Source organism: Corvus kubaryi, unplaced genomic scaffold, assembly GCF_017639235.1.
Source record: "Corvus kubaryi isolate FWS band 111438036 unplaced genomic scaffold, C.kubaryi_AGA036_p1.0 37284, whole genome shotgun sequence".
In the NCBI taxonomy this organism is placed as follows: Eukaryota; Metazoa; Chordata; class Aves; order Passeriformes; family Corvidae; genus Corvus; species Corvus kubaryi.
The window spans coordinates 6037533-6178647 of NW_024581088.1; the positions used below are offsets into that span (position 1 = coordinate 6037533).

The 141115-nt window shown below is 43.7% G+C and overlaps 6 protein-coding genes and 1 long non-coding RNA gene across 18 annotated transcripts in view; 2 read left to right on the top strand and 5 right to left on the bottom strand.

Annotated features, from left to right (window-relative positions):
• NCBP3 (nuclear cap binding subunit 3) overlaps window positions 1-14256 on the bottom strand; it is a 15522-nt gene extending 1266 nt beyond the window's left edge. Inside the window, exons 1-12 of the mRNA XM_042026103.1 lie at window positions 14073-14256; window positions 12428-12493; window positions 11600-11705; window positions 10609-10734; window positions 8510-8638; window positions 6201-6274; window positions 5180-5288; window positions 4350-4449; window positions 3946-4052; window positions 2638-2923; window positions 1700-1857; window positions 415-579 (exon numbers count right to left, since the gene is read on the bottom strand). Coding sequence (XP_041882037.1) covers window positions 415-579; window positions 1700-1857; window positions 2638-2923; window positions 3946-4052; window positions 4350-4449; window positions 5180-5288; window positions 6201-6274; window positions 8510-8638; window positions 10609-10734; window positions 11600-11705; window positions 12428-12493; window positions 14073-14225 — 1579 coding nt within the window. The 5' untranslated portion in view covers window positions 14226-14256. The remainder of the gene's footprint in view (window positions 1-414; window positions 580-1699; window positions 1858-2637; window positions 2924-3945; window positions 4053-4349; window positions 4450-5179; window positions 5289-6200; window positions 6275-8509; window positions 8639-10608; window positions 10735-11599; window positions 11706-12427; window positions 12494-14072) is intronic.
• A 2984-nt stretch (window positions 14257-17240) lies between these two features.
• LOC121663637 lies at window positions 17241-19275 on the bottom strand. Its single transcript, XR_006015705.1, has 3 exons — window positions 19112-19275; window positions 17474-17599; window positions 17241-17361 (listed from the first exon to the last, which is right to left on the bottom strand). It is a non-coding gene; the product is annotated as an uncharacterized LOC121663637 (long non-coding RNA).
• A 101-nt stretch (window positions 19276-19376) lies between these two features.
• Window positions 19377-36438, top strand: CRK (CRK proto-oncogene, adaptor protein). Of its 5 annotated transcripts, none has more exons than XR_006015706.1 (4): window positions 19377-19706; window positions 26964-27329; window positions 30235-30400; window positions 33129-36438. XR_006015706.1 is itself a non-coding variant. In XM_042026107.1 (4 exons), exons 1-4 carry the CDS (start codon window positions 19463-19465, stop codon window positions 33264-33266), a joined length of 1023 nt encoding a protein of 340 aa, XP_041882041.1. In that variant the 5' UTR covers window positions 19377-19462; the 3' UTR covers window positions 33267-36438. The 5 variants fall into 5 exon arrangements, 4 of the variants coding, with proteins under 4 accessions (XP_041882041.1, XP_041882040.1, XP_041882039.1 ...); XM_042026107.1 differs by having other exon boundaries at window positions 26964-27499; window positions 30238-30342; XM_042026106.1 differs by lacking the exon at window positions 30235-30400.
• Window positions 36439-39497: 3059 nt separating this feature from the next.
• On the top strand, window positions 39498-60493 carry YWHAE (tyrosine 3-monooxygenase/tryptophan 5-monooxygenase activation protein epsilon). Its single transcript, XM_042026119.1, has 6 exons — window positions 39498-39717; window positions 49916-50115; window positions 54833-54939; window positions 55305-55511; window positions 56106-56242; window positions 59578-60493. Exons 1-6 carry the CDS (start codon window positions 39654-39656, stop codon window positions 59628-59630), a joined length of 768 nt encoding a protein of 255 aa, XP_041882053.1. The 5' UTR covers window positions 39498-39653; the 3' UTR covers window positions 59631-60493.
• Window positions 60494-60876: 383 nt separating this feature from the next.
• Window positions 60877-111848, bottom strand: MYO1C (myosin IC). Of its 6 annotated transcripts, none has more exons than XM_042026110.1 (32): window positions 111709-111848; window positions 78792-78947; window positions 78100-78215; window positions 75037-75235; window positions 74216-74296; window positions 73361-73540; window positions 73065-73163; window positions 72730-72843; window positions 72181-72252; window positions 71840-71959; window positions 71548-71630; window positions 70814-70919; window positions 70399-70479; window positions 69947-70038; window positions 69293-69387; window positions 69113-69159; window positions 68796-68876; window positions 68534-68639; window positions 67919-68036; window positions 67622-67735; window positions 67375-67451; window positions 67199-67267; window positions 66877-66961; window positions 66522-66681; window positions 65887-65970; window positions 64738-64831; window positions 64573-64628; window positions 64008-64143; window positions 63444-63514; window positions 63092-63189; window positions 62826-62925; window positions 60877-62289 (listed from the first exon to the last, which is right to left on the bottom strand). In XM_042026110.1, exons 1-32 carry the CDS (start codon window positions 111781-111783, stop codon window positions 62263-62265), a joined length of 3192 nt encoding a protein of 1063 aa, XP_041882044.1. In that variant the 5' UTR covers window positions 111784-111848; the 3' UTR covers window positions 60877-62262. The 6 variants fall into 6 exon arrangements, with proteins under 6 accessions (XP_041882044.1, XP_041882048.1, XP_041882043.1 ...); XM_042026114.1 differs by lacking the exon at window positions 111709-111848 and adding an exon at window positions 110048-110142; XM_042026109.1 differs by lacking the exon at window positions 111709-111848 and adding an exon at window positions 109755-109851.
• A 2840-nt stretch (window positions 111849-114688) lies between these two features.
• INPP5K (inositol polyphosphate-5-phosphatase K) lies at window positions 114689-129924 on the bottom strand. Of its 3 annotated transcripts, none has more exons than XM_042026117.1 (13): window positions 129761-129924; window positions 127550-127657; window positions 126800-126908; window positions 124188-124304; window positions 123699-123871; window positions 122974-123085; window positions 122372-122481; window positions 121769-121795; window positions 119904-120096; window positions 119525-119662; window positions 118955-119038; window positions 118185-118289; window positions 114689-117180 (listed from the first exon to the last, which is right to left on the bottom strand). In XM_042026117.1, exons 1-13 carry the CDS (start codon window positions 129793-129795, stop codon window positions 117064-117066), a joined length of 1428 nt encoding a protein of 475 aa, XP_041882051.1. In that variant the 5' UTR covers window positions 129796-129924; the 3' UTR covers window positions 114689-117063. The 3 variants fall into 3 exon arrangements, with proteins under 3 accessions (XP_041882051.1, XP_041882049.1, XP_041882050.1); XM_042026115.1 differs by lacking the exon at window positions 129761-129924 and adding an exon at window positions 127834-128265; XM_042026116.1 differs by lacking the exons at window positions 121769-121795; window positions 129761-129924 and adding an exon at window positions 127834-128261.
• Window positions 129925-130056: 132 nt separating this feature from the next.
• Window positions 130057-141115, bottom strand: part of PITPNA (phosphatidylinositol transfer protein alpha) — a 25101-nt gene continuing 14042 nt past the window's right edge. Inside the window, exons 5-12 of the mRNA XM_042026118.1 lie at window positions 139726-139733; window positions 138726-138800; window positions 138294-138377; window positions 137291-137368; window positions 136258-136368; window positions 134638-134760; window positions 133841-133910; window positions 130057-132809 (exon numbers count right to left, since the gene is read on the bottom strand). Coding sequence (XP_041882052.1) covers window positions 133863-133910; window positions 134638-134760; window positions 136258-136368; window positions 137291-137368; window positions 138294-138377; window positions 138726-138800; window positions 139726-139733 — 527 coding nt within the window. The 3' untranslated portion in view covers window positions 130057-132809; window positions 133841-133862. The remainder of the gene's footprint in view (window positions 132810-133840; window positions 133911-134637; window positions 134761-136257; window positions 136369-137290; window positions 137369-138293; window positions 138378-138725; window positions 138801-139725; window positions 139734-141115) is intronic.

Sequence of the window (141115 nt, forward strand, 5' to 3'; positions counted from 1 at the left end):
GCATCTCTTCAAACCCTTCATATTCCTCCCACCTTAATATTTGGCATGGAACTGATGATGCTTTGAAGAGCAGTTGAAATTAAGCTACAGGAGGCTCAGGGAAATCTGGTTCACTGTTCCCCCTTTCCAGAGGATGCTTAATTCACACCTGAAGTGCCCCAGCATTCCTGACAGTTGTTTTGGTGCCCACAGTTTTGAAGCAGTCCTTGATTTTCAACACACCTCCATAAAAATACTGCTCACAAAACCCCCCAGCTTCTCCCTACATGTATTTAGATTTCAAAGCTCTGAACAAACATTTGCTAATTTATCCTGAATTTCATTCAGCTTCACTCCCCTCATGGCTTTCTGCTGGAATTTCTCTTAGGCTCCAAAGCCAAAGGAATTGCAGAACATTTTCTGCACAGAACTAACCTGATTTCTTCTCTCTGGTGTCAGAGTAGAGGCCTTTTACATCTTGCTTGGGGATTCCCAGCCTGCTGTGCACATCTGAGATTGGTTCGCGACGAGGAGCACAGGTACTGCTTGGAGGTTTGATTTCTGGAGAGTGTGGCCTTTTTCCCAGTCTTTGCCTCACATCTGAGGATATTTTCAATAATTAAAATGACAAAAAAAAATAATGTTGCATTTACTCTACCTCTGCCAGCTCAGTTTATGCTCATTCACTATTAAAATTAGAGAGATTCTCTCTTTTTATCTTTTTAGTCTTTTCATTTAAGTCTTTCATACTCAGATTTCCTGGCAATTTCTGCAATACAATTTATCCAGATTTCATTTCATTTTTGGCAATAAATCTGACACTTAACTTTTTCAAGTTGTGTTCTTTCCAAAAGATAAAAACCTAAGTTATCCCATGGCTTGCTGCATTTCTGGTGTAGCAGCTCAGTGCGTAAATATCCAGCAGGAGGTAAAATTCCATGAAAATTGGTCTGCCTTAAACAATGCCTTTCAGGTAACAGATACCTTGATTTAGAATTCTAACACTGCTTGGTATTTGGCAGAATAAAATAGAAAGAATCTTAAACATATTGATACTTAACCCTTGATGTGAATTTTGTATTCTGAAGTTTGCCTGGCTTAGCTGGATGTTCCCAATCTTACAGGGGGGGTCCAGAAAAAATGTGAAGGCAAAGGGAATTTTAGGACCATGTGTCAACTTGTCAGAGGTCCAAAATGTAAAATATACAAACATAATTGATATTTCATTGATACAAAAAGGTATTTTTCACTTATCAGTCAGGTAATATTACCTATGTCAGAAGCAGCTGAAATTATACACATTTAAGTCAAAGAAAAAAGTAATTTCAGCTCAGAAATAAACCCTGCCAATTGCAAAAACATCTATATTCATTTAATACATTCTTTTATGGAAGCGTAGTCAGTGTTTCACATTTGATTTTGTGCATGACCTTCCCTGTGTGCTGTTTTGGAGTTGTAGAGAATCTCTGCCTCAAGGAGGGAGCAAATCAAAAAGGACAAAGGGGGGGAAATAGGCACAGGCAAAGAAAATGGATAGAAATAAACATCACTAAAAAAGCTTTTGCTAAAATGTGCTTGATTTTTTCCCCAAAGCAATTCCCAACTCAATCTCTTCCTGTGGAAAAGCTGTGTGAATGCAGAGTTTATCTGCAGTGGAGCACAGATGTGAAAGAAATGTATTTTAGTGACAATTCTGCCCAACAATGAGTGATGAAATTACCTGATTTGACAGTGCTGTTTGGCTTCCGTGGCCCAGTGCTATTCTGACGTTTCTCTTCCAACAAAAGCCTCACATCTGCAACTTTCTCCAAGGATCCTTTGCTGCCAATCCTGTTTTTGATGTTGCTGGTGGCTATGCTATCTGCCCGCATGGAATTCCTAAAAGAAATCATAGATTTGATGTCTCCTAAATAAAATTAAATCTAGTATAGCTCTTAAGCCTTCTTGTCTAGAAAATTACATGCCAGAAAATAATAATAGCAGGATTTCTCTCCTGAGAAACAGAGGTAAAAATATTGCTTAGAAGCTGTTCAAGCCAGAATCTTAAATTTAATGATAATCCCATTAATACTTCAGTATCCATTTCAAGGCAAGTTTGCCTCCCTTAAGGCTGTGCCCTCTGGGTCAAAACTCAAAGCAGGTAAGTAGCCTCAAAACTGGTGACATTATGAGTATAACCACCCTACTGAAGGCACACATGGTAAAGTTATTGTATTAATCTCCAATATATATAATTTTGGTTAGTAAGCCCATAATGAACATAAATTCCTTTTTGTCATCAACACTTAAGGGTTATTTTTCTTTCTGAGAAAAAGAGCAAAGGGCAAAGAGGAAACAGAAGGAGAAGCTATTTCTCCCTGACCTAGCTATGAAATGCAAGAAGTTAATTGTGGTTGTTTGCATAAATTTCTATTGATTCTACTTCAAGTTTCATTATTATTAATAAGCAAGGATAGAGAGATCTGCATAAAGGCTGTATTTAAAAAATGTTAATTCTATTAAAAGCCTGGTTTCTGTATTTATTTTTAGACTATCTACTACAAAATTATATTAAGAAGTGAAAAACAGTTTCAAGTTTGTCTTCAAGCTTTGACAGCTCTGTCACTAAAACCAGGAATGCCTTTTCACCGCTACTTTTAAAGACTAAGAAACTTTTACCTAATATTTTTCAGCTGTGACTCCACCTCATCTGCATACATGGTCATCTTCATGCTTTTTTTGGGCGAGGGGGTGGATATCATTTTCAGTTCCAGGTCGTAGTCCATCTCATCAGAGTCAGAGGTGCTGGCACTGGATCTCCTTGCGGCGCTGCGCTCCCGGGACTGCTTGAAAGCCTGCAGCTCATCCCGGTACTCCACCACCACTCGGTCATCTTCATCCATATCCTGATCTTCCTCCTCCTCCTCTTCCTCCTCAATGGGCTCTTCAGGAACATTTACCAAGCCTGCAGCAAAACAAACTCATTCTGATCAACTGAATTCTAGCTTGAAAACCAAGACAAATACCCCCCCACCTCGCTGTAATTAATGATCTCAGTCTGTAGTTCTTTAAGTAGTTCACTCTTCTTAGAGAGAATATTTTGCCAAATATTTTAAGTGGAATCAATAAGTGTAATAAAACTGGCACAGGACAAAGCATCCCTGGTGTTCACTACCTCAGAGGCCTGGCCAAGCACAAAGCTGGACAGTCACTGAAGTACAACTGCCTCTTGTAGAAGGTGCAGTTCTTCCTTCCTGAGCTCAGCACAATTCCTAGGATGGATCTTACAGGGCTTAATGTGCTAGCTGCTGGCTCTGCAAAAATCCTTTCAAGTGCTGCAAGCAGCAATGCCAAAAAGGACACAGGTGTCATTATTATGAATTCATCACAGACACTGATTTAAATAGAAACAACTTCAATTTAGTCATCACCAGCACTCAGACATCTCTGCAGACAGCACTACATGACCAACATGGACAATTTTCCATGAGATTTGAAACATCCAGGCTGTATTTTTAACAGGCCAATCACACATGTCAGATTTTTACAGCCATTATTTTTCTGCTTTAGGCAGTAGATGAAGATATTCGAGCCTAATTAATAGAATTTTCTAATCTCTGTTGTTCTACATCTAGGGATTGCTTTCCATAGACTGCAAGAATTGACTTAGCAAGTATGACAAATTGCCAAGAAGTCTGAAGAAGTCATTCAGCCCTTCTTTTGGCCTTTGATGCTACAGTCCCCATGCCCTAAATTTGTACAAGAAAAATGTCACATAAAATGCAGCAGCTATTTTGGGAAGCAAGGAGCAGCATGGAGTTTCTGCCTCAGGAACTTCCTGTAAACTTTCAAAATGGATTCAGATTTATTGATTTTTTTAAGAAAACTTCCACACATCCCAGGGGATTGGTGAAGCACTGCTGAAACTCCTGCCCAGCCCTCCATGTCCCAGTGTCCCCACAGGGCTGTCCCAGTGCCACCAGTTACCTGAATGCCGATGTTTATAGGGAGGAGTCAGGCCAACATCGTCCCCAATCAGTGTCCTCTTCTTGATCACATCCCGATGGATTCGACGGGAATGGTACCTTCTTTTCCTGGAAGACCAGAGAGGGGATGACATTCCTGTCATGGGAATTCTGGTTCATTTATTAAGCCCTAAATCCTGGATTAAGGAAATGCAATTATCACCTACTTTAACAGCAGACAAACATTTATGTCAGAGATCTGGTCTGAATGTTTTGAAACTTTATTTTACACTCACACTGCAAAAACATTATTTACACTGAAGCATCTACACAAACCAAATAGAAAGAAAATCCACAAATTAGAACAGTTTCAGATTAGCTTGTCCAATTACCTGCAGTGTTCCAATTCCTCTGTCCAACACTCACCAAGAATTGCTAAGAATTCCTTTCATGCCTCCATAATTTGGATTGCCATATTTCATGTAATACTGGCTTCTCCTTGCAGCTCCCAGCTCCTTTTTGTCATCTGCAAAAAACAGAAATTATAGGAATTTTTCCCTCTCAGAATATAACTTGCATCACAGCATAAAAATAAATAACCAAAGACACAGAGAGTGAGACTGAGTATGCCTTAAAATAAGCATTAATTCACCCTCCTCCACAAAGGATTCAATTTTGCTGACACCTCTGGAATTTCTCCTACCACCACAGTTTTATTTGTGTCTAGAAACTGAATTCCAGGAGACTGGGTTTCTACAGATAAGCTTAACAGAGCACTACATCCCCCTGTCACTGCTGGAGGCTCCACTCACCTTCCTCATCACCTTTCTTCTCTTTATGAATGTGCCATTTCCTGCATGGTCCACAAATTATATGGATTTTCATTTTACTCATAAATAAAACGAGTATTTAGCAACAATTTCCACTAATCCCTCGTCGGCATCTCAAGTTACATCCATATTTATAAAATGTGGAATTTACTTCTGGAAAAAGGCATCATAAAACCTATTCCATGGAATTGGGAGGAATGCCCTGAGCCCAAAATACAATTCTCAGGTACAGTAACTGTCATACAACTCCAAGTGGATTTAACTGACATACAAAATGTGGATTTATGGCAAAATCTTAACACCTAACAATTAGCAAAAAAAATAACTCTTTTAAATAAGAAGTAGGTACTTTGAGTCATTAATTAATCAACAGATAAAACTACAACAAGCAATTAATTCAGTGTGCTTGTTAAGGTGGTCATTTACCTTTGGTAGCAAACCTCATGAATAGCTTGTTTCCTTTAGCCAGTTTATTGGCAGGGCGAAGGTCATTACGCAGGAGAGAATCCTCTTCTACTTGGGAGAGGGCATCCAACTTTGGGGGCAAAAAAGGTATTTTGGACTCAAAAATAAAATGACTGTTGAACAAAAATGGATTGCTTACAGAGAAGCAATCAAGTGGTTATTAAGAAAGTCACTTTTCAAATGATGTTCAAATGAGCTCTGGTTTTTTTTCTTGACAAGCCACAGTTAATTTTTAATGTAAATTGTCCTGAAAATTTAAACTATTTCCTTCTCTTGCTCTATAACATTAACTCAGATTATTAAATCCAGTAGTTGTCAAATGACTCTACATTACTGACTGAAATGCAGAAAATAAATAGCACAACTTGGACACAGAAAAAAATTATTTTTTTTCCATTTCATATCTAAATGATTTTATTAACAGGTTCTCATACCCTCACTCTAAATGATTTTATTAACAGGTTCTCATGCCCTCACACAATGATTAAAAACCTTTCTTTTTCATTTATAGCTGCTTTATAGAAACTACAATTCAGACTCTCATGATGTAGGAGTGTTCACTGAGCCATTCCTAAAGGAAATCCTAATCACACCTATTATACACTCAGCCAGTGAAGATTAAATTGCTCCCAGGACATCAATGTGTGTGCTGATTCCCACAGATCCATGGGCAGCCTAAATCCCATTGGTCTCTAAGCACTTTCCCTGCTGAAAGGTCGTTGCTTTCCGTTTTTGTTCTTTCACTGCCTCCTCTCAGCAGAAAAAGAGAAGCCAGGCTCACTCTTAAAACTCCCCAAAATCTATTTTCACAAAGCACTTTACATTGGGATTATCACCACCAGCACACCCTCTCACTCCCCACCTAATTTATTTTGATAATTAAATCGTGAATTGCAAGTATCAACCTAAAATGCTGTGAAAACTTCACACCAGCCAGAGCAAAACTTCCATAGCAGAGTTTCCATTTTCCCTCTGTACTGACCTCCACATCACTGGGATTGTCATCCTCAACCTCGCCTTCTTCTGTCTCATCATCAGAGCTTTCCTCCTGTTTTTCTAAGGAAAATAATTGGGGAACAAAAAAAACCAAAAACAAGCTCCATTTTAGTGTGTCAGTCTCATTTGATTTATGATTACCTACATTGTCTGAGATCAGCCTGAAGGTGTTTTCCTTTCTCCTGTGCAGCCTAGGAATTAATCAAAGCAGTGAATGCCTATGGAAAAGTGGAGCACACAGAGCACAGTGAAATTCAGAGCCCTGTGCCTGCAGCAGCACGTGTGCATCATTAACTGAATTCTTTGAAAGCAAATGCAACTGCACTGCCTGTCAGAGATCAGCAAGGCCAAGACACTGAAGGCACATAAAAGCCTTCCCTTTTAAAGTGCCTACAAATATCCAATACTAACAGTGTAAAACAGGTTATTAATCAAAAGCTTAGAGAGAGCAGTAGAAAGGAAAAGAAACAACCTTAGTGACTTAATTTTACTGTGAAATAACTAATAAAGAAGTGAATGCTTCCAGAACTGCTAAAAGTGTGAGCTGCTTTGATTTTTCAGCTTCTGATTTAATTTTTCAGAGTTCTTTTTAGCTCAGTGTAAGAAAATTCATGCTGATTTTTTTTCTGAAGTCCCCAGGAAATAAAATATTGTAAAAAAGTAATGACTGTGGACAGCTATAAAGTGTGATACGCCAATTTCATTTGCAAAGATCTCAAAGTATTTCATAGGCCTGAGATTAAAAAACCCTCTTTTATATTTCAGAGTTCCTTATCTTAGATCTCATCCAACAATAAATTTAAAAACTTAAAATAAAGAGTGACAGCTGTTCTAAAGATCCTGAAAATATTCCTAAGTGAAAACAATACAGCACAATTAACCAAACTGAAACCAAAGAGAGAATTTAAGTAAACAAATTACGCAGGTTCAAACCTGAATAATTAAGTTCTATCAGGGAGAGTATTCATGCATTTTTCTCCCTCACAAATTGGAAGCTTCTCATAGCAAAGACCAATCTTTTGCATCCCTAAATGTCTAAATAGCCCTGAAATTCCTGTCTAAAAAAAGGAATGTAACCAAGCCAGATGACTCCAGGGTATCTGTATGCATCTCACACCTTAAGATGTAATTGAACAGTCTGTACTTTCTCTACTATCCCACTTTTCCAGACGAACAGGAGTAATTCAGATGACAGTTCTTATTTTCAGATGTGGTGTAATGATAATATAAGATGCAATTCATAGCAAGCAGGATTAAATACATATATTTATGCTCCATTTAAGCAATGTCCCTAATCTACAAAAACTTCATAACAAGTCTTACTTGAAGCTTTATCAACATTTGGCAAAACTAAAGTCATGTGGATGGTTGAGGAGTCACTGCTTTGTGGAGAAAAGCAACTTGAAAAGGGGGTGAATTAGAAGACTCCGTAAGTTTAACAAAGCCTTAAACACCAAATTTCCCATAAAGGCTTTTGGAAGCACTGCAGATATCTAACAGAGAGATTAACAAGAATGCTACTTGCATTTAGGTCATAAATAGCATTTTTAGGGAAAATCTATGGAAAAGCTAATAAATGTAACATCTTTTTGTGTATCATGTGATAGAGCACCTGCAACCACAGCACTCACAGCAGCCTAAGAGCAAAACAGTCCTCAGGTAGCAAACTGCAGTTTTAAACTTCCACACAAAAAAGGAAAATAAATTTACAATCAAGGCAGTCAGGTACCAGACTTATCACGACACTGAGATGTACTTTTGCTGCTCTGCTCTTTTATACCCAACTTTTTAATAACTTCTTTCTTAAAAGGATAACAGCCAAATTTAGAGCTGATACACACCCTGGTAAAGTGATGCACTGTCACGCTGGTGTGAGGGATGTACTTGAAGGATGGTGGTGCATCAGAAAGGGAATTAGCTGTGGCATTTCAAAAATAGGCCGTTTTCTCACACCTGCTTTTTGCCCACTTTGCCTGCCTTTGTAGGCACATCACACAGAGCTATTTCTGTGCACCGTGTCCCACTATAAATACCAGCTCTCAGTATCACCCTCATCTAACACGTTTAGTATCGACTGAATTACTGCTTTTGGTCTAGCTCCAACCCACCTTTTAAGAAGCAGCTTCTTCAAAAGGTTTCCAAGATGAAAGCCTTTTTTAAAGTGGCAGAATACATTTACCTGAAACTATATGATAGAAGCTCCTTCAGTAATTTAGGTTATGCAATACCCCAGCACAAGTTTAAAGTTTCATTGATTTAATGAGATGATGTCTGTATTTGTGTATCTCAATCTACCTTTCTTGGTTTTTTCAGCTGTCTTCTCTTCATTGTTTTCTCTGCTCTTTGCTTTCTCCTGATCAGGCAGGGAGCTCATATTTATTAGAGCCCGTGTTGCTGTCACTTCATCAAGCCAGACCACATTACCTGTGACAGACAGAAACACACACAAAACCCAAATGTAGTTTGTGTCATTGAGCAGTCACATCTCCCCTGCCTTGCTGGAGGGAAATGAGTGGCAAAAATTCAGGAATGACAGAAAAGCCATTAGATCTCTTGCAGGGAAAGTTATATTCTTCAACACACCTGATAAGCTGGAGGACACGCCATTTTCAGCTTGTTAAAAAACACAAGAGCTGATCAAAACCCCAAAAATCACTAAAATGCACAACCGTAGATTTTAGAGGCTTCCTAAGCACAGCAAAGCAGGGCACTGGATCGGGGTCAGTGTATCCATGTGTTCCCACACAAATGTGATTATGGGAGCAGCAGGGGGCAGGAATGAAGCCTGGATTTTTTTTTCCCCTTTGGCAACTTAACAGAACCTTGGACTTCACTGCAGAGTTCTGTCCATCTTTTCCAAAAAGTGGGAAAATACGGGGAAATAGGAGACTGCTCAAGCCCTTTGCACAGATTATAGAGTACACAGGTTAGCAATATCATTCAGGATGTGCCTCAAGTATCAGCAGATGGTACTAAAATATAACTTATTAGGCCAATGAAAAGCGTTTCATAGATGTTGAAAGAGCTAAAACTGCTTAGAAACAAGATTTGAACAAAAGCTTTCTGCACTTAGTGCAAATACAGCAGCAAATGTGTCTGTTCTGCTGGTAAGCAGAGTGGATTCAGATATCAAGAAAACTGTACAGTGACCCAAAGTAAGAGATTCTCTCTTAAATTACTCAGACAAGAATGACAAGGTGAAGAACACCCAGATATTAACTTCAATGACTGGTTAATAAATTTACTTCATTTTCCAGTCTACCATCTCAAAATTTTCAAAACTTTTATCATTTCACGTTCATCAGTTTGAAGCACAGAACACTAAATTCACCTTTGCACTAAGTCACCTTAAGATGTCATTCAGTTGGGATCACTGAAGTTTTTGCCATGGTGCAAAGCTGTGCTGAAAAGAAAAAGCTTTTTCTTGCTATTTTCACCAAGTGTAGCTGACATGGTAACTCAGACACAGCATGAAAATTCACCATTAAAAAATATGTGTAATAACTATAACTGGGTATTATTACAACCCTGAAGCCTTAATTTTCACATTAATTTACTCGTGTAGCATATAAGAAAAAACAAACAGACAATCTTAGAAATGAAGCCTCAGATACAGAGTTAAGCTGTGCATTTCCAAGCTCATGCATCAGCACAGGTCCATCCAGCAGCTCTGTATTGCAATTACCCACCCAGGGCTCATTGGGTTTCAAATTTTCTATCAGCTTGTGCCAGTACTTCAAGCTGTCACACACAGTGACTTCAAGGTTACCAGTATTTTGTAGAACACCATCTATCTTGTCTTGCATAATTTCTTCAGGGTCACTCCAGAGAATGAAGCTACTGATTCTCAGCTTTTAGCCATGCTTGTCACTAAGTTTCCAGCAATTTGGAAAACCTGCACTGGCTCCTATTTCTTTTTCTATTATTTCAGGCACAAGGTTTGTAACCACGTGACAATCTCAGAGTATTCCAGTTCCATGATCCATCACCCAGCTGGAGCAAAAAGCTCTTCTACGTCCTTCAGTATCAGTGAGGAAACTCTCAATCACCTTTGATCTTGCTGGCAATCTCACTCCCCAAAACAGCCCTTGCCATGTGCACCTACATTCCTTTTCCAATCTCTGGAAATCACATCCCGCTGCCACCTCCTTCCGCCCACCCATTTCTCCTGGAGCATGCACTACACAAATATGGCAACAGGTCTCCTCCTCCTCCACCACATAAAACCATCCCAACCTGCCCAACTGCAGGGCTCAATCACCTTCTCTCAGATAAACTATGTCAAGGTGGAAGCAGCACATAATTTTAGACTTTTTTCTTTTTCCACTTAGAGGTACAGCTATGACCAGTATTTTAAAAATAGAGTAAGAATTACAAACACTCTGTTTACTTACATGAGGTGTCATCCAGCCACTCAATATGAGCAGGAGGATACTCTTTGAAATAGGCAAAGATGTCCTGGGTACTCATCTCATCCACTCCACAAATGTAAATGGTGTCGAGTCTTACTTTAGGAATTGCTATAAAGAGGAGAAGACACAAAACTGGTACTTATTCCAAGCTTTCAGATTAGTAACATATGGGTTTATAACCTTTAAATAAACTAAAGAGGAACTAATTGAAGTGAAGCATGACACAGACCATAACTTAATTTATTCTTCCACAATGCAAAACTTCAATAAATTGAGAATTAAGAGAGGATACAAGCACTGGTAGATACAGAGACTGCACAGCAACCAAACAGCTTGAAAAACACTCTTTTTCTCTTTGAACACTGCCAAAGTGCTATCATTAAGTACTAAAGAGCCAGAACAAAACAAGGTACTGTACAAAGCACTTCCACTTCTATCACCTGATGGGGAGCTGTTACAAGCCACAGCTTAGCAGGTCCAAGCTGCCAGTTGGAAAAAAAAGCCTTGAGAACTAACTGGGTGCCAAAAGCACCAATCTGTTGTGCACACATCTCCTGGCTTCTGTTCCAGCTTGCCATCAGTGCAGCTTCACTGTGTGTACAGCACAGAGTCTGATCTCCCTGTGCACAGGACACAGAGTCCTCCACATGTACCCACACAGTGCTCCAGGGCTTTTACAAAGCATTTAAGGATTCTTAAAGCAGCACTGATCCACAAGATGAATCTTAGGCATGTAGCACTAGTAAATAAAGCACACAGAAAGTGTTTTCTTTATCCTGGGGTTGGTAGAACAAGGAGTGAACTGGTAAGTGTCAAATAGGTTAAAAAGTAATGACGAACAAATGAAAAGGTGGAAAAACCCCAAAGTGATTCCTTTTGGCAGTAATCTGGAAAAACCTCTGGGAATGCAGAACATATTGCAAGATAAATCAAGTCAAGACACTGTGAGGAAGTAAACAAAGGGATCTTTTACCTTTCTTCATCATGTCCCGATCCAGGGCCACATTCCTCTGGGCGAGATTCACCTCGGCCCGAAAATGAAAGCGTTTGGCTCTTTGTTCCTTCTTCTCAATTGCTTCCTGCAAAATAATCCAAAACAGGAATCAGGAGCACCCTCAACAAGCTGCACTGAGGATACTTAAAATCTACCAGACAGCAACAATTAATAATTTTATTAATTCTGAAGAGACCTGTAGGTTTCAGAATGTAGAAGTAGTTCACCAAAATATTTCTGTGCCACAGAACAGTTTTTGTGCAGGTCCAGGAATGGGAATCAGGATGCATGGAAAACAAGGTGTCTTGGACAACACAGACTCCATGATGGAATGGGAACACTATCTATTCCTTACTAACAATTAAAAAAAAAAAACTCTTTTAAAAGAAGTATTTCTACCACAGGCAAAATTCATTTTTTAATATTATAGAGATTTTTCCCTATGTGTTTTTTAAATATATACAAAAGTGTGAATTTGTTTCTCTGAGCAGGAATTTAACACTGGAGAGCTGGCTCTAGAGAACTTTTTTGGACTGGCAATTCAGGCTCCTCTTATACAGCTCATGAGCAACAGCCTGCCTGGAACTTGTGCAATTTTGGAAACTGACTGCGAAGCTCCTTGTTCTCCAGATTTTATTAGGAAGCATTATAGGTTTTTGGATCTTTGGAACACACACTGTGATTCATGCCAGCTGCCTGAACAGCAGGCTAAGCCTTTGTGCATGTTGGGGAAAAAAGAAATGAAATGGTTCCACCTCTCAGTGGTAAAAATGACAAAATGTTGAAGAGCCATAGCACAAAAATTACCTTGGAGGTTACATCTATTCCAGTAATGAAACTTCCAGCTTTGTTCTCATATCTCCTACTGGTGTCCTGAAACAAAGCAAAATGGGGATGAAATCTCAATGAGCACTGAAAGCAACACACTTGTTACACTGAAAAAGACACCTGATCACTTCTATAAGAAACAGATCTCCTTTTCCTTGATTCCTACATCCCCAGACTGACAGGCACACAAGCAATAACTTTCTCTGATGTCAGTGAAAATAAAAGCACATGAACTGAACCAAACTTCCCTTACTGTAGCGATTCTTTCCTTTGACAGAATTTAATTTCCATGTCAGCTGCTGCCAAGCTTTTTACTCTCTCAGCAATACAGGGAAAGTCATCAGGTATTTTACCCAAGTAAGACTTCCACAATTCTGGGTTTGGGTATGATTTCCTTGTAAAACATGAGCAGATTTAACAGTGATTACCTGACTGCTGGAATGTCAGTTTGCAGCTTTTAATCTCAAAAAGTGAGAACACCAAGCCACATCCACAATGAAACAAGTAACTTTTTATTCCTTTCATTATTTCAACCCCAAATTCCAAATACCAAGGTGAAACACTACTGTTTTAATACTGATAGAGGGCAAAAATGGAGAATGATGGGGGGAAAAAATCACAAGTTTCCTGTCCATCAACCAGGACTGCTGAATTCAGAGAGGGACTAAACACCACAGCCCCTGGACCAGTTCTGTGCCCTCTATTGTTTGCATCTGTAAAATGGCACCTCTTCATTCTGACACCCTCAGCTGGCAAAAGCTTGGAGCTGGAAAAACACCTCTTGCTTTCTTTAGGAGTAAACGTGTTCTTTACACTTGGGCTGCAATAATTACTTTGGCTAAAGGACCATTTCTAGAAGTAGGTTAGTCTCAGTTTAGAAAGACGGAGGAACACACACAATCCAACCGCTTTTCTTAGTAACAGCATCAAAGTTCCTCTAACGCTGCCAAATGTTCCGAGTTACTAGAAAAAGAAAAGCAAAATAAACATGATTTTTAAAGTTGAAAACCCCCACTGTCTGAGGTTGACTCACGGAGCACAAGGAAGTACAGCACAGTGCTGTCTCTGAGGCCACATGTTGGGTAGAAGCACAAGCACTTTGGGAGACCAGCTAATTAAAGATAAGCTTCCAAAGCAATTTTCACCCAAGTTTTGAGAGCAAAAGATTACTTAGGATTTTAGAACTCTGACCCATTTTTAGTTGTTAAATCTAATCCTACTAAAACTTGTACAGAAACAATCAGCGAGAGTGAAAAAGGGCAGAAAAACATCGGGAAGAAAACCCTCAAACCTTGCTCATGAGAGCCCACACTCCCAGTTCTGCTATCCCGCTGTCAGCCCCTGTTCCCTGCTCCCACAGGTATTCCCTGTACACTCTCCTACCCACAACCTCCTCTACACCCCAACACCGCACCCCAAATCCTGTTCTCCACCGCCTCCTTTATTCATTTCCTTCGCAAGCACATCCTGCCCGCTTCCTTAGGACTCGCCCCCGAGTCCCCCCTTGTCCCCGCTCCCACATCCCCGCTTTTCCCAAGAATCCCCCCCAAAAGCCCTCACACAGCGCTCGGACACCTCCAACCGCCGGACCCAGCCCTCCTAGCCCACACCTCTCGGCCCTCACCGGGATGAGCTCCCGCAGCGAGCGCCTCACAGGGATGGTCTCCAGCTCGCCCTCTTCCACCTCCATGGGCTCGGGCTCGGGGCCGCGCGGCTCCGCCGTGGTCGCGGTCGCCTCCGCCTTCACCGAGATCCGCAGGCCCCGCACGGCCGCCATGGCTCCGCCAGGCCCGCCCAGCGCGGCCAGCGAGACGAGCGCGGCGCGGCACAGAGCGGTGGGGCGGCACCGAGCGCGGAGAGCGGCCAGGAGCGCCGGGCGGGCGGAGCGCAGTGGCCCCGAGCGCCGCCCGCAGCTGCGCCCAGCCCGGGGCAGCCCGAATCCAACGCACCCCCGAGACCGAGCGAACCCGCTGAGCCCGGCACACCCTGCATCAAACGCACCCCGAGCCCAGTGCACCCCCTGAGCCCAACGCATCTCGAGCGCGGTGAACCCCGGGAGCCCAGCGCCACGCGAATCCAACGCACCCCGAATCTAATGCACCCCCAAGACCCAGCGCACCCTGAGCCCAGCATCCCCGAGACCCAGCGCACCCCAAATCGGACGTCCACCGAGCCCAGGACACCCCCAAGCCCAACACACCCGAGCCCGGTGCACCCCCGAACCTCCCCGAGCCTCTGCACACCCCTGCGCCCGCTGTTCACCGAGCCCAGCGCACCCCCGAGCCCGGCACATCCCGGGCCGGACGGAGCCGATTGAGGGCCCAGGGGCTCAGGGTGGAGAGCGGCCACAGGGACGGGGCCGAGCGCGGCTACAGCGGGCGGGAGGGCGGCCCCGCCGTGTCCCCGCGTACCCCCACCCGGGGGAAGGCACACAGTGAGCGGCAAACACAGAACCTAAGTCGCTAGAAAGAGGTTTTTTTAAAAAAACTATCTGAACTCTAATGTTCCATTTCCCCCTCCCCTCCTTACGAGCGGAACGTTACACCTTTGATAAAATCAAATTAATTCTCAGCTCGAAGTTCTCTGCAGTGTTGTGTCCCATTGTTCCGTGGCTCAGTTATTCTCTTTGTTGCCCTGTCCCAAGATGTTCAGGCTGTTCCAGGAGAGCAGCCCTGGCTCCTCTTGGCCTAAATAAACCACATGGTTTTACCCGTTCCCATGAGACAAGTTCTTCATTCCCCTAATTACACTAATCATTTCCATTCCTGCACACAGAGCAGACCAGAGCCCTGTGGTAGCTGAGGAGTTGCTTCTGTTTTGGCATCATTATTTCACACCACAACTGCCAGGCTACACAGCCATATCCCATTGTCATTGGGTGTTATCATCACACCATTAAGAATTCCTACTATTTCTCCAGCTGCAGGACCCTTCCCTCCAGCTCAGGCTACTCCACGCCTTATTTCTGCACATTTTACAAATAAACCCCCTCGAGTCCATCCCCTGTGGTACGTCACTTTCCCTCTGAGTTGATGGTACTTCCCAGGAAAATTCAAATTTAGACTTTGTCACAAAGACATTTCTCAGCTGGCAGCGTAAAGGCTCCTCCTCTTACACAAAATCCAGCGGGATCAAATGATCATTCTACCCATCACTCACTCCAAGATTATTTATTGTCAAGTGTTCACACAGAGCTCATTACACAATAGCTCATGTCACCTTACTTCACCGAAAGTGCTGCATTTGGTGCTGACATTCCACAGCAGCACCTGGCAGGAACTTCAGACACATGTGACACTTCCAAGCCAGGTGTGAACAGTTCTGGCAGAAGCCACGCACGAGGTGAAGAAAAGGAATAAACAGGACACAGGCACCTCCTGCGAGCAGCAGAGTCTGAACTAATTGCAAGAGGAAATATTTCTGTGGCAGAAATGCTGTTTCTTCAGGTCACAGGGAAAAGAAAGCAAGAGATGGAACTTCTCCTCCTTTAGTTTTAATTTTCTAAGCAGGACACAGAGTATTGCCATGTGATCTAGACCAGCCTGACAAAGCCAAACCCTTCAAGGAACTGCTGGGACAGGGTTATGTGACACCAGGTCACCTTGCACTGCTGTCAGCAGAGAGCAGATGAACCTTTGGCTAACCCAGGTGTTTCCTTATTTTGTTTTAACATCCCTGAATGTCACCTTGGACAGAACATTGCTGTACTACAGCCCTCGATGCCTGGCACCTTTTCAAGACTCACTCATTGAACTCAGCAAGAAACTTTCTACTGATTAATAACTGTGGTTTTAGACTCGTTGCCAAAATTTTAGAGCTTCATAAGAAAAAACAATCTCTGGCCAGCTGGTAGGGACAATAAAATCAGGAGAGGGAAACCAAACCTGCGTACCAGTGGGGCTTTTACTGCCAGGTGGGTGAATACAATGTTTTCACAGTATTTTACTACTTTCAGAATCTTGTTATTAACAGTGAATTCTTCAGCATTACAAGCTGATTTAGTTTTGTTTTTCTGAGACTTTGTCCCAGAGCTTTGGTTTTCTTTCACATTCCTCTCTGCAACCCCTCTGCCTGTGAAAGATCACCTGAACTCTTAAAATGTTAATTGTTTCCAAACCTGTAGGAAGCAGGTTTGGGCAGAAGGACTCTGCCTTGTTGTAGTCTTTGTGCAGCAATGATGGGTCAAGGGTAATAAACTACTGAGGGGTTCAGTGTTTAAATAGGGGAGGAAAAAGAAATTTGGGAAAATCTACCAGTTATTATCAGAAACACTAAGTAAGGAAAGGCTTTTACAAGTAATGAAGGTGAGAAGGTCACTGTAGAAGAGAAGCTGTGGATAACCCATCTCTGGAAGTGATCAAGGCCAGGTTGGGTGGAGCTCTCAGCAACCTGGTCTAGTGGAAGGTGTCCCTGTCCATGGCTGGGGGTTGGAACTGGATGATCTACGAGGTCCGTTCCAACCCAAACCATTCCATGATCCTATGAAATCATTCCAGCATAAAAACACCCACAGGAGCGATTTAGGGCAGGAGCGTTATTCGTTTCCCGGTTTTGACCACCAGAGGGAGCTCGTGCAACAGAATTCCCAACGTGAGCGAAAACCAAAACCAAAACCTGATGGAAAACACCAATTCCTGCAGTTTTGGGTTCGGCTGAAAACGGGAGATGCCGTCTGGGAAGGGAGGGGAAAAAAGAACAGTCTGTGGGCTCTCAGTGAAATGGAGAATTTTTTGCAGTGGTCTGGCAGGAGTCAGAAAAATGGTGAATTTTGCCCTAATAAAGCCTTGGTTGATTTGTTTGTTTGTTTATTTGTGGTCTGTGAACACTGAACAGAACGGACACGTGTTCCTGTGGATATGGTTTAACTCTCCTGCCGTCCTGGGCTCTCAGCAAGGATCTGCAGCTTTTCAAACCTGTGAAAAACCCATGGCAGTGTGTGTGCTATTCCTGCAGCTGGCCAGCAAACCCCACACATCACCACGGAAACTGGGACTGGCTTCCAAATGGATTATGGCTCGCTCCTACCTCCAGTCCATCTGGAGAGAGAACGGGATCAGCAGAGGAAGGATGTTAATTTGTGAAGCCATTGGATGAGCTGAAATCAAGCACCTGGTGTTTTCTGATGGATTTGATGAACCACAGGCTCTCCACCTGTAAGACAGAACATTTTCTCACTGGGATATTGTGAAGGTTAATACAACCCTAGTTATCTGACACAATGCCAGAATCCCATCCAGGAGACAGCTACAGGGCCCTACAAAAAAGCAGGATATTGGGAGGCAGGGAAGAGCACAGCACCCTCACAGTCAGGGACAGCTGTGCTCTAACATTGTTTATGCAAGTGCTGCCACAGGGAGACCACACAGTTGAAAAAGCACATTCCTTTCTGGAAGAAAGCTCACAGAACTGAGCAGAGCTGGAGCAGAATTCTATACACACTGACATATTACTCTGGGATTTGAGAGATCTTGGAGAACAATCTAAAAGTGGTAAATATTGCTTTATTCTCACAAATATAATTCTTAATTTGTGCATGCCCCCACATGGTTCCTCTGTGGCACCAGTGAAACTTAAGCTGTTCCCTGTTGCAGACCTCTGCGGTAATGCAGTCAGTGAACTGCCCTGAATAAAATGAAACTTTTTCTTTTGCAGGGCTATTTTTAACCCAGAACAGCTCGTTGGCCCAATTCAGTGTGTAGTCCCATGAAAAGCAGCGTGCTTTCATTCCCACAGTGGGGTGGGAATATGTGGCTGGCAGGGAGGATGAGGACAGAAACAGCTGGCACAGCCCTGAAGGAAAACACACAGTGAGCTGCAGCCTTTAATGTGCAGAATCACAGAATATCCTGAGTGGAAGGGATTCACAAGGATCATCCATTCCAAATCCTGGCCTTTCACAGAACACCCCAATAATCCCACCTCTGTGCATCCCTGGGAGGGTTGTCCAAACACTTCTGGAGCTCTGCAGTCTCGGGCTGTGCCCATTCCCTGGGGAGCCTGGGCAGTGCCCCAGCACCCTCTGGGGGAAGAACCTTTTCCTAATATCCAACCTAAACCTCCCCTGGCACAGCTCCAGCTGCTCCCTCAGGTCCTGTCCCTGGTCACAGAGAGCAGAGGTTGGTGCTGCCCCTCAGGAGGATGTTGACGACCACAATGAGGTCTGACCGCAGTCTCTCTTCTACAGGCTGAACAAACCAAGTGACCTCAGTCCCTTCTTATAAGACTCTCTCCAGATCATTCAGCATCTTTGTAGCCTCCTCAGACAAGGAATGGTGTGGCAGCAGGGCCAGGGAAGGGATTGTCTCCCTATGCTGGGCACTGGTTAGGAGCACTGTGTCCAGTTCTGAGTCCCTCAATTCAGGAAGGACATCGAGGGGCCGGAGCATGTCAGGAGCACCAGGAGCGCATGAGGGAGCTGAGGGGGGGCACTGAATCTGTAGAAAAGGAGGCTCAGGGGGAACCTTCTCACTCTCTACAACTGCTGGACAGGAGGTTGGAGCCAGGTGGGGGTCGGGCTCTGCTCGCAGAGAACAAGGGACAGGACAAGGGGAAACGGCCTCAAGCTGTGCCAGGGGAGGTTTAGGTTGGACATCAGGAGAAATTTCTTCACAGTAAAGGTCATTAGACATTGGAACGGGCGGCCCAGGGATGTGGCAGAGTCACCGCGCTTGGAGGTGTCCAAGAAACGACCGGACGCGAAATTCTGATCTGGTTAACGAGGCGATATTCGGTTACGGGTCGGACTCGATGATCTCAGCGGTGTTTTCCAGCCCGATCGATCCCGGGATTCGCTCGCTGTTGCCGCCGTTCCGAATTCCCAGAACGCGTTCCCGCCTCCCCCTCACAGCCCTCCCTCACACGAACCCCCCCCCCCCGCCCCGCCCGCGCGGGGAGATGACGTCACGCCTCCCGCGTGCGGTCACGTCCGGTAGGTGAGGTCAGGGCCGGGCCGCCATTTTGAGCGGCTCCGCGGGCGGCGGCGGCGGCCGCGGGCGGGGGAGGAGCGCGGCCCCCATGGCCGGGCAGTTCGACTCCGAGGACCGGGCGAGCTGGTACTGGGGGCGGCTGAGCCGCGCCGAGGCCGTGTCGCTGCTGCAGGGGCAGCGCCACGGTACCTTCCTGGTGCGCGACTCGGGCACCATCCCCGGCGACTTCGTGCTGTCGGTGTCCGAGAGCTCCCGCGTCTCGCACTACATCGTCAACAGCCTGGGGCCGGCGGGAGCCCGGCGGGCCGGCGGCGAGGGCCCCGGGGCCCCGGGTGAGTGACCCCCAGGGCTGGCGGTGCCCGCAGCCCCGGGCAGGGCAGCCGGGGCGGCTCCGCTCGGCGCCCGGGCGGTGTTTGCAGGCGTGGAGCGCTTTGTGGTGGAATTAAGCCGTGTTTCGGAGCTGGGGCCGCTGCCCGCGCCGAGCTGTCTGTCCGCACCTGCCGTCCTGTGCCACATGAAATTCAACATCCTGGAGCTGGGCAGCCCGCAGCTCCAGCCTCGCACCTCTTTGTTTTCCTAAACCTTCTAGCGATAATTCATAGATTTTTCGTGTCGTCTCAGCCGGGAGGTGGTTCTGTGGAAGTGTCATCCCCGAAGTCTGACTTCTGACAAGGCAGCTTTGCATTATCAGGGAGACTGACTTCGAGGGGGGAGTTTGAGTAGTGGGAACTCTTCAGGATGTAAAGACAATGGTTTCTTTAAATCAGTTGTTAAGTTCAGTTTCCTTCCCCTTGAAAGGAGAAGTTTGATATTATTTCTCATTGACTGAACGTGTAATATGACAACAACACGTTTAAGTGTAACACTTCAAGAGCAGAAGGTGCTGACTGTGCCAGAGAGAAAAGCACTGTGAGAAGCAGCAGTTTTGCTGTTCAGTCCAACTAAACCCCAGCAGTGCAGAACCCTTGGATGTGTCAAAAAGTACAATCCAAAGGCAGTGGTGTCCCTCCTGTGGGAATTAGTGGAGTTGGTGCTGGAACTGCTTAAGTTTGGATATTAATCCTTGCAAAACGATGTGGATGTGTGGTTGGCATCCCAGCAAGGAGCTACTAGATAATTTTAAAGTAAAATAGTAAGCCTGTGTAGTAAGAGATTTGATGAATTTATTTGACAGAAAGTAAACTGTGAATTGCTACAGAGACACTCTGGTGTAGGTCTATGGGTGGAATAACACCAGGATTGGAAAGATGTAACAAGAGTTGTTTTATTTTTCAGTCTCTGCACAGAGTAGTTGACTAAGAAGGAGATAATCTGAGAGAAGCCAAAATTGCTGCCAGTAGGTTTGCACTGTAATACAGGGGAAGCATTTCAGATTGAAAAAACTGGGAAAGTCTTAACTCATCCTGTTTATCCCAGAAACCTCCTAGAGCTGCAGAGTGCACTCAAGTCACAAAGCTCCACAGGTAGAAGTTACAGGTGGCTGAATTCAGCTGGAACTGGAAGTCATTGCTGCTGTGGGGAGTCAGAATGTGGCAGGTGCCCTGTTGCTTCATGTGTGTGCAGACAGGTTTGGTGCAGTAACTGCTGACAAGGATGGCTGGTGTGTAGAGCAGAGTCAGTCACCAGGATAGTTTGTTGTGGAATCTAATCTAATAGGATTTTAAAGACAGTAAAAAACACTGGCTCATGAGTGTCTGTCACTTCTGGGCAGTTGCTTTGGGGAGCAACTTGTCTCTGCAAAAACATCACTTCAGTACAGCCATCCTGATTTTTTTCTTGTGTTACATCCTTAAGCTCAGTAACATTTTGTGGCATTCTGTGGGCTGGCTTAGGTTAAAATCACGAAGTACCTTGTAATTCTCTTCTGTTTTAAATGATTATCGTGTTTTAAAAGAGTAGCTGTGTAAGCTGGTGGCACAGTAGGCTTAATATAGCTGAAAAAGTATAATTATGTTTTGGTTGGTCTCCTTTTTATTTGTCCTCTGGATGCTCTAGGGAGGGGTGATGCATCACTCCTGCACTACAGACACTCCCACGCTGATTTTAGTAATTTTAATTAAATCATGCCTCTGTGCTGATACTGCTGTCTTCATGCTCCAGCCAAAGAAGGTGCTGGGGAGGTGTATATTAAATTGCACTTCAAGTGTAATTAAGGTGCTCTTTCAGAAAAAAATAGGTGGGAGGTTGTTCTGCAGTGGAAGGGAGGTGAAAACATTGGTAGAAGATTGAAGATGATTTCGTGTTTGGGTAGGGAAGGTAATGCAGTAAAAAAGTAAAAAAGAGTTAAGTGTTTGCAAATTGTCCTGCTTGTTCATTGTGGCCAAGTTAAAACTTTAGGAAAAACAAAATCACTGTTTTAGTATGGTACAGTTTTTTTAGCAATTTATTACTGGCAAATGCACAGGTCTCGCTGGGAAATCTGAATATTCCACGTGGGGTTCTTGGGTTGGGTTTTGTTGGTCTCAGTGTTTGTGAAATTCCTGACTGGTCTAACACTGCTCTCAGGGATAGGGAAGCCTCAGCACAGTATGAATGAAATGAGGAGCTTTGGCTTTCCTAAAAATCAGAATGTCACAAAACCATGATACTTTATTTAATTTCTAAAGTAAACTTGCAGACTCTTTGTTAAATTGGTCTTTTGTCTGATGCTGCCCTCTCTAACTTCTTGCAGGTGATTTTTCAGCATAACAAAGAAAAAAGAATTGAACAGAACTTTTTATGTCTTCCTGGAATGTTTTAAGGAAGTTTAAAAAATAGGATAAATCACTGAATTATGGGAAAGAAAAACATTATGTTTTCAGTGTAAATGGATCAGAATTAGGGTATCATTTGTGATGAAGTATCACAGTTATGGCTAAAGAAATCCCAAACAAGACAAAGTGCTCCATGCATGGTGATGGACAGCAGAGGAAATAGTAAATAAATCATGTGTTTGCAATTTGACATGGGGGGTTGGGGTAAAAATGTGTGATATGCACTAAAAAATGCCTGAAATACCTAAAGATAGAAATGCTCTCTGTTGAGAGTGCAGCATTACAAAACCAGAAACCTTATAGTGTTACTAAATTTGTCTGTCTGAAGTAGGGAAGTGTGGCAGATAAAATGCAGAAATTGATGTTTTCACCATTGATGAGTTTTAGGAACATGATTCTGAATTTAATGCTTCTAAATCGCTTCCATTGTGACTGAACTTCCTGGAATCATGGAATCCTTACAGAATGATATCCACACTCAGCTCTGGATGAAGTGGCTTTAGGGATGTGTGAGCAGTGTGGTTTAACTCTGTTGCTTGGGGGTTTGGTTTGAGTTTTGTTGGGTTTTTTTCATTTTTATATTGAGATCAAAATATATTTAAATGCAAACTAACTGCAACTTTAGAAGGTGCCTGTATTAGACATCTGCTCTTCTTGTCCTCTGATTATCTGCAGAAATGACAGTGTGTAACTCCTGAGTGAATGTTTTCCTGATGTGCTCAGAGCTCTTCCAGTCAATGGAGTTTTATGTTTTTATAGGGCGTTTATGGGACTTACTTGTTCTTCTCAGAATGAGTAGGAAGGGCCTGAGAACAAGGAAAAAAGGTGTCCCTGTGGGGGTGGGGGAAGCACAGGGCTGGAATGTGATGCCTTCAGAGCCCAGCTCCCATATGCTCCAGGAGGAACTGGCTTACATCACTGGAATATCTTACTGTGCCCTGTGTGATAAGAACAGCTTTTCTGGCCCTAAACACACTCTAAATTGGGAAAGGGAACCACCCTTACAGACTAAAACTAGATGCAAAATTTAAAACCTGTATTCCTATGAAAGAAAAGCTTTCCAAAGCTTGGAAATAAAGAGAAAACTCCCAAGTGACACTAACAGTTGGAGTGAAGAGAGAAATGCAAACCCCTTGAGATGTCTGAGGGAGTGAGAAGTTGCTCTGTGGTTTCACCACCTGCCCAGTCAGTAGAATATTGGGTGGTTTATAGCCCTAATTCCCCAGTATCTGTACAATATTTAAAACATACATAAGCAATCTTTCCCAGACTGACACAAAGCCAACAGAGTGTCAGGAGGTTGTGTCAGGAGGGAATGTTCATCATAAACAGAGAGCTGACATGAGCCAGGTTTGAAACTTTCTTCAATTCTGGGACCCTTTGGATTTTAACTCTTTCCTTACCTTTCTGAGAGCAGGGGTTTTGTGGCATCCTGAGATGGCTGGAGTCAGGTTAGTGGAGATGGAGTAAGGAAGAAGGATGATACTCAGCCCTTCGTGCTTCTCATTCAAAGAGTAACCTGACTCAGCTGAGCAGTGCTGGTGGTGGAGGTACTCCCTGAGCAGCTCTTCTGCTTCAGCTGTGCCAGGCTGCAGAGGAGGGAAGATAATTTCCAGTACTCAAGTGTCCAACTTTCATAGGGAGTAACTAAAGTTCCTCCAGGAGCTGGACTCACCTTTACATTCTTCTCTTCCTGGGAGCCCTCAGAAGATGTGCACGCTGTGCTGCTCAGACTTGTGCCTTCAAGAAAAATCCCAGGATCGTGAAGGAAAACTGCTCTTACTCTCAAAAAAACCCCACTCACCTTGTTGCTGTAACTTTTTGTTGTGTTAGATCTTGCCTGAATTATTCCATTGGTCTGAAGGTATGCGCAGTGTTGCACTTCAAACAAGAGGCTGAAGAATTCCACTGAGCTGGAAATCTGTTAGTCTTTGAATTCCATTATACCAGGGAATGACAAAACTTGGGAGCCTGTAGTGAGTGGAGTAATTTCCCCACTACATGTGAGCATCATTTAGCTCATTGTAGCTGAACAAGAGGAGCTGCAAAAGACTTAAACTGATGGAAAGTTTTCCACTTGCTTGGGAAGGTGGAGTTGTATTTTATTTCCAACCTGCATTTCACCAACTGTGACTTTGAACTATACTGTCCTTTTAATGCCTATTTTAGCTAAATTTTAGGAGTCTTCTAGTCTGCAGACAATGATGAGGTCACTGCTTTTATATTGGTGATTAATTTGGATTAGGCTTGTAGATTTTTTTATTCTAGGTCTTCTCAGATTTCTGTAGCTGCCTTTCTTTTTCTAAAGAAAAGCATCAGAAGTGCATGTGGTTTTCTTGCAGTGTGGTCTTTGTGAGGGTAACATCTCTCCTTTCTGATGCTTTTCTCTCTGTCCCTTCAAGGAGTGCATGGATCTTTCTGATCCCAGAATTTGGAGGGTCTGTGTCCTCTGGCTGTTGTTTAGCCGTGCAAAATGCGTTTTAGGATCTGATTATCCAGGATACAGTACAGTGATTTCTGTCACTCCTTCCCTGTACATAATGTTCCAGAGGGCTTTCTTCTTAAAGTCCAACTTGTATTCAGGTACACTTGACAGCTCTCTCAGGCTGTTGTGCATTAATTCAAGAAGGTGAACCTGTTCCAAAGGAAAAATAAAAGAATGCCTTGTTCATCCTGGTGGAGATTGAAGATTGACCAGGCTGACGAATGTTACTGAAGAACTGTTCATTCCCTGTGACCTGTTAAATTTTTTCTGTGAATCCTTACATTGCTGGGACAGAGCTCAGCCTTCTGGCTGAGTCAGCTTGTAGCAGGTTCTACTGAGGTAAATTGGCGTTTCAGCCTCTATATTTCTGTGATGTGAAATAAGTTCCATGTCAGTGAACTTTCCTGAGACTGTCTTCTCCATATGGCTGCAAAGAGCTTTGCTGCCCTGCTCTTGAAGTTCCTGTGACTTTTTCTTTTGACTCAAGTTTCAAGCCTTGATCCTTAAAGGTTCACAACTAAAATAGTGGTAGATATTTGCTCGTGTTTCTGTCACCAGGTTGGTCTGAAACCTGGTGTCTTTCCCACTTGGTTTCCCACTTCCCGTGGTAGTGGAAGTGCGGCATTCCCAGATCCCATTATCCACCGAGTAGTGAACGTCAGCTGTTCTGATGCGGTGTAGGGATGCTGCCTGTCCAGGCAGAATTCATCTCCTGTGAGCCCACACACTGGGGTGAAATTCCAGGGTTCTGGCCAAGCCTAGAGCTGTAAGTTACATCTCAGCAACAAAAGTTGAGGGGGTTTTGCATCTTCTGAGCACTAGACTTTGGGAGAATAAGATGGAATCTTAATTGTCTTCCTGTGCTGGGCTCGTCTTTCTTACTGATAATTACATTAACTTCCTTATCTCTTGGTGATGCCAGTTTGTTTTTTGCAGTTTTTTGAAGGTATTTGGTTTGGGTTTTGGCTCACTGTGTTTGTATTCATTTCTTTTGAGAGCCTTTCAATGCTGTTAATGCATGCAAACGTGCATTTTTCAATGACTTAGTTCTGCTTCTTTGAATTTCCTTTAACCAGCCCCACTAATGCTCATGGTTCCTTCAGGATACTTCAGAACTCATTTCTCGGGTGTTTGTCTGTTTTGATCTTATTGAATCTGCCCTTTTCTCTGTTAGAACCCCTTTTTGCTCTCCTGAAAGAACTTGTTGTAACATTAGCTTTCCATGCTGACAGTGCTACTTTGCAGGGAGTTTTGGATCAGTGACAGCTTGAAGAATTCTGCTAGCTTTGTACTCCAGAGCTAAGTCTTGGGACTGTTAGATATTCCCTGCAGAGAAAACAGACTTGCAAAGTAAGCATCTCTTTCTTGCTAAAAGAGTTACTCATTAAAGCATAAATCTTTTCATCTGCACTCCCTTCCCCCAGTCTTCCCCAGTTCTTCCCATAACTGATTGCAGGGGGCATGGTGGAAATAGAACATCATGTGTGTTTTTTTCCCCAGCTGAGCCTGAAGAACATAAAATGGAAAAAAAAAAGCACAGCACACAGATTGGAAATGGATATTCTGCACTTTGATGCTTGTAATGGCTTGAATGTGAACATCATCTGTATTCCAATGTATTTGAGGTTTGGATTTATAGCTTGGGATCCATCTGACAAACGTGGCAAAGAAGCGACAAGACTTGAGATTAAAAGGCTGAGTCATACCTGCTATGAAAATATACATTGTTGCTTTGCATTGCATAGAATGTAGATAATTTTCTTTAGTGGTACCTTTTATCAAAATGAAAAATAACTATTTGTTCTTTGACATCACTTGTTTGCTGCCGTACAAAGCAGTTTTCTGTAGCGTCCGTGCTTTTAACCCAAGATGTTACAACAGGTAAATAACCATTATTGCAGTGTTGTTCTTGGGAAATAGATCCAGACAGCAGAAGAGAATTTAAAAAAATAATTTCCTTGAAATGGTACCAAAATTTAATTTGCTTCCTATATTTAGAGTATAAAGCAGGAAAATGGTACAGGCTCCTGAGAAACCCTGATGTACTGAACATTTTCATCTGTTGAATCCATATAACATTGAAAGAAACAAAGATATTTTTATCCTAATTCGGGAAGTTTGGCAGTGCCAAAGAATTTCTCTTTTCCTTTCTTGACAAAATCTTTTTAGAAAAACCTGTATTTATGATCATGATAGTGCTGTCTTTGACAGAAAATACTCAGAAAAGCTGAATATGACGTAAAGATGATCAAATTTGGTGTTGAAATACTTCTCTGTAAATGTATTTGTCTTCTCAGATGCATTATTTACAGTTTTAATGCTCTCTTTGACATGTTGCCTTCTCTTTTCAGGGTCGAATCCCACCAGATTTCGAATAGGTGACCAAGAGTTTGATTCTTTGCCATCTTTACTGGAATTCTACAAAATACACTATTTGGACACTACAACCTTGATAGAACCCGTTTCCCGCTCGAGGCAGAATAGCGGGGTTATCCTCAGGCAGGAGGAGGCAGAGTATGTGCGAGCTCTCTTTGACTTTAATGGCAATGATGAGGAAGACCTTCCCTTTAAGAAAGGAGACATACTGAGAATCCGGGATAAACCTGAAGAGCAGTGGTGGAACGCAGAAGACAGCGCAGGGAAGAGGGGAATGATTCCCGTTCCTTACGTCGAGAAGTATAGACCTTCCTCTGCTTCAGTCCCTACTCTGATTGGAGGTAACCAGGATAGTTCCCACCCACAACCACTGGGTGGGCCGGAGCCAGGGCCCTATGCCCAGCCCAGCATCAACACTCCGCTCCCTAACCTTCAGAATGGCCCTATTTATGCCCGGGTTGTCCAGAAGCGAGTCCCTAATGCCTACGACAAGACAGCCTTGGCTTTGGAGGTACATAATGGGCAAAACTTAGAAGGAAGAGATCTGTTCAAGGGATTTCCCTTTCAATCACGTGGTAGTTTTGGAGGAATGAGAAAGGGAAAAACTTTATAATACTGGTTTTACGTTGTGATTAATAAGTTATGGATAAAACGAGTGACTTGAGTCACTTGTACATTAGATTATTGTTGATTATTATTAGGTTACTGAACCAGTATCATGTCTGTTGTCAACCATCACTAACATAAGTGTTTCCCCATCCATGTTTTCTGTTCCTGAAGTGTTTATTTTGTGGGGGAGGGAGAGGGAACAGTTCATAAATTGTGTGTCTGAACATGTGTTTGCTGTTGTGTGCCTCACCACAATCTGTATAAGGTGTACTGGGTTGTTTGTTGGTTTGTGTTGGGGTTTTTTTCCTCCCCAGTCTGTCAGCAGTTTTAAAGCAATCAGTGGAAACATTGGTACACTTTGAAATTACCTGGACTGAGATGATGATGATGGTCACACATAGAATTTAATTGTAGCAACATCAACTCAAGCAGATTACTTTGGGCTTAGGTTTGGAGCAGGAGCATTTTATAATTTACACTACAATTTGTTAGGGAGGTCTGGTATAAAGCAGTGATTGATGGAGTAGGGTTTGTAGTAAGGCACTGAGCTTCCCTCAGGTTGATTCACTTCCTGACAGGATTAAGTACTTGTACAGGGCCTTTTTGATTTGTCTTTTTTCCCCCTTAAAAAGGTGAGTGGAGTGCTCTATCTGCATCACATAATTCTCCCCCAAATTGCATTTGAGGAAATTGAGACTAAGGTATTCCCTGTGGCAGACCTTTGCCTTAGGATATGTAAATTGTATCCTTTAATCTAGGCTTTCTTTGAGCTAGAGGCTCTGGAATTTCCTGATACCTAATTGGCTTCCTGTTTATATAACATTTTAAGCACTTGGGAAAAAACAGTTTCTGTGCTGAGTCAGAGCATCTCCTTTCCACTCTGAAATACTTTGTGAAATTGTGCATAGCACAAAAGGCACTCCAGGACTTCAGTGATCTGGCAGCTGTAGGTGTGTGTCTGGTGCAGAACTGGGAAATGCAGATGCACAGCCTGGCAGATGTGAAATCTTTTCCCACGCAGGTAGTAAATATACTCTGAGTTGCTACATGTTCTGTTATATATCTGAATATTTTTGGGTTGAGAAGCAGGAATAGAAATTTATGCAAACTTATCAGATTTTGGGGAAATGTGAGGATTTTTACCCTTCAAACTTTTATAAAGGCTAAAATGCTGTCTCTTTCTTCTTCTCACTCTTTCCACCCAGTTAGCTCCTGGAGCTTGGGAATATTCCTGAATGCAGACTCTTGTAATTACCAGATGTTAGATTGGTTTTGAGCCTCTGGATATTTTGTGGCATATTTAGCAAGATCTTTTGGTTTTATTTCTGAATTTTGCATTCTCTTAAGCCTTAACTTTACACTTCATTTCACTAAAGAACCTCACATTGCTGCCCAGTGCAGGATTTGGGAGCATGGAGTGAAATAGGGAGAGTGAGGAAATGCTGCTAATCCAGGCCATAAGCAACTTAGAGTGAAAGGAAATGCTTTCCACGCTGGAGAACAGCTTGTGAGTGCCAGGGCTGATCTTAGGTTAGTTCAATCCTCTTGACCAAAACTCACATGATCTGTCAAGAGTGCTATGCTGAGGGAGGAGCAGTTTTGTGGGTAACACCTCTCTTTTCTGAGCTACCTTACACCTCTGGTGTCTTTTACTAACTGATGGTAAAGGCTGAGTAGCTGAAGTGTTTGGGAGGGGCAGCTGAGAAGTGTCAGCTCAGCTCGGCTGTGTGACCACGTGAGATTTCTGGTGTCCAGAAATGGCCTTTGTGGGCCTCTTAAAACTGCTTAAATATTTATCAGTTGACATCTTGGCCCTCTTGGTTAGGGTGTTATATTCCTGTCTTTCTCTCCATTTAAGAAATGCAATAGCAGTGGTGGTTCTTTATTCTGTATGTAATATTGCACAAATGTAATTTTAAAAAGTGAGCCATTTATCACTGCTTCTAGTGGCCCTCAAAGCTTTGCAGCTTTTATCACTTCCAATCACAATGTTACTGAGTTGCTTTCAATGTCTGTACAGGAAAAAAAAGCAATATGCACTTCATTTTCTCCCAAGTTTTTCTCCATCCTGTCTATCAAAGTGCTGTTTCTTGTTGTCTCCTTTTTCCACGTTCCCTTTCACTTCGTGGTGTTCCTTCTCTGTTTATTTAGAGATCTCTTTCTTAGATAACTTAGTAGAGAGCATTATGTAAATCTTATCAGCCCATTTTTGCCCAGACCTCTTTATAAATACAGAAAGTGGGATTCTTTCCAAATGAAAACTCTTATCCTTAAATCTGGCAATATTCATGGGAGGGGGTGGATCCCACTGTTTCTCTTAGAAAAATAGATTCTTAACATCAAACAGTTTTTGCCCAAACTGCAAACAGAGTATCTGTGCTGTTCTGTTATTTTAAGCCTGACATGCTTTTGAAGAGCTCAAGGAAGGAGGATCAGAGCAGGCGATGTTCTAATAAAGTCTGTGCTCTGTTATGGAAAAAAAGATTCAGCAGGAGAAGTTAACATTTATTTTGCATGTAACTGGATCTATGCAAGGAGTTTTCAGTCTATTTTATGAGAAAATAGAGGAGAAAAAAGGAAGATCTGTGTGGTGAATGACTCTGAGATCGATCGATTTATTTTTTTTCTTTGTAACAGTAGCAGAGCTCTGCCACCTTGACCTCACCAAAGAGGAGTACTTGGAATAAAACCACAGCATACAGAAGTCTTCACTTGAACCTTCAGTTTTGCTTTGAAGCATATGGGGTATATTTAGTTTTAAAACTTCTGATGAAGACTGAGACAAACCTGGCTTTCTAGCAGGGTACAGTGTTGTTCCTGAGGTGCTGTGCTTGGTGGGATGATGCACTATGGACTAATGTTGCCATAAGTCAATGCTAAAAGTGAGGAGAATTCAGAGAAAACATCCACTCCTAGCCTAAAGGTTTTAAAACTTTAGCACTTGTAATAATAAGTAACTTTTGGAAAGGTTCTTTGTATTGTCTTCAGGAGAGTGGTTGAACTATAGATTAGTAGGCAGAGGTTTGAATCAGATCTAGAAAGATCTGTCAGTTATTCAGGATCAAGTGGAGCCATTTTATTAAGCCATCATTTGTAAAATGGTCCATGCTTGCTTAAAGTTAGTCCTGCTTTGGCAGGTGTAAAGATAGAGATATATAAATACAAATATATATATATATATATATGAATGAAATGAGAAGGTTTATAAATGAAATGGGAATGAAAAAATGTATCAGTGTGCCTGCTAAATGAAATTAGTGTACTGGTAAAAAGGAGTATTTAATCTCAGAGGTCTCTCCTCATTTAACAATTACTGAAATGCAGCTTTCAAGTGTAGCTCCTTCTAGTAAGGGGATTTCATAAATGAGTGTCCCTTGGCTGCAATGGCCCTGAAACCCAAAAACCAACTACAGGGTGCTCTGGGAGCGAGGGAGTGTCACAAATATCCCATATTGTAACTCACTGTAATTGCTCTGTTAAACCCACCTTTTTCAGGTGAGTTTATTGTAAGGCATCCAAGATAAACCCTAATGAACACTAATTAGTGTGTGAGGAGCAGAGCAGAGGCCAACAGTCGAAGAAAAATCTCTTGCAGACAGCAAACTTCAGTGCAAGTCACGCTTTCCCTTCCCAGTGGGTTGGAGGTTAAACACTGTTCTCTTGAAGGCTGATATGTAGATTCTATCCAGGTCTGAAGCAGTTTAAATTTATCTGGGACATTGTTCTGGTAATGGCTGTGATTAGGAAATCGGATTTTCCACTTCTAGTATTGTCACATTGAATCTTATCCTTGTTAAATTATAGCTGATGTATTGTTTTGGTCAGCAGAGTATTTTTGTTGGTACAACCCCCCAGTGGTTATTAGCAGTAGCAAAATTATACAAACTGCATGATTAAATTCCTGAAGAGCTGAAGCTTGCATTCAGTACTGGAAGAAGGCTTCCTTTTTGCCTCTAGCAAATACATAAAGAGGATTTTCTTCAAAATATGATTCATTAAAATGTCTATACTAATGACTACAAAAGGAAAAAATAAAGCTACAACAAGAGTCCCAATGGGCCTCTCATTACCAGATAAGTAATCATGAGAGGTATGGGAAGCTTAATTAAATGTCCATGAAAGGGGTTGAATTTATGAACTGTTAAAAGCTGTTCTGGCAAAAGATTGGAAGTGATTAAAACCTGTAAAGTTATGGAGATTGGTAACATCTGAAATTGTTTTCCTTGTTCTTCCTTGGCTGCCTGGACAGTGCAAATAATGAGGTTGTGTTCTGGATGGATTAGGAACACAGTGATGAGCATCTGTGTAAACTTTATATTCAGTGAATTTCTGGATGAAATGCAGTGAGGTCTTTGGCCACACCTTCAGAGTTTATTTACAGTATTAGTGAAAGAAAATAGAGCGTATCTGTCCCAAAAGCATCCTCCATCTGTGATGTGGGAAGAATTTAAAAACTGTTGTACGTTACTTGTAAATCAGATTATTGATAAAATTCTACAGAGGGGTAGAAATGGGTAGACAGCTTTTCAGTGGTGCATTCATTAACTCTCCAGTGTCTTTACAATGTAAATTGTGCTTCCTCAGGTCGTGTAAGTGCCACTTAATTAAAGTGCCCTTCAATATGAAACAGAGTTGGAGACTGATCTGACCTAACTTGTGTCCTGATTTGAACTACCTGCACAGCCCTGGGGACGTGCCTGCTGTGCAGTTTGTGCCTTTGTCACAGGGAGATGATGCCTTTGGAATTGGTGCTGGGAATATTAGGGTGGAGATTAGAATTGGAGATGTATTCCTGGGCAAGAGGGAGAGGGCATCAGTTGTCTTTACTATTCCCATGAGTGCTGGACTTGGCGGTGCTGAGTTAATGGTTGGACTCGATTACCCTAAAGATCTTTTCCAACCTAAACAATTCTGTGATTCAATGGGATTTATTTCTGGAAGAAATCCATGCTGGGCAAGACTGAAATGCCATCTGGCTTTGCCTTTGGTAGTGGCTGGTTGTGGGTGCCCAAAGTAAGAACAGAGCAGCCTTATGGCACTTCTTACCCACCTGTTATAATCTGTAGAGAGAGAGAGATCCTCTACTTTCCAGACCTTGAAAAGTGGAATTTCAAAACTAAGGAGCAGTTGAGCTTGCAGATTAGTGTCCACTTGGTACAGGTACAAGCCTTCCTTGCTTTATGAGGCTCCTGATGGAGTCCCAGCAGTGTGCAGGCCTCTGTCAGCCCAACAAGGCACATTTATCACGATAGCACCTGATGGCAGGTCCCAAGAGCACTTGGAAAGATAGGTATTGGATTGCTGGCTCTTCAGTTCATGTAGTTGTCACCTGATCTAGGCACATTTCTTCATATACTTTCTTGGAGTGAATGCCATTGGGGACAGGCTGGTGTCTCAGAAACTGTCAGGACGAAAGCTGCTTTTTATAGATGTGTATCTGGTGCACTTGGGTGGCAGCACACCGAGGGAGGGGTGGCAGCTCATCCTGCCTGTGTTTCTGGATTGTAACGTGTGTATTTCTTACCCCACAGGTCGGTGAGCTGGTAAAGGTCACAAAGATTAACGTGAGTGGTCAGTGGGAAGGAGAATGTAACGGCAGACGTGGTCACTTTCCATTCACACACGTCCGTCTGCTGGATCAACAGAATCCTGACGAGGACTTCAGCTGAGTGTGGCTCAACAGTTGCTCTTACAGATGGGAACAATCTCAACTTGTTTTTATTGCAGATGCCATCAAGACTATGCTTGGACCGATGCTGAAAGCGGTATTGCTTGGATAAGCGTTCTGATAACCTGCAAACCCCTGGGACTCAACACCACCATTCCTTAAGCAAGGGTCATGTAATTCAGGGTACGACAGCAGATAACTCGTGTGTCAAGTGGCAGAACTAGGCCATGATTATAGGTTGTAATGCCTGCTTATGTCCACGTGCACGGCAGCCTGGACCTTGCCAGCAGCAGCAGCTGGAGGAAGCAGTGCTGTAGATGTTCAGATAACATTTGTAGCTCTCTCCAGGCCCATTGCTTATGTTGCTTCTTCCTCAGGCAATGAACATCAACCGTAGACAATTCAATACCTAGATAGAAATTTCACAGATTTATCCTGGAGCTCTCTCCCATGTTTTTTTCCATCCTGGATTCTCTGTCCTAGAAAGGCTACACAGTGCATGGTCAGTTAACTGTGCACAGCACAGACTGATGTAGGGCCCGTTGGGGACAGCCTTATGATTTACAGATCCTTACCATTTTCATGGTAAATGACAGATCCAATCAACCTCAGAATTCTAGAAGCTTGTGGACACTAGATTGATTTCTTCAGTACTGTTGATGCTTCAAACATAGCAGCTGATTTTAATTTAAGATTTTTATTAACACACAGTATCTCTTTTTATCCACAAATACAAGGCTTATGGAAGTGTAAACCTCCATATCAGAGCTGAAAAATACGTGCATAGCACTTTAATACGTAGCTTTAAAGCAGTGTTTGATTCACTAAATATACTAAAATATTGACACTGCTTTCCAATAAAATTAAATTGTGTAGGGCTAGTTTAATTTTCCTAGAATTCTTCAATATTTGTACAATACTGTTACAGTACAAATCAGTGTCAAACACAGTGAACTGACAAACCAAATATTACTTCTATTTTAAAGACACTCTGGGGACTCTTCTGGTTTAATTCCCATCTGTAAAATATTTGATAGTGAATTCATGAGGATTTTATTTTTAATAAACTAATGGAAAATAATTGTGTGCTTCTGGATTGATTCTCAAAAGGCAAAATAAATAGAGTAAATATGGCTTCCTAGCTCATGATGAAAATCAGTGCATTGAGTAGGCAGTATTATGCACTGCCTTGATGGTTGTTTTTTAGTCTGTTCTTCTAATGATCTAATATAAATCAGAATGGATTTAGTAAGTTTTGTAAACTGAAATTAAACACTGAAGTAACTCTCCCTTGCCTGTACCCTGGGTTGTTTTCCAAGCACAGCACTCTGGTGACCAAACTAAATTTTGTAACTTGACTACAGTATAATCCATGCAGAAGGGTTTTTCTAAATAGTATCAAACTGAAACTGTTGGGTTTGGTTGCTTCAAACCTGTGTGACTCCAGTGGCTCATGGGTTGCCTGTGCTGCAAAGGCCTTTGCTGCAAGGCACCAACCCTACAACAATACTGGTAACACTTTACCTCAGAACTCTGTAACATGCTGGAAATTATAATATTTCTGTTCTATTTAAGTACTAGTTGTTCTACTTCAAAACTAATCCATCAACAAGTCTGAGTAATGTTCAGGTTATGGGCACTCATTAATTTCTGTGGACTAATGTTAATCACACCTGTCCATCACCAGTCTCATGAGCACTACTGAGGATTATTATCAGAAAACTGACAGCAGGGACAGTGGTGTAAGAATGGAAACAAGGAATTGCAGCTCCGTTCTACCTTGGATTGCTATTCTGGTTGGGGTGACGTGCCAGTGATTGTGGGAGCTCTTCTAGCTTAGTACAAAATTTACTTGGAGGGGAAGAAAAATTGAGAAACTAACTCTAGATTCTGTAACTCATCAGGTTCTTTAAGGCTAATTTGTATTTTTTCTCTGATCTTGATATTTACTGTAGCTGTTTGGGGGGGTTTTTGTTCAATAGCTGCACTCTAAATAAACAGACTTAATACTGAGTTTTTCAGTTGCCCATATATGCTTATATATTTCTTCAGATATTGCAAAAGAAACCTAATAAACAGTGTGTCTTTAGAGTAACACTGTTCTGAAGTATTTTTGCCAACTGCAGTTAATGAAAGCCCATATATTTGTACCTTTCCAATCAGGAATTAAGATACCAAAATAACGTTTTTCTGGGAGTTTTATTATGCAAACCTTGCCTTTTTAATACGAAAGACATGAATTGAATTAACTAGCAAATACCCTGCGAACTTTGTAGATGTGGTTTTGTTAAGACTGTATAAATTGTGAATATTTGTACACTTTGAAAGAGCAAAATAAAGAAACTAGAGGAGTCTTAATAGCTGCTGTTACACTAGAATCCCAAGTTCTTGTCGAGCAGTTTTTTTAGCTGGCTGATACATTAATGCAACTGTTTTCCACTCTTCGGTTCTAAGCTGAAATGTGATTTTGTTTCATAGGTGATAGAAAGGAGTATCTTTGCATTTGGACAAAATAGACATTTCAACTTGTCAGGCTCTTAAAGGCAAATAGATAGAAACTATGTTCCTGAACATGTAGATGAAATCCTTTTGTGGCCTTTGTTTATCCTCTTCTCTTTGTTCCCTCCCTTCTCCCTGATGCGTGAAAAAAAATCATTGCTCAGAATGTTGGTCACAATCTTTTGTCTCTCCTTGGCTGTGGTTTTGATCTCTTGTGCATAGGCAGGTGTTAGAACTAGAATAATCATTTCTAGAAATACACCATGAAAGCAGAACGCTCAATTACACTGTGTTCTTCTGGTGCATTTACACGTTATATCACACTAAAAAAGTACAACTGGCTGCTATGGTTTTTTAATATATATTTCATTTTGGTAAGCCCCAGCCTTTTTACTAATATATGACCTGGTTAAATCTTGTTAATCTGTTTGAATTGTATTTGTTAATAATGCAAATATTTCTAATCATCTTTGAGAGTAAAACACTTCCTTTTCGTTAATGGTTTTGGGCAAGGATTCTAACCAAACCTGTTTGAAGAAAAATATGAACATGTGCCATTGTATTATAACACTATCCACTTTCTTGACAGTTAAAGTCCTTTTTTATTTTTTTGTAGCATGTAATGTATATGTTCATAGTACGTGAAGTAAATAAAAGTATAGCCTAAACTTTGACTCAGAGTCATTCTCAATCAGTTCTTGGAGTACTTGGATTTAATAATTAAAAATAGAGGGGTTATGGCCATTTTTAATTTGCCATATTTGTATGAAAACAGTTAAACAGTACTTAGAGAAGTAAGACAAACCAAGGCAACTAAGTTAACTTAGTCAACCAATAAAATATGGCTTATTTATATAAGGTGACTTTCTGTAATTAAATGAGTCAAGGGGTTGGGGAAAAAGTATATTCTCCTTTAAAAAAAAAAAAAACAACAAACTTGTGAGGAATATTAAGATGAGATTTTGTAGCTCTTTGTCTCAATTCTACCTGCACAAGTGTGTGAGGGAGTAGCCTTGGGATTCTTTGGATGGGGTGTGTATGTTTGGGAAGATAAAAAGCTGTTTCTATGTTCTTAGAAATACCAGTGAAAACAATGTTACACAAATGAATACCAGCAAGAATCTCCTGCAGGGGGCTACAAAAGTGTGGCGGTGTGAGGGCACTATTGCAGTGAAAGGCCAAGGTGTGCAGGTGCTGTCAAGGGCTGAAGGACAGAAAATCAGGACCAGAATCCCATGGGGGGCAATGTTTGTAAAATCAATCTGCATTAATCCTACTTTTGCCACTGTACTCCTTAAAAACTGCAAGGGGACAGCAGCCTCTAGGCCCCAAGGATAAGAATCTTGATTTGTCTCCACACAGTAAAGATTATTCTATCAGCTCTGGATGGCAAAAAAACTTAAATTTTCATAGGTAGAAGCCCCCAGCTTTGCTCCAGTGCTCACCCACTGCAGAGCTGCAATCCAAGAGTGCCTTTTAATGAGATTAGCTGAGATAATTTCAGAGCTCCCTGCAGCCAAAAGGAAGAGGCTGGGTCTGCCCTTCTTCAGGGCCCTGCCAGCCATCCCCTCATGCTTCACCTCGCCCTGGTGTTTGCAGAGCTCCCCTGAGCTGATGGAACACAGGACTCATGGAGAAGCCTGGAGAATTCCTTTTCCATTCCTTCTCCTTCCAGCCGTGGGGTTTGGCTGCAGCAGTGGTTGAATCGATTCATGTGAAAGTTAAGGGGGCAAGGGGCAAGCAAGGATTGCATCAGCAAATTGTGCTGTATTTCCCTGGATTAGGCTGTTTATTCTTCATGCTTTGCCAAATCTCTGACCAATTTCCAAATATCTGAATGCCATCTGTAATGAGTGCATTCAAAAGAATTTAAAGTATTTAGACAATATGCTATTATTCAGCAAGGGTACCAAGAATGCACCTCATTTCTGGCAATTGAATCTGCCTGAAGTGTCCTGATTTATTTATATTATTGAACTCTCTGCAAGCTGAGTGGCTGCTAAACATGAGGATCACAGAAGAATTCCTAAATTGATCCAAATCTAATTTATTGTGCACAGCTCCCTAAGTCTCTGCTGAAAAATAGACTTTTGTGGTCAATAAAGTGCAGAAGTGATTTGCAAGTCTTAAAAATTTACACAGAGATAGTAACTGTGCATTGCTGCTTTTGAGTGCCTAATTCGGTATCATGTATTTACCAACAATTCAGAAGGTTTGCAATGATTCCCAATTTCAGCAAAATCATCATTTTCTAATCATATTTCAAATAAACTGAAAAAAGCAAATTTTTTTGTGGACTTGACACCTAATATTCACCTTCATCAAGACATGCTGTTGTCTTTGTGTTTATGAAATCCTGATTAGATGATCGGGATCTGTGAAAAAGAGGGCCTAAATGTCCCATGAAAACAGACCACTGATTTTCTGAGCAGGCAAACAGTGATATAAAAATAATTCTGTCAAATTTTTAGATTTATTTGTAAGAAACCCGTAAGGTTATGTTAATTTTGCAGACCCTAAAACTCTTGTTCATCAACTGAAAAAAAAAATAAGTCGGGCCAACAATAAACTATGGAAAAAATGTGCTTTAAATGGTGTTTAAGGTGTGTGCCCTCAGTCACCCCCATCAGGAACCCATTTCACTGGGCACAATACAGTAAATGGGGATACCTGATGTCGTGTCCAGGAGGTGCCAGGGCCAAATCTATCTCTGCTGACAAAACCTGCGAAGGTCTCTGCATTTCTCCCATCAGGAGGGCTGAGCGTCCTTATCCTGCACTTCCAAGGAGACACTGGGAAAAGAGACAAGACTTCATTCACAGCCACCCTGAGCAAATCAGAGAATCGTGGAATGGTTTGGGTTGGAAGGGATCTTAAAGCTCATCTCATTCCAATTCCTCTGCCATGGGCGGGGACACCTTCCACTGGACCAGGCTGCTCCAAGCCCCTTCCAACCTGGCCTTGGACACTTCCAGGGATGGGGATCTTTGGAGATCATGCCAGCCGTGCATAATCCCTTTTAGTTTTCCAAACCCATTCTGATTTCGGAAATCAAGGCATTATCTCAGTTATTTAAGTGTATGTTCCTTTTGTTTTTCAGAAGTACTCTGTGATGAACTCGTGAAACATTCAATTTTAATTTCTAGTTTTTCTAGCCTCTTGAAACTGTGAAATTACCACGTGCTACCCGCTGGAGGTGATACTTTGAGCAAACACCCTGGAGAGGCTGCAGAAACCGGTATCTGACCGTGTGCCTTTCGGTCACAGATCCACCCTTCTGTGTGGAGCACACCCGGTGATTTGTACCAAAATACAGAGAGAGGGTAATTCAAACAGTGCTGTCAGCGTTTGAAAGCATCACAAACACGGAGAGAACGAGCCGCACCGAGGGAAACACCGCCGGCGCCCGGGCCCGCTGCCCCTTCCGCTCGCCCAGAGCCATGTCTCGGTCATGGCCCCGCCAGAACCGGGCGGGGGAGCGGCGGATCCATCCCCGCCATTGCCGGGCCGCCTCATCCCTCATCACGCTTTATTCCTCATCCCGCCTCACACCGCTTCATCCATCCTGCCTCATCTCTCACACCGCCTCACCTCTCCTCAGCCCTCACACCGCCTCGCCCCTCACACCAGCTCATTCCGCTTTATTCCTCATCCCGCCTCACCCCTCACGCCGCCTCACCCCGCCCCCCGCCCGTTGCCAGGGAGCCGCCGTTGCCATGGGAGGCGGCGGAGCGCATGCGCGCGCCGGCGGGAGTGCCCGGATGCAGCGGGAGGAGGCGCTGCCGCCATATTTGCCCTGAGAGCAGCGAGCTGGTAGCTGCCGAGCCCCCCGGACCCATCGGCTGCCATCCGCCCCGCGCAGTCCCCGCCGCCGCCCCGCCCGCAGGACATGGACGATCGGGAGGACCTCGTCTATCAGGCCAAGTTGGCTGAGCAGGCTGAGCGCTACGATGGTGAGCGCGGGCTCGGAAGGCCGTGCACGGCCAAGGGGAGAGGGAGGGAGGGAGGGAGCGGCCACAAAATGGCGGCTGGGCGGGGGAGGGGGGCAGGGGCGGAGGAGGGGGCGCACACAAAATGGCGACGGGGAGCGCCCTGAGGGGCCGCTGGAAGCGGGGATGGGGGACCCGGGCGAGGGGGTGTCTCGGGCCGGGGCGGGGCCCGGGGCGGGGGGCGGTGGCGGCAGGAGCCGGGAATAAAATGGCGGCCGCGAAGGGCGAGTCCTGGGGGGGGGCAGGGGAGCCGCCCCCGCCTCGGGGGGCCCCACAAAGAGACCCCGCTGCCCCTCACGGCGCCGCTGGGTCCAGCCGGCTCCGCGCTCCCCCGGCCGGGCGGCGCGGGGCGAGGGCGGCTCGCCGCAGACAACGCCCATGCCGAGCGCTCCGGAGGGGGGGCCCGGCCCTCGGCCCCTCGCCGGCCGTGCTCGTGGGGGGTCCCCGGGGATGGGGCTGCGCTTCTTTCTCTGCCTCTACCCCCGGCTGGAGATCCTGCTGCCCCTGGCAAACCCAGAGAGAGCGAGTTCTCGCCGTGCAGGGAGCGAGTACATGATTCACTGCCTAAAGAAAACGCGTATGCTTTCATTATGTGGTATAAATTATTACATATCGTTTCACTTTCCCAGCGTCTTCTTTTCATCCTTTTTCCTCTTTTAAGTTTGTGCGCTGTCCCTGATCATTTAATATCCGTGATGATTTAATACCTGGGGGAAAAGTGGTAGAGGGGAGGAACTGGCAACCCTGGGTGGTGTCTCTTGCCCCAAAAATGTCTGTCTTGCAACTGTTCCTTTTAAACATGGTTCCCCTGCACATAATAGAAAGGGCCTTTAATTTTCTCGACTCTTCTGAGACTGTTACTTTGCCCTGAGAGCTGTGATTATTCATTTGAAGTGGAATAAATACATGTATGTAGAATGTGTGAATGCAGTTACCATTCATTTAGAGGTAAGAAGACACTCCCGATACTTTCTGTTCATAAATTGTCATAGACAACATGACCGAGTTCTCACCAAATGACATATTTTTACTGAGTTGTGCTTAAAAAACATCTGATGGCACCATTGCAGAACATCTGAAAAATGCACGTTTTGGGGAGGAAAATAGAAACTAAAACAAAAAGAAGGCCTAAATAAGAATCCATTCAGTTAGATTTCTGATAGGAAAATGATTTGGAATTAAGAGTATCACTGAAGGAAAGCAGTCAGGCAGTTTCCACTGAAGGGTTTACAGAAAAAAACAGCCCCCAAAAAACAGGTATTAGGATACAATAATTAACTTGGGCAGAGGGACATATCTGTATTCCACAATAAGGGTGCAGCTCCTGCTGAGGAGGGAAGGCTTCTCCACCTGGTATGGATGAGTCAGTGCCACTGAAAGTGTTGGCTTTGGTTTGAGTGGAAACCCAACATTCTGGAGGAATCATCATCCTTGGGAGCTCTTGAGGCATGACTCTCTTTCTGGGGTTTTCTGAAATCAGCAGTAAATCACTTCATTAGGATGTAATAGGACTCTACCCCATGGCACAGATCTGCAATGCAAACTTCCTGTCAACTAATAAAAATTGATTAGGAGGGATTATTGCCTTGGTGCAGCATTTCCCTGGGTGGACTTTTGGTTCTCCCAGTACCATGAATGTTTGCTAAACAAGCTGCCCAGAGCAAAATGTAAAAGACTTGTCTTGCTTCTGAATGGGTGTGAGACTTGTTACAATTTAGGAGGGAGCACTGAACTGAAAGCTGTCTTTTTCAAATCAGTGCTGTGGGTTTTAGCCTTCCAGAGTTTTTAGGACTCAAGTTGGGTGAACATATTTAAGATGCACCCTGTAATTCTGCCAGCTGCTCTAAATTTGTCTTCACATTTCTTGTGTCCATGGCCTGGAAGAAAATGTACTGTAGATACTGTTTTTATCATTTAATTCTGTGTTCTTGTTCAGCTGAAACAATTAAAAATGATTGGCATAATTTGTTCTTGTTTATGTGAAATAATGCAGTTCTGCCAAGATCATAGCTGAGACTGCTGAATAATTCTGTGAACAAAGTGATTTGAGAAGCAATATGAGGAAAGTGTAAGCTACTCCTAATTTTGGTCCTCAGTTTGATCTTTGAGGTGCACAATTATGAGGCCACGGTTATTAATTGGCATTATATTAAATGGAGTGATGGTAAGTACTGGCTACAGATACATTGGAATATGAGTCCCTTGGGTAATTTGAATATGAGTTTGACAATTTTTTGTGTGTTTTAACATTAGGATAAGCGTAAAGTTCTATCCCATCTTTCTCCTGGAGACTGAAAGAATGGTGGGTTGCTATTTATGTATGGCTCATGGCATTTATAGCAGCACTTATGGTGGGCATCCAACTGTCGTTTCTTTGGTGTTACTTACCTGACCCACTTAGGGAATTTATGAAGTCTTGGGAGCTGTATTTGTGAACGGTTGGGAATCTAGTCCTGTGTCTGTACTGTCCTCAGGATGCTGGCCCAGATTAAGAGGACAACTTTCTAGGTACTTTTGCAGTGTAAGTAGCACTTAAACCCTGATCTCCTGAGATATTAAGAGATTTGGGTGTCTGACTATCTTCACAGATCTGCTTAGGCATGTTATGGCAAATCACAAAATGCCAGGAAGCTTACTGGTAGTACAGGAAGCTTTGTGAGAAATCTCAGTTACTGCTATTCCTTATTGGTAGAATAATGTATAACTAAATGGATTCCTTTTTTGGAAAACAATTGGAGTAAGTGATAACTGTGGAGCTCCTTTTATCAAGAGGATGTAGAGGATTCCTGTAGACTGCTGCTGAATATTGAAACCAATTCCTGTTTCTGGAGGCTGGGAACATCTTTGTTTTAGGTGAGAAAAATGCTATGGCTCAAGGTAGACTGTGAGCAGATACTTCATACAGCTGCTTTGTACTACAAGTCTTGAAGTACATGACTTGGGTGAGGTGAAATAAGTGGGGTTTTCCCCCCTCAAAACCAGATGATAGGTCACGGTACGGTTAAGGGAAAAACCCAAGCCACCCATGACAGGTCTCCTGCCTCCCAGCACAGCAAGCTAACAGCTGCCTCCCTTTGTCTTTAGAAATTGTTTATCAGGGAAATGGGTCTTTATCACAAAGGCAGGAACGTGTGCAGCAGTGGATTCAGTTCAAGATTTGAACCCTTTTTAGAAAAAACTGTCTCCTAGTAACAGGTCTTCAGCTTAGAGCGTAATGAAGAATCAATAAGTCACAAATTAGAATTCAAGTTGCATATTAATTTTAGTTTGCAGAGGATTAGTCTCTTTCAAGCAGATGTCAAACACACTTCAGTTTTTTGGGTTCCTTCCCCCATTAATGGTTACCACTTACCCTGTGTGTTAAAGGTCTTACTGGTGTATTGATGTGGGGTGTGACTGCTGTCTCTGAGCTAAAAGGCAGAAAATTCTCAGCATATCCCTAAGAATTGTAGGAATCTAAGAGTTAAAGTATGGGCGAGACAGTGCTAAAGGAATAAGCCTGTACATTTTTTAAGTGGGAGTTGTACATACTGGGACATAAATTGACTTGTGATTATGAGGAGTTGTGTGAGAGAGGGCCTTTGTCTGTAATGGCCTTCTTGAATTTCCTGAGGTACCAGCAGCAAACAAAGGAGACAAAATTCTACAATTGGCTGGTGTGGTCCTCTGCAAAGAGCCCAGAAGCTGAACTGGTGTCCAATTCTTGTATTAGAGGATTGCTCAGTAGCAGATCTCAGTCAAAGGGAGAGATGTATGATGTGGCCCACACTTGAGATGTTTGCTTTCAAACTGAAACGTTTATTAGAAATAGTGGGGATATCCTCTTGATTTAGAAAAGTAAATGTCCACAGCTTGAAGAGATTACAGGGACAATTTAAAAAATGTTCTTCTTGCAAGAAGGACTTGTGGTAGACCATACAATTGATAATGCAGAAAATCCCACTGTTGCTTGGACAACTTGGGCGTAACCTATTTCTCCAAGTAAAGGTGCAGGACTGTTTATTGCAGAGTCACGCAGTCACGTTTTGGAAGGGTTTTGACTGCACCAGCTGTTACAAACCTTGCACATGGAATAACATTATAACCCTCTGCTTTGTCCACAAAATCATCATCAAGCCACTGTGCAGGTTGGCTATTATTTGGGTTTTTTTTACTCCTCTGCCTGTTGATTGTCTTAACTGGGAATCCACCTGTTAGGTTTTCTTACGCTCATTTGTGTAAAACTTTTACATTGTGATGAGTGTGGAATGCTTCTCATGTGTGCTTGGGTTGTGGTCTGACCCTTAGAGCCAGTTCAGTTCTCTAAATTAGAAGCAAGATTAATTTTTTTTCCCTCTTGAGTAGTTGTCTGAGCTGGTGACCTGAATGAGCCAGTTGAGAGATCAGAGGGGTGTTGAGCTGGCAGGAGGGAATTGATAGGCATGGGTTCAGCCATCTCTGGAGCCCTCTTTGCCAAACACAGGATTTCCTAAGAGAACAGAAAATCCTAATGCAGGCAGTATAACAGTGTGTCTAGAAGAGTTCCTAATGGATGGAAAGAGGAGCTGAACTTCCACTTGGTTGAATTTGGAGCTCATCATTGTAGTGAGTAGGATGGTGCCCACTGATGCCAGGTGGAGGTCTGTATCTTTGGGAAGTGCAGTTTGTGGACATTGATCCAGTTATATTCATCTCTTACTGAAGAATGCACTGGCCCCTATTTCTTCAGTTCTTCTTGTATTTGTTCCTAGCAGTTTGCTGCTACTAAGTTAGTACTTACTACTTGCTTCTGTTTTGTGGCTCACTCAGAAGTGCCAGCCTGCTTCCCAGCAGAGATACCTTGTGATTCCACTGGTGGGCTTTCTCTGTTCTTGAGAACTTGACTCTCATATTCATACCCTGTTTCCTGTCTTTCAGCCAAGTGTTTATCCATGTGAGGACTTTCCTGCCTATCCCGTGGCAGTTGAGTTCCTTAAAGAACCTTGGGTGAGGGACCTTGTCAAATGCCTTTGGGAAATCCAGGTAGACTCTACCAATTACGTCTTCTTTGTCCATGTGCTTCACTTGTTCAAAGCATTCCAGTAGATTTGTGAGGCATAATGGAATGCCATGCTCTACAATGTAATGTTTATTCATATACCCGCTCATTCCAGGGTTTTTTTAATGTAATTCCCATTAACTTGACCCCTAGTGAGTATTAGGTTCATGGTTTTGTAGGTCCCCCTGAGTGTGTGCTGGAACCCTTCTCAGCTGAACAGTGTAAACCACTTTGTGTTTGCTGCTGTTACTAAAGCCCTAACTGAGAGGTTACACACAAGACTGCAGGGTCATAGATACTTAAGGTTCTTGGGACTCATTCCTGATAATCTTTTGTTCATTGCAAGAATGAACAGGTACAAGACTAGCACTTGTACTGAGTCTTTGAATACTGTTTATGGCGTGTGATCATCTGTGGTGGACACGAGGGAAGACTTGGTTTTTTTGCTGTGTCCTTCACCTCCTTACAGCTCACAGGATGCTCCTTTGCGGCTTTTACCTCCTGAAATGCTGAAGTAGGTATTGGGCAGCAGCTTAGAAGCTTGAAGAGCTTGGTTTGTTTTATTGTCCTTAGATAAGGGCAATAGAAAAGATTAAACTTAAAACGCAGCTTCAGTTTTCTGATGTTCTTCTGCTACTAAATGGAGAGTTAAGACGGTGCTTCTGCTGCTCTTCATTACATAATATATAAGAATTGTACTTTGTGAGTTCTCTTAAGGTTTATTTTGATTTGAGTATGATGACCATTAATTACATCATCTCCATCCCACCTTTACTCAACAAGTTCTTTTTCTCTTCTTATTCTAAGAAGCTTTCTCACTTAAGTAGTTCCTCTTTTGGAAGGGAAGCACACCACTAAGAGATTTTCTAGCTCTTGTTTTTTCCTGTGGTAATGTTGAGCCAGTGTGTGTGGAGGCAAGGGGGAGTTATTTCAGCAGTAAGGTTGAAGTAGATTCTGTGTATTGTTTAAAGTCACGAGGAGTGCCTTGGTTGGAAACAAAAAACCCCGACCCTGTAGCATCCTGGTTAGTGAGACTCAGGCACTGAATTAGAAGTTGCAAACTCTGTAGATTTGCCCTAACAAGTTTGCTTTAGTGCACCAGCCTTTGTTTAGGCCAGATGATTTCTGTTACAAGCACAGATTTTGATAGAACTGCCAGATACTGGCTATTCCTTTGTTAGGGTCTGCTGTCTCTTGGTTTGTGTCCTGCACTGGGAAGGTTTTTAGTCTTCCCACTAAATTGGCTGTACATCACCCATTTCCATATTTCCTTACCTAGGGATATTGCAGTTCCCCTGGGTTTTCTGGATTTCTGGAGTTAAGGAAGCAACAAATACCTAGTTTCTCATTCATCTCTGGTCAAGAGGCAGTCATTATTTTGTGGCCTAGTATGAGTCCTTATCAGCTGTGCCCTTTGTTCTGTGGCTGGCCCCTAATGATGGTTATCAAACATGTCCTTCTCAACACTTGTAAACTTCCCCACTTTTAGCTTAGAGTAAGGCTTATTGTTTGTCTTTCACATTAAACCCCAATCCCAAGCCATGCACCTTGCTGTTCCACAAACCCTTTGTAGGTGGCCACCGCTGTCCCAACCCTTTGTGCTTTCCAGGCTGCGATTCTGTGTCCCTCCTGGTGGCTGGAGGTGAGTCAGCAGGGTTTGCAATGGGGAGCCAGCATTTTAATCATAGTAGCAGAATATAGGAACCTAAAAAATGGCCTGGGCACCATTACAGTTTTTGCCTGTGTATTGTGGTATTTCTTAACCAACAGCAGGTGCTTGGGGAAAGATCTAAATCTAGGGCAAGCATGTCATTCTCCAGAATATTCCCCTCTCCTTCCAGAATTCATGTTTTTGGGATTTCCTGCCCTGACAGTAGCATGATAAGGTGACAGCCACAATCACCTGAGAGGCTGGAACTTAACCGCTTACATACAGCCTCTGTCTCTCTGAATCTGCATAACGCTACTTTTTCCATAATGCAGAGTAAGCATCTCTGGATTTTGTATGCAATGAGTTGTCATTACTGCAATAATCCTTTTTAATGAAATGTAATCTCAGACTCGTATTTTGTCTTGAGTGGTCTCTGACTGAGCTTTCCACCTCCTTGTGGAAACTTCCAGATTGGTAAAATGGCACTTAGAATAAAAAATATTTGTTCTGTTGGCAGATATAGATGGCTTTATTTTTGTTTTCTGTTGGAGGAGATACAGGTATGTTGTCCCCTTGCTTTTGTACTGCCTGTGTTCTTAAGATTTTTCATCAGGCTTAAATTTTCAGGGCTGGATTATGGGTTTACCATGGAAGACCAAGGTATGTACATAATATTTTGTTTTCTTGAAATATCAGCCCAGATTTTTGTATTGTAAGTAAAAGTGGGCTCTTTACTAAACTAAAATCCTTTTTCTCCAACAGCTTTGTGTGTAGACTGATAAATGTTTTCTCTTTGGGTAAAACAGTTGTTTATGGGTGGGATTCTAATCTGTGGTTGTGTGGTTACCTAGTAACAAGATGAAGATTTCGAAGAGGAGACAAAGTTTCAGTTCCTGTTGTCAGGGTGTTGGGAGGTTGTGTACCCAGTGTGAGGGGTGGTGAAGGTGGAGGGTTTTGTGCTTCAGAACAAATGGAGGAACCTCAGGTGCTCCCCCATCCCCCAGCATCCCGTTCCCAGTGGCTGTCACTTGTCAGGGAGTCTGTTTAACTTACTAACAACTCAATCATAAAAATGCTGGGGTGATAAGGGCTATTTACTGATAGCAGTAGTAGTTCAGAGCAGGTGCCTGTTTTCCTTTGGCTCTGTTGTTTCCGTGGTTGTGGTGACTGCAGGAGGGTGGTTAATGACCTCCTTTGCCAACAGTTGAAGAGATGCAACAGGGCTCAAATACTGACAGAGGAGCTCCTTGTAGGGCGGGGTCTTGGGTTTGGCTTTGTACCAGCTGTTGCACAGCTTAAATTGGGTTTATCCTCCAGTGCACAGAGGTGTTCAGACCTCTGTTTCAAGGGCTTGTAGATGTTCAGACTGGTAATAGATAAAATCCTGTAGAAGCCAAGCAGTTAATTAAATTCATAATGATGTGTTTGAATGTACTATGAAAGCTAGATATTCATTTTCAGGGAACAGCAAGTCTTGTGTATAGTTTTTCTATTTTAAATTTTCACTCTAGACAAATTTGCTTCGGGGGAAGAGATTGTGAAGGAAACCTGTAGAACAATTGATAAAATGTGCCCTTTTTCCCCAGTTGTTGCAATTTCCTGACACAGGGCAGATCTTGGAAGATGTTGCTGTACATGTTCCTCAACCTCCACACTTCTGGACTAATTGTTCCATATATATCACTGTTATATGAGATAAGTGTGGATAGATTTTTGTTGTCATTAAGAAGCAGGTTTTCTATAAAAGCATTGTCATCCAGGAGTATGACTGAAGTGCACTGTAGTTAATCCCAGTGGATAAAGCACAATAATAGAAACTGTTTTAAAAAAAGGCAGATCTTCTGTAACCTGTGTGTTTCTTATCTGAAGGCAGTCAAATATTAGACTTAAAAACAAGAGCCGCATTTTTTGCTGGAGCTTGACGAAGATACCCAGGTCATGGAGACTGCAAGTCTCAATTCCTGATGGTCATTTTTGTCCACAAGAACTGTCAGGCATCTTGAATGTGGCTCCACGGTTTCAAGAAACTTCCAAATACGAGATGGCTTAATTTGCATAATTTAAAAAATTTACAGCTTTGAAGTAGATTTTTCGTATGAATGGGATGGTAGGGTCATGCTTCAGGAAATAAATCATAGTGCTTGCTTTATTTAAGTAGCAAATTGTAGCTATATCATATTGCTTGTAACTTAGGTGGCTTAAAATACCTAATTATGTTTATGTTAATACTAACTGTGAATGTGGAGTGTTTTAGGGCAGCTCTCAAATTCTTCAGTAAAAGCACCATTTTGCAGTTGCAGGGTGGTGTTCTCAAAAAGTTTTATCAAATGCTTGGTGGATTTTTCATTACTTTCTGTGATTTGGGGGAAGCAAAATCTACTGATAAAAATAGAGCCACCATAAAATTTTGTCCTCCACATATGGAGACCTGTTGGAGACTGATAACGTTGTTCCTGCCAGGGAGCCTACAGTCTCCATTGCTGAAGTAGCTTGTGCCTGTTTAGGTTGTGATTTTGACATCTGAGGGGGAAAAATTATAGTTAAGCTTCATTTGTATATTTAACACTATTTTTGTAATGTGTCCTGAACAATTGCAGTGTCGTTAGGTAATTAAAGGGTTATAAACTCCCTTAAGTAGTTTAGTCTTGGTTCCACTGGAGCATAGGAAAGCTGTGTTTGGTAATAATTGTTTTAACCTCAGGTTTAGAAGTACTTTTCAACAGGCATAAAATAGAAATATACATTCATTCATATCTTGTTTGTTACTTTTCACTGTAAGAGGCTGCTTGGCATGGGTAGATATGGTTGCTCTGGGTACACTCAGGATGACATTTTTGTTACCACTCCAAGCACCAAATTTTTCTTTTGGGGGTTCATCTTGCAGCTTTGACTCATTTTCCTAGTAACAGTACTCATACATCTCTACGTGTATTCAAATCTGGATTTTATGTTTTTGTTAATTACCACATTACATTGTGTTCCAGTTGACAAATCAGTGGAGCATTCTGTAATTCCTCAGTTTTATCCTGACTGTGCCAAGAGCCAGATCACATTTGTTCATCTTTTCTCACTGTTCTCTGCCTTCTGCAAAGCACTCTGAAGAGCACACACTCCTGTAGGATTGTACTGATAACTCTTATCCACTGTGGAAGAATGTTCTTGCTGTTACATCCTTTTTGTCTGTCTGTTAAAAAAGGCAAACAAACAAAAAAAACCCCCACTCAAACCAAAGACCAGAAAAATAAAAACCAAAAGTGAAAACTACCTTTAAAGAATTTTTGGAACCCTTGTAAAATACCAGATGAACATCAGATACTTCCTTTGTGTATGTGCTGATTGATTTGTTTGGAACACTCCAGTGTAAAAGTGAGGAGTAACTGGATGAAAGGAGGAGGGAGCTTAATTTCCTAAGCTCTCATTAATGTACAGCTTGTATTGAATGATTTGAAAGGTGCTTCAGTTGTGAAAATAATTGCCTGACCTTTTCCTCCTAGAAATGGTTGAATCAATGAAGAAAGTGGCTGGAATGGATGTGGAGTTGACAGTGGAAGAAAGAAACCTGCTTTCTGTTGCATATAAAAACGTGATTGGAGCCAGGAGAGCTTCCTGGAGAATAATCAGCAGCATTGAACAGAAAGAAGAAAACAAAGGTGGAGAAGACAAATTAAAAATGATTCGGGAATATCGGCAAATGGTAAGCTGGAGTTGGTCTTACAGCAAAATGTCATTTAGTTCTGGTCCCCTTGCCATAAACTGCCCTGGTGTTCGAGATTGCCTGTGGTGTGCTGACCTGGAATAGGGTCCTTGGAAGGCTGGAGCTTGTTCCTTATCTGGAGAATAAATCTCCGTGGTGAAAGGGAGAGCCTGGGTGTTTCTGTGTAAACACTCCGAAGGGCAGCAGCCTCAGGAGAGGGAGGGATTTTCCCTCAGTCATCAACAGCTCTGCCAAGCATTTGGGCTGTGCTTGCACTTTTCTTCCCTGCTTACTCAGATGTGAGGCTGCACCTGCTCAGGAGGCCTCATTCTTTCCCCTCCAACCTGACTTACCCCAAGAAACTTCTTTTTTTAATTAACCCTGTCAAAGGAGATGTTTGGCTGTTAAGTTTCTCCTTCCTATAAAAATTGCTTTGGATCATACAGTGACACTTTCAGTGATTCCAGTTCTCTGGAATTCCAGAGAGTTCAAAACATTAACACTTGAAATGTCCCTGAGGGAGGCTCTTCAGTGCTCTTCTTGGCTCCTTGTCTTTGTCACTCCATGTTCTGGGGATGTCGTGGTTGTCCCAGCTGTGAAACTTGGGTGTGTAGCAACCTCCAGGGCCTTGCTCTTTTCTCTCTCTGGAGAGAGAGGGAGAAATTGATCCACATAACTTCATGCTGACTTAGTCAGTGTGTGCAGCTTTACCTAAAATGGAGAACTTGCAGCAAGCTCTGGCTTTCATTGGTAAGGGCTAATGAAACCTTCAGCTCTTAGTGTGTAGTTGTTCCCCCTTCCTCCCTGCCCTAAATGATGGTTTAGCACGGAGCAGGCATGCTCCCGTACTATTTAAATCCCACACATTTCTGCAGAGGCTTCATCTCCATTATTTGAGGACAAGTGCCTCCACATGGTTCACATCTTCATTTCCAGAGAAACAGTGGAGTCTGTTATATCACCTGGCACTGATTCATATACCAGCAATGGAAATGATGTTGGCTTGGAAATCTTCTCTCAGGAATGGCTCTGGACTACTTTCTGTTGACTCACAGGGTTTCTTTTGCTCCATGGAATTGTTAAAGTTGTGAGTTTCTAATTTTATGCTGGCATACTGATGGGATGAGGCGCTGCCAGTTACATGCAGTCCCAAATAGCCTTTTCTTGATGAGTGTCTGCAATCTCCTAACAGAACATAGAAAACAAGACAACAGCTATCTAGTGATTGTTTAAACTTGTTTTACACTTGTGCTTCCAGGTTGTTTTGCACAGGGTTTTGTGGATGGTGACCATCTTCTGCCAGAGATTCTTTAATGGTGAAAAGACTTTTTTCCTCATTTTGAAAGGACTCTAGAAATAACCATTATTCTGCATCCCTCTTTGTAAAGGACATGTGCCATTCTGGATGGACTGGGGTGCAAGAAGTCCATGTTTGTAGGTGCTTGAGGCTCTGAAGAGAGAGAGAGGCCACATGAAGTACAGTGTCATGCCAACAGTGTGTTCAGCTGTTAAATCCTGAGAGAGAACAGCTTTCACAGCTGCACTGGGAGGAGGAGTGCACTGAGCACTGTCATTGGTTCTGTACTGGAGCAGGGGTGGCTGTGTCTGCCCAGCTCCAGAGGGAGTTTTCCCAAGAGGCTTCTGAGCATCATCTGTAGCTGAAGGCCAGTTCCTGTTAGTAGCTGCTGGGAGACTTCATATGGGTTGGCATCTGCTCTTGAGTGTGTGAGTGGGTTTGGCAGGATGGCCTGGGAGCAGGAAGGGCCTGAGGAACACTGCAGGTTTGGGTGCTGCTGCTCACTGTCGCTGCTGAGCAGTAGCACTCCTGCCCTGTTGTGCTCAGTGCTTCCGTGAAGAAACAGCTTCCAGCAGAATTCTCATCGTTATGATTCCCTTGTCAACAAATACTGACTTTGTAGCATTTTCCAGAGTAAGTTCAGTGTTGGGAAAACCTTTCCCAGACTTGAAAGGCTCTGAAGAAGGCAAAAAAATCCCCCCCCCCCCCCCTGGGGGCAATCATGTCTGGGAGCCAACAGGCCACGTTTAAACCACTGGGGAGTTGGAGAGAACCAGCATCTCTAAAAGACACATCTCTCACCTACCACCAGAAGCAGCTGTGACCTTGCTCAGCTGCAGAGTGCTACTCCAGTAGAAAGGGAACGTTTCTGTAGTAGTTTCTGTGAAAGTAATTATTTGTTGGGTTTGGTGTATGTCAGAATTTACTATAATTCAGCTCATGGCTCATGTTGGGAGTTTTTTTAAGCTAGTAGCCAGCATGACTTGGGGTAGAACTCAAGGGGTGGTGGTGTTGGGAGGGCAGGGCCAGGCTGGCTTTGTCTGAAGTGTGCACTGGGCAATAGTGAGAGATGAAAGACACCAGGCTGTGCGTCTTCCCAAACCACTTCAGCTGAATGGAGCCAAGCACATCCATAGCCATGAGGGAAAATGCCACTTACTTGCTTTCTTTGTAGACAGGCTGCTCTCCTGGCTCCTGTGGCCATTTGGATACACAAAAGCCCCTGAATTTCTCATCTGGCTGCATCTCTGACGAGAACACGCTGAGGCTTGTGCTCTTCATCCTTGAGAGGCTGAAGTGGCTGCACACAGTGCAGTTCCCTCCCTCACAGTCAAACCAGATCCGTTCCCACACCATAACACAGATACTGACCTTCCCCTTCCTGCTCTGGAGATGTGGCACATGGAATGTGTGTTTCCAGTGCCCTGACTTCTAACCTGTGCTGTATTTTGGGGCAGTTGCCAGCCTGTCCTGTATCCTCCTCTCTTAGAAAGAGCTCACTGAGCTACTCATTCTGGAACAGATCCTTTTTGTACAAAGCTTTTAGTTTTGTTGTGGGTATTTTGTTTGTTTGTTTGTTTTACCCTTAATTAATTTGATTTGTATTAAATCTTTTTAAACTAAGCTTGGCCAGGACATTTACCTTGCCCCGGACAGCAGCTGATCTCTGATAACTGTGACTGATCCTTTAAGCAAAGCTGGAAAAGGTCTGTCTGAGATGAAATAGAAGTGTGTACATGTATGGTTATTTAACTAAAGAGGATTAGAAACTGATTTAATTCTTTGCAGTTTTGCTGAAGATCTCTCTGCAAAAGAAGTCATTGAAAAAGAGGATCAAGAGGAAAGAAGTTTGCAGGAACTGACTGCTGGCCAAAGGTTTTATAGCTTTTGTAGCCCAAGAATATATGAAGTAGATTCTTCTCAAGTGACCATATTTCAGCACCTTTCTTAAGCATTTGTCACATAATTAAGTACAGCATCTGATTCTTCCTGTGAATGTCAGGGCATTCTGACATTTGTACATGAAATTTGCTGTAAATTAATTTCTCTAAAGAACTTTTGCAAGTCTTTTACTTTGTGCAAATCAGTATGTGTGTATATGTGCCAGTTTATCATTTATTTTGGATCTGTAATTTTAACACCTTTTGGGTATAACTGCTGTGGTTACAAACCCTGATAGTTTGGGAGCTGTGTGGTGATAAAAGGATTACATGGCAAGGAAAATGCTTAAAGAAAGAAGGAAAGCAAATGCTTGGGTGGGAGGATAGGAAGGGATGATGGACTGAGTGGGGCTGCTCCTGTGATCCAAGACTTGCAGTTCCTGGTAGTTTCTTTAATGCCTTTGCTTGAAATCTCTCCTTTATATGAAATTAGCTTGAGCCAGAGTTCTCTTCAGCTGTAGCTGTGAAAGTTACTGTGAAATCATGAAGAAGCAGCAATGGATGGGTGACTGTGTGCACTTCACCAACCACTCCTACTGGAATGACCTGGGAGGCTCAGAGCCAGTCTGGTTTGGGCAGTGCTGATGTCAGAGGAGGGGTTTCATCTTTCCTGGGTGTGCTCAGTTTCTTTGCTTGTAGGAGTGAAACTCTCTGTGGTAAACCCTGACCTCATAGACCTTGCTTTATGTTTGGAACTGGAAAAAATGAAGGTTGATGTGACTGCTTTCAGTTCAGACTATTCAAATCCAGTATCTGTTTTTAAATAAGGTGTTAAATATTGTATTTTTGGCCACAGATTTCACTGTCAGTGTTGATGATTTCTGCTTTTTCGCTGAGTTGCTGCGCTTTGTGTTTTTCACCTGTTTCTGGAGCTTGTTTTCATCTTGTACCTGACCTTCGTTTGTGTGGCACGTCTTGATTCTGTTCTGATACTCCATGAGTTTTGTCTTAAGGCTCTTCTGTTAGAGCTTTGCCTCCAAGGACTCACTAGAAATTGGTCTGAAGGTGCCATTTAACTGGGGTATAATGGAGTTCAGCTGATTTGTGTTAATTACCTTCAGATTGTCCTGTTACTGTTGCCACTTTCAAGGCAGCCTTCCAGGATCAGAAATGTGAGGAACTGAGTTGTGTAAGCCTGAAATTCTTGCAGAATTACACCCTGAGACAAACTTAATGCAATGGTCTAACAAGATGTCTTCCAAGGAATTTACAGTTCCACTGTTGAGTTCCACATTTCATCATCCATCAGTCCCTGCCTCTTGTGTGTGCCAGCTAAATGTGCAGCACTGTTTTTGCTTAATGCACCTACGGAACATCTGAATTTTATTTATTTTTCTTCTGTCCTATCCCTCTTTGGAATTTCATGATGTTTGATATTTGGGTACTTTTGGAACAGCTTTTAGTCTTAAGTGCTCACCTCACCCCCTCTTCTAATTTTGGTGGGTTTTTTTGTTTTTTTTGTTTTTTTTTTTTTTTCTAGGTTGAGACTGAACTGAAGTTAATCTGTTGTGACATTCTGGATGTACTGGACAAACACCTCATTCCAGCAGCTAACACTGGCGAGTCCAAGGTTTTCTATTACAAAATGTAAGTACCTCCTTGAGAGGAAAGGCCTGAAATAGGGACAGAAATTAAGTAGCTGTAATGAGAACTTAAAGTGAACTGTTGTGCAGCTCTTAGATGTAAGAAACAGCAATTTTAATTGAGCTGCTGATGTAGAAATCCCATTCCTGCTTGGGTATTTTTTTTTTTTTTTTTGCATGAGCTGAACACTACTTGTAAAGAGAAGAAAATAAGGTATGTCATGTAGTGATGGTTTAAAATTCCCTCAGCTCTTGGTGCAGTCTTGGTAGTAACTGAGCAGATACCTAAACACAGTTTAATTTAAGCTGTTCATTCAGTGGCTGGTGGGGAAACGAGGATTGCTGACTTCCTCCTGTTTCTGTTTTCAGGAAGGGGGACTACCATAGGTATCTGGCTGAGTTTGCCACAGGAAATGACAGGAAGGAGGCTGCAGAGAACAGCTTGGTGGCTTACAAAGCTGCTAGTGATATTGCAATGACAGAACTCCCACCAACACATCCCATCCGCTTAGGACTTGCGCTCAACTTCTCTGTATTCTACTATGAAATTCTTAATTCTCCTGATCGTGCCTGCAGGTAGGTGGTGGCTGGGAAGATGGGAATATGGGAATGTTGTGTGAATATCAAACAAGCCAGAAGTGGTTGCTCCTTGGTAATTGCTTTTCCTGCTTTCTTCCTGCTGTTGTTTGCTCTGGTTGACCTCGATTCACTGGGAAGATTTTCAGCATCACCATTTTCTTTTGGAGTCCAGAGCCACGTGCTTGTGTGGGAGTAATGGTGTATGAGAAGCAGAACAGTGATAACCTTGAATTGATCAGCTAATGGCAGTTGAGCACTTGCCAGGTTAACTCTGTGCATGCCCTTAAAGTGCCCAAGGTGTGAGGTGATTTGTCTCCTCACATGCTGGGAAGGATGGTGGTACTGATTTCTGTGACCTGTGAGCATGTACAGTGGCAGTGATTGAGGCAAACACCATTTGTCTTCTGTCACTGCAGGTTATACTAAGTTTTTAGCAGACCTTAATCAGTTGTACTGCAAGATGTAGAAATGTTTAATGAAACCAGTATTCTTGAGTAAAAAGTTTCTTAAAGCACACAAATGACTGGTGTTAACCTGTGCTTCTGGATTGTGTTCAGCAATATTTGTTAAATCTTTGTTCTGTCATTGCAGGTTGGCAAAAGCAGCTTTCGATGATGCTATTGCAGAACTGGATACACTGAGTGAAGAAAGCTATAAGGACTCTACACTTATCATGCAGTTGTTACGTGATAACCTGACACTATGGACTTCAGACATGCAGGGTGATGGTAAGTGAGTCCTGCTGGAAGAGCTGCATCCCTGACCCAGGAAACAGAGCATGGAAATGGAGAGGGCTTGGATGGTTTACATCTGTCTCCTAATAATGACCCTCCTGCACTCTTATCCTACCTTAACACTGGATGAGGTGATAGGAGTGACACTGGAATCTTTTGAGCAGCTTCTCAGCTCTCACTTGAAGGAAGGAGGTGTGGAATTAGCACCATTCTCCCTACATGGCACCTGTGATTATTGTAAAAGCAGTGACCTTCTTTATTTAATCTTTTCTTTCTTTCTGCTTGTTATGCTCATCTCTGACTGTCACTCCAACCAGATGTGCACCTCCAGTGCAGGAGGAAGCACTGCAGATGCTTTAGTTCCCCTTTATTCCAGGTCACTCCATATTCTCATTGCCAGAGCAAATGCCAAATGTGTCCCCTGGCAGTACCAGAGGGTGGGACATGGATTGCTTCTGTTCACTAGCAAAGGATAGTACAAATTTTTGAAGTGGCTTTGGCACACTGAATGGATCTTCCCAACCCCTTAACTTTCACATACAATGCTTAGTATAAATCTACTCATTTTTGGGTCTCTCTCTTGGAGAGACAAGTGAAAAGAGCTGACTTTCTTTTTACTTTTAACTTGGAGGAGAAGAATTAGGTCCAATTAAGACTATTTTGGGTACCTAGAAATGCCCAGAGCTTAGAAACACCACTGCTGAACTTCACATAAGTATGTCAGCGTCTTAAATTTTTGGTAAGCTGTTCCTTGTAGCCACACAGCATTCCTGGGGGTGCTTCTTTGGTGGAGTGTCCATTTGAAAGCAAATGCAGAATCTTCTACATTTTCCTGATGTCCTGTTTTTATGTAGGGTCATGGGTTTGTTCTGAAGTGTTGTTGCTCAAAAGCTGCTCACTCTGCTCTTTGGGCTGCTGAGAGAACTGGGAATCCTGTAAATGTGTGGGGTCTTGGCTCCTGGTTTACTCCATATCCCAGTGTTTAAGGCTCTTGCACCTCCCTTTTCAAGGATGTAAGATTATCTCATTGTGCAGGATGGATCTGTGGACTCTTTTAAACACTGCGGGTGTTTGATGCCTTCTTTGCCATGGGTAGGCATTGGAGAAAAGAAATGTGTTTCAAATTCCCACAATTAAGATACAGCCTTTACTTTTTTAATTGGAGCCAAATAACCTGGTGCTCTCTGGAAGCCATTTCAGTGCAGTAACCAGGCTGGATCAGTGTGGGATAGTACCAATATCTTCCAAAGAGTGTCTTCCAAATGCTCTTGATTTGGCCAGGGCTGGTGTGTCTTGTGGATCTTGGATATTGTAGAAGTTCCACAAGATCACTTACAGGCTCTTTAGATTTTGCAAAAAGAAACAGATTTTAATTTCTTGCTCCACGCCATGGAAAACAGACATTTTGGTTCTTCCTGAAGTATTTCAGATTATCCTGGTTACTGGTGCCAGAAATATAATGATTACAGAATTAAAAATACTGTAGGACTACAGTGGTGCAGTTCTTCAGATCCAGAAAAAAAAAGTGTTTATGTAGAATATTTAGACACAGGTGCAAAGTTAAGTTTCCTCATACTTTGCCAACACTCTGAGTGCATTTCCAGCTGATGCTTCCAGAGCTCCATATTCCCAAACGAGCAGAGCCTTTGAACAATAAGTTAATAGTGGCACAATTAGCAGTTTCCAAGGGGTGACAGAGACTTGGAAAGGGCTTGTTCTTTTGTGTTAAGCTTTTCCCTGTTTCCATTTCAGCTGTGCAGGGTGTAGAGATGTAAAGCCAGGCATTCCCCAGCTGCTGCACTCCCATCCCAATCCTTGTAGCTTTCCCATGGCCTAGAGCAGTGTTGAGTTTATTTCCACACTTGTAATGTCATCTCCATATGATTCCTGTTCTCCCCTTCTTTCCTGCTGTATAGATTCCTAAAGGAAAGTCCAACTGTTCATTTCCTAAAAACTTTACTTTGTAAGTCTCTTGTCATGGCTCACTGGAGTTTTCAGTGTCAGTTTTCCTGTCACTAACAGTGCCTGCCTCTGTCACGCGCTGCTGACAAATGCTTGCGTCCCTGCTGCCACTCAGGGCTGAGCCCTGTGGCACCTGTCCCCCTGCCCAGGGATGATGTGCTTGACTAAGATCCAGAGTAACTCACATGTTTGGGAATTGAGCTGCAAACCTGGATGGATATAAGAATATTTGGGCAAGAAAAGTACTTCCCAGTGGCCTGGTAGAGGAGTATTTGCCTAAGTATGTTGGTTAGAGCATGCTCAGATCTTCTAATCTGGGTTAGGGCCTCTGCTTTCCTCTCTTAAATGATCTGATATGGAATTCTATCTATAAACTTCGTTGTTGAATGTCCTGTGTTCCTAGGCCCCCTCTTCCAAAATCTACCTCCAGTTGTACCTGGTGGTAATCCTGAATCTGGACACGCTCTGAGCAGACATTCTGGTTGTCTGCTGGAAGTCATCAGTCTCATTTGATTGGGTTTTATTGCAATCAAGTTTTTAATTACTACTTTCTGTTTATTGCCCTTAAGAGAGTACCATCTTAAGTGGTTACAGATAATTGTAAGCACTTTTTCAGTCTCCCTTACCAATTAAGTGAATTGTGCATGTGTGATGGCACCAGCTGAGGTACCTGGAACTTTCCCAGTTGCAGCAGAACTTTGGCAAAGCCCTGCAGAAGGTGTTGCATGGGGCTCCCTGGGGCAGCTGGAATGTAACCAAACTACAGGAGTCTCATGGACAGACCCTGTTCCACTGCATGGTACAGCCTGGCTGAACAGAGAAATTAATTTCCACAAGATGTTTTTCTCTAATAACCTCAAGCCCACGGTTTCTTGTCGGGTTGGACTTGCAGTAGGGTGTTTTTCATACCTTTGGTAATTCCTGCCATCAGTGTTACTGTATAAAATTTCCTAAGTACTTTGCTGTTGTTGAGACTTGAGTGGGCTTGGGCAGATAAAAGTAGAGATGAGGGTTTGGGGAAGGTATTTCCTGATCCAAGGATGCTGATCCACAGCTCTTCCAATGGTTTCTGCCTTGGCTGCCCCGCCCTGGCTCAGCAGGACTGCTCACCTGCGTGGTGTCAGTTTTCAGGGCTGGGTTTGTTTGTCCTCGTGTGTTCTAATGGCCTGGCTGCAGTTGTGTGTGAGGGTGCAGGAGATTCCAAGGCTTAATTTCCATGGGAATGCTTCACTCCGGAACTGGCAGCGTGGAGTGAGAGAGTGAGCGTGTATTGCATGAAACTATTAATCTCTAGGTGCCTGTTAAGCCTTTCTGCAGCTCTCAGTTTTAAATGGTAACATCTTCCTTCCTTCTTCCCACTTCCACAGGTGAAGAACAGAATAAAGAAGCGCTGCAGGATGTGGAAGATGAAAACCAGTGAGACACAAAGGCCAACAAGAGAACCCATCTCTGACCACCCTCCCCCTTCCCCACAAAAACCCTCAGTGTCACTCTGAGAACCACCAAATCTGACTTTTACATTGGGTCTCAGAATTTAGGTTCCTGCCCTGTTGGGTTTCTTTATTTTTATTTTTTTTACACAGTTTAAAAGTTCTTAAAGGCAAGAGTGAATTTCTGTGGATTTTACTGGTGCCAGCTTTTAGGTTCTTTAAGACACTAACAGGACTGCGTAAAGGCTCTTTCAGCATTACTGTATTGTCTCTGCCAGCTGTGGTGACGTTGCCATCAGCCCTGGATGTGACACCTGAAGGCCGTGTAGGGAGAGATTGGTCCTGGCCAGGTAGTGCTCATGTGGTGGCATCTTTCTTTTTTTTATAACTGTTTAAACTGAATTTTATACCAATGTTTCAACTTAATTGGGTGTTTAGCTTGAAGTTGCGAGGTTGCATTTGGGACATTTATTGTAGTGGTTTTACTGTATAAAAACAAAAAGTTTCCAAACTGCTGAAATGTTGCTGAAAATCATGGTGCTGGTAACAGTTCAACAATCCGTGGCTGCTCATTCTTGCCTGTTCTTTACTTTCCCTCCAAGCAGGTTAGCATTGAAGGTGGCATTGATAAGCCTGCATGCGTGTTCAATATTTTTTCTTTTCTCCCTCCCCTCTCCCCATCTCCCTTCGCTCGCTCAACCTCTTTTGTTCAGTATGTGTAACTTGAAGCTAATTTGTACTACTGGATATCTGACTGGAGCCACAGATACAGAATCTGTATTGTTCTTACTGAAACACAGCATGGAATTAACATTAAACTTAAATAAAACAAACCTAAATTAAAAATGCCAAACATCACTATGACTTTCTTTTAGAGGAATAACTTTCCTTTGTTGCTTGTACTAGGAACAGTTGGAGGGGGAGAGAGCAGCAGGAACAGCCTTGTTCTTCAGACAGGAGATAAGGAAGATTTGGTCTGAAGTGTGAGTTGTGCTGCTGGGAGCAGCCCTTTTATCCAGTCTTTCCCTATAGAAAACCCTGGGAAATGGTTGGTGAGTTCCTCTCACCTGCTCTTGAAGCGTTTCTCATCCACTCCAGTTCCATGGATGGAGAGATGGGACACAGGTTACCTGCTCGGTGGGGAATGACCTGCTCCTTGTAATGGACACAGAGATGGGGCTGGGGCTCAGCCTCACCTGAAACATGTAAGGAAACTGCGCCAAAGACAAGGGGGGGTGGGTTTTTTGTAAAAATTTATTCAGCGTAGTCTGGCAGAGGTTATACACCAACATCTGCAGCGTGCTCTGCACACACTGCAGCACATCTGGGGGGGATGGCCTGCAGTGTATATCCCACATTCCAGCCTGGAGCAGGGCTGGACAATGGCATCATGTCAGGAACCAGAGGAGATGGAGCTGAAGGTGCGAGAGAGGCAGCGTTGGGTGAGATTCATTCAGGGCTGGCTGTGGCTGCACCAGGAGGGAGGGGAAGGATGTCTAAGGCAAGCAGAGCAGGATGCCTGGCTGTGGAGCTGTGCCATGGATGCAGCAGGAATTCCCCATGGAGCCGTGCACCCTGCAGCTGTTGGGTTAAAGGAAGGTGCTGAGGAGGAACCTGTGCTGCAGCCAGCAGCCAACCCCTGTGTCCCTGGAGCTGTGGGCAGCAGCAGTGCCCAGCCCTCCCTCGTAAGGCAGCACTGAGGCACTGATACAAATACTGTGGGAATCAGACTTCCAGTTATTGCTGGGAACAAGAGGAAAAGCCATTTTTTCTGAAGGTGCTGCTCTGAGCCTGCGGAGCTGTGTGGGGAAGGGGCAGTGGTGACTTCCAGACAGGGTAAGGCAAGAGGGGAAGTTCATGTTCATCCCATGGCCAGCCCAGAGCAGTGGTAACCTCTGCAGTTTGTATTACATTGTGTTTGTGTGGATATGAAAAATTGCTACGGTATAAAAATAGAGAGCAAGAAATGGGACAGCTGACTTCAAAAAAAGATAAAAGTCTCTGGATCCTGATCAGTGAAGTAGTTACATGATGGGTTTTTCAGGTTATACCTTGTAACCATAAACTAAAAACAACAAAAATTCCAAATCTAAAACATAAAAGTTTCCACATCATCTCTCGTAGTGCATCTAATCCTTGGCTATAAAGTATTTACAGGTTTTACTCATTTACACAATATGGCTTTGCTATATTTGTAACACAAAGCATTAAAACATCTCCGAGCAAAATTCTTCATAAAACATTCTGAATAGAAAGTTTGGCATTTCATTGATTTGGCTGAGAAAGCAGCAGAGTTACTTGTTTTCTGATTGTGCTTTTTTTTGGTGATGACAAGCACAAATTTTGGTCATTTCCATCAGGGCTTAAACTCTCCCTCAAAGCCCAGCTGAAGGTCTCGAGCTGTGGTTGCAGGAGCTGTGCTGGACCCCACGTTCAGTCGGGTAAGGAAGAGAGGAGAAGGCCTTGGTTTGGGACTTTGAGAATAAGACAAGAGAGCAAGGATGTATTCTGTGGTTGTTCTGAAAGTGCAGGTCTTTGGTAATAACAGAGAGAGCAAAGCGAGGAAGGGGGGGGGTTTGCTGGGAACAATGTTCAGCCAATTCCGTGGAGGAAAATTTTTCATCATCGGGAATTCAACCGAGGAGCGACCTGCAGGAGAAGGACAGGTTTGAAAGTGTGTTCAAAATGCTGCAAAAGGTTAATTCCTGAACATGCTGAGGCTGTTCTGAGGCTGGGCATCTGTGGTCCTAACGGGAGCCCTCAGCTTTGCTGGAAGGGGTGTCAGTGCAGTCTGGATTTGTTCTGGATTTAGTTCTGAATAAGCTGGGATCAGACAGTGCATAAATCAGCTGTGGGGCTGATCTGACTGCCAGGATCACCATAAACAAGCTGAGAAGGGGAGGGCGTTTTGTTTGGGTTTTTAAATGTATTTAAAATCTGATTTGCTGTGCAGTTAATGAATGTTGGGGGCAGGGGGAATAAAAAGTGAGTGCTAGGACAGTCCCTTGCTGAGTGTGAGTGAGCTTGGCAGCCCCTCAGGGCTGCAGGAGCCTTGTACCCAGCTCCAACTGTGGGAAAGGCTGGGATGGCAGGGCACTGCCATTGGCAGGAACATCCCATGGCACATGTCCCATGTCAGAATGCTGGTTTGGATCCAGGGTAAGTGATCCCCAGCCCACACTCACCACTGTTAGATGCCCGTTCTTGGCTTTGGCTATGAGCAGTTCTGAGCCCGAGATGAAGTCGATGATCCCTTCTTTGCCTTGTCCTACTGTGAACTTTATGCTGTGAAGAGCAAAAGGTGAGAACAGCTCTGGTGAGCGTGGGGGATTCTCCAGGAGCTGGGTGTTAACAGAGCTGCAATAGATCTGCTCTGGAGCCTTGGTTGAGGTGGGTTGGGTACATTTGGATGAGGTATAGGAATGTTTAATGCTGAAGCAGTGCCACTCACCTGCCCTGGTTGATGTTGACGTTGTTGATTTTGTTGGCCAGAATGGCTGTTTTTGTCAGTGTCTCGATCACGTGGTCACTCTGCAGGACAACGTCTCCCTGGTAGGAGAGTCCATGCTTTAGGAATTGTGGCTTTGGTGTCACTACCAAAACTACCCTGCTGTAAGGGACGGGGGACAGCGACAGCACCAGAGCAAGCACTGCTGAGCCCCAGCTGAGAGTACAGGGAAATACCAGTGAAAGGCCCCTTAGAGGTGGCACAAAGTCACATCCCTGTCACCTTGTGTGCCCCCCTGTGCCTTTCACCCTTTCTCCAGTGGGGGCTGGAGGAGGGAGGGATGAGCCCCCAGTACCTTCTGCTTGTTGTCCTCGCAGTGCACGTGCAACACAAACAAGTTGTCACTCAGGCTGCTGACGGAGATGCCTGGGGAAGAGAGGGGAGTGTCAGCAGGGGAGCACTCCACAGCCTCTCCCAGAAATGCAGCAACTGTTCCCACACAGCACAGCTGAGAGGCTGCAGGGGGGCTGAGGGGAGAGGCTTCAGCCAAAGGCTGCAGTGACCACTGCAGCAGGCTCGGCAGTTTCCCCAAAGAATCGGGTCCCTGTCAGATATTCCGAGGGCCAAAAGCTGCAGCAGTGGCCCAGGCAGCTGCTGGGCAGGAATGGTGCAACTCTCCCTGTGGCAGGGCCCTGCAATTGGGAACTCACTTGGGGGAGATGGATTGAGTCATTTTTATGACATTTTATGGAGCCTCATTTTAGAAAAACTCAGTTACAAGATACTAAAACACCAGGATCAGCTCATCCCGTTCTTGTCCAGGACAGAGACAAGTTAGGGTTTGTATGGGTGCATTAAGAAGTGCAGCTGAGGTGCAGGGTCAGGAGAATGCCCAGCCCCATCCCTATGCCATTCCCACCTGTCAGGTTGGAGTAGTTGATGCGCTGCTTGATCCTGGACTCCTCCACGACGATGGCTGAGCTCTGGGTGAGCAGCAGCTGCCGTGCCCTCGCCTTGTAGCCCCTCCTGTCGTACTTCACCACGGGCACTGCGTACTGAAACACGAGTTAGCTGGGCCACATCGCCCCTGGGGCACTGCCAGCCCCCAGCAGGCACCAACCAGGGCTTGGGAAACCGGGAATGCAGAAAATCTCTGTGCCAGAACTTCCTCGCTGCCCCAGAGCAGCTCTGGACAGACACACTGTGGTGGCTGCACTGCTTGGGGCTTGGGAAACCCAGGTTTGGTGTCACTCTGGGGGTTTCCCCCTTCCTCTCCAGCTGTAAGCCATTCAGTTCTTAACTGATGTCATTAAACTGCCCAAATTTCCACTTTCTAATCCATCAGCTCTTCCCAGACTGTCCTCTAAAGTATTATAAGCTTAATACAATGTAAAATTCTTGCTGTACTTTCTCCAGAAATCTCATATTCCCCTCTGCTGAATAACTCTGGAAGCTTGACAAAAGTATTGAGACACATCTCTCACCTTAAGTGCTTCATTTTCCAATGCCTGAAGGACTTTAGTATTTATTTCTTCTCTACCTGTATTAAAACCAAAGAGGTGGGGGGTCAGAAAGGAATTTCCAGCAAGAGAAGGGTAGATTAATCCCCCCTTTCCTTCCTCCTGTTAAGCTTGGCAACCCCTACTCACCCAGTCGAGTGTTGATGAAGAGCCTGGGAACACTCTGAGGATAATTGTCTTTTTTACCCTTGAAAATCTCACTGGCAATTACTTTTTGTTCCAACTGCAAGGACAAAAGAAGTGTTCTTGTTTAGTATAAAATTTCTCCTCATTAAAAAGATACATGGTGTTAGATGTTCCCTTTGTGGTTTTATTAGCAGCCATAATTTAGTTCCTGTTTGGATGAAGAGTCACCCTAAACCTTCAGTCCCTCGGAGGTGGCAGAGTTCCAGCCCCTGCCACTCTAGCTCTGGGCTCCTTAGCTCCAAGAACAAACCAGGGACTGGGAGAGTGGGAAATCCCCACTGCTGTACTTGGGGCCAGGGCTGTGATACGGACAAGGCACCTGAGATGATTTACAGGGGAAAATGGGGATAAAAAAGGCTCCTTAGCAGTGAGTCTGCTTTGCTGGGGGAAAGCAGCTGCTGAGCTGAGTTAATCCCATGTCCTTAATCACAGGCTCAGCCCCAGCCTTTCATTCCAGGTGTCCATGCACTGCAGAAGGTGAGAGATTGTGCAGTGAAAAACCTTCACAGCAGTTACAGCCAACATCTCTTATTATGTCTCTTTACTGAGCTTTTTTTTTTATATAAAAACTCCCCCCCTCTACCTTTCCATGAGATGACTCAAATCTCAGTATCATTTTTATTTCTTTTAGCTACAAGAGCAGCTGAAACTGTTCCTGTAACGTCTCTGTTTGAAAAATGACTGGGTTTGTGTCTGCAGGATTCTTTCTCTCTACTTTACATGGTACAGGCAGAATAATGCAGCTTCTTATATTTTTAGCTTCCATGGGCAGAGTAACGGGGCCTTTCAATAGAGAAATTATGTGGGGGCTTGGCTCCACAGACTTCTTAAATAGTACCTATTCAAATATGTATAGAATGGGGTCTCTTCTATGCACATTCCAGTCTTTTAGTGTTTTGTCTCTAACCTAAACCTAAATCAATGACCCTGTTCCCGTGGTGCCCCAGAATGCAGCAATTCACAACCCTCCAGCTCCCCACTGCTGCCCTGAGCCCCAGTGCAGGGCCCTGGCCCTCCCATCCAGCTGCTCCTCTCCTCCATTTCCTACAGGCTCTTGGGAATGCCAGGGAAACCCTGCAAGGGTGCTCGTACCTGCTGCTTCCACTCAGGGCTGATCCTCTTGCAGTAGGTCCAGACCATGTTCTGCATGCAGAGCCTGCGCAGGAGCTGCGACGCCTGCGGGGAGCCCATGGGAAAGGGGATGGATCAGAACTTGGGAACAAACCCAAAAGGGACACATCCAGCCCAGAACCACTGACAAACCCAACAGAGCAGCTGCAACTGCAGAAAATGCACTGCTGGGTTAAAAAGCTGTTTCCTGACCAAGAATTAAATAATAAGTAGTTGATTTTTTGCCTTTCTATACGAGGGTTTGCCCTGTGACTTCTCCAGCTGCTTTAGAACAGGGAATAAACACCAGGATCCCTCCTCCGTGCACTGCTGCACCCTTCCTGTCTTCCAGCTGTACCTTCAATCCAAACAATCCTTTGGATAAAGTAACTGGGATTTTCTGCAATATTTTGTTTTGAGCAGATAAACTAATTCAAGCAGATGCACAATAATAATAGCAGCAGAGGGAACTGAATTTGTTAAGAGAAGAATGGATGGGAATTTCAGAAATGGATGAGAAACCCAGGAGAAAATGGTGTTGCAACAGCACCACACCCCAAGAAGCTGCAATCCTCTAGCCCTGGATTCCCCTCCCACATCCCAGGTCTCATTCCCACCTCACAGAGCGATGGGGGAGGAGTTGGCCAAGATTTGTCCAAGACATTTTTTGGTAAGTTCCTCTTGAGGTTCATCAGGAAGGAGAATCGGATGTAATCCAGGAAATACTCGTTCTCTGGGCACCGCGGGTGGTTCCGGTAAATGAAGCCTTTAATGAACCTGTGGGTGTGAAAAATATTGTTAGAAAATTGAAGAAGTCATCAAAATTAGTGGTATTTAAATGTTTTATTTCCTGGGCTTTATTTAATAGTTGTAACTAATTTTTAAAAACTCTGTAGTGACAATAAAGTTTATTTTTAGCATCTTATTGTTAAGGAATGTGATGTTTGAGGGCTTGGGCTGTTCTTCACACACCTCCTGATGGTCTCCACTGCCCATTTCCTCTTGGCAGCTTTTCGGCGTCCCAGGGTTCCCCTCCACCAGGACTGGATGGTGATGGCTAAAAATAACACAAAAGATTCTGCATTAAGGGAGCTCCTTCATCCCCAAACTGACTCCACAAAAAACTGGCACCGAAAATGCTCAGGAAAACCCACCCTGGAAATAAACAGCTTTCAGTGGGCCATAAGGAATACGAGTTTTTAATGATATGATACATTGGGTAAATGTCAGTAAAAAGATGGGAATTGCTGTGGGAGCTGCTGGGGGAACATCTCTCTCTCTGTGTCTCTCATACCTGAGCGTTTCATGGTCAGGAATTTCTTCCGGCGGTAGAAACCTCTCCACGTCGCCTGCATTTTTGTGGCTGAAATTGCAAGAAAAGCAGCAATTTGCAACTGTGACCAAGCAGATTTTGGTAGAAAAAGACTCAACATTTTAAACAGAAATCCACTGCAAGTGTGAGTGCCTCACCCAGACTCTGCTTCCTCACTTCCAGAGCATCTTCTGTCGCAAACAACGTCTTGGGAAAGCGGATAAAAATCTTTGTTCTAGAAACAGAAATGCAGAATTTCATTTAACATGCTGGAGAAAGTTACTTTTGGCATCCCCTTTGGGCTCTGTAATCTTTCCCTCCCCCATTATCTAGAGAAGCTTTATTTCAAAGGGACAACACGGACATGCAGTGATTCATAACCTCAAATTCAGACACAGAACTGACCGTCCCATTTTGTATTCTTCTGGTTTGTAGCCAAGATGCTTCACCAGCACAGCCACTCCATCATAGGGCCGCCCATCCCACGTGGGCCATGTTTCTGGACACAGGGATTTGTACCTGGAATTGGCAGGAGAAGAAATCTTAGGGAGAGAAGTGCAGTCCAAGGAGGGAGAGAGCCCAAGCTTCCCAGCCCTCTGTGTGGTAGAGCTGCTGTTCAAAACAGCTCCCCAGCCTCAGTATCAATGGGATGAAGCCCAGGGAAAGGGAGCAGCAAAGGAAAGAATTCCAAAGCAGCTTTACCTCTGCAGGAACACCTCGTATTTTCTCCGATAGGCGAAGCCGGCTCTGCGCACCCGGAGGTTTTCCATCAGCCCCAGGTATTTCACCTGGTGTCGGATCAGGACTTCATCAAATCGATCTTGGCAGGGCATGGAAATGGAAAAACACAATCAGTGCACAGCTGCCCCTTTGCCTGGAGAAGGGGAATGTTCAGCTCTTGTTGTGTCTTACACAATTACCTTTAACCTCCAGTGAATCCTCCCAGCCCAAGTCCCACAAAACTTTGTGTCTCCTGCCTTCCCCCCCCAGCCCAGCCCTTTTTAATTATTTATATTTAGTTCCAAAATAAAGTTTTCCTTTGGGATGTTTTATGCATAGAGGAACCAAAAATGAGCAAGAGGTAAGGTCATTATAATGGATTTACATAGGCCAATAATTCTTTACTTTAACCACGACCCTCCTCCACCAGCGACCAGTGCTCCCATTCCCATTCCTGGCTGCTGGCACTGCCACCCCCTCCCTACAGAGGCTCAGGCAGACCCAAGATGAACCCAAAATCGTGCAGGGTTTCATTTCTGCTCCTTTCTGTGCCTCCCTGACTGGGATCCCGTGCTGTCTCTGTCCCCAGGGCCATACCAGCCTGTTTGGCATCGTTGGGTTTCATGCAGCGAATGTAGGAGGGTTCTTTGGACATCAGGATTTCCATGAGTTTGGAGAGGCTGTTTTTGAACTGAGTTGCTGCCTAGGAGAAAAGGAAGAAAACCACACATGAAGGGATGACTTGGAACTGGTTACAAACCAGAAGAACATGAGGGATTTGCATTCAGATCATGTCAGAAGAGTTCATGCTTTAAAAAGAAGGAGCAGCCACAGCTCCCTCCAGCTCTTGAGTTCTCACCGTTTCAGGTCTCTTTTTGTCTGTCAGCTCTGTCCTATCAAAGCACTGGTTTATGATGGGATTCTCCGAGTTGCACATGGTCTGCAGAAAGAGATGTTTTCAGAGATGAAGTACAGAGAACTACCAAAGAAACCTGGGGACAAAACTGTTTATAATAACAAAATGAACACTGGGATCTCAATCACTCTTTTCAGAGTGCAGCCCTATGGACACACAGCCTCCAGGTGGAGTCCAGAAGAATCCTTTCCCTCAGCTGCCACCCCATTTGAAACCCAGCTCCTCATTCTGTTCTGGAAACCTCCTCTCTCCACACTCACCTCCTTCAGGTTCCGGAAGAGAAGGTCGTTGTTTTTATCTAGAAAACCTGGAAGAAAAACAAACCACTCAGGCTGTTCCATGGGAACTTCAAGGCGGGGACTGAGATGTGAAATTAATCTGGTTGATCAGGTGATGTGGGGATGTATTTTAGGCCCAGAGTTTTGCTTTTTCTGTGTTACCTGCAACACTGTAGGTGACATCCCCGGCATAGTGCGAGAGCCGGAACTCCTCCCGCCCCAGCGACTTGCGCGTCTTTTGGTCAGCGAGTTTGTGCCTGGGGAGGGAGCAAACACCTTCAGCTGAAACAAAATCCTGCAGGATTCACTTCAAAAAGCACCAGGACATTCAATCCTGGAGCAGGCCCATGCAAAGGTGGGCAGGGAATGTAAATTAGACTTGGTGATTTTCAAGTAAATAAAATTATCAACCAGCACATCATAGAAGTGCCATTAAATGTATTTATGTTTATTGAAAAGGGGAATTTCAGTGTTCCTTGCAGAGTGGTTCTGTGTGCACATAAGATGTGGACATCCTACGCTGAGCATTCAGAATAAAAGCAGAACCTTCAGAATAAACAGACATCTGGAGCTCCAAAACTGAAGTAAATCATCTGCAAGGTGAGAGGTGAGTCAGTAACGAGAGTTTTGTTGCCCCTATTACATTCTGAAGCTCAGTCAGGCATTTAGTGTTGACAACCTATTTTATATTGTCTTAGATATCAATCAAATCGCTTTGTAAAAGAAAATGATCATCTTTTATGTGGGACCCAGCACAGTGAGGATGTTATTCCCACCCTGGGATCCACCACTGCCCTCAGCTGTGGGAACACTCACGTGAGAAAATGAGGGTGATTCTTCACAGTCTCCTCCAGTTTCTCCAAGAATGTCATGTCTGTGGCATCCCCAGGTCTCAGACACTCCTCATCCTACAAACACACAAATTCCAGGGATTCCTGACTGGGCTCTGCCTCACTGAAACACTGCCCCAGACCGGCCCTTTGGCCTTTCCACAGGCAACCAACTTTTAGCTCAATAAATGAAGAACTGTTGAGAGCTGAAAAGGAAAACATTTCCCTCCTTCCAGACTGCTTGGATTGGGAGCTGCTTTCCCCAGAGCCCATGGAGGTGATAAAAATTACTTTTAATGGTGTCACTGTTCAGTGATTTATTGCTCCTCCCACCTACTCAAACAGTTCCAACATAAACTGATTTTTTTCCATGTTCTCCCTCTTGTTTTCCACTACAGTGCCCCAAATTTTTCATTCAAAAAGATGTTTTCAACTCACCAAAATCGAAATGATGCCTTTGAATTTCTCTTCCACCAAATCACAGATTATTTTGTTATTGAAATACTGAACTGGTTCCCACTGTGAAGACAAGAAATCACACTTAGGTGAAAACAACTCTAGACTTGGAAAAAAACCAGGTAAATTTCAGAACATTTCAGAGAGCACCTGACTTGAACAATCTTTCTGTCAAAGCTTTTTCACTCATCACGTTTGTTTTCCTAACATTGCCTTCATTAAAATCAGGGTAAAAGCTTGGGGACGCCATTACTCACTTCCAGCTGTCTTACACAGTTACCAGGGTTTCAAAAAGAAGGGAAAAAGGAAAGTTCTTTAATTTTTTATTTGGAAATCATAGCAGCAGCTCCTTTTGCAGCCTCTGGAAGGAGAGGGAAGGGAGGAGTTGGGCTCTTACCGCGATGCCCTCGGACTCATACTCCTCTTGCTCTGATTTCAGTGTGAGTTCTATGAAGAGCTGCTGCAACTTTTCATTGCAGTAATTAATACAAAACTGCTCAAAGCTGCAAAGAAAAATCAGGAAAACAATCATTAAGGCTGGGGCACAAGTAATTAAGCTACAAAAGTGGGAGCACAGGAATACAGTAAAGCAGGAAAAACAGATTTTTGTGAAGTGTTTTTTTGCTGACTGTAAGTTTATTATTTAGGGAAACTCAGAGAGTTCCAGTAGGAGGGAAAAATGAACATGAAGGATGGAACATGGAGGAACACAAAAACTTTGAATCAAGGCCCAATAACACTGCAAATTTGAGAGTCTTGGTTCAGTGCTACCTGCCAGAGAGGTTCCAGCCTCTGTCAGTCCCATCCCCTGATTTATCACTGCCATGGGAAGCTGCCACAACAGCCACCCCTGGGCTGGAGAGCTGGACAACGGCACAGCTCAAGCTAAGGCATGAATACACCCCAAAAACCAACAGTTTATTTAAAATACCAGCACCATTAATAGCTGTAAATGCTAATTATTAGCTGGCTGTCCCAAGTGTTAGAAGCTCTGTGATTGTCAGTTTTTCACCTGAATTCCTGACTTTTAAATGCCACCTCTTTTACTAAGAAATGGAATAATGCCTTGTTTCCCACAGGAGAGAAAACACTTTAACAGAATAAAGTCATTCAGAATTTATTAAAACAAACCTGTTGTGCTGGAAAACCTCAAACCCATAGATGTCCAGCAATCCTAGAACTGTTGTACTTCTCCAGCCTGGAAACTTCTCTTCCTGCAACAGAGCAGAAAGCAAATGTAGGTATTTACTCACAGCTATGATCCACGCCTGGATCTCAATCATTTAATTCCAGCGCTTACTGCGCAATTTGGAAAACAAATAAATTTAGAAATTACTAAAAGCATGGAACTTGCTTTGCAGCTGAAACATTTGGAAATTGCTTACCCATTTGTCTGGGTATCAACAAACAGAGGGTCACTTGCCTTGTAAGCCAGGGATTTGTTGACCTTGTTGACCAGCCAGGAGAAGGTGCGGCCATAGATGGCCTTGGCCAGGGCGTCCCTGGCGTAGGCAGCCTGCTCCAGGTTCAGGGGACTGACCAGCTGCAGGCAGGAGCAGAAAAAAGCCACTCAGCAGCCCCCCAAACCAAGGGATCCCCTTTTCCTGCTTCATCATTACTAAAGAGCCACTCCCACCCATCCTGCTCATGGCTGAACAGTCACCAGTGGGACCCAGCCTCCTGTGGGAGGTGATAAGGGAACTGCTGGCAGAGCTGATTCATTTAATCCCATTTGCCTCCCGAATTCCCAGGGCCTGTTCTTACCTCCTCCCCTTTTGCTATGATCTTCTTGTGGATCAATGCATCCCGAAGAACAGAGCCATCCACTGCCAGGAGCTGCAAGCAGGATATTCAATTAATTTATGGAGCTGTACATTCCATTTTCCTCAAATCCCAGCCCAGTGAAACAACTCTTTATTTCCCACTCTCACTGCAAGACCTCTGCAGGACCAATCCCTGCCTTCCCTCCTTTCTGGCAGGGCTATGAGCTAACAAATGAATTGGCTGGAAGGAAGTGACCAAGCAAAGGCACAAAGGTGGTTCTTTCTTTAAAACTCTTCTCCAGAGTCTGTTCCAACCTCACTGCCCAAAGGTGAAAAGCTCAAGGCAGTGGTGGGTCAGGTGGTAAATAGAGAAGTTGTCAATTAAAGGGGTTTGATGATAATATTTGCATTTTATTTAGGTCAAATAAAAGTAAAATTCATGAGAACCTCTAAATCACAGTCTAAAATTATATGATGATATCAAGCTCAAAGTAAGGAATCCTCTACAATTCACCTTTCCTGTAGTATCTCCCTCACTGGGGATACTCACCCTGGCCAGGTATTTAATCTGATTCTCTGTAGTGACCTGAGCATTCCCCTGCTCATCAGCAGCAAACTGGACATTCCCCAGGTGCAGGACACTGGCCACAATGCTCAGCAAATCCTGGGGTGGAAGCAACAGGCAAAAATCAGGACGATGGAATGAACACACAGCGAGGTTTTTGTATTAATTCACATTTTAGGAGAACATTCGGTATTTTTTTCAGGATTTTTGTAGAGAATACATTCACACTGAATTGATTCACTGCTTTCAATCAGAAATCCTAAATCAAAGCAGAAAAAATCCTTAAAAGGAGGAAAATCTGTGCTGCTAAAGATCCTCACCTCCACCTCGCTGTCATTGAAGCTGATAACAGACAGGGCTCTCCTCATAATCTTCCACTCGTTTTTGTCATTTATGGAACTGACCCTTGCACAGTGACCCTAAAAAGACACAGATTGATATAGATAAGTAAATAATCATCAAAGATAAATTATCCATGCTCAATGCATTGTGTATTTCTTTTTATAGCAGTCACCTCGGGAGTTATTTCTGAAGTGAGGGAAGGAAATTACAAAGTCAATTGAAAATATCCCAGTCCTATAATATAATATTTTAAGAGTTACTAGTTAATGTTCACCTTTACTAAATAGTGATACTGCTGTGGGTTCTTCTCGAGGCCCAGCCTCCTCAGCAGGTCCTCCTCCCCTCCTTCCAGCAGCTGGTAGAAGATGTGGAAGTTTCTCTCGCCGTGGTTCTGGTGCACAACTCGGGATTTCTCCAGGAGGTAGTTCAAGATGTGGCCCCCGACAGGAGCCCCCTAAACCAAAGCAGACATGTGGAAAGAGTTCATCAACACAGAGGAAAATATTTCTGCTTCTTGGTTGTCTGTTCAAAGACAAGATCTGAAGCAAAAGCCTACAAAATCACAAAAAATTATCTGTCACTGTGTGCCATGAGCTCTATTTCGCCTCCAGCACGGTGGTGATTTGAGTGCTGAAATTCCTTCTAGGAATTCACCACAAAGGGAAAGCACCAAAACTGAGTGTGGAGGGTTTAAAGAAGACTTAAAGGACTGGAGGATGGCAAAACTGAGCTCCTCAGCTCCTGCCCTGTGTCCACCTTCCTGGTGTAGGGCAGTTGGGATCAGAGTGGACACGAACACTGTGCAAAGTTACACAGGACAGGGATTATCTTCAGGTCACAGCTGGTTTATGTGGATTTACTTTGGGAGTACCCATTGGCACAGGGCACTAGGAATGAAATACCCTAGAAATAAAAGGATTTGAGCTCAGTGTTCCCTTATAGAGAGAAATAAGGGAGGAATGAAAGGACAGTGAGTGCCATAAAACCCTCTGGAAACAAACTTTGCTACCACAGGCTCTGCTTATGCTGTCACCAAGGAAATGCAAAGCACTCACTACACACACACAGCAGCACAGAGAACTCCTGTAACAGGGACCAGTTCTTAATTATAAACCAGATTCCAAGTTACCCTGTAATCAAACTGCACATCCATGTACTTCCCAAACCGACTGGAGTTGTCATTTCGAAGGGTTTTTGCATTTCCAAAGGCCTGAAATGAAAATGATCAGAGAAAAATAAATGAGTACCAAGTCAGATTATTTATAAACACTTGGGGGAAGCTGCCAGTTATTTATTTACAGCCTAGGATTTTCCTTCCTGGAAACCCAGGAGGAAACAGATTGCTCCCTGAATTCTAACGCTGATCTTTACACCCAGTGCAGATGGAACATCCTCTGAAAACACTTCCATCTCCCCTGCAAGCTGATTTTAATGCCAGTCCACTGCTGACAACATATGTCATGTCTGACAGCCTTATCCAAGCTTCCTCCATCATCACAGCCGCTTGTCACAGCTCGCTGCCAGAGGGGCTGCCGGGCTGTCCCTGCTGCTGGGAGCTCACCTTTCCCGGGATACAGGACACAGGGATAGCTCAGGGCACTGCAGACAGCCGCGGCTGGACACTAGAGGACACCACAGCACCAGAAAATGAACCCACGAACGCCTTTCTGAGCTGCCCACCAGGATGTGCTCGTTTGCAGTGACCCAGAGCTCTTCCCACGCCAAATCCCCTCTTTCCCTGCACCCCATCCATGCCACAACTGCTGCTGGTGGACTGGAAAGGGCCAAGCGAGCTGGGCAGGATTGCTTTGGCTGGGAATCAGAGCGGGATTCCCCAGTGCTGTGCCCACACAGCATTCCCTGGACACGCTGTCACCGCCCCGTGGGGCGCCGCTGTCAGGAAACGGGATCATTCCTGGTGACTGAGGGCCAGGACTGCACGGGAGGTACCTCTAGCACGGGGTTGGACTGCAGCAGCCGGTCCTTGACGGTCTCGACCTGCTGGCTGGCGGGGCAGGTGACAGCGTAGTACTGCAGGATCTTCTTGGTGGCCTCGGTTTTGCCGGCGCCGCTCTCGCCGGAGATGAGGATGCACTGATCCTTCCTCTCGGTGCGCAGCGAGCGGTAGGAATTGTCTGCGATGGCGTAGCTGGGAGGGGACAGCCGGGAGGGGACAGCCGGGATTAAGGGGGTTGCCTGTGAAATCCCGGCTGACACATCCCCCAAAAGAGCCCCAGGCCATAGGCTGGGTGAGATCACACGGCTCCGCACGCTGGTGCCAACACAGGACAGCACTGACACCTCAGCCATAGAGCCAAGGCTCTGCAGGGTGCTGACACAAATCGTCAAGTTCTTTTAAACTGTTCTTTTGATTTTTTTTTCTGACAAGAAAAGGCAGAAGTTGACTAAACTGTGCAGATCAACTGCCTTTGCTAAATATAAATGATCTCTCAACACTGGTCCCATGGGACAGAAGTTTTTTACATTCAGGAAACACCTTGTTCTCCACTGGTATTTTTTTCTTGCTTATCTTCTAAGTGATGACACACTCAGAAGGTCACAACTGCATTTTGCTATCTGGGTGGCTCCAGAGCTTCTCTTGGATGGTGGGAAGAGCTGGATAAGCCCCCACAGAACAAGGAGCATCCTGCAGGCTCCCTCTGCCACCCTCCACTGCCCCGAACACCAGTTCAGCTCCCCCTGCCTGCGCACAGAGCCTGGCCCTGCCCCTCTGCTTCCTCCTTCGCTGCTTTTTCTTCCGTTTCTGTATTGCTGCCCATGACAGAGCAGACAGGATCTCACACCCAGAGTCTCACACACTCCTACAACACCAGAGAGCAGCAGGGGATGAGTGACAATGGTGACAACTGCTCAGAGGGAGAGGAAAAGGACAGCACACTCACATCAGACAACATTTTCAGCTCTGACACGTGGCGATCAAGCAGATATCCGGTCTTCATACACCTTACAACCTTTCAGTAGCTTGGCTTTTTTTAATTTTCATTTTCCTTTTTTTTAAACTCTCCTGCTGTGCTATTAATTAGAAATAATCACACCAAAATAACAGCTGTGGCCTTCTCAAGTCTATTAATACTTGGTGCTAAGGCAACACCAATGAGCTCCCTTGGCAACACAACTCCACACTCACCCCACAAAACACATCGTGCCCCTCTCTTCCCATCCAGATTCTGCCTCTGGAGTATTTTGGGAACAGCTGAATAAATGCAAATTTAATTCAGATTTGAAGCAGTGCCTCTGGCCCCTGTGCCTTTATTGGGCTGTTTACTGGAGCCCCAGGAGCTCCAGTCACGCATGGCACAGACAGAATCACCTCAAGGAAAGATGTTTGTGGTCCCACTTGCAGGCCATAACCAGGACAGGATGTGACAGATCTCTGGGAATATGCTGTGTTCCAAGCCCATAGGGATAACTTTCCTCTTCTGAATGGGATGCACTTCCCAGAAAACTCAGCATTCAGGCCTAGACTTGAACTATCTGACACTGGAATCTTGAAGTGTTTGGGCTTTCTAGAATCAGTTTAGAAGAGGAAAAAGAGCAAAAAAGACACCTGAGTTACTGGAAAAGGAGAAGCCCTGAGTACTACACTGCAGATGGAGCATTTTGATGCTCCTCAGAGGATTTTTCAATGCATATATAATCAAATAATGCAATAAAATAATCAAATAATGGAATGGAACAGCAAAAACAGTTAACAAAAAACTCTGTTTTCCCAGTGAGAGCAGCAGAATCCAAGATCACAGTTCTCCAGGGTTCACTTATGAGCTGCACATTTTACAGCTTCTGAAGGGACTTGTTAAAAGGAGAAAGAAAGCCCAAGAAATAATCAGCTACACTGTGATTTAAGTGGAATTAAAGCACATCTGCTCAGTGCTTTTGCTATCCATGAGCATTGTCATCATCCTGTACCTACTGCACACTTAAAAACAGAGCCACAATCCCAAGGATTTTCCAGAGAGTTCCAAAATTCACATCCAAGGGCACAGAAGCCCTTCCCTGACCACAGGCAAAGTGGCTCATGTAGAACTGAGCAGGTTTGAATGCAGGGTTCTTCAGGTTTAATTCTCCCCCATATGGGATCAACAGTAAAAATCACATTTTTGTCCTAACAAATCCGACTTCAAGGCTGAGACTTTCCCAAGTAATGGTGTTTCTCCCCCTCTCTGTGCTTGCAGCACATTCTGGTTTGTTTACTCTCCTGGGCTATGTGCCAGCAATAAGAAACAACCCAAATAGTTTGCTCAAAAATGATATCATTTACTCTTCCAAGATGTCTTTAAAAAAACCCAGCAAAACACAACACAACACAAAAAACCCTCCAAGAGGTGCTCAGAATTTGGCCCTTAGTCCTGAAAAAAACCCATTTTGAAGCCACGTGGCCTCAGCTCTCAGTCATCTTTTTTCTTTCAGTCTGACAGAAAAATTCAAATGCTTTCAAAAATAACTTTAAACCTCAAACTTTTTTTTTTTTTTTTAAATGGGAAATTGGGAATGCTCACCAGGCCAGACCATGTAAATAAATACATTCCTTGTTCCAGCAGGCTGAGGGTATCTTAGCAACAAGGGAAATACCAGATAAATATTGGTCAGGCAGTAACAGCAGAGGTAGGAAAGAAACCCCCACACACCAGAAACTCTTTTCCCTACTTAGCCCCGTGCTGGGGAAACTCAGAGCCCGGACACAGAGACCCCAAATAACCCTGGAACAATGAACTCCTGTCCTGCCAGGGCTGGGTAAGCAACTCTGCTCCTGCAGCCAGGAAGGAACCAACTCCCTTTCCAAATACTGCTCTTGCAAAGGCAACTCATCCTCTTTGGAGAGAGGAACAGGAATAGAAAGAGCCCTACACCACACCCTCCGGAGGATCCTCTCTATCCCTTTCTATCCCTAGGATTTTCAGGGCTGCAGCTGGGACAGGGAAAAGTCCTGTTTGCCTGTTTTCACATGTCCCAGCTGTGTGGGGATGACACAACCTTGCACTGGCACCCACTCACAGGTGAGGAGAAACTTCATAGAAGCTGACGCCGCGGTAGCGCTCCATGTTCTGTTTGGTGTAGATTTCCAGTTCCTTGTAGGGGTTCACAGACACCAGCACAGAGCCAATGTAGGTCTGAAAAAGAGAACAAAAAGCAGGGAGGTTACAGGGGGGCTGGAGGCAGAGCTCAGGCATCTCTGGAGGCTGGACACCCGTTCTGGTGTACTGGGGATGCCGCTGAGGGCTCCCAAACAGGCCAAGGGTGTGAGGAAGAGACCTCTTAGCTCTGGGAGAGAGACACTGCTGGAGTTGTGCCAGCCATGTTACCCTTGCTGGGTAAACAGCACCTGCAAATGGTTTTAGGGCTTCTAACAAGCCACAACACTGGGTTATTTCTGGTACACATTTAGGATTGAGTTCAGGTCTGGGGTTGGTGGAAGTGAGTGAATTCAGGAGAGGGAAGAATGTGGTGAGAGTTGGATTTTCAGTGCTGTAAATGCCACCAGATCTCAACGGGAGCACTGCAGTGAGTCCCTACACCCATCAAATGACAGCATCCCAGACTAGTCCAGGCACAAGCACCCATGGCCTGTGGAATCTGACACCACCATCTCCAAACTCCACTGCAGAGCAAAGCTGGCTTTGTCCCGTGCAGCAAACACTGTCCAGGTCACTGACGGGCACCCTGGTGACTGTCCCTGTGCTACTCACATAGATCAGGTTCTCCTTGAAGCGTTTCCTCAGGTTCTCAATGAATGCAGCTTCGCTGGTGAAGTTTTCCAGCAGGACAAAGTCCTGCACCCCGACCCGGTCCCGGGCCGTCAGAGCGCTCTCCATGGTCAGCCGGATGCCGTTGGCTCCCAATCCCTGCAGCCAAAAGCACAGGGAAGTTGGGAGAGCTGAGGCTTTGCAGGCAGTTCCCCGAGTCCACAAGAACCACAGTTACCCATGGATAACCATGGATATTAAAATAATCCCACTGCTGCTGCTGAAAACAGTGATTACCAACACTTCATCAGCTGGCTGCTCTAATTGCTTTGAGGGAAGACAAGTCAGCATTAGGGAAACATTACTGCTAAATTTCCAAAAACTTCAAATCAATCAATCAAACAAATCTTTGAGAAAGAGAATAAAACTTGGATTTCCTTTCCCAGGCATCCTTTAGCAGGAGGGAGACTGAAATGTGTTCTCTCTCTGATTTCACAACGGGAAGCTGTTTCGAGGTAAGGAATCTTTTATGACTAATAATGATTCATCTCAGAAGCAAACAGCTTCACATTGCTGACCAATTCAAAAGCTTTAGCAAGGCACCCAATGGGAAAGTTCTGAGAAAATTGAGAAGAAATGAGAAATGGGCATTTCTGCATCCCACGCCACTGAATTTAGACTGTGACACCGATGTGGATCAAGAAACTCCTACTCCTGACCCTCTTTTAAAGGTTACATTTTCAACGTGGTGCAGCTGAGACACAACCATTTGTTGAAAGCACTCATCTGCTGACTCCTGACTTCACTATAAAGCAGGGAGGGGAAATGAGCACCCAGGGGTGACTCAGTTGCTGCTTGCTGGGGAAATCTCTACTCAAGGGACAGAGATGGAGAAGATGAGAGGCACCACAGAAACCAGACAGGAGATACAACGTGTGAAGCCATCTGCCTCACACCTGCCTGCATCTCCTTATCTTCTTGAACCCTCCTTACTTTGCAAACTGCTCACAGCAAGCACCCTTCTCCTAAATCATTTCCCTAAAGCACTAAGTGATATTTTGGGACGTTGCACAAACACCAGAGGTGTCTGTTCTAAGCAGGCTCATGCACTAAGAGCAATCCCAGACACGCATCACAAACTGGGAATGTGCTGGAAACCCTGCATCCAGCCCCAAAACCCTGCACAATGATGTAAATGATTTTTACTGACTCACAGAGTTCCTTCCTGCTCCTTCCCAAGACACAAAAGTGGTCAGAGCACAGGGACTGATGGTGCGCAGGGAAAAAAAATAAACCCTGCTTTGGTCAGGAAGAAAATTTACCTTTAGTTTTGTTAAACAGTAATAAGGGCAAGACTCACTGAAGTATCAGTTTGGGTCCAAACAGATGCAAATCCCCTCAGTCTGCAGTTATTTTGACTCACCAATTTCTTGGTAAATGCTTTTTTGATTTGGTAAATGATTAGTAAATGCAGTTTTGCCTATTTCTGCAAGTTCTAATTGGCATCCTCCCTGTAAGCCTGGACAGAAGTGACTGCCTGAAACCTGCAGTTTTCAGATAGGAAAATCAGTTCCTTCTGGAAATCTCAACTCCAGACCCACTCTAATGGCTCAAACACCACAAAGAAACATCATTTGATTTCCTGTTTTATTTTTTCCAATTAGTCTCATGGTCTGGAAGGCCTGAGTTCTAAGCTTGGAAAGACCCAGTCTGGGAGGAACTTTGCAGACACTGTCATTATAAAATGGCCCAAATTTTCCAAGCCAAGTCCTTCACAGCTTCAGCAAAACGCTCTGTTGTCTTCCACCCTCTTTGCCAAGGTGAGGAGAAAAGGGATAACCCTTGGAGAAGGAAGGTGGTGAGATAAGGAAAGGAAAATAGAGATAAATCACATGCAAACAAATTCTGCCTAGAAATTGGAATCCTTCTATCAGAGCAGTGCAGTCCTGGAGCAGGTTTTGGACAAGGTGATGAGAACTAAGGTAAAACCAAAAGAAAAGAACTACTTTTCAAGTGGGTAAGTTTACAGCTACAGTCCTAAAACACAGCTGCCCTCAACAATGACTGAGGAGAAACTTCCAGCCTCGAACAGTTAATCCAAGTTTATATAATCCTGAAGACTTTCACAGAAAACGTCACTTAGCAGCTTCAGCAGCTCTTTCATCAGCCCCTCCCTGCAGGCCAGGACAAAGTGATCCCAGCTGTGCACATCCAGGAGAGGGAAGAGCCAATCCATCCCCCTTACAACAGAGAAAATTGCACTCAACCGCCTCCTCTGGGACAGGCATTTAAGGCCAAGAACTTTTGGTCTCCTCCAGTTTTTGTCTCCTCATTCAACTCCAACCTCTCACCGTGAGAACAAAATAACGACCTCAAATTTGCAGTCAGCTTGAAACAAAACAAAAGCCAAACCAACGCACTGAAAGCAGCTTTTTGGCGATAATTAAATGTGACCGGGGGATGTGACGCAGTCAGAGCCTCCAGAATATAAACTTTACTCAGTCTTGCACCCTCCCAAGCCCAAGTTCAGTGCAAATATAAGCCAGAGCTGAGCAATAGGCACTTCTCCATGCCAGCATTTGCTCATTTGCTTTATTGCATATGGCCAAGTCTACCACCAGCCTCAAATGTCAGCGTTAACTGTTTCACTGCCACTGACATCAACAGATGGACCATAAAAGGAGGTGAAAATAAGCCCTTTTTGCAAAATGGAAACAGAAGAGTCATGCAGAAGGAAGGAAGTGGGGAGGGAAGACACTACTTAAGAAAAAATAATCATAGTGATGACCATATGTTCCTACTGAATGATGAATGTGGCAGTAAGGCACTGAATAAATGAAAGTAACGAAAATGTTGGTGATTTTCTGTTAGCAGGCAGACACCAGACCTGGTGGCTGTAAATTAATGCTAAAAAACCCAGTCGGGGTGGGGGGGCGGGGGGGGAGTTAAATGTGGTATAGTGGTGCTAATTAACCATTAAAGCAGTTTGCCTATGGCCCAGGACCTGTGCAATAAACCAGACTGGAAATCTGACAGGGATTAAAATGAACTCAGATTATTTCATTGTTTTAATCCAGGTTGTTTTCCCCACACTGGTCCCCCCACATGTAATGACGATGGCCAAGGATCCAGTGATGGGGAACCACAGCAGGCTCAGGGAGGAGCAAGGACTCAGCAGCAGGGCCAGCTCCTCCTGCCTTTAAGTGCTTGGGAAACCACCACCTGAGAGGCAGGTCAGGTTTAGCCTAAAGCTCAGCACCAAATCCCTCCTCCAGGCTTTGCTGCCTCCCTGACACTGGGTAACACCTCTAAACCAAAGCAGTGCAACTCAATCAGCAAAACAAAGACCAGGAAAAAAGAATCTGGTGGTTTTCTCTGCAGGTTTTGAGCAAAATCCCCTCCCTGTGGGATTGGGAGAGTGTCAGGCCCAGGAAAGGAGGAAAGGGAACACAGGTGCCCACTGACAATGCATTATTTGGGTCAGCTGCACCATGTCCACCTTATAGGTCCCCTATAGGGACCAAAAGGAGGACCCAGCTGAAGACCCTGACCTCTGTAGGATGGAGACACCTAATGCCACACCCAGCACAGCCTGCAAACAGGGAATTGCAAAAATCTGAGCAATCTCCATGTGATCTCTGTGCCTGTGGGCTCAGGAGTGCCTGTGCCTCCTCTCAATCTCCCCTTTCATCCCGTGCTGAACTCACTGTTCTGAGGGTCACTCCCACTCCAGAGTGCACAAACTGACTTCTGCCACCACGTTTCCCAAAGCCACCCCACGGCACAGTTTCCAGGGACTCATTCCCACACTGTTTAACCCACTCTTTGCTTTTAATGTCTTCTCCAGAGCCGTGAGCACAACAGTGGCTCAAGGCCAGGAAGGGAAAAGGCACTCCGGAATGGTGGGGACCAGTGCAATCACCACCGCAGCACTGCTTTCACATGGCTTTTTCTTCCCTGGGATTAAATTTTGGGAAAGACTCCACTGGTGTAAATTGGTTGCTGAATGCAGCCTGCAGAGCCAGGTTTACATTGGCTGGGGTTCCAGCTTTTCTTTGTGTTCATACAAGAGTCAACAAGACCAGAAAATACCTCCAAGCTCCTGGGAGTACAAAACCACTCAAGACTGCACCATGGAGTTTCCTAAACTGAACTGGGAAATCGCTGACATGGTATTGTGAAGGTGTAAACACATATTTTTCCTTTAAACTCTGCTTAATGCCAAAGCATGATAAAGTTTTTCCTCTGCTTAGGACATGGAGAAATAATCCACCTCAGAAATGAAAAACAGGACCTTTTGCTCTGTGTGGCGAAATCCAAAGGATTTCAGTCAGCCAGGCTGAACACATTGGGGGAGTTTGTGCTGGAAGATGGGAGGGCAAGTCTGCCATGAGCACAGGGCTTTGGGGCTGATGTGAGCAGAGCAAGAAACTCCCCTGGCTTTGTCCACCAGCTGCTCCATGGCCATGGAATACCCAACATGGAGCAAGGACTCATTCCCAGGTGGGTACTGGAATGGTCGGTGCCAGCACAGCAAATCCAGACACACTGAGGGAACAGGCAGCACCAGCAACTCCCACTCCTTCCTGGAGCATCCATGAGAAAACACCTGGAGTTCTCAAAGTGAATGGTCTTGCATGGAGCAGGGAAAATCCAGAACTGATTTAGAAAGTCACAACATAAACAGAATTTCTGCTTCACCATCTAAAAAATGCGTATTTCAATATTTTCTCCTGGCAATGTATTTTTACAGATTGGGTCGTATCCACTCAGGAGACTCTCACTAGAACAACCCCAGGAAGTGGTTCCATCTGGGAAGAGGCAGGCACCTTTATCTTGGTATCAAGTGTAAGATGATTGATCTGCAGGCTCCAGGAATAGTTACAAAGCCGGGAACGGAAGAACAGGCCAGAACCAAATGTGAGTGGGAAGGGAAATTCAGATTAGATTCTGGAAGACAATGCAAGCCTGAACCAAGAAGGAACTTCTCGTGGGGAGGTGGCAGCTAAAAAACATTTATCTCGTGGACATTCTTCACTGTCATGCCAAAGCTGCAGGAAGGAGAAAAAATTCCTTTGATTTCTAGTCCACTCTACAGCCTGGGAAAGGGCTTGGACACAACGTGGGCTAGACAGCAGAGCAGACAAAAATCAGCTGTTGTATCCAGAGCCTCAATTCCCAAGGTGCAGAATGGGAAAGCTCCTCTTGCCTTTTACATGGAGAAAAAAATAATGATGACAGAGGTGGACCAGAATCAGGGATTCTGCCAGCAAATCCCTGACAGACTGAAGTGCAGCCACTCAGGATCCTCCTCCCTCCTGCCACACTGAAAATCAGCTGCACATTTTGGACACAACTCTGTTAGTCAACAGCTGGATTGGAAAGAAGGTTCCCCGAGAGGCAGCTCCGTGTTTTCCATAAAAATCCCCTGCATCCAACCACGTGGATTTGTCTGAAGCCACCTGAGCTAATAATTGATAATACACATATTTGGCTTGTTTAGTTAAAAAAAAATAAATAACAAAAGGAAATGTTTTCTTTTGCTTTGAATTATGTAAGGCCAGTGAAGTGATTTCCCAAAAGACAACTTGGGAAAATCAGAGCTGTCAGGTGGATGGGGATCAAAACCAGGTAACAACTCTGGTGACCCAGACCAGCAGAGTTGGAGAGAAAAACTTGAACTTGCAGCTGCCTCTCAAGGATCATTTCTTAGAATTACTTTTTATTCTTGCTTCTTTTAGACCAATACATCACCAACAATGGAATGTCTGGAGTCAGGGAACTCAGACCTTGGTTCTCCCTCTGATACTTCCCATCCTAAACCATATGGAAGGATGGGACTCCAGAATACACTATTCAAAAAAAATCCTATTAAAGAGATAGAAATGCTACATCCTTGACTAATTCTTGTAAAGTAATTTCTTTTGAGGTTTTCCATACTTTGAGTAGGGACAAATTGAAATACAGGTAATAAGCAGATAATATTATTTGTTCAATGTTTATAATATAATTATACCTTCTAGATTTTACTTTGGGGGGGGGATGAGTAAGGAAATAAGCAATTAGCACTGATTTGAAGAACAGGAAAAATGTTTACCCTTAAGAGGGGTAATGATATTTCAATCACCAGGCTAAATATAAAAGGGCAGTAAGAAAAATGAACTAGGCAAACCAGAAAGATCACCAGGGCTGGAAAAGTAAATACACAGAATTTCTATATTTAGGGAGCTGACATTTTTGCTCCTGAACAGATGGCACAAGCTGCTGCTGGTTAAAAGACGTTGCTGGTGGCAGTTTGCTCAGGAGACCTGTGCCCACAGGCCTGGGCCTCCCACAGCAGCTTCAGAGGACAAACAGATTGCAAAAAGGCATTAAAAAAAGGCAAAACCTCAGCTTGCTGCCCCTTCAAGTGAGTTTTGATGCTGATTTCCAGATCAGACTGCGCAGGTGAAGGGTGGCAGAAACTCAAACATTAAGAGCCAGGGCCTGCATGTGCCCCCCTATGCCCCATTCCCTGCTGCACTGCCCTGGGAAAGCCCAGCCCTGCTGGTGTCCCACTGCCAACCCCACTCCCAGCCCTTCCCCACTGCATTCCACACCCCCCACACAACCCTCTCAGGCCACGATGTCTCTCTGAGAGTCAAACTTTCCAAACAGAACTCCAGAGCATTCCCGGGGCATGCGAAGGGCACTTCCACACCCACAGTTCCCTCGGAGAACACCACCCCAGACACCACCTCTGCCTGTCACACTCTCATTACCACCTCTGACAACCTTTCTCCAGGCCCACAGCTGTGCAAAGGTGCTGGCCCCAGCACCCCACATGCCAGCAGAAACACCCTCTCGAACCCTGTCACCTCCACTTCCACAGACTCAGGAGGTCATCCAAAGGCTCTGCCCTTCCCTTCATCACTCTCTCAGTGGTCAACACCAGAATATTTGTGAAAATATGCAAGGATGTCTGGACTGAGCAGGTATGGGACACACAGCCCCATGCTAACTCTTCTTCCACAGAGAATTGCTCAAATCTACAGACGTGACGTTTTCAGTCCTTCTCTTCCTAAATTTGGTCACTTTACCAATTAAAGCCTTGAGCATTCTTATCCAGTCAAAAGCCCACACACTTTTTTATAACACTCCCTCATTCTTGATCTCAGCATCTTCCAGAGTCAGTGAATTCCATGGCCCAATTATTCATTGTATGAAAATAATCTTTGCATCTCTTTGGCAACTTTTAGCTTAACTCAGTGTCCCTGCTCCTATGCTACAACACAGAAGAAGGAGCTCTGTGTTCTCTGTTGTTAGTTTTTTTTATCTTCCTCTCCTACTCATCTGTTTTTCCAGGTAACAATCCCACTCCTCTCAATCTTTTGCCACAAACTCCTCCCAAGTTTCGGGGTTGTCCTGCCATGCAGGACACAGGGCCAGGCGTTCTGGCTGCTGCTAAAACATGGACAACGTTTTCCTACACTAAAATAGAGCCTGGAGGAACTGAGTGGCGATGAATCCCTAAGAGGGTACTTCCTGCCATTCCCTAGGCAGGCAGGAATGGAGACACAAGCCCTGAGAAGGACAGCAGCAAAGCCCAGCTCCAGGAGGGTCCCTCCACATCCTTGTGCCCAAGTGAAAGCTCCACCCTTTCTTCCCTCCTAAAGCAGAGCACAGCTTTCCCCCCTCTCTTCCCACTTTCTCAACTCCCACCTTGGCTTCCTCCTCCAAACAGGTATTCCCTGGCTTTTTATCCAATTTCACCCCCTTTCACATAGCTTCCCAATGAGGGGATCTTTCTCAAAGCATTTCACTTTCCTGCTGAAACCCGGAAAATGCTTCTCCTCTCTTCTTCTGAGACCAGACACACATCTGAAAGCTGCAAAGCCACCAAAGGAGTTCAATAAACCTTACCCCGCCTCTGAACTTCATCTCTGCCTCCCGCCAGCTCCCGCAGCCCTTGCAGAGCCTTCGTTTACGCCGCTGCAAAAAGTGGCAATCTGAGGGCAAGTTCTCTCTTCTGTCAGTTGCCTTATTTTTTTATTTTTTTTTCATGGCATTTTCAGCGCAGTCAGAACTCCCTCCCTCCCACCAGCTCCTACTGGAGCATCTGGAGAGGGCGTTTTCCAAGGAGAAGGAGAACTCCCCTCCCAGCGAGGAGAGTCCGCCGTGCGCAGCCCAGGAGAGGCAGTCCCGGGGAAGTCAGCTGCACTGCCTGCGGAGTTCCCGCTGCCCAATGACAGGGAAAAACGGAAAGAAAAGTAATCCCAGGCGCTGGAAAACCTGGGGCCGAGCCCAGCACACAAACCACAGCCAGCAGACAGGAAGAGATGAGCTTTGGAACAGCAAGTTATTGTCCTGGAGCAGCAACATGGACAGGGCTCCCCAAAGCCTCTCCCAGCTCACCCCAAACACAGCAAACACACAGCCCCAGTCCTGGCACTGACATTACACTTGGAATCACCTCCTCGGAAAATCAAAGGACCACAAAGAGTCCAGGGTTGGATGCAGTTTGCTTTCACCAGGATTTAGAATCACAGAATGGTCTGGATTAGAAGGGACCTTAAAGTTCACCTATTTCCCATTCCATCAGACCAGGCTGCCCTGTCCAACCTGGCTCAGCAGTATTTTATTCCAGATTCCTTTGGAGACATCCAGCACCAAAACACCTGGAAGTTCTGAGGTCCTCATTACAAAATCACCTGCACTACCAAGTAAGAGCCTTCTACAGGACACAGTGAAGGCACTGCTGCCCTCAGTCCCCAGCCCTCGCAAACAGAAGTTGCACACTTTGCTGTCTCTGAGCTCATCAGTGTTCTGGTAAAATTATTTCCGTTCACATAAAATTATTTATGACCAAGAGTGTGAAAACCTCCCCTCATTTCCCACCCACCTCCCCGAGATAAGAGCATTTTGACAAAAATACTGTACAGCCTTCACTAGCATTAGGGGGGAAGTGAAAGAACAAGAGACAATGGACACAAGCTGGAAGAAGGGAAATTCCAGTGGGTTATTGGGAAATTTTTTTCCCAGTGAGTGCTGTCAAATACTGGAACAGAGGGCCCAAGAAATTGTGAAACTCCATCCTTGGAGATATTTAAAACTCAACCAGACAATTCCTGAGCGACCTGATCTTAATTGGTCCTGCCTGGAAGTGAGGTTGGACCGGAGATCTCCACAAGTACTTTCCAATCTAAAATTATTCTATGATTTTATTAATTATTTTGTTCCTCAATGGACTAAGCTGTGCATCCATCCTCAAAGGAGTGCAAATAAAGATATAAATCTGTTACAGAGGATGCCATCCCTCAGGTATCTCAGATAATTCCAGTATGGGCTGTCAGGAAGGTTCTGTAACCACTGAACATGCAGAGCCATGGAATGATTCCCAAGCTCAGCTGCTGATGTTTCATGACTGGCACCTTCTGCACTCAGCTCTGCTTAAAGGGTTTTTTGTTTTGTTTTTTTCCTCCTTATCAAAACGCATCCACCACAAATTCTGTTACAGGAAGGGTAAAGTCAAGCTCTGAAGCAGAAAGATTTAGAGCAAAAAGCTAAAAAGCTTCAACCTACTCACAGAGGAGGCTATTTAAAAGCAAACACACGTAGCAGATGTTGTCAGTGGTTGGGTGCAGCACTCCCCTCTAATTAGCTCTGGCCCAAGGCAGCGATCCCAGAGATCCCGGCCGCGCTGGATGTCACTTGGCACAGGCAGAATGTGCCAAGCATTTGGGATGGAGCTTGACTGCTGAGAGCACTGCAGTGCCACAGCTCCTCTGCCCTCTCAGCCTCCATTTTGAACATTATTTGTGGTTCTTGCACAACTCTGCTTGGCAGGACTTTCATTCATTTCTTATCTCAGTTGGGTGAATTTTTAATGGCAGCGGCTTTAGGATGTGGCTCAAAGGAGGGTTTAGCTTTGGGCTGGCACTGAAGGAAATGGACACTACTCCAAGCCCCTCTCCTGTGCACAGGTAAGATCAAAGGTAATATAAACTCCATTTCCCAAACTGAGCCACATTAGCCATTACTGAAACACAACAGTGAGCCCTGAGCCAGTTTTCCAAGCATAATTAAAGCTGTGGCCTGGCAGCTCTAATTCTTCAGGACGAGAATGTCAGTGCTCCACCAGCACTCCTCAAATCAGTCTAATTGTAACCAAACAGATTCAGTAAAACTCCTGTGACAATTTTAAGTATTAGCAGAGTTATCTTCACATAAGCAATCTCACCTTTCCCCTAGTTTACACCTCCTAACACTTCTCAGATCACATCTCATCACTGAAAATGCCACATAAGAAAAGAGTATACAACAGCCCAACACTTAGAAGTACATTTTTTACACATTTCCCTTGGGTTTTTTTCCATGAAGGAGAACCCTTTTATTTACTTATTCACTGGAAAGACCTTTACTCAAACTGCTTTTTTTCTGCAGCCAAACTACTGCCCAGCTTTTGCTGGCAAGGAAAACACTCCTACATGTGGGTTAGCCTAAATTAGGAGGGGAAAAAAAAAAAAGTTGGAAAGCAGAGATAATTTTACTTTGTAAGATCTTGATCCTGGATTATTAAGGTGATAAAACCAGACTCTTCCTTTCCAGCAGCAGAGCCCAGCCCTTGTCTGTGATTTCTGCTGAGGATGGCTGGCAAGGTCTGGCTCACTACAACAGGCAACTACAGGCCGAGGGATGAATCAAGTTTTCCAGGCCTCACCAGTTAGAAGTGACTCATATAAACCCTGGATTAGAGCACTGGGATTGCTCTGCTCGTTGCAGATAAGCAGCTGATTCCCTGCATAAAATTTCACATTCAAAGCAAGGGGACTGGAAACCTTTCCTGTCAGCCCTGCTCCGACAGGCTCGCAGAGCTGAGCGTGACTTGCTAAGCTACACCCGCAAGCAGTGGCTCTGCTGAAAAAATAAAGAGTTTGGCCCCATGAAAACACCATCAGTGCTCCCCTCTGCTGTGCAGGTTCTACTGCAAAATATAAATCTGGAGGTATAAAATGCTGCCTTGGGTTCATGCTATTCAAAAATCAACGTGGGTCACATCTGTGTTATTCCAAAAGGTGTCAAGTACATCTATCAGTGCGTGTCTTCCTTCTGGATTTTTATAATATTCCTTATTTCTGCCTTGCAAAAGAACTACAGAATAAGACACATTCCATAATTAGAAAGCACTTGGCAAAAATACCATGGGAAAGAAACCACCCTAAACAGGCCAGGAATTTGAGAGCCCTTCCTCTTGCAGGTCAGAGGAACATCTTAATCAAAAAATAGAAATGTCTTTAACCTGTCACGTGTCCTGCTGTACAGATTATCCTGATCTGAAACTGCTTAAAATGCCTCACATTCCTAAAACACCCTATAGCAGAAGCTGAGGATTCTGAGGGACATTTATCCCACTGCTTAGGAAAAACACCCTGTGTCCAGAAGAGGATGAACATTCAAGTGCAGGGTAACAATAAGTCAACACTCTGCCAAAGAGCCAAAGCTAAATATTGTAACAGGTTTGATAACAAGGCAGAACCTCCTCCCTTCATCATTCGTTCTGCTAAGAATTCTCTTTTCTACCGAGTTTTTGGATTAATTCATCTCCTCTTCCCCTTGCAAGAGTGCTCCAAACAAGTAGTCAGGAACAGAGGTTTGAACACAGGATATCAGCCCCTGGAGACACAACATTCCTGCACAGTCATGAAACTTCACACCTAGAAAGGTTAAACCAAAAGCTCGTTATACTCACTCAAAAGGTGCCTCAAGATGATGAAAGTTCCTTCATTTTACTGCAAACTTCATGACATCACAAGTTGACTGAATTCCTCGATTCTGTGTGAAGGTGTTTGCACGGTTACAGACAAAACTGTAAAAATAGTGAGGTGTGGCCAAAAGGGTTCAAAAACCAGAAGACAAAGAGTATTTAGATTATTATTTTGGATTCTAATTTATGCTTTGTAATTCCTAAAACTGTCAATACTGGTTTTGTCTGTTCCAAGAAAGCTTCGTCAGTGAGAACACCGAACTTCTTCTCTTCCCAAGCTCACTCTTTCACAAATAAATAGGGAAAAAAAAGGAATATTACAAAAAATGGAGATGCACACGTCTCCTCGGATTCCTACACTTTCTCTGCCAGTGCTGTTCCCTGTTTTGATGCCCCTGGTGATGGATTAAAAAGTACATATGACGGGCTTGTATTTAGTTATGGCTCCCGCACACACACAATAATTCTGGGTCTGTGACGTGAGCGAAAACAGAAACTGGGTTAATCTAACAAATTACGATAAATTTTCCTTGTTGTTGCTTTCTGCTGAGCCAGTGAAACAGAAATGGCTGGCTGGCTTTGACAGTGGCCATCAGAACAAAGTCCCACTTTATAATTACCAGATGCCCTTAATGTGATGCCAGTTTGTCTCATCCCCGTGGCTGCTCCCGCTCACGGGCGCTGCGGCCCTGTCAGGGTTTCCCTGATTTTACAAACACACTCTGATCCCAACAGCAATTGTTGCACTGACTCCAACAACAAAGTTTAAACCCAACAGTTAAATTCCCTGTGATTGCTCTGGCCCTGCTCTGACACAATCATTTTAAGAAGCTCCCTGTGGCAGAGACAGGGTTTGGAGGGAGCTGGTAATACAAACAGCCTGACTTAGTTCAGCTGATGTGCATTCCTCCCGACTGACTTTCCAAACAGTCACTCCCAGTGGCAGGACCTACATCTTCCTTTTAAGGGGAAAAAATGTTTTCACAGGAAAAATTAAGTGTTCAAAGCCTGTGCATATCTCCGTGCTTTCAGTCACCAGTCTCGCCTTTAAAAACAGGTTCTTGTCGCACGCAGAACAAAAACTTCTCCTTCCTTAATTTAAAGTTGTTCCTCTTTTTTAGCACAGCCATTGGCTGCCTGCCCATCCCTGGCACTCTCAGGTGAAACATCCTAGCACACTACTTTTCACACAACCCAGCATGAAACATAGAGTTGGTTTTTCAAAGGAAGGACTGAATCTGAGTGAGGAAAACACGATGAAAAAGAACAGGGAATGCATAGGCTGCAGACAAAACCTTACAGCTCACACTGCTGACTGACAATTCCTATTCCTTCCCATTTCTTTTCCTGCATTTCTGAAAAGAGGCTCAGTGTTAGAAAGGGCTTAAGGCTGGAAAGCATATCACAACAAAAACTTCTTGTTCCATCCACATGAGATAAGGAAAGAGTGAGCACTGGTGCTTTGCCTGCAAGTTAGATGAAGGAAACAGGATTTCCCTCTGCTACTCCCTGAGCAAGATCCCAAGGAAATGTTTCTAATAATAGGAAATTACTATATAAGGCCAGATCAGCACTAAACTGTTTGCAGTCTGGAGGAGAAGGATGTGCAGGAATACTGAGGAGGGACACACCAGGCTGCTCACACATCAGGGGAAACGAGCACATCCCGGGCTCCCCTCCATACACAGGGACAGAATTTCACCTGTGACTCCTCTGCTGAGCAGGGTCCTGTCCTACAGCCCAAAATAGCAACTAAATGGACAAATCAGAGCTGCTCTGTCCTTCTATCATGCCCTTGCTTTTCACCATGGCAGGAAAAAGACAGAACAGATTTTTAAATCTGTAAAATAACACCTGCAAAGCAAAGCTGAGCACGTCTCTGATTGGGAAAGGGCAGGAAAAGACACAACCACATCCTAAAGCACGACACAGGCAGTGCTGATGCAGAGGGCAGGCCGAGAGCTCCCCTTCCTGCCCTTCAGATCCATGGAGCACAAGTTTGCTGCTGTGTTTTATGAACTGGACAGTTCTCTTTCTCATCTTGGTTTAAACAGTAAAGACGTTGGGAACCATTTAAGTTCATTTTTGCAGGGTTCCCACAAAATTGCAGGAATTAATGTCTCCTAGGCCAAGAGTTTTGGCAGCTACAGGCAGCTGTGCACGTCCCAGCAGAGCTGTCGGAGGCACTGGTGTGGAGCTGTAGCTCCAACACACACTTTTCCCCATCCCTTCAGCAGACACCAAAACTGCAAGCTCAGTTAAAGGACAGATTTTCCTCCTTCTTATACAAATGAAAGGGAGTTCCTACAACAATGCTCACAAAGGCCTTGTTTGGGTAAAGTGATAAAACTGGAACGTTTCCCCGTGATCCCCAGTGAGGGGTATCTTTCCATCTCTGCTTTGTCTTTGGATAAGGCCAGTAGCTCCCAGCTCCCAGTGCAGGGCAGCTTGCTGAGCAAACACAGTCTGACACAGCCACGGAAATGAGCACAATATAAATTGCTAAACAGATTTATCACCCAGAGTTTTGGGTTGGTTTGTTTTTTTTTTCTCCCTGACAGCAAGAGATGTTTGTGACAAAATGTACAAATAATTCTGTATCTGTAGCCCTGCCACATCCTATGTGTCTTCCCCCAGCCCCTGCAGAATGACACAGCTTCCAGGGGAACATGAGGCCAAATCCCAGCCAACATTTTCCTGTCAGCTGGTGAGACCTCCTTGAGTTGCAAGGGTCAGTTTGCCACAGCAAATTTAGGGTGAGAGCCTTAAAAAAAAAAAAAAAAAAAACAACCAACCCAGGCCACCCTTGTGAAAGAGTCATTGATGGTAAAGTTTGACAGCAGAGCTCTCTCTACATCACAGCATCAGGAGCTTCACAACCCCATGAAAACAGCTGAGATTCCCAATTATTCCCAAATCCCTGCACTGTTCCACAGGATTCCTCCAGTGTCACCAGGATCTCAGCAGCTGCTTGTACCTGGTCCTTGTCCCCACAACACCTAGCCAGAAAAGGGTGTGCACTCAAAGCTTTCCAGGACATGCAGCACTTCTGTGCCAAGAGGATGTCTCATGTTGGACTTTATCTTTAGGGACATCTTGATTTCTGAGGATTTTTAGACTGACCTTTAATTTTTGTCCTGTTAAATACTTCATATCCTTGAGTGCACAGCAAGGGGGAAAATGAGTGCAGGCAACAGGCAGGTTTTTCAGAGCTGGGAAACACAAGTGGTTATGACTCAGAGAAAAACAGCTACAAGACAGCTCTTATTTTAAATGCTCTTGTGCCTCTTTTCTCGTGTAATACTTGCTCCATAACAATTATAAAGCAATTCAGCAAGATGGCCTCTGCTGGTATGGCTTGTGGTCAGTGGTATCTGGAAGTTAAATTTGGAAAAAACATTTTTGGGAGTGAGTTCCCTGGGGATTTAAGCCAGTACAAAGTCTCAGCTGTAAGCCTGGACCCTAACACTGTTGTATTCCCTGTTTATTTTTCATACCAGCTCCAAGGATGCAGTCACTAAGTTGTTTGCTCAGTTTCAAAGTCAGGTCCAGGAGAAATAAGATATTTGTCTTGGCTGTAAAAAGTTGAGAAGAATCACAGGTATGAGACTGAGAGTCTGAAAGCAGAGTTCAACCACCCCTATTATTGCTGTATTGACAGGATCCCAAGCCTCGCCTGTGCCCCCAGTGATTGCAAAATTCTTCTCTAAATACAGGAATTGTCTATTTAGAACTGCCAGCACTAAAACAGAATGTTTAAGTTGCTTTACTTTCTTTTAATTGGTTAAATCTGAAACCTAAGGAAGGCTGAAACCTGAAAGACATCGTTCTTAACTGTGCCAACACACATCATTTTACAGAAATCCAGTTACTAAATCCTGTATCAGACTGCTTTATAGGAAACAATTAAACTTGACTGACCTCTCCTGTCCTTTTTTCTTTTAATTCACATCTTTCATCAATGTAGCTTTGCATTAAAATAAACCACACCCAAAACCAGATCATTGGTACTGTGAAAAACAATTTAAAAAGGAAATACCTCCCTCCAAAACAGCCAAATGAAACTGTTTCTTTTAAGGCAGCACGGAGCTTTTCATAAAGCTTGAATAAAGCCATCGTGGAATTCCTAATTTGTTTTCAAAGCCATGAACTTTTCTGTTACGTGGAGACTGGAGCATAGGTAATATCTAGATTTTATGAGTATATTCAAGCTTCCAAAGTCAGAAGAATAAAGGTCAAATATCTAAAACTTGCCTGAAAAGCACAGGAGAGAAGCTCACATGTGGAACATACTTCCTTAAATTTGGATTTTTTTATAAACTAGTTTGTACACGAGTGATGCCCCAACACATAACTAACCCTACTCCTCTCTAGTGTTACTGTAACAGCAAAATCCCTTAGGATGGACAGTTTATAGTAGGATAAAGATGTTTATATCAGTGTAATATCTGGGATATCAGTGTAATTTGTACCCAAAATATAGGGATACGTTGCTATGAGCAACGTTTTGTATTGGTACAATTGCATCTGCCATAGGTTTGTTCCATGTAATATCCATAGGTTTGTTCCATGTAATATCCATAGGTTCCTTAAGGGAAAAAAGCCAAGTCAGCAACCTGCAAGTGACGGGTGATACCTGGGAGCAACAAGTTCTTATTTTTCTTCTGGGTGTGACCCTCCTTTAAAGCAAATGTAGCAATTCTGCAGTAAACTCCAAATCCCAAGTGGAGTTAAGTTCTGTGAGCACATTCAGACTCTGGACATTCAGACAAGTGGAGCAGTTTCGCATTTGATGATTTGTAAGTGAAGAGTTTACAGGCACAATTTGTACTTCCACCACCACTTTCTTTTTTTTTTTTTTTTTTTCTCTCCTCTGTTCCAAACTGACTTTGTTGGCCTAAGGCAGGCAGTTATTTTGGGGCAGTGAAAAGTTATAAATAAGTTCTAACAAAACTATTAGTGACACACATGATACTGAACTTCTTTCAAACCCTCCTTTGTAAGGGAACAAAGAGCACTTTACATTGATTGTGATGGGCACAAGCACCCTATGAAAAGTTTAAAGCAAGAGTTTCAACAACTAGATCATGAACCCAAAATAAGAATATTGGATGAGCTGTAGAAATTCCAGATTGTGCTCAAAGGAAGGGCCTGAGCAGCTTCCAAAGGCAGACGGAAGGAGAGGAGCCAGGCAGTGAGACTGGCCCTGGCAGCGTGTCAGGCTCAGGGCTGGCAGCTGAGCTGAGCACGTGGGCAGATGATATTGCAGCTGATGTCTGAGCTGCTTCCCTTTCCCCTGCCTGCTCTGCTCCTGCTGAAAAGGAGGGGAAAAGCCACCAGATGAAGGGTATTGGCTGAGGTCATCTCCTCCTGACTGCTCTGCCAGCACCCCAAAGAGCCTGTGGTAAAAAGACTTTAATGCTTTGGTGAATCTTTTTTATCCCAAAATAGATTTATCATCACTTAACATCCACAGGGAACTATGAGTTGCCATCATGATGGCAAAAGTGTTCCAGGCTGCCTGGAAAACACAGCCATAATTTCAGAAGGATATCCTATGTCCACATGCATCAGCTTGTACTCACACAATCCAGGATATTGTTTTCCAAGAGTTTAAAACTGACATTACTGTTGGATCAAAACCACCTTAAATTAAGATTTTTTTAATGTAAAAGAAGCAGTAATAATGACATTGATGTTAAAAAATAAATAAATCATTGGCTTGCAACTTAGCCCCCTTTGGATTGTAAGGAATATCTCCAAGACAGTTTCAACTCCCCGCTCACTCAGAACTACACTGTCCTGCTCTCTGCATTTTCAATATTTTCTGCATTATCAGAGACATCAGTTTAATCAGAAACAAAGACAATAAAGAACAACCAAGGAGTCCATCCCTTTGTGGTTCTCAGGAATGCGTGTTCCACATCTGGATAAACATGGGTCTGTGCAGAGAATGGAAACATTCATTCCCCAGCTGTGGTTAGGTCCAAACCCTTTTTCTTTCTCTGTCTGATTTACTCCTAGTCCTGCACTGGGTGGTTGCAAAATTGCACAAACCCTGCTGAGGCTGACACAACAGGCCCAGGAATCTTCCTCATGACCCTTTACACCTACTTTATAAATAAAAGCTTCTTCTGGGCTGTGAGCTCCAACTCAACGGAGAGATCCTGAAGGAATTGACAGTTGTGACATTAACAGAAATGCCAACTGTCCCACAGCATCCATCAGAAGATGAGAATTGGCACTCCTAAGTGCAGGAGACAGGAAAGGGGAAGCACCATCCTGCTGGAAATGCATGGATTTGGAGATCTCATGGAAGCTGGGTGTCTTTACATCTTCTGCTCTGACACCCTTTAAGGAAAGCCCACTGTCCATGGCAGCCAGGACCACAACAGGACCTGTCTGAAGGCCCATCCCACTTGGAAGGAAACACCTTTTTCCCTCTGATTTGACAGGTATAGGTCCTGTAGGTCCCCTTGGAGAGATGCTGCAGGACCATGAGGGCATCTTAGCTCTAACCTGACAGAAGGATCCAAGAGTCTCAAGAATAGGTATTTCACATAGGAAAGTCAACATTTGTTATCAAATCCCATGATGTAAGAAATACTTATAAACCACAGGCAGCAGCTTTGGTTCATTAGCCTAAATTTTCTGTTTTAACAACTCTCATAATGCCAGGGCAGCAGCATCTGCTGTTACAGCAACAACAGGAGCCCAGCCTTCATCAGTCTCCGACAATGAGACGAGGCTGCAAAAAGCTGAGAGCTGATACAACATGCAGGGCAAGCCCTAAATTAACCCTGCCTGGCCAAGGTCAGTGCTCTGCCCTCAGCTTCAGTGGTGTTGGAGTGCACCTGTGGCACAAAAAAGGGTTAAGCTCTTTTATATCACCTAAAGGAAAGCTTCAGTATTTGAGGGTTTGTTTCAAGAGCTGTTTTCATGGCTGCAGCAGAAAAACAGAGACACAGGGAAGTTCATCACTGTAAATTATTGATCTGCTGCTTTCTAGACACTGAAACTGGTAATTAAACAAATGGTAAAAGATACTTCATCAATTATAGAGGTGCCACTTTAAATTACACTTGCTCCAGGATTAATAAAACACAGAGGTTAAATGCTTTGGGTACTTCATGCCTGCTTCTTGTTCAAAATCCTCACTGCAACAACTATTCTAATTCTCATATCCTGCTGCTCCAGAGCTGTGTGCTCTGGATCAAGCATCATAAAGGGAAATTAGAGCTTTTGTTTCACAAGTCTTATTTCACACAATGTCCAGAAAGTGGAATCACTTTTCTGCTCAACAGGATCAGTTGTAAGGCCCTGTGGTAACAGCCCTCCCTCAAAAATCAGACCAAAAAAAAGAGTTTTGTCTGCTACCAGCTACTTGTGCAATCTGTGAAGTGCTGGGCAGATGCTTGACACTGGCCTTATGGTTTTTAGAAGCTATAGACATGTACACACCATCCAAAACCTAAAATAACACAGACAAGCTGCTTCTGAAGCAATATGATGATGACATCAAAGATGCCCTTTTAAGCAGAAATCATGTGACAACCATGATGATGACTCAAATTTGGTTTATGATAAATTTTTATATGAGGGTGCACACCTTACTGCATCAAGCTTAAGGTTATCTCAATTTCACATGTTAAATATATGAATGTAAAAGTACACTTGCTCTAATACTGATTTTGAAACCACAAACAGCAATCAAAGAAGAGCTTGGCCATCTTGCAATTGCTGGCACAGGGTCTCTAGAACCATTATTGCATCTCTCAAATAGGTTCCACCCTGGGAAAGCATTTAGTGAAGGCTGAGTTCATCATCAATTGATTGATCTCAATCAATCATCAATTGATTGAGATAGGCCAGGGCATGTGAATATTCCAGGTTCAAGGCTGCAAAGGCAGCAGAAGCAGCTGGCTTAAAGGCACATGCAAAACAACCCTAACAGGTGGACACAGCTGGCATCCCTCATGGAGCAGTGAGGCAACAACGCTGGGAGGCAACAGCAGGGAAACAGCGGCTGCTGCTGGAGCCAGGACAATTCTGGAAGTCAAAGGACTTGTCATGGAGAAGTGGGGCAGGAGTGAAGGTGGGAGTTCAGAGAGGGAGGAGAGGCCAAGGTGAAGAACCATCAGAATATGCTGTGGAAGCTGGAGATGATGGAAAGCTGCCAGCTTTCAGCTGATGGAAATAGTCCAAGCGGGAGATGAAGGCTGGACTGTAGGATTTTTGTGGGGGGAAAGAACACCAGTGCTTGGTAGGGGGACAAGAGAATCAAAGGCTGAGCTGACTCTTCCTACTGCTCCCCAGATAATGAGGCTGAAGCACAAGGCGAGCAAGCTCTGCTGTGGGCCCGGTGCCAAGTGCTTTGTGAAGTGTTCCTTGCCTGTTCTGAGGAGAGTTACACAAGGTAAGGCTTTATTCATAAGTGCCTGATGGATCCTGTGTGTGCAACAGCTCCTACCAGCAGAGCGGTGTTTGTGGGAAATGTTAGGGAGAGTGTCTAAGAGAGATAAAGCCTTTGAGCTGCAGACGAAGCTGCCAGCCCTCATTTCCAGCTTGTCAGAGCAAGTCCTTCTTGAAGTCAGCAGCCTGGAATGAAGAGAATCTGGCATTTGTGCATGGATGTATGGCTCAGCCAGCCAGGGCGGAGCGGCTGGCTTTAATCAGACTTTCCACAAGGGAGGGGGAAGTGGGAGTGGCAAAGCCCAGTGAGTGATGGGCGTTATCTGCTACACATCCACAAATTCCTCTCCTCCGACTTTGGAGTTCGAGCCTGACCTTCCTTCCTGCTTCCACTAGCCCCTAGAGCAGGAGGGGAAGGGCTATAGAGGGCTGGAATCTGAGAGCCCTTCGCATTCTCGGGATTCCTGGTGTGTGTGAGAGGCAGCACACACTTGTCTGGTGAGCTGACAAATTCCACAACAGCTGATGGGTCCCAGGAGAAGCTGCACGCAGGTAGCTTCTGCACAAAATTCATTTATCCAAGTGCTAACCCACTCCAGCTCACCTGCTGGGTGACAGCTGGTTGTGAAGCCTCTTCACCCACAGCGCTAGTATGGCATCAAAAAGGAGCAAAGCTCCAAAACATTTGAATCCAGCTGCCCACTACAGCATAAAGAATTCCAGTGCAAACCACTTTTGTGGTTGTTTTCTACCCTCACAATGAGGCTACAGTCCACCACATCACATGGAGCTTCAATTCCGTCTAGAAATAGCCCCTTGAGGTCTCTGCTGCAGGATGGCATTCTGAAATTTTGTTTCCTTGTGTGCCACTGCTGGTGGTGACAGCAACAATTTGCAGGAACCTGCACATATTCCCGGAGTGGGCACAGAGCCAGATCTGACCTCTCACACAGAAGGTTTAGGCAGCAGAATTCATTCCTTCTCCCTTAGCCTTTCTGCCTGTGTCACTCACGTCATGCTCAGACACCACACTACAGTAACCTTGTCCTACTACACCCCACAAATGCCTTGTTAGAGTCCCACAGGGCTCAAAGGTCCTTTGGATCTTTACACCTGGTGCAAAGCAGGGCAAAAATGGGAATCCCTGCATCCTCACCTGGGTAAGGTGTCCCCCATCCTGACCCTCAGTGCACTGGCTCTCCCAACCTCCTTCCATGGAAAACAATGCTCTGGGAAGGGGCAGACAGAGAGCAAAATATTCCAGATACCAGTGCTCAACTGGACCCCTCTGCTCCCTGCTTTAGATCCGAGCCACTCTAAGGATGCTTTGGTAAGAGGCAGAATAGAAACCAGATTCTCCTGGCTCTGTGTCCAAGTGTGTGCACCCTGGCAGGATTTATCAGTGCCTCTCTCTACCTGATCTGATACCACATTAAAGGGGATTAAAGTCCAGCAGTGCAGGACTCCATGGGCAAGTGTTCCTGCACTGCTTAGGAGCTGGAATTGTTAGAGCTTGGGAATGCTCATTAGGAGCACTGGAGTGGAGATCGTCTGTTCTGTTTGTAAACCTTGATAAAGCCAACATTTAGAAAACAACTAATTACCATTTATGTTCCAAACAGCTGGCCTAGCTCCACATCCACATGCTGGGAGATTTTAGTGCCAATGAGCCCACACATCAGAGCACAAAAGTGCCCCAGTGTGACTGCAGAATATTCCAGCAAACAAACTTCTCACTGGCACCGACTTCAAGGATCAAAACACAGCAGTGTATGAATAGAACAGCCACACAAGCCATCATTCCCACATCATTACCTTACAGACACTTGTCCTAGGTGAAAAGGGCACAGCAAGTGTCCTCTGAGGTGCCACAGGGCAGTCCCAGGCTGCTGTCAGCTGGCCTGGACAGCTGATGTTGCTGCGACATATCCTCTGTCCCAGCTGTGCCTGTCCTGGCCCTCTCCCCCTCTGGACTGGGACTAGGATCCATTCAGCTCTGTGACCAGGCAGTTCAGGGAACCAAACAAATAGAAAATGTTTTCTTCATCACTGCTCTCCCAACTGTGTTTCAAAGTGTTAACTAAAGGATCGAGTGGATGCAAGTACAAGGCAGGGAATGGAGAACTACAGTGAAATCAATTTAAATTGGTTTAGTAAAAGATGGAACAAGATGATCTTTAAGGTCCCTTCCAAATTCTATGATTTTAAATACAACTTATGTCAGTATAAGCTTATCTTAGATACTGGGGGAATACATCCTAAAGAAAGGGCCTGTCATGGAAGTGACATGCATGAAGCTCCAAGACTCTCTGGCTGCTTGTTCATCCCCTCCCCTCTGCACACACTCATGCCTTGAGCACTGAAATCCTGGAGAAGTGATGCATAGTCAGCATCACCCCCAGCAGCCCCAGGGACAAGCCCAGGAAAGCCACCAGGGGCTGCAGCCTGTCAGCTGCAGCGCTCCAGGAGCAGGGGAGCAGCACCATAAATCACCTAATCTGACATGTGGGGATCCATGCCCCAGCACTGCTCTGCTACTCCACAAAAACTGACACTTAGGAAGCAGGGCTGATGCTGCTGGATTCTGACTGCAAGCACAGCAGCTCACTTCACACACTCATCACGGAGCCATTTATCGACCCAAATGAACCTTCCCATCCCCTATCAATCCACAAATGTCAATCCAGCCCACACTAAACACTGATTGATTTTCTACTCTAATGAGCACTGTGTCACATTTGTGTTAACTACTCATCAGTTCAGATAAGTGGTTTGCAATTAAGATAATTTGAGACCAGTGAAAGTGTGGCCTGAAAAGCACTTTCAAGAGTTCAGCACAGAGAAATTCACTGCTCAGAACAGGCAACCAGCTACCAAGCTGACAGCTACTTTTAGACCTTTACACCAGAATTTACCTTTCCAAAATAAAAAGTTCTGTTGCAAGCTAATTTTTCCTTGGAAGGCAGTAGCTTGCTTGTACAAAGATTTCTTTCCAGAATGTGTACACTCACCCTTGCAGCACACTGATTTTCTTCCTCTCAGGTGACACCACAATCCTTTCACAGGTGCTCCCTATTCTGATGGCAGGCAAGCAGCATTCCAGCAAAACTGCACTCAGTGACAAACAGCCAACTAAACTGAAGCCTCCAGAAAAAAATAAACAGTTGAAGGAGCACAGCTTTTGAGTTCCATGGCCGTGAGCCTGGACATAGTTCACATTCTCATCCTACACGGAGCCACTTCGTGGAATTTTCCTCCCAATGCAAGGGTTTGGATACCAGCAGCTGCCTGTTGAACAAATTCAGGTTACAGTTGCAACTCCCCTGTCCCCACCTAGATCCGGAAACTTCAGAGAAGACAATTTGGCAACCAGTCAGGTTTCAGTTTGAAGAGAGAGACATCAAACAGCCTCCTGCACAGTGCAAGTTTTTTTTTTTTGCATAGAGAATGCCACATCTCTTGCAACATTTCCTCTTCACATGGAGCCCTCATGACCAGTCTGCCAGAGCAGCAGGGAAGTCCTCACTCCCTCCCAGCACTCACTACCTGCCAGGCTGCCAACACCAGTCATGCCCTGGTTTTGTCTCCAAGAAGAGCAGCTCTTTTTTTTTTTTCTCTCTTTCCTTTATGCTTCTTCCTTGTATCAAGACACAAATATCTCAAATCGCATTAGTTTATGCTTGAGTCAAATAACATCTGAAAGCTTTACCCTAATATGTAAATGGCTCATAACCATCAGCCCATGTGTTCTTTAATTAAATCAGGCAAAGAGAAAAGACACTGTGCTTCTTCATTACATTGTTTTTCTTAAAAGTTCTAAGGGACTTTAACACACCTGGTTTGGAAATACCTCTTGAATGTACATAAATTATCCTAAATTCCTCCTAGCTGTCTCAAATCCCTGCAAAAGCAGTCATGAGAGTGTTGTTTCTTCTGTGGCTTGAGGAGACACCTCTTTGGTGACCTTAAAGGACAGTATTTTAAGGTACTGAACTGACAGGCAGCACTACAGCTCACCTGCACTACTTTTACAATCAAGATTCAAACAATTTACAGATATGCTTTCTGCTGGAAACCAAATTTTTAAGGGCTGAAACTAAGCACCAACTGAAGTAATACAAGAGCAAAGTCAATGGGCATTTGTCCCCAAGTTATTCCATAAAGCTCAGCTTTAATTTTCTTCAGCTGAATAGTCTGTGGGTCCACTTCTTCAGGAGGATGTAGAGGCCAAACAGAGAAAAATGAGATCCATCAGATCTCTGATATGGGCTTAATTTGGCCTCACAACCTTTTCTGCCTCCCCCGCATCTTTATCTCCATCAAACTTTTACAGCCTCCACTTTTTGGCCTCTGCTTTCCTTGCTGACCTCCCACACCACGTTGGCCTCCCACTCCTTTTCAGTTTCTGCTTTTCTTATTGGTCTCCCACCCTTTTTCAGCCTCCACTTTTCCTTTTGGCTTCCCACAGGTTTTCAACCCCTGGTTTTCTCTCACACTCCCACCCCTTCAGCCAGCACAGAATATTCAAACCCCCTGAACGTAATGAATTTGTAAATTCCCTTTCCAAACAACCATGTTTCACCTTGATATGTCCATCCATACTTTTTCTACACCGCAGCTGACCAGAAATAACCCATGTCCATCCTTGACAGTCTTGAAGTCAGAACAACTTTGGTTTATTCCCAAGGAAACATGGTGGCTCTCCCAGTAATTCCAATCCTGCTAGGATTATCACAACAATGTACAGTTGTGTTAATGGAAGTATAAAAGTAAAACATGAGAATTTCTGGGATGGTAAAAATTGAGTGCTCTGAGCTTTGCTGATAGCTCCATAAGCTGCTGTTCCCAGGTCCTATCCAGCAACTTTCTGGACAGAAGATCAGCAGAATTAAATATCATCTGTGTTCCCACAGAGTGCTATGGTCGGGCATACACAAAAACACACTCTGTACTTCTCTGCAGAACTTGCTTTTGATCCCCTCCCCCACTTATAAGAGCAAACAAATCCATGCACAAATAAAATGAGGATTTTGCAAGTCACATATTTTGTATTCGCCTTCATTTTCACACGAGCCAAAGTTTTCCTTTCTATTTTCCAACAAAATCAATTCCAAAAAAGCTTGTGATTTTGGGAAAAGTCAAAAATAAACTTTTTGAACACACTATTTAAAATGAAGCACTTGGTTTACTTGAGAAATGTAATGGGTGCTCTGCTGGTTGTTACACTTGGCATTGTTTGTTCAGTACCCCAAAACCAACCCAGGACACAAACCCTGGCTGTTGTTAAAACCTTTACAGGTGCAGTGGGTGGGGAGGGAAGTTTCCTGTAACATCTCTGAGAAAACCCCATGCTAACACAGAACAGCAGATAATGAGTCAGGAAAAGGCAGAAAAGCTCACAACTGAACTCCAGTGCTCACTCAAATGAGGCAAAAGAAACATCTGTTTTGCTGTCTCAGTTCCAATTCTGTCAGAGAGAGAATTCCTGGCTTCCTGGTGCAAAGGTGTGGCTTTCCCTCCCAAGAAGCACAAGAGGCAATTTCAAACAGACTCCAAAAGTCCTAAGAGTGGAAGACAACCTGTTATTTAAAACAAGATGTGTGGACAGAGAACAAGGCTTCCTGGTCTCTAATTTGGAAGGTTCAATAAAACTCTAGAAAAGCCCAACACTAATTTGTGCAATAATCTTCCCTCTCTCCAAACCACACCAGCTTTTACTGCAGATCAAAACCTGAGCTGCAGAAGCACCATTTGTAATGCAGTGCTGTGTGGCGTTGCAAATATGCAGCAGGTTTTGTTTTTTCCAAAATGTTGATTATAGTGTGCAGCCTTGTAAAGCACAGAACTGCATATTTTAGTTATTAAACTTCACAAACAATTCTGGCTGTTGAAAGTCATTTCCCTGAGTAAACAATGACTCAGTGTGGGCTGTATAATGTACAAGTTATTAGTTACTGTTAGTGAGTTTAAAAAAACCCAGCTCTATACAAAGCCCTGCTTCAGAACGGAAAATAGTTTTCCTCCTACTTCTATAGTCCCAGTTATATTGTTTCAGTGGAATTTAATTTTCTAAAAAGCTAAACAGATCACTATCTCTTCATTATATAATTGGACATTGACTTAACTGGACCCTTCAGCCATGAACAATATGTGCAGAGTGAAAGCTGAGTTTACCCTTTTTTTTTTCCCCCTCAGTTTGTCATTATAGTGCTGAAGTAAAGATGATTCTTTCCTGGACAGGATTATCCCACCCAGAGCAGGCAGCAGGTGGCAATGAAAACAGACATAAAGACAACCATAAAATATTGAGGATATGGTAATGAAGAAAAATGCAATTGCAAGCTCAATAAAATCCTCTGACAAACACTGCTCCCTAGTTGAATTACAGCTCCTTCTATAATCCTTCTCTTCATTAGCAAAACGGCCAAATACACCTGGTGATTGTCAGCTGGCAGAAGGCACCAGGATCACTCTGCCTAATGAAACTCAGCTGCTAAGGCACAAAGGTTTCCCTGCAGCCTTAGACCCACTCCAAAGGCTGTTTTCCAGCTTCCAGTGTGCACTGTCTCAGATCAGGAGCACATCTCTGTGTTACCTTTTGCAAGGGTGAAATCTCTGGTCAGACACCAGAACACTAAAAGGAAATACAGAGTGAAATCACAGAATATCCTGAGCTGGAGGGACCCACAAGGATCGTCCAGGCCAACTCCTGGCCCTGCACAGACACCCCAATAATCCCACCTCTGTGCATCCCTGGGAGGGCTGTCCAAACACTTCTGGAGCTCTGCAGCCTCGGGGCCGTGCCCATTCCCTGGGGAGCCTGGGCAGTGCCCCAGCACCCTCTGGGGGAAGAACCTTTTCCTAATATCCAACCTAAACCTCCCCTGGCACAGCTCCAGCTGCTCCCTCAGGTCCTGTCCCTGGTCACAGAGCAGAAGCTGCAGCCCCCAATGAAGTCTGACCTCAGTCCCCTCTTCTCCAGGCTGAACAAACCAAGTGACCTGAGCTGCTCTTTACAGGACTTCCCCTCTAGACCTTTCATCATCTTTGTCGCAAACTCTGTGGTGAAATTTTACTAGAAAAGTGCCTTCAAAAGAAATTAACAAAATAAATTTGAAGGCACAGCTCTACCTTGTAGAGCCCAGCCTGCAGGCTGAGTGCCGTGACAGCTGTGTCACAGAGGACTTCCGAGTCATTCATGGACTCTCCATTTCCTGGCAAATATCTCAACACATTTTGACACGACATTCTTCACCACCAACAATGACACTGCCCATTCGGAGACAAAGCTTTCAGTGACTGCAGCCTGCTCTACCTCCCAGCCCTGGGACCTCGCTGCCCAGAAGGCAAACACTGCAGCACTCCAAAGGTATTGCCAAAATGTCAGATTCTACATCCATTTATTATCAGCTGCTGAACTGAATCACAGGAAGGGCGGTGGCCAGGCTGGCCCAAGGTCACCACTCTGGTTAAGGGGCTGAGAGTGTCCCAGGGAAGCTGGACATTGGCACCTGACCAAGTGCTTTCCTAAAGAAAAAAGCTGCCAGGGAGAGCTATCCATGCATGCATGAATGCCACAGGAGTTCTAAATACTAACCTTTACTGCCTTCCAGTACAGGAATTTAATATAGAACAGACCACACTGGAGATATATAGCAACAGAAAAGGTACTGGCCCTGCTGCTCCTTGTTGTATTTAAATGTTTAAATATTTAAATAAGGCAGGGCAGGGCTGTAAGGAACACTTCCACCCCCACAGAACATGACTCAGTTGCAACAAATGACTTGAGATTTGTCCACTCCGAACCTTCTGCCATAACAAGCTTTGTTAGCCTTTCACATTTACTTGTGCTGCCTCCTTGTATCTTTATTAATGCTTTCTGGGAAGAGCTGGCTACCCACCCCACTAATACATCAACGAGAAATATGCAGAGGAGGGCACAAAATACACAGCAGGATATTTTCCAGTGGAGAGATCCCTGAATTCAGGCAGAGAGAGAGGCACAGCACAAGTGGCTCCCTCCGGGCAGAAAAAGAACTGTGTTACAATCGCAGAGGAAGACAAGGCATGCAAACCTCACCCACTAGAGGTGACAGCAGGTTGGATGTATGGTTTCTGTAGAAGCCAAGCATAGCAATCCGAGGCAAAGCCAACCACATCACTCAGGAGCTGGTTACACAGCAGTAAAGCAGCATTTAACACAGGAAAAGCCCTGACAGGAGACACACACACGCCATAATTGCGATCACTTTATGCCAGCACAAAGTGCCCACCTGATCCCAGCCTTTCCTGCCTCTGTGCAGATGTTCCTGTGCTCACACAGAGAGCTGGGCTGGGAAGTGGCTCCACACAAATCACCTGTTTGTTTGGCCTGCTCGGTTCTGATTTGGGTAAGTTCTCACAAGTTAACCACGTTTGACTGCCACTGATAGAGGTAACCCAAGGTACAATACAGATGGTTTTCCCCACGGTAACACTTTAGAAACACACAAATCAGCCTTTATAAACAGTTCTGTAGCCTGTGTGAAAGGACAAGTGATTGAGTTACGCTCACATTGCTTACAAAGGGCTGTGGGACAGACCAGCCCCGAGAAAATCCGCTCTACTTTGAGTTCCCTCCCCCTCCTTTTCTGCAGCACCTGTAACACATCAGCTTTTCCCAAACACACATTTATCCTACAGAAGGCACTGTGCTCACTCAGTTAGTCCTTTGAACTGGTAACAAAGTGCTGCAGCCCAGTGATCCTCAATGTTTTACATGCTGGAACCATTCACACCTGCCAGGTAAGAGCCAAGGGAAGGGGCAGTGGGAGCTGTACTTTATACACTCCCCTGGGACTGTGGCAGCTGCTGCAGTTTGTTTTTCCTGCATTTGGAGCAGACTGTTCCTTTGGACAGGGGGAGAAGAATTTGTCCAGTTCCTAGAAAGCATATGGTTCCCAATGCAGTAATAAGCAACATGACACCACAAACAACAGAAAAATCCCAAATATCTGAACAAGACTAAGACTATCTTAGGTTTGCATAAATGCATCCATAGAGTTTGAGTTTATTCATAGAAAGAAACACTAATGTTATAAAGCATTCTTAGCCCCCAGTTTTTTACTGGCCTTCCTTCAGTGGGCTTAGATCAAATAAGAAAATCAAAAATAAACGAAAAAAAAGTTTTCTACCTGGCTTGACTCATTTTGTCAGGATCTATGTAAGTTCTCTTACAGTTATTATAAATCCTGAAGACGTACTGTAAATCACAAGTTTCTTTGCTATTAATTATGCAGAAGAGAACAGAAATTACACACTGTGGATCCTGACTCACATGGGATCTCCCACTCCTTACTGTGTTATGATTCACACCTTCTTTTGCTCTTTAAAAATAAATCTATCCTTTATATCATGATAAATTAGGACAGCATGTGTTTAGTGTAGCACTCCACTGGTCCCTGCCAGGCAGAACACAACATTCATATTTACACAGCCTCTCCCTAAAACACAGGATTATATCCACTATCAAAACTGAAACCCCTGAAGTGTTATGACAGCAGTTGCCGTATCAGGGCCTACTGTGAAAATTAAGAACTCATCAGTTCCATAAGCCTTAGGCAGTTTCTAAAAGTTTTGAAAAGGTGCTGACAACTGGTAATTGTCTATTGCACCAAAAGGGGATGAAAGAAAAATGTCTTTCTTCCCAAGTACTCTAAGATGTGGTTCTGTTTTCGTGGCTTGTCCCACCAACCAAGCAAATTTTCTCATTTGTCACTTTTTCAAACTAAGCAGCTGCCATCTACAAGTAGTTCCGGAGGAGCCTTCTGCCCCGAGCAACTGTCAGAGAGAGATTAAATACCAGAATAATCTCTGTATTGTATCTCAGAATCACTTTTCCTCTGTAATCCTCCCAACGACAAGAATGCAGCTCAAGCCAGCTTACTTGGAAAATTCAAGTTACTAGAATGAGTTGCTCATTCAGGCAGAGTCAGATTCCTTCCATGAGTCACTGTCACTTAAAGCAATTAACTCCAGGTATATTAGTACTGGGAAAAACTGGCATAGAAAGCAGCACAAGAGATGGAGACCCCTGAGTCTCAGTGAGGATGTAGAGATGTGGACTAAACTGGAGAAGTTACGGAGTTTGACAATCTCCACCTGTGAGGGAGGGCTAAATACACCGAGCTTTCTCCATGAAGTGCTTTGAGGCACCTGTGCAAGCTCTGGCAAAGAAGGAAGAATTCTTCCAATGTGAACGTCAGTGCTGTGCACAGCAGGGCGGATCACACCCAACAGCGCTCGGAGCTGTAACGCAAGTTCGGGATGTACAGGAAGCCTGTCTTGACAAGGGCAAGCCAAGCCGCCTGGAGCCCCGGCCGTGCCACGGCCACGTCTGAGCCGGGAGCAGCCGCACGCCCGCCACACCCTGCCCGGCCCCGCCGCGGCTCCGCTCGGGCTCCCCGCGAGCAGCGCTCGCCCCGTGCCGGGCAGGGCGTGCGGGATGCGCGCAGGGAAGCGTTACCGGAGCGCAGTCACGGACCGGCCGGGAGCCAGGCAGGGAGCAACTGCTCCGGGCAGCCGGAGCCACGCCGTGCGGCCGCCAGGATGCCGGCTGCTCTAGCCCGCTCATTTGTTCCTTCCGTGGAAAACGCGTAGAGTTTCCGGGAAGGTCGGCGGCTGCGGGAGAACGGCCGAGCTGCGGCCGCCCGGGGCGCCGCCTCCGCTGCCCCCGCAGCCATGTGCCCGAGCGCCGGTGCCGCCGGCCGGGCAGGAGGCGGCCGTACATACCGGCCGCTCGCTCTGTCGCTCGCCCCCCCGGCCCCGCTCACCTGCGCTCGGCGCCCCGGGACGCGCGGCTCGGGGCCCTGCGGCGGCTCCGCGAGCGCCTCGGCGCTGACTGCCCGCGGGAGCCCGCGCCGCGCCGCTAGTGAGCATGTCCGAGCGCCGGGCATGCGGGCTGCGGGCCGCTGCCTCCGCCCTCACCTGCACCGGCCCCGCCGCCACCGGCACCGGGACCCCGCCTCGCCCCCCGGCCCGGGCCGCGCTGGTTACACTGTCCGCGGCAGCAGCATCCTGCTGAGCAGCTTCTGCACCGAGCTGTTGCCTCGAAGGGCAGACGCACCTGTCTGCTCCAGACGGACAAGATAAATCTCGAACGCTGATGGTAATTCTACCGGCCCCTCCTGGCTGACGCCTGGTTCTGGGAGTCATCAAAAGTGCATGTTCCTGGGAAGGACGCAGGGTGAAGTTCGCTCTGGAGTGACTCCACCAAGCTGAGGCAACCATCCACTGTGAGCAGCAAGTTGGTTCATCCCTCACAGGTGTGAAACACCCGAGGCAATCTCGTCAGGATCCACAGGAAATTCTGCACATTGAACTCCAACAGCCCGAACCACACGGAGCTGAAACAGTAAAGCTCTGCTCTTGCCACTCCTACAGAAGTTTAAAGTATCTCAAAGTTTCTCTTAAAGCACAGGACATCAAAAACCACCTCTCTCCGGCCACTCATGCAGCACCAACAGTGCACCAACACGCATTGTTTTCGAAGTCGCAAGTTACCGTTTCACGGAATGTTAATAAGTTTAAAACATTTTAGAAAGTTGAACCGATACCTTTTATCTCTTTGATGTCTTCCCCAGGACCCTGGCACATGCTAAGGTTTAAAGGAACATTTTCCCCTGGGAACAACAATCCAGTCCTGCCAGTGTCCCCTACTGTCACTACAAATAAGTCAGTAACATTCCTGGACTGTTTACTGAAAACCAAAGAACACCAAAATTGTCACTGTCTCCTCTCCCAACAAGGCAGAGGGAGCTCTCATTTTTTTCTGAAGAGAAATGACTCTACCTGACAATTGTGTAACCACACAGTAAATGTCTCAGCTAATTTTCAGATGGAGTTTCAGATTAGTCACTGGAAAGACAATGCTAGGAAACAGCAGCAACATGCACAGATGTGCACTTCAGTACAAGATGGCCCTACCAAAGCTGAAGATCTGTTAAACAGATTTTAAATAGCTATGACAAAGAGAGATAAATTCACAGTTGCATTTAGGTACTTCTAAACATTTTAAATTTTACATAGTTCCTTTTCTTTAGACTCCTTTAATTAAAAATGATACAAATGCAGATAGAAAATATTCTGAAGCAAAACATGCAGAACAGCCAAGAAAACTGAAATTATTCTTAGAAAAGTACCGTCTTTCTCAACTGTTTGTGTCAAACCAGAAACAATCAGCTCATGGATTTCCATTTGCTTACACACAAACCCTGAACACAAGTCAATAAAGTCCCAAGTAAACAGAATAGTCAGTTCCTTGAGATATTTATAAAAGTCTGTTAATATGTCCCTGTACCACTGAATTTTCCATCTGTGAACCTTCCTGTAACATTCAGGGCATGAACCCTGTGACAGCACAATCAACACAGAAGAGGAACAAAATAATTGTTCCAAAGCTCTTTCCCATCCTCTGCAGCCTGAAAGTGCTCCCAGAACTCTGACAGAATTCATACAGCCAGGCCAAACATGAAACTTTGGTACACTGCAGTATTTCTACAGGAAATACATTTTAATGGTTTTCTAAACTCCCACTCACTTCATTGCTACTAATTCCATCCCAGAGAGAAAAAAATGCTCACAACACAGCTACAGTCACTCCAATGACCAACCGGCCTTGCAAACCCTCCCGTTCTTGCCTTGGAGTTGCTCAGTTCAGCTCTAAGTTGGTTATTGTGTAACCAACAGTACCAGAGGGGGACAGAGAACAATAAAAGCCATGCTTACAGTCTTGCGCTCTGCCTTGCGGCCGACCACGCGGATGATTTCTCCTGTAGGAATACGTTCAATCTGCAGTTCCATTTTTCCAAGGAAAGTCAGTAAATCCTTCTATTCTTTATGGATAGTTCTGATTTCAGTGTGCAGCAGCAGCACACAACCTTGACTAAGTGCAGCCTTTGGTTCAGAGCCCTGTTGTGAGAGGAAAAGATGAACCTCTGTATTTATACCAAGTGTTAGGTGTGAGCTGAAACAATTAAGTTCAAGACTGGTTTTCACTCGTTACAATGTGCCACGACAGTTCCAAGAAGGCTAAATTTATGTTTGTGTTTATTGCCTCCAACTTTGTTGATGTTCCATTTCTGTCCCAAAGGGCTCAGAAAAGTCAGGTCGCTGCGGATGCTGTTTCAGAGGTGTTGGCACGAAACAATCCCATGGTGACTTCAAAAATCTACCAAGAGATTTTGTGCAGAAAAAATGCTTCATCTTTGCCTCCAAGAGCAAGCAATAGAAAATCCTGATTGCTCCCATGGTAACTACAGGAAGTTCTGCAAACTGCTGCAGAACGGAATCATTATTAATTGAGTCCTTGAGTAGCTAACTAATCATGGCAAAGGAAATTAATTGGCACGTTACTGCACAAAAATTCCTACAAATAGGAGAAAAATAATCTGGTGAACACTGGTTTAAGTGCAATTACAGAGCTTTACAATGATCATGCCATCCATTAATGGCGTGGCCAGACCTATCACCCTCCAAAAAAGGTATCAGATATCCTGCCTGTGACTGGGGGAAAAAAATCACTCTCAATTTCAGGCATTTTAAGACTTGCTGAGGAGATAATTCCTTCTATCTTCTTGGAAGAGCCAAATTTGAATTGTCAACTCTACTACAAACCAACTCCAGTTGATAATGCTTGCCAAGAAAGCATTAACAAGATTAATTAATAACATTAACAAGCACTGGCTACTCCAGAGCAGATACAGGTAACACGATTCTGTTCAGCAACTGCAAAGAAAGGGCCTGTCACTGTTCTGTTTCATATCTGGAATTATTCTTATGCTTCCTTAGCTGTTATACACAAGATTGTTCCAGTCCAACAATTGTTTCCTTGAGCACCTACTTCCCAATACAGAGTTCTACTAAAAAAGTAGATTTTATCACATTTTAAAAACCCTCACTGTCACTTCCTCAAACAAACCCACCCTATTCTCAGTAATATGGAGCAATACCCAGCCTGGTTTATCTCCCCTGTCTATGGAGAGAAATCACAAAGGTCAGAACACCAGAGCTCTGTAGGTGGAATGGCTCCTGTGATGCAGATAGCAGAATTATGTGTAAAAAAACTTCTGAAAATTGGCTACAAGTGAGTGGTAAGAGGGGAAAAAAAAAAACCAAGAAAAGGTAAAGACAGTAAAAAGAAGCAGAAGAAAAAAAATTCAAAAGAAAGAAGAAAATGAAAAGGGGCACAGAGCACAGTGTGGTCTCTGATGAGCCTGAGCAGTAAAACAACACAGTTACAGTAAACTGGTATGTGACAAATGATGCTGACACACTTCCTTACCAGAGCTGATGTCTGTACCTGAGAACTGCCAGTTTCAAAGCATGGTTAGCAGGTTAAAACATTTGCTATTCTGTTTTTCATCCTTTTGTGGTGCCTGTATTCATATTTTCTGAATTTTTCTCCTACCTCTGCATTTCCTCTCACCAGTTTGCATTCCCAGATCTTACACTTCACTGTTTTGCTCCAGTGATTCTCCCACCCTGTGTTCAACAATTCCCACACAGATTTCCCTTGCTGCTTTCTAGGTTGCACAATGTTCTTTTTAATTGCAGAGACCCTGTAAGTGGAAGATGACAGTTCCACTGTAAGACAGGGAGGTGGGAGGTACAAACACAGATGGATGATGTTCCTCAAATTGAAGCATTTAGACAAGTTCAGGGCAGTCCCCGAGCAGATCATTTTCCAGAGTAACTGGGTATTAAATAGAAATTGCTTCATATCAATCACTTTCAAACAGCAATCCCTACATCCAGGGGCAGAAAGGGCCACAGGAAGCTTCCTGTTAGCATCACAGAGTTCTCAAAAAAGTTATCATTTCCTCTCTCAAGGAAAACCTAATTCCAGCTTTGTTCAACTGGCCTTTCCACTGCAGTATATTAATTAAGACAAGTTCATCTGAGTGTCACTCAGTGTCCAAGAGCAGAGAAGGAAGCAGTGGTAGTAGAAACAATGGTCTTTATCAGAACGTATTTTTAGGGTCTCACAAACACGCAAGACATCTTAGAAATATTTCCTGTTTACACAGAGCTGTACTATCTGTGTGCAATGATACACTGCACATCCTGAGGTTAGCCAGCAATCAGAAATATTGTGGAAGTTAAATGAGGCTAGACTGGACAACATTCCTTAGGAGACTTAACTGCCATTTGAAAATAATTTCTCCAACAGCAAAGAGTTATGAAAAGTTACCTTTAGATGCAAATCAAGTGCAAATTTATATTAAAAAATACAAAATTTAAAATACGAAGCATAACGTGGCAGATCTTTCATAAAGACAAAAAAGACACTTCAAACCACACTGAAAAATTCACTGTGAAAAAGTGAAATTAGAAGAACCTGTTCTCAAAAATTAAGAAAGAATTTTAAGTGGTCTGGGCATTTTTACAAAGAAAATGTCAAAACCTCCTCACTGGGGAAGAGGGACAGAAAATACAAAACCACAAGAGCATGTAATACTGGATTCATTGAAATAAGGGAAAAAATAAGATGAATCTGCTTTGTCCAAAGGAAAACCAGCATTTGTCCTTGCCCTTCTTTTGCAGCCCAAAGCCCTACCACATGTTCTTACTCATTTCCTTCTAAAATACTTTGTGTCTGTGAATTAAACATGACCAAAACAAGTTCCTTGGAGAAAGGTTACAAATTAATCCTCCCCACCCAAGCCAGTCTGTTCCTTCTCAAATTAACAGAGGCCATGCACAACACTTCACTGCCAGGATTTATTTTAGAGGTACATGAAAAGAAAACACATGAGTATAAAAACATTTCCAGTGATTATAACATCCAATTAAAGGTGTTTTAAGAAAGATAAATTTCATCAGAAATTGCATCATTACAGGTCATGGAATAGTTTGAAAAGCTACCATAGGTAACAGTAGTAAACAAAAGTGCCTCTGTGTGCATAATACTGAAGAAAGAAGTGCAGAGTTCTGTGCAGCATCCTCCTTACACACAAGCAGTTCCAATCCCAGCTGCTGTGGGCATTTTCTGGGAAGTCCTGTGGTTCAAAGAATCAGTTTACAAAATGCAGCTTCTGTGTCCAGTGACAGAGGGTTCTCAGCTCCCACAAACACAAAGGATCTCAAGTGTTTTGTCCCTGCAAAGAGGCTGCATGGCTCCCTCTGAGCTGCTCCTGCCCAGCAGATGCACCCTGCTTAGGAGAAACTGGATCTTGGTCCACAGTAAATCACCAGCTGTGGTCTGGAATTCAAAGCCCACTGTTTTTTGGGCTCTCCACAGAATCTCCTTGCATGGAGAATGGTCAGAATTACACGAGTGAAACCAGAAACAGGGCACAAGTCAGGAACTGCAGAAGTTACTGCAATGCAAAACAGGGATTTGTCTGATGCCCTAATTGCCAGAAGAAGTCACCTATCTGAAAAATTCAGTGCAAAACAAATTCTTGGGAGACTAGTATAAATGGGAAAACTGTTTCTAATATTGTTCCAAAATGTAACAGGAATGTACAAACTGTAAACCTCAAGGCAGTGTTAATCCATGCAATGAACACAGTAACCTCTGAACCTGCCCTCACTACTCACAACTGGGAACAGTTCCCAACACCAAGCACCACGCTGAGATACAACTGAAACCTACAGAGGCCAAGTGTTCCTAAACCCCACTGCAACTACCTAACCAGAAAACCTATGTCAGAGCTTCAACAGGACACAAAGACACCTGGACCTCAATAGATTTTATACAGTGAATGATGGAAGCAAAACAAATATCTTATCAAGCTGTTAACTTTCTATCTCAAAACAACCTGAAAAAAATAACGCTTTGAGAAAAAGAGCAAAAAGGAATCCACTCAGTTCTGAAGGAGTATTCCAGCATGAACATCCCAACACACTTTGCTCTTCCACTTGAACCAAATCTGCTCTTTTCCATCCCTAACCACCATGCCAGTGAGGAGTAACTTAACTACTCACCACACATGGGAGGGAGCTGTGGATACAGAACATGGGAGACTCACAAGTGCTCTGTTCCAGCACTGCAGTCTGAGATTCTGTGGAATGTTGATGCTTCTTCCTATCCTTTCCAAAGATCTCTATTTCCTCATCAAGAAACAAGACCCTTTCTGAAGCTAACTACCTTTCAGGTTCCTAAAGGTACATGAAATTTCTTATTCCATCTCCACCCTCAAGTGCACAGGATACAGTAAGGTCTGAGCACCTCTAGAAATCAGAAAGTTTGCAGACTGATTACTATAAATTCAAGAGATTCACAATTTTCGAAGATCATGCCAAATGCTTCATCAACCATGGGCTGCTCACCTATGCTAAAGCACTTCTCAACTTCTGCAATTTCCTTCAGAAGTTACGGGATCCTGGCTAACTCCAAGCCAGGGACTGGTATAAAAATAGGTTTATTTTTTTTTTTTAATGAGGGGGAGAAAGCAATAAGCAAATTGCTTAATTGTTTTGTAAAAGAAGAATTTTTAAAAAATCAGGAATAGTGCATTTTGATAAATGTATTTCAATTTGGAAAAATCAGAAATGGAAAATCCTACAGTGTTCTCAGTAAGGCATGAAGAGAAGGATCTACCAAAGCAGACTTTATACACTCCGAAGATTTTGTTTTCATGTGGCCTGTTGTCACTGGTGTTTCCCAAAAGGTAATTAGCTTACATTTGAAAGTCAAATAAAATTTTAAAACAAGCTAACTAGCTGTATCTAATAAATAATTTTTAAATAACTTCATTTAAACTCAAAATTTGGAAATCAATTATTAAGTGGTTACAGCATAGTAAATATTGCATCGTAAATAAAATATCCTCTACAAAAAAAAGGAACAAGCCAAAAAATCTATTAAACATTGCAACTTCCTTAGATTAAATCATTGCATTAGAAACGTCTATCACCTTAAAACATACAGCATTCCTTAAGTGCTATTTTTACAGTTCTCATCCAGTGCAAGAGAGTTACTCTCCCCAGAATAAAAATATCCATTTCCACAATAAATTATCTTCTACGAGCTTACAAAGTTTCTGAACAATCCTACCTGTCTTACTCCATCTTCTAAGAGCAAAAGCTTACAATCGCTAAGACATAAAGAATCATCTGACTGCTGAACCAGGACCATTAAATGCCCTTTCTCTTTTCAGAATCACCCCCTGATTCTGGATTGTCAGGCTTCTGCAGCCAGCTGCTCTCTTCCTCTGGCAGATCCCCTTCTATTGGTGTTCTGCTAGGCTGAATCTAGGAGAGAGACAAATAACAAATTAACAATTCAAAAGCACCGTGTTGCTCTGTATTATTTATACCACTATATAAAGAATTTGATAAAAATTAAGAAGATTAAAAAAATCTACTATAGTTGATAGCAAAATATGAAATGTCATCCAAGAAGAAAGGCAGCAATCCTGCAGAGTCTCTGATAGATATTGAGCTCAGAGACAACACAAATACTCCACTCTGCCATGTTTCTCACCCATACAGAAAAAAATATATATTAATAAAATATAATAGTATAAAATAGGAATGAGATACCAGCCAGCCCAGGAACTTTCATTATTGTATTCCCTAAGGCACTGGAATTTTACAGTCTTCTAAAACCCCTTCATCCTCATCATCAACAATGCAGAATTCCAATTTAATGATTCCCCACCATATTAGCACAGCCATGACAGCGTGGAAAATTATGCCCAAACAAAATTATTCTGGAAAAAACAGTGCTTGTGTAGAAGCAGCAATGCTTGGTCAGTTCATCTTGTTTGGGCAGGTTAAGTCATCTTTGCAGAAATTAAACAAAGCCTGTTAATCAAATAACTTGAGTCCAGCTGTCCCATCCTTCCCAAATTCAAGTGACAATTTCCAGGAAACACTTTTGTGCAAGTCACAAAATGGAGCACAAAAAGCTCAGCTACAATCTGCCAGAAATTTGGCAGCACTTGATTTGTCATCTTTACAGAAACTGGGGACCTAACATTACAGAGCCTGAAGTTCCAAAAGAGAACACAGAGAGAGAAACCTGTCTTATTTCACTGCTGTGTGATGCCGTAACAGTTACTCAGAGTCTTTTGGCATATAAGCAAATTCTTTTTAGCTAGGACATATTCTTTTAAAAATTCCTTCTGCTGCCACCTTCCCAAGGATTAACACAGCTACGTTCAGATGCATATGAAAACAAAATAAATATTAAAAAAAAAATTACATCAACATTAATCAGTGCTTCCATTAATCAGTGCTTCCAAATGTATTACCTGAAAAGGCTCACTGATGCCAACTATTGACTGCAAGTTATTGCTATAATAACAAAGCAAAAATTCTCCTCCCATCTTAGGTATTTCTGAAGCACTCATGTAAACCTGGCAAGAATAAGAACAGGCAATGAGCAATTTCCACAGCAAAAGAAGTTTACAAAAAAGCCATTCAGGACACTATCAAAATCAGTATCTGCTATTTATAAGCATGTTTTAAAACGTAAGCTCAAACAGATGAGGACAGAAATAACTCAGGAAACCGTCTGAAAATTAAATCAGGGAGGAGAAGGAATATCCTTCACCATGTCAGCAAGCTGGCTTGGTTCAGTGAGAAGGGAGAAGAGACCCAGAGTGCTTTTAAGGGAAGGGACAAAGCCACAGAGCAGCAGAGGGAGTGGAGCTGCCTCCTGGTGGGAAAAGCAGAGCAATTCACTACCTTGGTTTGGGCCTGTCCCAAGGAGCCACGGTTCCCAGTTTCAACTTCTATTCGTTCAGATAAGTATCTTTGGATAGTTATCATTTGTATCAAAGTAAGTTTTATTTGTTTGGTTTAAATCACTTTAGGTAGTCACTACTAGAAAGCTTTGTAACTGACAGCAGCTTTTAAAGAGGGACCAAACCATTCAATAGGAACAATTAGGAAGAGGGATTTTAAATATTGTTCCAAATTAGCTTCAACTGGGAAGGGAATACAGAACCCCTAAGGAGAAGGGGATATGGAACAGAACTCCAGTGGGAAACTACATTAGAAAGAAATACAACTGACTTACTTGTTTGCTGTCTTTGTTGGAAGAAATTTCATCATCTTCCACCCAAGCGTAAGTAACATAATCATTCACATGCCTGAAAGTCACCTGCAGGGAAAGATCCAAACCATCAGCTTCCTGATGGAAACGAAAACCATACACTACATGGGAAACTCAAAGTTGTGAGAGATGTTTACTTTTTCACTGAAATAATTAAAGCACTCTTATGATCAAAACATTTTGGGGGCTTGCACAAACCTTCTGTTTTCTGAGAGGGTGGGAGTGCTCTGTTCTCTCACCTGTCTATAGGCTTTTATTTTTGTTCTTTTTTTTGTTGCATAAACTCCTTTCCAGAGCTTCTGAAACATTTTACTTAAATAAACCACCAGATTATCTTAGCAGAGAATTTAAAGGGTGTGGAAGAACTCCCATGCTGTAGGGCTAAACTGTCAGCACACAGAACTAACGGCAATCAAGGACACAACCATTTCAGAGAGTTCTGCACTAGCAAGAATCACTGCTCCAAAACTCTCAACGACCTCCTGCAGTCACATTCACCATCTTTGCTGAAGAGCCATGATGAGATAACTTTACCTGGAAGAGCCCAATCCAGTCCCAAGCGCTGCTGGGGAATTCAGGCACCGTGGAGTAGCGCATGAAAACATCGTGCTCTGCACTCCACTCACCCTCAGGACTCAGCGTGACCAAGGGATCTGAGACAAGAGGCTTCATCTACACAAAAGAACAGAGTTAAACTCAGTCAAGCCTGTCATTCTTTCAGTTATTCTTTTCAAGTTATTCTCTGTCACAATTGCCACCTGTGGGACTCTTTAACTGACTGGAAATAACCTGAAAGCAATTTGCTGCCTTCACTATGATCAGAATGAAACAGGGATTATGGTTTAGGAAATCAGCTGCTGTAAGGCAACACTGAGTAAAACAAACTTTCTGAACAATATAACTGGGACAGCACCTCAAGCTTGAAAGTTCCTGTAACAGGTTTGTGATCACTGATGCCATAGCTCATGTGACTGACATAGTTATTCAGAGTAACAGAAATCGGGTTCTCTTCTTCAGGGAATTCGCCTTCTTTTGATGCAACCTCACAGAGATTTTTCACTTTCCATAGAATTCTATCAGTCCATGCTGGCTTTCTTTTCTTCTCACTGCAAAAATGTAAGGTAAAAAGTGAAATGAGCAGAGAAACAAATTGCCAAAAGCTAAGAATGCTGTGCAAAATCTACTCCAAGACTGTGAGATACATATTAATAAAAGGAGGCAATCATATCCAAGCTTCATTTTACAGCTCTGTTTAATGTGTTTTACAACCAACATTTCCTTAATTTGAACTCCATTCACCCCAGATCAGTTTCACGGCTTTCTGAAAGAGGAGTAAAATGAAGGGGAGAAGGACGTTTCAGTGGGTTAGTTGGCTTCATACAGGAAATGATACTTTCTCCTAAAACCCTGTAAAAACATGCATGAACATTGAGTGAGTACAGCAACTGCCCCAGGCTCCAAATGTACAGATATTCTGAGAAATGAGGGCGTAAACATAAGGAATATGTAGGAAGAGTTTGAAGGATGTTTGAAATTATTCAAAATATTTGAGAGCAAGTTTCTTTTAACAACAAAAAACAGGACAAACTTGGGTAGCTTATGGTAATCACAGGTGCCAGAGCAATGCTTTATTTAGAAGTTCCTCTAAATTGTACCAGCCTGCATTTCAGGTTTGCAAGCTACTGCTGTCTCATAACAACAGGCTTTTAAAATTCCATAATCAAGGAAGTTGTGCCTGCAACTGTGCTATACATCAAACTGGTATCACAATGCAGAGTTTCCTTTTATACCACATCAATTACACCAGAAGACATGAGCCCTCTGTGGTTCTCTCTGTAGAGGAAGACTTAACAGCAACTCTCTGGATGGGGGGATCACTTCAAATTGAAATGGAGAAAAGATCATACCCTATGGAAGAGGAATTAGAATGGACTGGATTGGATTATAAAAGTTAAAAGGAGAATGTGTAAGGAAAACTGTCAGTTTAATAACTTTAAATATCAAAACCAAGGCCATTTAGTTCAATATTCAACAGAATTTTGTTTTACCCCTTCCCACCTTTAATAAGGTGGAAAGATTTGAAATGACTAAGGGCTCTTATCCCACTTGCTCCAGTAATTACATAAACCGACAGAAATCTTTATGAGCTGCCAGATGTCTGCTCTGCTGTGCAGGAAAATACCAAAACAACAGCTTAAGGTAATACACTCACTGTTTTAGAGAAATGGGGTATTAGATGGGAAACAAACCCTCAAAATTCACATTGAAGAATTATCAAAAGTAATATTCTGTGGGCTTCAGTAAAAGCAACTTTTGCAGGGTGCTTGCCTTGAGCTCTGCTGGTCACTCCCATCTGAGCAAAGTCTCTCTGGTAGCTTGAACAGCAGCAGGATGCACACAGAATGTATAAATACACTTTTTATTCTTTCAATCAGCCAATACAGACAACCAGCCTATGAATCCCAATATGCCCAGGTTTGGATTATTATAAGTCTTTTTTGTTAACTGGATTTACTGCTGGTCCCATTACATCTCTTTACATTCAATTAAGAAGCAAAATGTCTTTGGATCCACATGAATGAACTTCCAATATTAAGTGCAACAGCAGAGTAGGTAACAGTGCAGCTTTCAGACAGGTTAAAAAAAATCCCTAAAGAAAATCAGCTGTCATCTGATTTTCAAATATTTCGCAAAAATCAAAGCAAAAGCTCAGATGGAGCCTTGTTTTGATTCTGAAATATTAAAAAAACTACAAAATTCAGAAAGTTCTCTTCTTACTTAAACCAAAACAGGGACTTCTGTTCTCTGGAAGTAAAGAAAAAGATCAGTACAAAACCCTGTTTGGACAGGAACTTATCCTTCTGTGGAAACATAAGACTAATACTTAACAAACAGACTTTAATATCAGAGAAAAACTTTGGAAATATGAGATACTCCATTTTCAACTTAAAACAATCAATAGAGACAAATACACATTAATTTTCAAATACCAGCATACCAAATGAAATGCTTAAACAGAGAAGGGAAACAAAAATGGCTGACAATTATTCTTTTGCTCCTTTTTCACAACCAATGAGCACTTTTAGTAGGAAAGAACAAAACAGAAGCAGCTTAAACAAGTGCTCATTTATTCTGTGAACCTGGTCTTTCCAAAAAGGAAGCCGGGTTGTTTCATTACTTCCCTCATACAATCAGCAGACCCCAGCTTCTTCAGCAAAAAATATTCATTTACTCAGATTCAATCAATCCAAGCCTAACAGAACAGCTCAATAGCCCCAATTCACGAGCACAGTCAGGAAATTCAGGTTTGCTGATTACTGAAGTGATATTTAAGCAAGCACCACATTCACTCTCATATTCCCAACTCATTTTATCTTTTACCTTGTGTCATAGACCTCCGAGTAAAGGTCAAACTTGTAGGTGGGCTTAAACTGCAGAGGACCCTCTTTGAATTCCTTAAGAAACACTTCCTTCTTTTTTGCCATATTTAACTGCAAATATAAAAAGTAAAATTTAAAGATTATGTTTAAAAATCTGGTCTTAAAGGATGATTGGGAAAGCATCTTCCAGGAGTTCAACATTGCAATCAGTACAGCGTAATTGGAAAGGTGAATTCAGAAGGGCCTCTTTGTTATAGCAGAACTCTTGACATGATCCATCTGAAAGCTCTGGGGCAATTCCAGAATAAGGTTGTCTTAAAAATAATTCTTGGGAGAAGTCAGGGTAAGGAACAACTTGACAAGACATGAAGTTCAAAGAAAGCTCCAGTCAAATGTGAGCATTATAAATGAGTAAGAAACTACACCAAAGCAAAAAAAGTTGGCAATTAACTGGGGCTTATGACCACCTCATGTTCCACCTCATGACTGCTCTCAGTTTGTGTTCTGTAACAGAAATTAGAAGCTCAAGGTGTAATTTAACTACTGTGTTGTGTTTGTGTGCATCAAAAACAAACCCAAACCCCCAAAGAGATTGAGACCTACCTGGTCCTTTTCCCACAGCAGATTGAAGCGCTTGTTATTGATTGATTCTCTGACAAAGTGTATCCCATAATCTGCTATCCGGAAGTTTAGATCTCCAAACCAGAAGAGAATCCTTAAAAAAACCAACCAAACCAAAATGCATAAAACATGGCAGATTTATAGGAAACCATTAAATGAGGGAAGAATTTGACAGAATATTAGCCATTACACTAATTAGGTGCTCTAAACACTTATATTGCTTAATGCAAACAGCTTAAACACAAACATTAAGTAGTTATAGATAAGCTTACACAGGGATAACCTGCTGCTAAGTAAAAAAAATTTAAAGTAATTGGAACAGTAAATTAAGTCCCTTGCTTTCTTGCTGCTTGCTCATTACTGCCTGAATATTAACTTCTCCTGAGTCTTATGTCTCTGAACATTTAACAGCAACCTAGAGGATTTTTGGTATAAACAGGCTTTAGTTTCTAAAGCTTTCCTGCATGACATGTACAGTCTATATGCTAACAAATGTATTAAAAAATTAAAGACTGAAAGAAAACAGTCTTGTAAAACAGACATCTGTCTTTCAGGTTATCTTTTCCTCACAGGGTTCAGGGTCAAGGCTGAAGGGACATTTAAAATAAAAATGATGGATGAAAACTCCAATCCCAAAACTCTTCAGTGCAAGAGTTCACCATATAATAGATAAAACCTATAGAGACAGAACTAAGTGAACAACTCACTCATGATCCATGGGACTTGGAATATCCTCTCCTTCAAACTGCATTTCTAGAATTTTTTCAAAGTCATCCAGTCGCTGCTCTGTGTTCTCCATGTGAGCTGGCAAGTGGCAGTTCATGAAACAGATCGTGTGACCAAAGAGGGACATGCGGATGCTGACTCCTCCTTTGTTCCCCTGGGATGGAAGAACAACATTCCCTGAAACTGCAGTCAATGCCTGCAAGTGTAACTACTAACACCACCTACAACTTTTTAAATCTTGCAATTTAGATTTAAATCAGTACAATTTCTTCCTACACAAGTTGTTGTGTATCAGCAAATAAACCGGTGAAATTATGGTCTGCGCTGCACACAAGGCTCAAACAAATGAGTCTGCTTGTCAGTTTATTAATTTTTAATTAAACCACATCTCCTATCTCTCAGCATGGATCCATGCAGAGGCACACAGCACCATAAGTAACCAGGGCAACCACATCTCGGGAATTCCTTACCCAGTATCCATAGAGGCCTGTCCGTGTGTAGTGGGTGTGGATGTCCCGGACGAAGGGAAGGTGGACGTGCTTCACAAAGATCAGAAGCAGCAACCCCTGCATGCGAACTGAGGAGAGCTGGAAGAGACAGAAAAGAAGGAATGGTCATTTCCAGGAGTTCCTTGGGTTTACTTCACAGGAGCTTTTAGGGGAAGAAGGCCAGAGCAGAAGTCATGCAATTCCCTTGCCAAGCCTGGCCTCAATACTGTGACACAGTAAATGCAGACCCATTTCAGTGCTGTGAAAAACATATTCCTTATAAACAAATCTGATCAATCCCTCAGCTAATTAACACAGTTCTAACATTATATTACAAATTTGAAGTTGACCTCAAAACATGCACCTGCCCAAACCTCTTTAAAGACTTTTCTTCTGCCTTACCAGCCTCTTGTTTCATTCTTTAAGAATCCTGTTCATGAAGGACCAAATCCTTCACTTTTCACCTAAAAGCTTTACAGCTCACACGTACAAGTCCTCCAACAGCAGCAAGTTTTTCAAACTGAAGCACCCTTCAGCAGATCATTAAATATTCTAAATGCCATTAAATGCCTCAAAAGCACAGCAGTCAATTCCAGGCATCTGCAAAAACAATGAGCTGCAAACAGCAGTAACTCCTGCCTGCAGTGCCTGTAAAAACTGATTTACCAAACACTTAGGGAGCATACAGACAGGGGGGGTTTTGTAGTTTAGGGTTTTTTTGGTTTGTTGTGTGTGGAAATAGTCTAATAAAGATGTCCTTCATTGAACATTTATGGACTTTACAATGTTTCTGGCACGAGACACAAAATTCATTGTGTTTGTTTTAATGATAATGATTCCATTTAAAATACAGATATTGAAATACATTAATTGTAGTTCAATTTTATGCTGGATTAATTTAGAAAAAGACTACGTTAGAATAAAACTGACATGCAACAGCTGGAAAAGCACAAAATTTCAGCCCAAAATTTAAAACAGAATTCCTCTTTTCTTTGTCTTCCTATCTACACAGTTAAATGATTTCAGAATATATTTTAATGTTCTCATTGTCTTTGAACCCAACAAAACACCAAACAGAATATTGAAACAATGGACTGCAATTACTCGACGATGCATGAATATTTTAGTAGTCAGCATTCTCCTTTCCATAATTACATTCATGAGGTACTCGGATCTTCCAGTCCCTCTATTATTTATTTGCTTTGTTTCATTCTGCTGTGGCCAGTCCCAAGACATTTCTCAAGATCCACAGGTCCTGAACACCACAAGGCACTGACCCTTCCTCTGCTGGAACCAGCACCAGTCCCACCAGTCCTCAGAGCCAAATCAAAGCCCTTGCACAGAGGAAACATGATCCTGTGGATGGTGAAAGAACTGACTGTGACCAATGCAACACTCTGAAACAGACTCTGTTACTGAGGGGACAGAATGTCCCGAGGATGAACACCTATCCCTCCACACCCAACCTCGTCACAGGTCAGCCAAGGGGCAACTGCTCCTCTCCTCCTCAACCAAATTCCTGGCTAAGTCCTAGGATAACCTTTCCTTGCTGCCTGGTTTGATTTTGACCCAGCCTGACAGCTCCCCCTTATTATTAGAGCTAATCAAGTCCTGCTGAAAGCCATTAGGTGGCAGCATCCATTCATTAGTGTGGTTCAAACTCCCATAGTTATAAATTAGAATTCAAAATCAGCCAGGCATACCAGCAGGAATTCTTTTAACTGTGTGTATACAGGGCCTGAATGTCAGCCCACGGCCAGATTTTGAATTTTTATCAGCAGTGACTTAGGCCAGAATGAACAATGTGGGTTTTTTCCTTTTTGTAATTCCCAATGGGTCCTTTGTTTTGTTTAATTACAATTAAAAGAACAGCACAACTACTGAGTCTGATTAGCACGCAGATAATGCAATCACCTCAGCAAAATCAGCCTGAAATAATGCTGGTTTAAGAAAACACTACAAAAGGCTTTTAATTTCTCTTTATTAGAGAAATTCAGGATATCTTTCTACGTTTATTGTTTTCATTATTAAAATAGCCAGTACTTTAGCTGATCTTATGTCCCTGATATTACCCCAAAATCTTGTCATTAAAATTCCCAAATAATATTATAGGTCTTCAACCAAAAATTAAGTCCTCAGGTAAATATATACACCCACTAAAATCCTGTTTTACACATATGCAATTTATTTTCACCTGCAAACAAATTGGAAAAAAAACCAAGATAAAGGAGCCTTACCAATCTTAATGAAAATCACTGCCACTGCTTGGGATATTTATAGTGCAAGACTACATAAGAAGCATCACAATACAGTTCCCCAATACTGCACAGAGCAAAAACCTTTTCTACAAACAAGAGAGAGATAAAGACATTGTGGCCACAAGAAATATGCTGTTCAGTGTAAGTTCACATCACATGAAAAACAGGAAAACACAAGTGTGATGAAGAATCACTTCTAACATACGTGTACCTATGGAAGTGACAGACACCTGCAAAAAACACCATCAACTTATCTTTTATGGAGCATCTGAGGAAAAAAATGTAAGATATTTTCCTTCAGTTGCTGTGACACTTAAGAGAGATGTAAATAATTACCTTGATATACCCCAAGGGAGACAATACAGTCATGAAAAAAACGCTCCATGGATCATCAAATGCCAAGTCAGACAGAAAATTTGTGATTCTTGAGTTCACCTCCTGTAAGCTGAATATATCACAATTACTCACACTGCACCAGTTTGTTTTGGACAGAATTCATAGGAACTTTGCAGAACACAGACCCCAGAAATTTCCTGCTGTTCAGTCTTTCATTCAAGCAGTTTAACCCACACACAAATTTAACACTTCTGACTCTGAGGAAAATAAAATTAAAGGAGGTTATATACACCTTAAGACAGAGTTTCAGACAATGCCAAACTTAAGATGTGTTGTAACAAATAACCTGAATGTAAGGACTTAAGAATTTCAACAAAGTTTGGAAAACAGAGTGATAAATTGAGACTAACAAGCTTGCACTAACTCCCTTAAAACATCCAGAATTTTCCATAACTTCCATATCAAAATGAGCATGCCTTTACACGCTAACAAAGAAAACAGCAGCCAAAAGTTTTTGTGTGTTTAGAAAAAAGATGTTCTGCATTCTGACACAAAATAGCAGCAGATAACTGCTATAAATCATCTCTGTTCTAAGACAATACTCTGGTTAGACTAAGTTAACTCTTCACCCTCTGGTAGCAATAGTGCTAAACTATCTCCCACATCAGACAGTCCTCCCAAAACAGACCATGTTGAGACCCAGCAGTTTTGCAATAAACTCACAAAGCAAGTTCTTTAATATACACTCACCCTATAATGTACATATCCGTGGTCGGGCCCAGTGAGTTCAGCTGAAGTAAACTCGTGACATCGGGAGGGGGAGAAGCTGTGCCCACATTCCAGGTAACTAAGTGTAGTCTAAAAACAAACAGAAAACCCCAAATTTTTTTTTGCTAAAATTGAAATGTGGATATGCACTCTCCCCTAAGAACGCTCTGATTTCCCCACAGAATTTCTGTCATTTTTCATCAATCAGAAATCTATTTGTCAGCCCCGACACCACCACGAAAACAACCAACTGGAGGGAACAAAACCTGAATTCTTGCCACTTATCCTTCAGCTTTTTCCCCCAGCGGAGGAAAGCTTCATCTAGAGTGCGAGACACTTCTTCGTGGATCTCATCATCCGAGCTGATGTCCTCCACACACGCCATCAGCTGGGCCACCCTGTGCCGGAGCTGCACGCGGCCGCTGGAGCCGGTGCTGCTGATGCTGGCAGAGCGGCTGCGCAAGTTGGGCAGGCTCTCCAAATCGTTCAGGGAGAGCCCCTCGGAATGCTGACATGCATCCTCGCTGCTGAGGGATGCCATCTGCTCGAAGTTAAAGCTATGCCCTGAAGGACTAGCCCATGAAAATCAAGAGATTGATAAGGGTCTTCCAGATCCTGTGGAATTCAGCATTGCTTCCAACACAAAAGGACAAATGTAGGGGCAGCAATGCTGAAAAAAACCTGTGGCGTTCCCACCACACTCACTGGGTTGTTACAAAAGCTGCAATCACGTCCTACCACACACAGTGAATTGTGTTTTTCATAATAGATTTAATGTGGTTAATTCTACAAGCTCAAGGTTTAAAAGAATTTATTGTTGATTTGAATCGATCATGTGCCTGTCTGTAGGCAAGGACAAATGTAATCTCCAGCTCCCAAAAATACAAAGTTCTGATCAGAACCAAGCAAAGCCACTGTTCCTCTCAACATTCACATCATAGGACTCATCTGTTGCTTCTTTACAAAATGGTCATTTCAGTACCAGAGCTTCTAAAAGAGATTCACTTTACTGTCAGTCTTGTTACATGACAGACAGGCTTAAAAAATAATAATTATTAATTTTCCATCCATCTTAGGGTTCTACAATGACCTTATAAACACTGATAACCAGTGAATCCCACCAATACACCCATTGTTAAGGCTGTATTTTTATCCCACAATCAACTGCCTGCTCAAGGTGACACACAATGTATGTGGAAAAGCTGGAAAATGACCTTGCATAACACTTTAAAATGATCCATAACTTCCCTCACTAATAGTATATCTTTGTAAGACTACGCTGAAGTCACCCAAAAGCTACTCCAAAACAAATTTCCAGGGGAAAAAAAAAAACGTAGGTAGGCTGCAGATCTAATTCTGCCACCAGAGATGTATCACTTGGGAACGCTGTCCAGTTACTAATTTCGTAAGACAATTACCTGAGTAAACAAAACTGAAATAATGTTGAAGCCATCAGTCATTACTGACAGAAATTCAACTCCTCAAGGTGCTGATAAAAACACAGACCTCAGTGGTAGAAACAAATACTGTCCTAAATACAAACAACCTACTGAAGTCATTATTTAGCATCAGCAATGCTAATCCTCAAATGATTCTATAGCAGAGAATTTCTCAGCGTCACAGTGCTCATAACACAGCCTTCGAAGGATTTTTTGAGATATTTGAGCTATTGTCAGCTTGTTGGTTTGGTTTTTTAAGTTTTCCTGTCACAGGCCGTTACCCAAATCCCATCTAAGCAGGTTTCTGTAGGGAATAGAGCCCGGACAGGACACCAGCACTTCTCGCCACAGAACGAAGACGCATTGTAAAAACACCGTAAAAGCAGAAGCTCAATATTTACTCAAGCTGCTTCTTCCTAACAGAAAGTGACAAGTTCAGACACCCTGTATATTACAAAAGTGCAGATGCTCGTGCCCTCATTACACATTAACAGAGCTCCGGGAAGTGCCAAGGACCCAGAAAAGCCCCATAAGCCTCCCTGAACCACTCCAGTACCGACCTTCCAAACCAGAAAAATCAGCTTTTCTTCTCTATTTCATATGACTACGCAACGCTGCCAATTTGTGTAACTCCTCGTTAATACGCACAAACACAAGTTTCGCTAATTCTCGGCGATTTACGTAACCGCTTGGGGCCACTTTTCGGAGCTGCCCTCAGACCCGCGCCTCGCGCCTCTCCGCGCGCACCACTCACCTCAACTCCTTCGTGGGAGTGCCCGCGGTCTCCATGCCCAGGATTCCCGCAGGGAAGCGCTGCCCAAAGGACCGGGAAGGGGCCGGCGGAGCCCCCCGAGCTCCCCTCACAGGACCCGGCCCGGCCGCGGCCTCCGCGCCGCCCTCAGCGCTCCGCGCCCATTGGCGCGCGTGACGGGGGCGGGCACGCGCCGCGCCAGGGCGCCCCCACGCGGGCGGGAGGACCCACAGCACCCCCGGGATTGGCACCGAGACCTCAAATCCAAATCCCAAAACAAAGGAGACGGAAGCGGGAGGCTCTGTCTAGTATTTTATTAGATTTCATTTCCAATATGCCTGTATTGGAAGATTTAGGAGACAAAAAAGGCACAAACTCACATTTAAAGAAACGACGAGATAATCTAACCCATTCTACAAAGTGTGTGTTGCCAAAGGAAAGAGCACGAAGAACCCGTCGGGATGTGGCGGGAGGCCCAGCGGGATGAACCCAGAGGGGTGCGGGATGCGGGGGGCAAGCAGCCCTGTCAGCAAACCAGGCTGGGGCAAGGGGGCTGCCCCCAGACCCCCAAACCCACCTGGTGTGGATGGGAGTGACGATCCCAGCACATCCAGCCCCTCCTGATCCCACCGGGAGCCGGCAGGTCCAGGGGTTCTTGCCAAAGCTGATGGAAGATACGGCACGGGAACGCTGCGTGATCTTTGCTATGCTCACTAGCAGGAACCAAGCGTCGAGACTGAAGGGTCTTTACAGGATTTGTCTATCCAAAGGCTGAGGGATGCTTTCACTCAGGATCAAATTGGAAGGACAGAAAACAAAGGGCAGGGAGCAGGTGGGGGGAGTATTCAGGCTGAAGTTCCTGCAGTTTTCACCCCCCCCCCCCCCCCCCCAAGTTTTTCCACTAATCAGGAAAGCTTTGTGTAAAAGCTCTTACTCTGAAATCAGAGGATCAAAAAAGGATTGCAATGGTGGAATGTTACAATCTGCTTCCACGGCGATTAGTGTCATCAGATGGAAAGCCTCTTGGATAACACAAACTGAAAGAACAAGTGTGCTATGTGTATTCTCAGGTTGCCCTCAAATATAAGAATCCCTCAAAACGTAACCAACAAACATAAATGGAAAGTCAGTGCATAAATTCTCTGTTAAAAATACTTCAAACTGAAAGAACTCTAACTGGGGCCTACACTCCTAGAATACTTCTGGAACAGCTATACAACATGTCATGAAACTTCCTGTTCCCAAATAGCCTCAAAGATTAAAATTTAGTTTCTTTACCTATTTTACAATAAACTTGTTTTACTTCTGCCCGGTGAGATTGCTAAAACCCCTCAAACCCCACCCCAACCCCACAGAACCGTCTGAGGTCACTGAGAAGAGCCTGCCAGAGTTACTGGTACAATTCAGAGCTTATTGCACTTAGACATGAGTAAGGCAAAATAACAGACTAAAAATAAAGGGATAAACTGCCCCCTCCCCAGAAACCAAATGCCTTCCTCTCCCTCCAGAGCATTCCCATCTTCCCTCACACTGAAAACAGCTCTGATCCCAGCACAGCCTTGTTCAGCATGGCATGGGATCATCTCAGGATCTCTCCTGCTTGCAGGAGTGGGAAGGGCTGGAGGAGTCAGTGTATTACAGAATGCTAAAAAGACTCCTCAAAAGTGGTGATACACCCACGACTGTTTGGCATACAGGATTTCATGTTAGTGCTGCCAAATACAGAAGTGGAAAATAAAGTTATTACTACTAGGGGGGAAAAAAAGAATCAAACATTGGGCCTTAGGGATAAGCAAAGAAGTAGGAATTTTTCTCATACATATTGAAGAAAGCAGCATTTCCTTGATTCTGTTCTGCTTAGTTGATTGTCTAAAGCTGATATCAACATAAGGATAAGTACAGTAAGTATTTGAGTTCATTAAATAACAAGACCTCTTTATATTAACAATATCCTCTGTGATTTATAATAACCAACAGATATCCTAGAAAACTGCAGGTCTTTACAAGTTGCTTTTTTTACAGCACAAAAGGAGATATTTTAGTCATTCTTGCAATGGGAAGGATATTATTGCTGAGCAGAACCACCGCCCCAGGCACCTGGATGTAACCAGATGCCAAGACCTCGCTTGTACACCAGCCTTTGCAACATCCTAATTTGTCCAGGGAAAATCACATTGTTATTATGAGTCAAAACCATTTCAGCTTTCTAAGTTATGGGAAGTCTTAATAAATAAAGAACCAGGAAGTTGCAACATATGTCAAGAAAGATTTTGTAAGACTGACACACACAGCTGGAGGACGACAGAGCTACGTGGGCCAGACAGACCTCTAAAATTGAAACTCAACAGGTAAGTGCTGAATGCCCCAGCAGAGGGCCTGGTTGCAGCTTCTGGGCAGTCTTTAATTCATGTGTGTTAAGCCAGAACAAAATAATGCCCTGCAGAAGCCACAAATCACAACTCACCACAAACCAAGAACTCTCTGGCTGCTCCTCATTTTGTACTCAGACTACCTGCCATTAAATAGCTCCCTCTGGGAGCAAGGGTGAGAGCATCCTATTTTGTGGAAGAGTTTTGCACTTTTAAATATGGATAATTTCCCTCTCCAAACAGACATTCAAAAAACGGTGAAGGGCTGGGCAGAAAAAAAGGTGGCAGTTTATCCCACTTGGAAAAACAAAACAAAACAAAAACCAAAAGTTCTAAATCACCACATCACAAGACTATTTGAGCTAAAAATGTCACTTGGAAATCAAACAGGGCCACATGGAAATTGGTTTGAACACAATGAAAAAAAGAGGAGGGAGGAGTCGTAAATACAGCAATCTCTAAGTCACACGGCTCCGAGGAGGAAACTCCTCGGGATACACGTGTTAACATCGGAGTGCTTAGTACCAGACTGTCTATTTGCTCACAATATTAAGGGGCATCTAGAATTAGCTATGGGAGGTTTAAAATCGCCTGCCGGTTGGACAGAGAAAGGCTTGATCCAGAGATGGTCCGTCAGTCAAGGGTGTGGATTCCCTGGGCCTTCCTGACGACTGTCTTGCAAACTGAAACAAAGAGACAACAGGGAAACGTTTCAGGATGACTTTGGAAAAGCATCGTGCCAAGGCAAGTGTCAGACAACCTTGAGAGAGCAAATGTGAGTCACGCTGTCGCCAGGCAGACAATGCATTGTTACACTGCAGCACTGAGCCAGAGGAAAGGGGGAAGAAGAAAATCAAGTGGTTGAAGCTGCATTCAAAAATTAAAATAATATCTACCAAAAGACAGCCCTTCAGACACTCCCTCACCTCGTGCTCCCCACTTACCACCAAGAAACCTGCAGATAACAGAGGGCAAACAGAGGTAAACAGTCAGTACTCCATGAGGATGTGGTTCTGCCCCACCCCATTCCTTCCAAGGATAACTAGGACGGCATTTTACTGCCCTAATAACCTGTTCTTCCCAACATAAATGGACGATCTCTTCTTTCTCTTTGCCTTCTTACTTCTCTAACACTACACCCCATTTTTGCCCAGTGTCTAAGAAAAATTTGGCAAAATCAGCCCCCAAACTGATGACATAATTTAACAGAATAGAAAGAAAACAAATCAAAAGCTTTAAAATTGTCATGGTTGCTTCTCCCGCAATGCCCAAGTGTTACTCCAAGCCTTGGCCCACTAGTAAATATTGTTAACAAGCAATGGAAAAAATAAATTCCTTGTAAATATGCTTGGAATGTTCAATTTCCAACTGTATTCCAAGCATTTGCATGTCTAACTTACTTTTTTTGAGACTGACAAAAGTTTCTCTGCAAGTCATGGAAAGTAACACATGCATTACAGAAATAAGAATAGCACTAAAATCTACAGAATATTCTAACACATTTTTCTTACACTTTTCACTCAGACATTTCTTTAGAATAGTTCTGAAACGAGGCAGTAAACCTCGCTCATCAACCTGTCAGTGAAACTATAAAAACAATCAATACCACAGATTTGCCTGTCAAGCTATGAACAGGATCATTTCTCACACAAATGTTGGGGGTTTTAAACCAAATAGAGTAATACAGAGTTTTGTCAAATCACTTGATACCTACAGTGCACAAGGAAGGAGTCATATTAGTCATCTGCAGCCGACATTCCTTTCACTGGATCTTTTTCTCTCATCTGAAAAAGGAAACAGTGTTCAAGTACTGATTCTCACATGCCTTATCTCAAAATTTATCAGTATGAAACACCTCCAGTATGTAAGACATTGATTATATCTCAGCATCTCAAATCAGCGATTGCGAAATGCACATGCAGGCACCATTTCTGGTTAAGCCGTGGGTTGGCAACAGATTTAGAACCCTTACCCAAAGGGCAAGAGTGAACATGAAACTAGAATGAAATATCCTGAGGCACGAAGGGAGAGGAGGGTGCAGGGCAGGACACAAACCATGGAACAAGGTTCTCATTATTACCAAACTTGTGTTTCTCAGAGTAAGAATCCTGTTACATACCCCTACTACCTGCTTACGGTACTTAGAGCTAAAAAACCTTTTACTCAACAGGTTTCCAGCAATTAATGAGAACAAAATCGACCATTCAGCTTTGAGTAAAAGCAAATAGAAGATACTGAGGCAGTAAATGAATCATTGCCACTCAGCCCCTCATTACCTGTGGTTCAATACATTTACTGGCTCAATGACAAACAGAAGGAGAATTCCATAATGATTAGGAGATGCCAGCACGATGGACTCATGGCCAATCATTCACAGCACACACAGCATGACCTAAATAGCAGGAGCACAATTCACACCATGCCCTGACAATGCAGCAGCCTCTCCTCTCTGCTGTGCAGGAGAGAAGCAGTTTCTCACACAACCCACACCTGCCCTGCTTTCCCACTGACCTCATCCAGCTGTCTCTTGGTCTCCTCCTCCATCCTACGGATGTCCTCCATAGTCAGATCAACCCACTTATCAAGCCAGCAAAAGAGCTGCCGGTGGAAGTTTGTGAAGAGACGCTTTTCTTGCTGCAAAAGGAGGAATAAAACACAAACCAGCTTAGTCACAGGGCAATTACCATGGAGCTCACAGGATTGTAAGAATTTTCAGAGATGTGTACACTGAAGAATCAGCTCCTTCGCCCACCTTTCCATCTAGCTGCCACAATTGTAAACTGGAGATAGCTCATTTTTATTCTTTTATCAGAATAGCTAATCTAGAGCCCTGAATCCCCAGAGAAATGTCTTTTTTCCCCCTCAAACCTAGACAGCAGTCTGCACACTGCACTGAAAGAATTAGTGAGTTTCCTTTGATTTGACAGTACTGTTCTGACTGAATAAAGTGCTCCAAGTTGGGTTTACTTAGAGCATGAAAGTTGGCCTAGAGGTGCAGAAAAAAGGAGAAACACGTATTTTTAAAATTCTTAACTTGCTAAAAACTGGAAGTTAGGAAGTGTTTTTTGTTCCCTTTGCAATGACCTAAAAAAATGCCTAAACTTGTTTTTCACAGCTGAAAACCTTTCAGCAGAGGTGACTAATGTGCACAAGCTACTTCAGGTTTGGAGCAATTTATTTCCATTTTATAAGAGGCAAAATCATTCTGTTAGACAGGGTTATACAAAGTCTCTTGGAAAGACCTCATTAAGGAAGAACACTTCAGTTTTATCAATTATGGTTTCATATCTGATACCTGCTCTCATCAAAAGCAGCTTGAATACTTTGATGCAAACCTGTAGATACTCATAAAAAGAAAGGGATTGAAGACACCGCTTTTTTCAGGACTTTTGTTAGAGGTATTTGAAATCCTGCAGCACTGTGGTCATTCCCCCTTGGAGCTGTCTTTAGATTGTAACACCAGAGAACTGCTTTTGCAGAAGTGGCTCTGTGGTTTATCAATATTAACCACTGAGAAGTCTCTGTGATCTGAAGGCACAGGAGTTTTATGAACACAGCACTGTCTGAGAAACCACACACAAGCATTCCCAGGTGTAGCATTCTCCTGCAGCTCATGGGTTATAGACTCTGCCACAAAAAAGCTCTTTTCAAGATACCATTTCTGTTTAAAGTCAATAAAGTTTCCCACCATCTGCTTATTTTTTAACACAAGTTTCTCATGCAGCAGACTGGGAGAGGAAAGCATGACTAGAGCTCCAGGACTTGCTAGAAAGATCCTCAGCTGATCAGGATCGAATAGCTGGAGCTATCTCCCCACAAAAAAATGTTTTGCCTTTAAGCAATGTAATTCCAGTATAAATGCATCACCCCATCACTCACAAATCAACTACGAAGTGACTGCCATTCTGATCTATTAAACAACACAAACCAGCCAATTTACCTTCACACATTAGAGTGACAACGTTCCATAGCCAGTTCACACAACAACCAGCCAGCCCTGCCCTTGGATTAGCAGCAAATTGAACCCAGCTTTAACTGACTGCAGAATTTCAGGCAGAGGCACTGACTGCTACAGCAGGTGGGTGATGAAACGTGTCCCATTTCCACATCTCTCCTCATCGCAGAACATACCTTCTGTATAAAGTTCTCCACTTTATTTTGCAGACCCCACCACTTGAACTTGACTGTTACCAGCTTGTAAGCACACATGTATGGACAATCTGACTGCTTCCCCAGGTCCTTCTGCAAAGACACAAAGACATTCACATTAAGCCCCTGGCTGAATGTCTCCAGGAAAGCAGCTCCTTCAGTCCTAGCTATGAAGTCTTTCCACAATTCCCCACAATCCTCTTGCATCCTTATATCTTGCTTATTTTTTATGGACAAGTTTTGTCACACCTTTGCTCACCCTTTTTCCAGGGTATAGAAGAGCATGATGAAAATAGACCCTCGTTTCCTACACAGGTGGCTTTCCCTCCATTTTGAGAACAGACTACTCCTTCCTCTCCTCTGTTGTCCCCTTTTTCTTCCATTAAAATGATGTCTTTCAGTATCTTCACTGTTATACGACGACTACTTCGCTTCCTTAAAAGTCTCTTGATAAAGTCCCTATCTAAAACATTTTGGAATTAGATTATATCATCTGAGTCATGATTATAAAGCCTTAAAGAAAACTCCATTAGGTTTCCTATTTCCTATTACAGGAGCCATAACCATTTTTCCCAAGTGAATCATATCAACTTCAGCTTCTGCCACATGTGCCTGCTAGAAATCAGACCTCCACACCAGTAGCTCCCCAAATCCCACTCAGGGTCCCTTTTAAAGACTGGTATTAGATCTGCACTTGTAATGTCTTCAGATTCCAAGGATTTCAGTGAAAGGTTAAACACTGCTGGTCATTACTGAGCTATTTCATACTTAAATCCTCTTGGGTGAACCCTTGGGCTGAGCACCAGACAGCTCTGGAGAGTTCCTGGAACTCAAACTCTTTGTACCAAGCTCTCTCACTTATTTTAAAACCACAACAGTTTCAGTGCTAAGTTCTGCATTTCCTTCTGCAGAAGGAAGATTCCAGTGTTTTCCAGATGTACCTTTGGCTCCAAACCCCAGTATCTGTACTTCAGTCATGCAAGTTGCTACAGCTCCTGAACCCATCAATACAAACCTTCCAGTTGGGACCCAGAGGTCCACGTCCAGTCTTGACAGATTTAAATCTTGCTGGATCTTCTTCTGCCTTGTAATCCTATTGGACAGACACAAAGATTAAACATAAATTATTCTACTGTTATCCAGCTGATCTCTCACATGAAGGATTTATTTTCCTGGGCAAAGAATAACCTCTGCCTTCTCAAGAGCTACTGTTTTCAGACCTCAACATTAGGTCAGACACTTCAAGGAAATATTTCTCCCCCCTGTGCTGTGTCCTAGACCTATGAATAAGTGGTAACAAACTGATACAACCTTTGTAAGGCTATCAGAAGGTCTGTAGGATATGTTTCCTGTAACCCCTTGTTCTTTGGGAGCTAAACACTGCTGTTACAGAAAGCAGCTATGCTCTGGAGCTGTGCTCTCTAGAATTTTTCACAGCACTGTATCACTGTGATGTTCACATGCTGCTCACTAGAAGGAAAGTACAGTCAGACTCACAGTACCACCATGAGAATGGTATCAAACACTGTTTGAAAGTCAGGAAACTCAAGCAACATTCCATTTTTGTGCAGCTGATTTTTCTTCCCAGTACAGTACAGAAACACTCCTTTCTTTCCCACAGTAACTGTAGTGATTCTTAAAACCAAGTGTTAGCTACACCATTTCCAGGTACACTTGTGAAGCCAGGGGTCGGTATCAAAAAGGGGGAAGTTTAAGAGAGATCCTGTATGGAAAGGGGAGTGCCATTTCCTGCTATTCAAGCACTTTAGCCAGCTGCAGTGCTGTAGAAATATAGTTACATCCCCAGGCAACACATTTTCCAGGCAGTGTTGACACAGTTTTTAAAAGAGCTTTTCCTCTGGCTTGCATGAGTAGTTTTAAGGAACGCCTTTCCTCCTCTTTCCATCCTCTCACTTGTCCTGCTACCTGTGACCATCCCTGAAAACACAGTTTATCCATGATCCCCTCTTTTAGCACAAGGCCTCCCCCCCGAGGGAGCTGCTACCCACCTACCATACCTTGGGGAGTACTTGGCTCCGATCAGCAATGTCTATATAAATGGCTTCTACACTCTTCCATACCTCTGGCTCCAGTTTATGGACCTGCAGGGAAACAACAAGACTCAAGGAGCTGGTTCAGTAACAGAACACTCCCATTCTAAGAAAACATAAAGCCAGATGGAAATGCAGTGCTCCCCTTGGTAAGCACACAGTGGGAGAGTTTCTAAAGAAGCAAAGGTGCTCACACAGAACAAGTGCTTGGGGGTCAATTTTATTCAGTTTATGTGAGAAGCCAACAAGAAGGGAGTCTCTGCCTTGGTAGTGAGACAAATATTTGAAATGCAGGACCACAGTGAATAGACAGTTCCACACAGCACTTCTCTAATCCAGCACAGAAAGCAGCACTGTGACATTAAAGAGATGAGTAAAACACACGACACAAGTACTTACATTCTCTTGTGTTCCAAGATCTGATTTATGCCAGGTTTCAATTTTGATCAGGAAGTCATCCTTCATATACTCATTCTGTCATCAAAATAAAGCTTCTTGTTATTCTTATGATATAGAATTTGTCTTCTTATTACACAGATAAGCATTAGGAGAGTCAACTCAAAGAACTGAATCATTCAAAGAATGAACTCTCCATTTTACTGGGGTCTGACTTAGGGAATTTCAGTATTATTTGTAATCAGATCATTGCTTTCAGCAAAATTGATTGATCATTAATTACTTAAGATTAAATAAACCACAAGCTGTTCACCAAAAAAACCCCCATAAGTTCTATTGTTTTAGTGAAGCATTTGGAGTTTATAAACAGCTTTTTCTTTAAAGGACAATATCTGCCACTCTATTTAGAGTTTAGAAGGGGTAACATAAGTTAGCTAGGCAGGAACTGTCTTTCCAAAGAGATTACTAATCTAGCACTGAGTACATATTTTGATGCAACTCTTCAAATTAATAACAGTATCAAACTGATGTGCTGAGAGCTTTTGACACTGGGAAGGGACAAGAAGCACAGTTCTGCCAAGTAAGCAGAACACTTTCCATTTCTCACTATTACTGTGAGTAGCAAAGGACTCCCAAAGGTAACCCTATCCTCCCTCAGGGGAGCAGAAACAAAAGCACAAGCCAGTGAAACAGTCAGCATGTAGAAAGGAAACATCAAATTCAGAAAAGAGACTCCTCAAAGGGACAGCACGGCATGAGCTAACTGGTTTTTATTCCGTTTACCCAGGCAATGGTTCTTTCCCATTGCTGCAGCACAGACAGGTCTCTGTCCATGGTCACAAAGGGTCTGTGGATACACCAGAGTTGGCAATGGGAGTTAATCCATGTGATCTTAAAATGATAAAGGCTGAAGTGCCTTTAGCTCACGTTAAAGAGCTGCTTCTACCCAGAACACTTCATTTCAGACATTATTCCATAGATCATCAGTAAAAGCAATACTTACTGTAATTACTGGTCCAAGAAATCAACACATGAAAAGAAAGAGACACAGTACTTTAGTGAAAAAAGACTCTACAGCAACCATTGCCCTCCTCCCATTCTCAGCCAAACAGGGACAGCTTCAGCTTCCCAGGGCACTGCTGGTACCTCTGAGGGAAAAGACATGGAAGCTGATAAAACCCAGCTAACTTCACCCCCTTCTCCTCTGGAAATTCTCAGACTAGGAAAAACCCAGAGGAGCAGCAATTAATTATGTACTGCCACTTGTACTCCCTGGCCTGCAGCCAGCTGGATGAGAAGATGGAATAAGTATGTTCAGCTGACAGCATTTTACCAATCCTTTCTCAGCTTGCAGATAAGAAGCCTCTCTGTAGTTCCAAAGGAAACCCATGCTGGATTTCAGGCCAGTGCAGACCTGCCTGGAGTAACCAGACCCTCTGCATCTCTGCTGCTCGTGGTAACTGAACTCCCCGGACAGTGAGGCTCAATTATTCAACACAGAAAAGCAATTAAAGATCCTGTAACAGTCAGCATCTGCTCTACCTGAGCAATTCTACTCAAGCAGAAGGAAGTCTGAAGCTGGAGTTGAACTTCTCTGGTCTGTTCTGAAGTTTAACATGAGGGCTTGATTAAGGAGCAATTTGGTTTTAAAGGTACTGTAACAATTTTTGAGTTTCCAACCCAGCGTTCTGGAGACAGTTACCATCCCAAATCACCTATCATGCACATCCAGCTGCCTTAATTACCCACTGCTGGGCATGGACTGTTCTGAACCCCATAGCATGTGAAAATTGCTTTTTACAGCAATTTTACAGAAAGCCAATTATTTAGACTGACATGTTGGGCTGGAAGGAGAGAACAAGAAGGCAGAGCTAAGGCTAACTTTTCAAAGGCTGAACTTCATCTCAAGGAACATTTCATTATTTCTGCAAGAAGGAAGTGGGGTTTTTTTCCTGCTAGTCCCAACAAAATACTGAATAAACCAGCAATCATTATAAACCAGGGCCTTCCCACTTTGCCATGACTATGTGCTGTGACTATGCAGCTGCCTCCAAACAGGTTCCTTTGCCTCCATAACTTCTTCCCTGCAGGGAAGACTCCTCATTTGTAAAGTAAACAAATTAATCTCTTCAGAAGTGTCCACTCAAACTTCAATGCTCAGCTGGCTACAAATTAAGACCTGCTTCTAGAGGCACTACAGCAGCAACTCCTACACGTTTCAACTGCAGTTACAACTTCTCAGTTTCTTGACATTTGGCCACAGGCCATGGTTACACTCAGAGTTGGGAACACACATCAAATTGCTTTTCTAAAAACATTTAAGCAACATTAATATTTAAGTCAGACTGCAGAGAAGAACACTGCTCCCCTTGGCACCAGCCCACAGGTAAAAC

What these genes read in the sequence shown, in the direction of transcription:
- YWHAE (XM_042026119.1), top strand. Translation starts at nt 39,654, where the DNA reads ATGGACGATCGGGAGGACCTCGTCTATCAGGCCAAGTTGGCTGAGCAG. An exon ending in TCTCCTGATCGTGCCTGCAG is followed by an intron (nt 55,512 to 56,105) that starts GTAGGTGGTGGC and finishes CTGTCATTGCAG; the next exon opens with GTTGGCAAAAGCAGCTTTCG. An exon ending in TTCAGACATGCAGGGTGATG is followed by an intron (nt 56,243 to 59,577) that starts GTAAGTGAGTCC and finishes CCACTTCCACAG; the next exon opens with GTGAAGAACAGAATAAAGAA.
- MYO1C (XM_042026110.1), bottom strand. Translation starts at nt 111,783, where the DNA reads ATGGAACTGCAGATTGAACGTATTCCTACAGGAGAAATCATCCGCGTG. An exon ending in ATGAGTCCGAGGGCATCGCG is followed by an intron (nt 70,480 to 70,813) that starts GTAAGAGCCCAA and finishes TTGTCTTCACAG; the next exon opens with TGGGAACCAGTTCAGTATTT. An exon ending in CTTCATCAACACTCGACTGG is followed by an intron (nt 64,629 to 64,737) that starts GTGAGTAGGGGT and finishes GTTTTAATACAG; the next exon opens with GTAGAGAAGAAATAAATACT.
- CRK (XM_042026107.1), top strand. Translation starts at nt 19,463, where the DNA reads ATGGCCGGGCAGTTCGACTCCGAGGACCGGGCGAGCTGGTACTGGGGG. An exon ending in CGAGGGCCCCGGGGCCCCGG is followed by an intron (nt 19,707 to 26,963) that starts GTGAGTGACCCC and finishes TTCTCTTTTCAG; the next exon opens with GGTCGAATCCCACCAGATTT. An exon ending in AGACAGCCTTGGCTTTGGAG is followed by an intron (nt 27,500 to 30,237) that starts GTACATAATGGG and finishes TTGTAACAGTAG; the next exon opens with CAGAGCTCTGCCACCTTGAC.
- INPP5K (XM_042026115.1), bottom strand. Translation starts at nt 128,108, where the DNA reads ATGGCATCCCTCAGCAGCGAGGATGCATGTCAGCATTCCGAGGGGCTC. An exon ending in CTCCCTTGGGGTATATCAAG is followed by an intron (nt 124,305 to 126,799) that starts GTAATTATTTAC and finishes TGTCTCTTCCAG; the next exon opens with CTCTCCTCAGTTCGCATGCA. An exon ending in TCGGAGGTCTATGACACAAG is followed by an intron (nt 121,796 to 122,371) that starts GTAAAAGATAAA and finishes CTTTACTTCCAG; the next exon opens with AGAACAGAAGTCCCTGTTTT.